Genomic DNA, 142085 nt, shown 5'->3' on the forward strand with positions numbered 1-142085 from the left:
ACTTGAGGACTTAAATCCAACCATCTGACCAATCAGGGGACCACAAACATAAGTCAGGCTTTTCACTTGGCAGAGACCTTCCTCCAACACTCTCTGCCCTCCCAACCCGAGGTGAGGCAGGGATGGCCCTACAGGTGACACTGTGGCATGATGCCAGGCACTCTGCCCTTGCCATATGATCCTCCGGACACCTCCGTGTGGCAGTCATGTTAGTCCCATTCCACACACGTGCTACTGAGGCAGAGAGGGTAGCGACCTGGCCCACAGTCACAGGAGGAAGCAGAGGGGCCCTCAAACCTTAGGCCACCAGAGCCACCCCTGCAACACGAACCACGCTCAGGAATAAGCCCACAGGAGCAGCGCCCCTTGCCTAATGTCTTGGGAAGTGGAGGAGCTGGAACCTGACCTAGGAGCATCTGATGCGACAGTGCAGGTGGGCCAACTCTGTGGCCCGAATCTCCAGTGTTCCTGAAAAGGAAAGAGCAGCACGCAAAGCCCTCTGGCGTCCGCCCCACCTACGGCCCCTGGCCTCTCCTGCTCCCTGCCCGGGGCTGAAGGTGGCTGATGGAGGCCTGGGCAGTGCAGGCCTGTTGCTTGGTCCATACCTCACATGCCTCTGGGTGCCACGGTCCCTCTCGGAGAAAATCCTTTCCCTGCAATCACAGGGACATGTGTGGCCTTCACTGCCCTTGTCCTCCCAGCAACACTGCCCCCGCCCCCCGCCCCGTCCAAGCTGGTTCATGAATGGACAGAAGTCTGACAGTCCTGGGAAGCACCTCCGATCCCCATAGGACCTGTCACCTGCGTCTGCAGCCCTGGGCTGAACCTCCACAGGGCAGGCGCTGTGCTCTTCTAGGAGCAAGACAGTGCCTGGAGCTTCCTGCCTGGGCTCATCTGTGTCTCATTCCCTAGCCCAGCTCAGTGTCCCACACATAGCAGAAGCTCAATGATTGAGAGGAACCAAGATGCTCACAGACCCCAGGGATGGGACCCAGCCTGCCTTTCCATCTCCTCTGTTCTGCCCGACGCCCCCCTCCACCCTCCCCAACGCCCCAGCCTGCTGGCCACTGCAGCTCCCGGACTATGCCAGGCAGGAGCGGCTGCAGGAGCAAGGCCCGTCCCTTCCAGGCCACCATCTGCTGCAGACGGACACCACCAGACACCGCTCATAGCACATGGTTCTCTTTATTGTGACGCTCAGTGGAAAACATCTGTAAACCAGCTTACTGTAGTGGTGACAGCTGCAACACATGCTAAGGCACTTGTGTTATATAAAAAAGGGGGTGGGCTGGGAGCTCCACTCGCTCCTTTGTGAACAGCATCTGGGACCTGAATTCAGAGCTTTGTAGGCTGACATAGCTTTTATCTAACTTCATGATTTGTTGAGAGTTTGTTTCCTTGTAAAAAATGCCTTCTTGCCATAGTAAGTCTAAATGCAGCATATACAAAACAGGAATACAAGTAAATCAGCAACCAGTGTAGACCAGTGTAGGACAAGCTACTCTCTTCTAAACATGGTTCCAAAGGAAAGGCAGTGATAAAGACTTGGAATTTTATCATTTATTACAAGAAGGGGAAAAAAGAAAACTTTTTTTCTTTCAAAAATATCCGTGCAGGTGGCATATTTTTAAACTAAACTGAGTCAATGGTGCAGATAAACTACCCTCGGGCCGCAGTCCCAGAGTAGGCACAAGGTCGCACGGGAGGGCCACTGGCCCTCTCTAATGCTCTGGCTGTCATACTTGGGACAAGTCCCTTAACCATTAAATATATTTGGTCCCCAAAAGTGTGGGAGAAGCCACCGGAAGGCTGCTGGCCTTTCCAGCTTGGCCCCAACAGCCTCGCTGTGGCAGGGCCAGGCTGCCCTTGGCAAAGGAGGGGAGGGGGCATTGCACTTGAGACATCTTAGAATCGGGGGAGGGACAGTGGACAGTGGCGCTGCCCAGAAGGGGGCGGGAGGAGCCCACCCCTCCCCTGCCCCTGGCTCTGTGCCCTGCACAGAGGTGCAGCCCCCGGGCCTGCTCCTTCTGGACCACCCCGAGCGCACAGGAGTCGGGGGCCACGGGGCAGAGGTGTGTGAGGTCACCACGTGTGATTGCCAACAGCAAAGAAGGAAGGAGGAAGGGAAGAGCTGGTGGCAGAGGTCGGGGAAGGTGACTCTTCTGGGGTGCTGGGCTATCAAAACGCCTTTAGTCTGAAGCAAAGTAGATTCATAGATAACTCTCGCCCATCGTGGCCTGCCCTCCTGCTCGCATCTTGTGCTCTTTGGCAAGAGGGGGCCGCAGGTCCGGCCGGTCACTTTTTCCTGGGCCCGGGCCCAGGCCCCTGACTCTTTGGTGTCAGATTCTGAGGGGAGGGAGCTGGAAGGGGTTGCAGCAGAGGAAGCCAAGTGCCGTGGACAAGGCCTGGAAGGTGGGGTGGGGGTGCCCGTCACAGCAGTCCCAGGAAGGTGGGGGTGCTGCGGGGGCTGGGGGGGAGGCGGAGTCGTCTGTCCGTCCATCCACCTCGGGCTGCTGCAGCAGAAAGGCTTACTCGGCAGGCTTGGCCTCGGCCCCGTCCGCTTTGCCGTCCACCTCCTCGTCTGAGCAGTCGCCAGCACCTTTCCGGGCCATTCGGCGAGGCACGACAAACGGCAGGTCCCCGCGCCTGGCGGGCAGAGGCAAAGGGTCAGCGGGCCCAGCCTGTGGAGTGGCCACAGCACAGCGCACACATTCCAAAGCCATCCTTAGGGGGCAGCCAGGCGCCCAACCGCCCCACCAGGGAGAAGCAACGCTGGGACCCGAAGCCCTAATTCCAGGCAGGGCAGGAGGCTCTCAAGGAGGCAGGTATCGAAAGCTTCCTGCAAAATATTCAGGTATCAGACACCCTAACGCTCAACACCAGCACAAAAACAGTCCAGGAAAGAGGACTGACTGACCGAAATGGGGAGGGCACAAAAGCACAAAGGCAGATGGAGCCGCCTCCTGTAAGATGCCACCCTCGGTTCAAAGGTCGGACAAAACCTTCCTCAGAGGGACAGGAACGACTGTTTACACAGGGTACAAGGATGGGCGTTTTCTTCCCATATGTCACAAAATTCATATTAAATACTGACTACAATGTCTGGTCTTGTTGTTTCTATGCTTAGGAAAAACATATCCCTGTGAAAAGCAGGCAAGACATGAGGGCCCGAGAGAGGCAGAGACTCGGCTTCACACGGGTGGTTCTGCTCGAGCGTTAGCACTCCCTTGAGAAATGCAAAAAAGCCTTTTTAACCTTTACAGGCCTTGTAAGATGGCCTAGCAGTCACTCTGCAAATATTTGCAAGGCACCTAATATGTGCCGGGAGCTGGGCCAGGCTGCCTGGTCACTCAAGAGACGCAGCAAGGAAATGTGCTCTTGTCAGACAGACTGTTCACACAGGCTGGGAATAAAGCGCCCGGAGTTCACTGTGTGTTCAAAAGGCTGGGCTAGAGCCCCAGCACTTTCTGCACTTTGTGGTTTGTCCTTAGCACCTCACTCGAGGACTCTGGTTGAGAAATGTCCCCAGGTTTACAGGGAGTTCAGTTTCCTGAAGTGTGCTTTCCAGAACAAGCTACCTCTTGACAGGAGAATCGCGGAAACGCAGGCGCTGGCGGAGGCGGTGGCCCCACAGGAGGGGTGCGGGCGGCTCACCTGAGCTTGTTCTTGAGGGAGCTGACCTCGCGGTTCATGGCGTCAGCAGTCTCGGTGGCGTCCTCCAGCTCGCGCTGCAGCTTCCGGCGGGAGGCGTTGGCCCGCTGGGCCTCCTCCTCAGCCTCCTCCAGCTGCCGCTTGAGCTGCTTCAGGCGGGTGGACGCCTTGTCGGCCTGTGGAGACAGACGTGTGGCCCGAGGCCCTGGTTAGGGACCCTGGACACGCGGCCCACGCGGCCCAGCCCGCGCCCTGCGGCGCACACACCTGGTCTTTGTACTGCTCCGCGTTCCTCCGCTCGTCCTCCACCTGCAGCAACACGTCCTTTAGCTTCTTCTCGGCCCGCCGCACCTGTTTGCAGGCCGCCTGGCGCTCCCTGCAGGCAGACACACGGCTCAGCGGGGACGGCCTCCTTCAGAGGGGGTCCCGCCGACAAACCACAGGCCAGGCTGCCCCCTGCGCAGGGCCTGGGTGCCCGCCCCGCAGGCAGGCCTTGATGCCCAGCTGCGTCTTTAGTGGATGCCTGTTTTGTGCCTGTTTCTTCTAAGGGGCGCTGGGATTAGCTCCGTTTTATAGATGCAGAAACTGGGACTCAAGGAAGGGAAGTGACATCTCAAAGAGCATTTAGGTAACTAGGCAAAGAGAAGGCTGAGGTTTGGGGCCTGGTGTGACCCTCATTAACTCCAAACAAGTCTCAGTCTTGCTGAGCCCACAGGCTGCTGCCAGGGTGAGGGGGACCCAGCCCTCGAGACAGCCACCAAACTCCCAGCCTCAGAGGTGGGCCAGGGGCTCCTACTGAAGCCCCACAGGGTGCGCCAGTGAAACGGATGCAGGGAAACAGCCCCCGGGACCCAGGAGACAGAGAGCTGGGTCCTGACCCGGCTCTGGGGACGACCACGGAAGGGTCCGAGATTTCCCCTGGGCGGCTGGGCTGGGGCAGGGAGCACGCACTTGGTCTCGTTGTCCAGCTGCTCCTCCAGCTGTGCGATCTTGGCCTCGAGGGCAGTGATAGAGGCCTTGTACTTGGACTTGACGGTGCCCTCCATCTCCTGCAACTTGACCTTGAGCTCCTTGTTCTGGCGCTCCAGCTGCTGCCGCGCGTTCTCGTTCTTCTGGGCGTGGCTGCGCTCCAGGTTCAGGTCGGTGTTGATCTGGTCGATCTGCAGAAGGAGGGCGGGTGACCTCACAGAGTGCTGGGGCCCTGGCTGGAGGGCGCTAGCAGGCCCAGAGGAGAGGGCAGCACGGTCCCACCAGGCCCTGGGGGTCAGCGACCTCAGCTGTCCCAGAAAAGAGAGCTACCTATGAATAAGGGTCCAGACAGGAGGCGGGGTGACCTTTCCGGGTGCCAGGACACTTTCCCCTGAGCAGTCAGGGAGCAGCTGGCACCCGGCCTGAGCTCCTGCCAGTGGGTCTGAGGCCACCTTGAGGAGGGCCCTGGAGCCCGGGGGCGAGGGAAGGGCCACGCGGGCCCCACCTGCAGGTTGGCCTTCTTCAGCCGGTCGTTGATCAGCTCCGTGTTGCCCTGCTCCTCCTCCAGCTCCTCCTCCAGCTGCGCGATTCGGGCCTCCAGACGCCGCTTCTCCTCCAGCGCCAGGGCTCTGGGGGGCAGGCGGGGAGGAGTGAGGGGCCAACCCCGGGGTAGGGGGGGAACACGCCCGGCCCCTGCCTCTGCCCCCTCACTTGGCTCACCCTTTGCCGCTGCTGTTGGCGATCTCGTCAGCCAGCTCGTCCCGCTCCTGCTGGGCCTGGCGCTTGGCACGCTCAGCGGCTGCCAGTTCCTGGTGAGGACCAGAGTGTGAACCCGTGGCAGCCACAGCCCCACAGGGCCATCCTCCCTAGGCCTGCCTCCTCCCAGAAGGCCTCTCTCACGAACCCTCCAGCTCACAGGGCTGATGCCCCCCTTATCAGCGCCTCTGAGGTCACAGCATAAGCACCACATGTTTACAAAACTCCTACATCTAAGTGCTAGGAATCATGCCAGGTGCCAGGGACGTGGAGATAAAGAAGAATCAGGGCCTAAGAGGGGAGACCCTGTGAATGCTCAGTGCTGGTCCCTCCGAGTTCCGGGTAGACCAGAGATGGGAGTCAGCTCCTCACAGAGACCAACATGTGACCGCGGAGGGAGGGAACACCCTGGGCCAGGCAGGAGAGGAGCCACAGGCATGAGCACAAGAGGACGAGCCTTGATCGGGTCTAACGCTCGGCACACTGGGTAGCCAATCACATCACGCTGCACAAGACCCTCTAGACCTGGGGCACATTTCACAATGTGCCTTGGGTGTGATGGACAAGGCAGCCAAGGGGACACTCGGACCCCCCCCCCCCCCCCCCCCCCCCCCCCCCCCCCGGCCAGGCACAACCCACAGCAGGAGGTGGTGACTGCCACAAAGCCTCACTGCATGCCGGGACCACAACTTCATTAACATACACATTCTGTTCATGCCGGGCGCCCTGCTAGCAACAAGACCCTAGAGGGAATACTTTCATAAAGCAAGTTCCACTCCCAGCTCATTCCTGGAGTTTGGCCAGTTTGATTCCAGCCCTGCCTGGCGACTCTGGCTGGGTGACACTGAGCCCCGGGCGCCCTGCCGCAGGCCGGCCCACCTCCTGCAGCTGGATCATCTCGGCCTCCATGCTCTTTAGCTTCTTCTCGTTCTCCTTAGCCTGCGCCAGGATCTCCTCGCGGGAGGCGCGGGTGTCGTCCAGCTCGCGCATGCAGTCCTTCATCTGGGCCTGGGGTGGGGACGAGACAAGAGGCTTGGCACCCCACCTGCTCCACAGCTCTCCACCCCACACCCCTCAGGGGTCACCTGGCCAACAGGGACTCGTGGCTGCTATTTAGCCTGATGCCACATTTTACCAACTTGACTGTAAAAGGACAAAAACAGTAACTAGAGACAAAACATCTCTGTAGCCTACACTGTCTCTATACTTCAGTGACCGTCAGGGTTTCTAAAGCACGCTTGATAGTGCTACTCACGGGTGCACGAGCCGCATTCCGTTCTCACTTTCCATCGCTCCTGTGGGCCTGAAGCCCAAGCTCACGGCGCCACCCCAAACACACACCTGCTACTCAGGCCAGCGCCCAGCCTGCCGGGCCGTCCCTCTACAGGGCGGGACAGGTGTTTCCTTTTGATACTCTCCTATACTGTAAATATCTTTGTCAAATAGTCTTTTTTTTCTTTTGTAGATAAATCCCAAATTGGGATTCCTCAAGCCAGAGAGCAGGGCTCTTGCTGTGCACGGCAACTGTACCAGTGAAAACCGCCACCGGCAACAGTATCTACGCCCCATGACCTTGCCAACTGTGGATTCTTAAATATATTCTTGTTGCTGGCTTACTAGGAATGATAGAGTAGCCAGAGCTGTTTTTAATTTGTTATTCTTTAATTATTGGTGGGTAAAACTTTCCCAGCGTGTGTCCCACACGTGGCCTGCTTCTCAGCATCCTCATCCTCCACCCCTGTCCACAGGGCTGGACTGTATCCGTGCCCGGTTTGTCCTGGAAGCCTGCACTAAGTGACCGCCTTCCCTAACTCCACTACGTGTCTCGGTCTGTACTTACTTCCTTCTTTGATGTGCTCAAAGCCATGGATGTTACCGCACGTTTGCTTTCAGACTATCTCATTTCCACTCACCTTTGGACCTCTGAACCTTCCATCACTGAAACAGGTGCTAAAAGCACCCAGGACCTTCCTCAGGGAGGGGATGGTAGCAATTCCCGATGTTCGCCGGCCACCCTGACTGTGCCCGGCCCCGTGCAGAGTCCCACCTCCGTGTTCAGCAGCTCCGGCCAGGCGGGGCCAGCCTCACCTGCAGCTTGCGCAGCTGTTTGATGGCTTCGTCTCGGTTCTTGTTGGCCGAGTCGATGTGCGCCTCCAGGTCCTTCAGGTCCATCTCCAGCTTCTTCCGAGCGGCCACCGCCATCGAGCGCTGCTTCCTCTCGTCCTCCAGCTCTGCCTCCATCTCCCGCACCTGCGGGACACCGACAGCTCAGGAGGCTGGACCCACCCACGGACCCCGCCCAGTTCGGAGCCCAGGCAGGCTCAGCACAGTCCTGCAGGACCGGCGGGGGCTGACGGGGATCACTGACTGTGAGGACTCTACTAAGATGGGGCACTGACTCCTGGGACAGAGGACTGGAGAGTTGGGACACGAGAGGAGTGTTCAAGGGGCCCTGACATGATCCAGGTTGAGGAAGGACGGAAAGGAAGCCTGTGAGATGCCAGGGCGGCCCCTGGCCTCCTGCTGGGCAGCGGGAAGCCGTGCACACCTGTTGGGCACGCGCACCTATTGGGCATGCGCACCTGTCTGACCAGCTGCTTCTTCTTCTCCTCACTCTGCTCATCCCGGCCCTGCAGGTCCCGCTCGAACTGGGCCTTCATGGCCTGCAGGTTCACTTCCAGCCGCAGCTTGGCGTCCTCGGTGGCCTGTAGCTCGTCCTCCAGCTCCTCCAGTTGGGTCTTCATCTCTTCCACCTGCTGCTCCAGGGCCCGCTTTGACTTCTCCAGCTCGTGGACCTGCACCACAGAGAGCCCCAGTGGGGACCTGAGCTCGTGGCCTCAGAGGCTGTGCACGCTCACCCTCTGTGCCAGCCTCACCCGGCTCCCTCCAGAGACCCTGCCATGTTCCACACTCACGCTCTTGCCCACGTCGTCCTTGGAGCTCATGAGGTCCTCCATCTCCGTGCGGAACTGCTTGTTGAGCCGCTCCAGCTCTGCCTTCTGCTCCATGGCTTCCTCCAGGGCCCGGGCCAGCGACAGCGCCTTGGTCTCCTTCTCTCGGGCCTCTGCCTCGGCCCGGTCTCGCTCCTCCGCATACTTGGCGGAGATGGTCTTCTCCTCCGCCAGGAGCTGGGAAAGAGGTGGGCAGTGAGGCTTAGTGCGTCAGGCTCAGAGCTGCAGACCACCGGTGAGGCGAAGCAGCCGGGCCCAAGCCCCTGAGCAAGGAGGGTCCCAGACGCCGTGGGGGAGAGGAGCAGGACCCAGACGGAGCTGGCTCAAGGCTGTGGCCAGAGCCTGGCTGGGTCCAAGGACAACACACAGAGTAGAGTGTGTCCTCGTGACTAGACAAAGACGAGGATTGTCTCTACCACCATGTTCTAACGTCTGTTTGGTTTTTACCGCTAATAACAGTGATCCTTTATGTCACAATGCCTTTTCCATGAGAATTCAGAGGAAATTGTTCACCTTCAGAACCTGGAAAAATTCTGGTTCTCCTAAACAACTGGGTGGTGTTTCTCTTGACGAGAGCACCAAGCTGGCTGCTAGGAAGCTGGGATTCCATTTGCAGCCTCCTCTGACGATGGCTTCGACCGTCTGGTGCCTGCTCTTGGCGTGGACCCCCCGGGCTCTGCCTTCTTTTCCCACCTTCCCGTTCCCTTTGTCCCGCACTCATCCCACAGGTGACAACCTTTCCGTAAAGGGCCAGACCACGCATTCTTTAGACTTTGCAGGCTGCACAGTCTCTGCAGCAACTGCTCAACCACTGCCACAGCACGACAGCAGTCAGGGACAACGTGCAAATGAACGAGCGTGGCTGCGTTCAACAGAACTTTATCTACAAATCGTGGCGGGGCTGCATTTGGCCGAAGCTTGCTGCCTCGATTTAGTCTATTTTGTTCCATCTGGTTCCAGGGTCTGCATCTCCCTAAGCTGTCCCAGATCTTTTGGAATGAGGAAGAGATATGAATGCATAAATAAAAAGGTTAATTAATGGTAAACCTGGTTCATTATAGAAAAATTTGAAACTAACAGCCACACACCTGGTCAAACTTCTTCTGCTTCTTCTCCAGGTTGGAGACGCTCTGCCGCTGGTGGTCCAGGTCCACGAGCAGGTCATCCAGCTCCTGCTGCAGCCGCGTCTTGGTCTTCTCCAGCTTGTCGTAGGCGGCCACCTTCTCCTCGTGCCGCTGGCTCAGCCCCTCCAGGTCCTTCTGGAGCTTCCTCTTGGCCTCCTCTGCGGTCTCCAGGCACCCCACACTGTCCTCCATCTTCTTCTTCATGTCGGCCACCTGCGCAGGAAGGAGGAAGGCGTAAGCAGACGTCTGAGATGGCACCTGCTCTGGTGACGTGCCGTTCTCAGACAGTGGGAGGTGGCCTGCTACGTCATGGAGGGGCACCAGAAGTCAACCCAGTTATGGGAATGGCTCCCCCGTCACTTCGCTCTTCCACGGCGGCAAGAAAAATGGATTTTCTGCAGAGGTGTGTCCACCTTGCATGCGAAACTCGGGGGTTGACGCCCTGGCCAGCTGTGGGGGGCTCTCAGTCCTCATCTATGCCAAGCCTCTTGTTCTACAAAGACCAAGGCCCCGAGAGAGAAGTCCCCCGCCTTCACCTCTCCCAGGGAGCAGGGCCAGTGCCCCCTGGGATGCCTGCCGGAGACAGGCGGAGTGTCAGGTCCCCACCAGCCAGCCCCTCCTCGTACCTGGGGGTGAACCGGCAAACACACACCCTCGCTGGCTACTCCTCCCCGGGGTTTGCAGCAGACTCCCAGCCCACCCTGAGTTTGTTCTGGCCTGGCAGTGAAGTCCCAAGATAGGACCTTGAAGGGCTCTTAATACATATTCAGCTATAGACCCCCTGACAGTCTAGAGAGGCCTGTGGACTCCTCATAGTAATGTTTTAATAAGCACAAAATAAACACTTAGGATAACCAAGGCAACCGTTATAGAAAAATGCAGTTGTCATATATTTTAAACCACTTGGGTGAAGAACCTATGTGCTGCTGTCTGCACGTCAGAGAGTAAGCTCCACCCAGCCCTGGCCACCTTACAGGTGACAAGGGCCCAAGCACTGCTACTATATGGTTTGTTGTCTGCATTCATAATGGAAGCAAATGCTACATGTCGGCTGGAGACTGGTGAAATGAAGATGTCATATGCCCATCTAAGCTCACGGGTCCCTGCATTCCACCTTGGGCTCAGGCTGAGAGCCCAGGGCGAGCTCCCGGAGGGGAGGGCAGCCCCAGGCCGGCCCAGTGGGCAGGGCTGTGCCTCCCGTGCCCAAGCTGGTGCCCAGCCAGAAGCCCCCCAGCCTGCAGAGTCCTGCCACAGTTCCCCTCCCAACCTGGGCATGGAGGGTGGCGATCTGCTTCTCCAGGTTGTGCTTGGCCTCCTCCTCCTCCTCCAGCTGCTCCTTGAAGGAGTTCTTCTCATCCTCCATCTGCTTCAGCTTGGTGCTCAGGCCTAGCTTCTGCCGGTTCTCCTCCTGCAGCAGCTCCTACTCCCAAGCACAGGAGGGTGCGGCGCTCAGGAGACATGGTGTGCAGCCTCCTGGGCCCCACGCCCTTGACAGGAGGGAGAAGCCAGTCCCCGGATGTAGGGAACAGCCAGGTAAAGACCTCTGGGGGCCAGGGGGTCCCAGAGACTCCTTGGATGAAGGGGAGGATGGGTGATCAGATGAGCTACGTCACCCTCACCTGGGTGTCCTGCAGCTGGGACTCCAGTGCAGAGAAGTCCTTGGTGAGCTTGCTGGACTTGCTGTCAGACTGGTTGAGGAGACCTGTCACATTGTCCAGCTCAACCTGCGCAGGAAAGGGACAAAGGATCAAGGACCTGGCCCCACGGCTCCTTTAGGCCAAGCTGGTCCTGAGTCACTGGCTGAACCACGAGGGCCTCACTGAGGAGCCAGTCTGAGGTGAGAGAGAGAGAGAGAGAGAGGGCGAGTGCGTGCAACCGGGGGGCCTGGACCACAGCCGAGCGCTGCGGAGGCCCACTGCCCAGGGCAGGGTCCCGGCAGAGGCCTCACCTGTAGCTTGGTGACCTTGTCAGCCAGCTCTGTGCGCACACGCTCTCCGTCGTTGAACTTGACCTGCAGCTCCTGCAGCTGGGCCTCCACCTTCTTGCGCTTGTGCTCCGAGTCCCCTTTGCCCTGCAGCAGGACTTTCACCTCGTTGGCCAGCTCCCCTCGCTCGTTCTCCAGGGTCTGCTTGGCCTTCTCCAGGTTGCCTTTCACCTGGGGAGAAAACAAAGCTGCAAACGGGGCCTGCGTGCCCTGACACAAAGCTGCCTGGTCTTTCTGACACCACGGGGCTCTAGATGCAGAAACTGCTGCTCCTGCAGCAGAGCGACGGTGCGCTAGCAACGTCCTGGCCTCAGAAGGCCCCTCCTGCCCTCTTCTCTCTCAGCTGGTGGGTGACACTGGGCACATGTCTGCACCTCTGAGGACCTCAGCTTCCCCTTCTCTAAAATAATCCCTCCCCAGCCTCCTTCGCTAGGTAAAGGGAATGTTCTAGCACATGGTGTAGTTGTTGCAGATGTTATGATCTTGGCAATTATACACCAAGGGGAACGGCAATTGTCTGTAATCAGACTTCCAATAAAGCCTCTGTTCAAAGTAATAATGTAATGATGTTCCAAGTAATAATGTAATGTTCTTTCAAAAAATATAAAAGTGGAGCTTACAAAATAAATGTCACATCCCATTCTAGTCTGCACTACAGGGTCACCGGCAGGTTCAAGGGTCCAATGGACCCTGAGTGAACACAGAGGCAAATTGGGCGATGACAGCTGAAGAACAGGGGTGGCTTCGACGTGCACAGAGCCGGGAGGAAGCAGAAGGGAGGCCCGTGGACAAGGTATGTTTCCCAGAGTATCTCAAAGGCTGCCACACGGAAGAGCCTCTGACTTCTCCCACTGCCACCAAGGGCGGCGATGAAGGAACACCAGGAGGCAGAACTTCTCCCGTCAAAGGACTGCCTAGGCCTCAGCTGCCTGACCAAGGAAGCAGGTGGGATCAACATCGCTGGGGTTTTCCCATGAGACCCCAGCGACCGCTGTCGAGGTGTTCTAGAGAGGACCCTGTAGTCACACCAGGGACCACTGAGGCCCTGTGACACTCAGCTCCAGTCTCTCTGATTGCTCGGGTCCGGCGGATGGCTAAGTGGTAACTGCTGCTTGAACAACAACTTATCCTGCACTTACTTTCTAAGCGCTTCAGGTATGTTAGCAACTCTAGCCCTCGTCACATAATCACATGAGATAAACCTGTCGTTAACCTCCTCTACAGGTAGAGAAATGGAGGCATGAGTTGCACAGCCACTAAGAGCTAGAACCGGACTCAGACCCAAGCCGTTGGGCGTTGGAACTGCTCTGCAGGACTGGCTGAGACTGCAGGGCCGGGGTGGTGGCTGGCCCCCAGAGCCTCCCGCCCCCTACCCCCCATGGGCACACGGGCAGCCTCGCACCCGCTTCGCCTGCTCCAGCTGCTCCGCTAGCTCCTCCACGGCCTGCGAGTGCTTCTGCCTCATCTCCTGGATCTGAGCCTCGTGGGTCTTGGCCTCTTCCTCCAGGGTCTTCTTCAGGATGTTCACTTCCTGTTCTCGTTTGGACCTGGACGGAGAAACGCCCTCAGTGTGGAGGCCGAGAGCCCTGGGACGATGCTGGCTCAGGGACTCTTCCTGGACCGCAGAGAGCCCTGGCAAGGGGCACGGCCACCCCAGGCAGCTTTTCCACCCACCGGCCCCTCCCTGGCTATCCATCCTACGGCCCAAGCTCGCAGACGCGCTTTGTCGAGGCGTCTGTGCCCCTTCCGCCTTAAAGCCCATCCTTGCCTCGGCCCAAACTTTGAGTCGGTTTTTCAACAGGTCTGCTAGTCAGGAGAAGCTGCCGGGGAGCCGCCGGCTTCCGTGTTCCCTGGACGCCTGGCGTCCGGCCCGTGGGCCCAGGCCCCCCGAGACTCCTCGCTCGGTGACTCACCAGCCCGCCCCCCAGCACACCTGAGCTCCTGCTGGGCGGCCGTGGAGTCCAGCGTGTCCTCCAGCTCCGTCTTCAGGGCCTCCAGCTCTTCCCCGAGGTCCCGTTTCTGCTTCTCGGCCTTGTTCCTGGAAGCGCGCTCAGACTCCAGGTCCTCCTGCAGCTCGGAGATTTGGGACTCCAGCTCCCGAATCTTCTTCAGGGCCATGTTCTTCTGGGCAGCTTCTTCTTCCACTCTGCCAAGGAGACCAGCGACATCGGTACGAGGCCGTTATCACGTCCACGGCGTGGAGTGAGAGACGAGGCCTCGGGGAGGCGCAGCCGAAGCTGCTTCTCGCCACCATAATCTCGGCACCAAGGACCTCGGCAAAGCAACGCCCGAGGCGTTCGGACTGACGGGCGGCACCACTCTGAGAACGGGAAAACCTCCCAGAGGAACCATTTCGTTTTCCAAATTAGGAGTCACTGCTCTAAATATTTTTAAAATTTCAAATGTTAAGTGAAAAAATAAAATAAAATGCTACAGTCCATGGTAACTACAACTAAGTAAAAATGCGCGTGTGCTACGGACTTGAGACGGCTGTGACGTGTCAGTGCAGGTTCACCGCCTGTAGCAACGCCCCGCTGGGGACACTGACGACGGGGGGAGGGGCTGTGCACGCGCCGGGCAGTGGGGAGGTGGGAAGCTCCATACCTTCAGCCCGACCCTGCCGTGAATCTAAAACTGCTCTAAAAAATAAAGTCTATTAAAAAAAAAATGTATGCCTATAGCCAAATTTTAAAAAGGAAAGAAAGGACTTTTGCGGGTGAAAGAACTGTGGATGACTCTTTTGGGGTCACAAGCAAGACACAAGCCCCAGACTGTGCTCTGAGTGGGCAGGAATCCTTCTGCCACCAAGGGGCTCTTCCAAGACACAGCAGGGGGGGGGCTTGCAGCTCCCCGGCGCGCCAGGGTGGGAAGCAAGCTCAAAGTGCTCACGCCGGCCCCCTGGCCGCGGGCAGGCGTCGGGCCCTCACCTGGCCAGGGCGGCCTGGAGCTCCTCCTCTTTCTTGGCCAGCTGCATCTTGAGCTCGGCGATCTGCGCCTGGAGCTCTGCGATCTGGTCGCTGAGGTCGGTGGAGTCTCCCTCCAGCTTCCGGCGGGTCTTCTCCAGCTCCTGCCGCTGCTTCTCCTCCCTGCGGAGGCGCTCTGCCAAGCAGGGGCGGGAGCGACAGCCCTCAGTGGCCACAGGCTCTCCCGCCTCTGGTTTTAACTGCCCATGTCAAATACTGTTTGTGGTGAGGCATATGTAAGGCTCAAAGCGTCACGACACAGACACTCGTACCCAACTCCGAGGTGAAGGAAGAGAAGACCCACCATGAGCTGCCAGGCCCTGCGCGTCTCCCCAGTTCCCCCCTGCCTGTCCCTGCCAGGGGTGACTGCTCTCCTAAAGTTGGTGCTGATAATTCCCTTGCCTTCCTTGAAGGCGGTACCACGTCTGTATCTCTACAAAACATAATGTCTGGTTTTGTGTGAACCTGAACGTATCGCCTGGAACTGCCCTGTATGAATTCCACAGAGTTGGAACAGCAGAGTCGGTGCCCAACGTCTAGCGTTACAACTCCCCCCGTGAAGTCACTCAGATAACCTACTTCATCTTTCTGTGCCTCATCTGAATAGTACGGAAAAGACCTACTTCATTAGGCTGTTGTGAGGCTCAAATGAGTTAATATCTTGAAATACACTTACAGCAACGCCTGGCCCACAGTAAGTGCTGCTTCAGGGTTAGTGACTATTATTCCTTGACTTGCCCTTGTGGCTCAATCTTATGATCTTGAGATTTGCACATGAAGTCTCACTGTAATAGATTCACACGGACTTTTATCTATTAGTCCATTATGTGAATATACCACGACTCATGTATCCATCCTGCAATCGGTGGGCAGCGGGCTGTGTTCGCCGTGTGCTTGTAGGATCAATGCTGCCATGTTCTTGCCCGTGACTCCCAGCGCACACGGCCCAGAGCGGGTGGGACTGAGGGTCGCAGGCATGCAGAGCTCTGTTCAGCTCACTCGGCAACGCCCGACTGTGGTCTCAAGCTGCCTCCCCATTTACAGTCCCACCAGCAGCGCGCGAGTATTCTGATCCGTCTACATCTTTGCTAACACCTGCTAGTGTCAAACGTTCGTGTTTGTCTTAGACGACCATCTCTCTGCCTACCCCTTCACAGTACGGGTGTGTTCACGTGAATTTAGTCTAATCCCCACAAACACCCTACCTGTGTCCCCTTTATAGGTAAGAGAAAGAAAAGCCCCCAGAGATGAAGTAATAGCTACAAGATGACCCAGCTAGTAAGTGACAGAGTTAGTAAGTTCTGGGCATCAAACCTAGAATCTCTCAATAGCTTCTGAAACACACGGTGCCTGACATCAGAGCAACGCCAAAGCTTTCTTCCAAACACTCTTGACACAGGGGGCTGTCCAGCCACAGAGCAACAGGGGCCTGAGGCCTGGGCTCCCATGGGGACCAGACACTGCCCCTGCGACCTGGCGGCCTAAGGTCCAGAGGGCAGCGGCTGGTGCTGCAGGGAGGCCCGGGCTCACCCATGCGCTGTGGACGCCTCGGCTCTGGCTCAGAAAGGGCAGCGCCTGCACGTCCCCCCTTACCTTCCAGGTCTGTGATCATGGCCTCATGCTTGTTCTTGAGCTTGGCCAGGCTCTTTGATTTCTCCTCCTCTTCCATGAGGTTGGTGGTGAACTCAGATATTCTATCCTCCAGCAGTTTCTTCTCCTGCGGAGGGGAGAGTGGGTCAGAGCTTAGTGTTGGATGAGCACAGAACACTTCAGCTCTCCTCAAAGCATGACTCGCCCAGAAATTTAGGATGGCATGGAGAAGCAGGGCCTTCAACACTTGATCAAATTTATTAGGATTTCCTGGATCAAAGGGATAATTTTGAAAGGTCACTAGCTCCCCTGAAATAACCAGACATGCTTTCTTAGGATCAAAAAATGTGGGTGCCCAAGCCCTTCCGGGACCTGTGCTACCCCTCTGAACACAGGTGAGAAAGGCTTCCCGGTGACAGCTCGTGTTGGCAAGGGATGACTGGCTCCACTCTTTCCGGAGGCAGCCGCACCGTGCTCACCCCTACTGCCGGGACCCTTGCTCACCCACCAGGTGGGCTCCAGCCTCACCTTTGCCAGCTTGCAGTTCTGGTCCTCCATGATGATCTGGTCTTCCTCCAACTTCTTCAGCTTCGCCTCGGTGGTCACCTTCTCCAGCTGCAGCTTTTGCCGGGCGCTCTCCTCCTCCTCCAGCTGCTCCTCGAGCTCCTGCCGGGGCCCAGAGAGACCGTGAGGACAGCAGGCTACGTGAGCCCAGTGGCACGGCCAGGATGGGGCCCAAGCCCCACTTGTGAGATCCGGGATTTCAAACTGGGGTGCAGGGCCAAGAACCCCAGTGCAATGTCGTGACTGAAGAGCTTCCTTGGGCCAGCACCCACTGGTGGGACGGGCAGAAGGCAGAGCGGATGGCTCTGTGCCTCGCAGGCCAGCCAGGGCCAGGGCTGACCGGAGGGAAGTTAAATTGGCCTCAGTGCTCGCCTGGGCAGCACTCGTGTAGGTCTGAAACGCACAGGGTAGAAATAACTGCCCCAAAGAGCAAACCTCTCCAGGCTGCCCCGAGTGGGCAAAGTGAGGAGTGGCCTCCCACGCAATTCTCATTCCATGCTCTCCCTGGCTCCCTCATCACTGCTCCTCCACAACCGCCCGGTCCCTTCCACCCATCTTCCAAGTGTCCAGCCCTGCCCCTTCTCCAGGAGGACCAGGGGGGTTACCTGGATGTTCTGCTGCATTTTCTTCTTCTCTGCCTGCAGGTGCTGGCAGCGCTCCTCCTCCTCCTCCACCCTGGCCTCAAGGTCATGGCAGATCTCTTCCAGCTCCTGCTTCTTGGCAGTCAGGCGGGCACGGAGCTCCTCGGCCTCGGCACACAGCTCCGTCTCTGCCTGGAGCTGCTCCTGCAGCTGCAACTTCTCCGCCATGAGCTGCAAAGAACATGTGGAAAATGCAAGCTGCTCAAGCGCTCCATTCTCAACGACAGACACTGTCCAACTCAGGCCCCCGGTGGGAGAGGAACATGGAGTAGCTTCCACCCAGGGAGTGCTTAAGCTCCCAGGCACTTTCCAAACATCACATCCTATATTTCTTGCCACTACCCTGTGAGCATCATACCAAGATCCCGGGAAAAGGCTCAGAGAGGTTACGTGGTGGAAGCTAGGACTTGAACCCAACACTTGCTAACCTCCCATCCTCTCGGGCGACTTCCCCACATCACATAACCCCAATTTCCTACAGTAACAGCAAAAATGGTCCCTGAAGCGGCAAACATGCCTCGTCCCTGGTGACCAGCAGGTGGCAGCACTGGGAGAGGCTGCGCTAGCGGGTAGGCTGCGCGGACACCCACCTGAGACTGCAGCGTCTCCATCTCCGTGAGTCTGTTCTCCGCAGCCAGCTGCTTCTCCCGGACCTTCACCAGCTCCTCCTCCTTGGCCATCATCTCCTCCTCCTGTCGGCTCACCTGCAGCAGCGGCTTGACCTGGACAGGAGAGGGAGCTGCTCAGCTGGAAGGTGCCCACCTCTGCCAACAGCTGTGGGGCCTCTCCCGCACCTCTGGAGATGCCAGCTCCCACGGGAAGGGGGAGCAAGACCTACTGCAGGGAGGACGTTCAAGAGGGGACAGTCCTCCTGGACGTCAGTCTGGTGCTGTACGCCTGGGCCTCTGACCCAGGAAACTGTCCCTGTGTGTGCATGAAGATGTTCAGCACAGCATTGTTTATGACAGCAAAAGAGCGGGGAATGACATGGAGAAAAGCAGCCGGACAAACTAGGACGCACCCTCTAAGGAACAGTGCGCCGACTTCTCGATGCAGCGCTTAGGAAAGAATTTTAAACGGAAAGTGCAGACCACGAGACTGTTTATACAAGTCAAAGCTCAGCTACGTAAGAATGTATACGGTTGACACAGCTGAGATTTATAGGCAGTGCCAAAAGCAGAGCAGGAATAACATTAAAACATCCACTGCTCCTGGTTCTGGGCGAGTGAATTATGGGTGAATTTTTATCTTCTTTTTTTTGCTTTTCATTATTAATTTTGCAATTACCATAAATTAGATATTATTAACAAAAGCAACCTGAACAACTTTAAAAATAAAAGGCTGGGGAGAGCCAGTCCAGCCACACGCAAAGCTTCTGAGCGGCCGACCCGTGGCTTTGGGGATGCCGGCCCCCTGCACCGTGTGGGGCTGCAGCATTCTGGGCCCTTCCATCTCGGGAGCTGTTCTCTGGGCTGGCCCGGCCCAGCAGCAAGCCATGGCCGCCCACACCAGACAGACGCCAAGGCCCACACCCCCTCTAGACTGCAAGGGCAGGCAAAGGTGAGGCCACACGGGGGAAAGCAGGAGGCCTGCTTGTCCCCTGGCACTGCCTGTGGCCACAGAGCGCCTGGCGGGTAAGGACAGGCCCTTTCTCACACCCACCTTGGTGAAGAGCCTCCACCACTGCCAGTTCCGCAGCTTGAGGTAGGCGGCGCAGTTCCTCTGCAGGACCTTCATGGCCGTCAGCTGCTGCTGCCGCTTGGCAAAGGCCCTGTGGGTCACCAGCTCGGTCAGTACCTCAGGCAGGGCGAGGGCAGGCCCACCCTGACAGCCCTGACCTCGCCCCCAAGCCTTTTCTGGGGGACCTACCCCTGCCTGGGCACCTCAAGAAAGAAACTCAGGAGGAGGCTGGCCTTGGGGTTGAGTCTTGGTTCTCCCACTAACGAACTGTGTGACCCACAGGTCACTGACCTTGCAGTGGGCGACAAGGGCCTGGGTCAGCGGACCACGCCCTTCACTGCGGAGCCCACACGTGAAGGCCCGTGTGAACCAGCCACGGACCCACTCAGCCCGACTCCTGGGCACCAAGCTGATGTGGCCCCAGGGTGACCACTTTTGACTTCAGTTCCTGCCCCTCACGTGTCCACTATCTGAGCTGTGGTCTGGTGAGATGATGCAGGAGCTGGTGTTCTGCAAAGGTGGGCTGTGTGCTCCACCTCCCACCTCCAGGACGTGTGTCCCAGAGCCTGACACAGGAGGCCAGTGTGCCGCTGCCACCCCCGCTGTCCTGCGTCAGGAAGCCCTTCCCCCCACAGGGGAAACACAGCGAGCTGTACAGGTGAGCAGTACAGGTGAGCAGGAGCTCACAGATTGGCAAACCCAAACACAGATCACCTTGCCATGGTCACTCTAAATCTCAATCAGAGATCCTGCTTTACTCCTTGGAGGTAGAAATCTAGGAGCAGAGGGCATAGGAAGAGCCACGTGGGCCTCCCCAACAGGCATGGGCCTGGCACCAAGCCCCTAGATCACACTGGCTAAGTGCTCTTCCACAGCAGGAGGGCTCGGCAGGGCCTGGTGTGTGGGGCCGGGGGGCCTCCCGAGACTCACTTCCTGGCCAGGTAGCCCCTGCAGCAGGCCTGGAACCCTATGATGACATCGGTGATCTTCAGGTCCCGCTCCTCCTCCAGGTGGGCCAGCACACCGGCCCGGAAGAAGACTTTGCTCTGGCCAATGCGGTACAGGTTGCTGTCGAGCTCCAGGGCTTTGATCTGGATGGAAGAGAGCAGGCCGGTTACTGAGAGCCACTGCGGAAACCTCGGAGGGAGGGGGGGCCGACACCGTGGCCAGTCCCAGGAGGCCCTCAGCCGGCTGCTGCTCCTCTTCCGCGGTGCCAGGGAAAGTGGGGCTCGGGGACACGGAGAAGAGGCACAGGTCCCAGCACGGGGCAGGGCACAAGTCACACTTGCAGAGAGACACCGAACCTCAGGGTTAAAGGAAACTGAAAGGTCTCTCTTCCTTCTACCTCCCACCTCTGCATACTGGAATCACGCTCCACACTGGAGGTGGGGACTGTCACATTACAGATCGGGCTCAGGATCAAATACTAGTGAGGTGACCCTGGGCCTCACCCTCTCCATGAGGCCACGTTCCCTTGCCTATGAAATGGGAATAATGTTTTATTTAATTTTAAAAAAGAGTTAACAAACAAAACTAATAATGGTGCCACCTTCATAGTAGGGTTGTGGGAATTAAATAAGAAAACGCACAGAAAGTGCTTGGCACAGGGTCAAGTGTATGCAGAGCGCTGAGTACATTTTAGTGTCATTATTCCTCCTGAGCAATGCCAGTGACAGCAAGGCTCTCTCGTTAGCACACAGGCAAGGGCATGTGTGCCTGTCTGTCCCCGTGCCCGGGAGGGAGGGAATCCGGAACCAGCTCCAAACAGGCAGTGCCATGAGCGCGGTAAGTGGGATCTGAGGGACCCTCGGTGCCTACGAATGGCCCCGGTGGTCCCGGAAGAGACCCCAGTAGGAGGACGAAAGACCAGGGGAGGTGGAGACAACACATCATTCCCCACTCCCTACTCCTCGCTCATAACCAGGCCTAAGAGGGTCACCTGCAGGAGGACACACAGCTCACCTGGCCAGCAGCTGGCCACAGCGCTGTGGGGAGGGCAGACACAGCTGGAGGCCCTCCCCCCCGCCTTCGTTCCCACAGCTGCCGAGCACCCTGGAGCAGGGAGCTCTCTCCTCTCCCTCCTTTTTCCTGTCCCCAATCTCACTGTCGCAGGCTTTGCACATAGCAGGTGATGAACTTTTTCCTTCTCTTTGCTCTTTTCCTCCCACCAACTCCCAACCTGCTAGCCTGTCCTCTCTGATTCTTTAGAAAGAAAGAACACAAAGTAAAACGAGACAAAAGGCAAAGACACACCAGCCACAACAGGACGCCTGGAAAGTGGAAAAGGACAAGGGTGGGATCCAGCCCCCACTAGGCCCTGAGTCACCGAAGGACACCTGGACTCGAGAGCGTGTGGGGCACGTCCAGCCCTGCGCCACGGCCGTGGGGAACAAAGGAGGGAGGACATGTCGAGAAGCAGAGACTGCAGTGGCTCTGGGTGGGTAGCGGTGCTCCGGGCCTGCTGCCCTGGTTTGAGCTGCCCTGCCCGCCACACGGAGCATGAAGATCTGAGGGGATGTGAGCACGAAAGCAGCAGAATGTTCCCAAACAGAAGAGGCCAGCCCACATCAGAGCCCTGCCACAGCCGCGGTTCTCTTCTCCTCCTCACTGCCCTGGTGCCAACCACCACCCATGACTACCCGAGGGCTGCCGCCCAGGGTGCCCGGCAGAGTCAGAACTAGACCATCGGAAGGAACGACACAACCTGGGCATGAGCAAAGGGTGCCCGTCCAGTAGGACAGGCTCTGGCCATGTGGTGCTCACCGGCCAAAGGGCCACCCATCCAGGGAGGCAGGGACGGCAGCTCAACTCACCATGAGCACACACGCCTGCTTCCCGTCCATGAAGCCCTTAGGGATGGAATTTGGTGTCAGGATCTCGTATCTGAGGAAGGAAAGAGAAGCCAGCTCATTTACCCCTTGCTTCAATTCTGCGTGGCCTAGAATATACGTGAGAGATGAGGGTCATCCCTGTGGCGTAGAAGAATTCTTTTCACAAATTCCCCTAACGAAAGAAGACATTTGGCAAATCCCACCCTGCAATTTTCTTAGGCTGAATTACACAAGGGAGGGTTGGTATTTTCCAGAAAGTGAATGGAAGCTCATGGCGGATGGTGCAGCCACGCACGGGTGAGTTTTAGGTCGGGCTCACTAATTGCTCATCGCCCTCGCCTGGAACCTCGGGACGGCCAAGCGCATAGCTTCCCTGCGACCACTGCAGGGAGCTGCTAACAAACAGGAACGGCCCAAGAGATAAAGGGCTGCGTCACAGCAGCAATTGACACTAAACACAGTCCTTGGAGAAACAGGACAGTGTCACTGTCTTTGCACACACAGCAAGAAGCTGCCGTACTTTACGACTTCCATTTCCATAAAGTTCCCTCAATACCCAAGTCTCTGGCGGAGTCTGTTAAAATTTCTTTTCATAGCTCCTCTAAGTGCAGAAAGAGCAGCAGGCCCTCGCAGTCACCAGGAGTGAAAGTTAACACAATGACTTTCATCTCGGTAACAACACAGAGAAGTCTCTGCTCTCGCAGAGCGGAATAGAGAGGAACATGTGAGGAGCCGGCTGTGCCTAGCTCTGCATGGAAGGTGGAAGGGTTCCCTGGCCGAGGTCCCTCCTGGGGCGTGGCCCACCTCTGGGACGTCATAGTCCGTGTGCAGCCGGGCCTGGCAGAGGTGGGTCCAGGCCCTGCTTACCTCTGCCGGAACTCCTGGAAGACCACTCTGTTGGGGAAGCCTTGGCGGCAGATGCGGATGCCCTCGAGAACGCCGTTGCAGCGCAGCTGGTCCAGCACGAGATGCGGGTCCAGTTTGCCGGCCTAGGGAAGGAAACACGTGCACGGGGTCCTACCTCTGTACTTAGGAACCAATGGAGAGGAGTTGCCCAGGCCCCTGTGAACCCTACAGGGCAAGAGCCCAGGGGAGGAAGTCACTGCAGCCCACGGGTTTTGAAAGCTAAGTCAAAGCACCCAGGTCTGACGGCGGCTACAGTGACACAGCGTAACCAACAGGAAACGCAGGCTACAAACACAGCTCATCTCCTAAGCCAATGGCAGAGCCGCCCTGCAGAGGGACTCCACTGCGGGCTCACTGGGGGCTCTATGCGTGCCTTGGGGGCTGGAATCGCTTCTGCTGGGGGCACAGACAAGGGCTGAGGGCCCTGCACAGTCGTGCCCTGGCCGTGCCACCCCGCCGCGCGTCTCACCTTCTTCTCGTGGTTGGGGATGATGCAGCGGACGAAGTTGGGGTTGGTGTTCCTCAGCGTGGCCATCAGCTTGGCCAGCTGCTCCTTGTAGAGCTGCCCCACGGTGCGGAACATGCCCTTCCGCGTCTTGAAGGCCCCGGGCAGCGCCGTCTCGGACATGCCGGCCACCTGGTCCAGGCCGATGATGCGGTCCACTGTGGAGGCCACAGGAAAGCGCATGAGTGCCCAGCAGTGCCAGCTGGGGACGGAGTGGGCAGGAGAGAGGCAGACAGACGACAGGACAGAAGAAGGTGGGAGACAGAATTGAACAGCAGGACGCCTTCTGCTGGGAACCTACACAGGGTGCTAAGATCGACCCCAAATGTTGAGCAGGAAGCCAAGGGGGGGACAGTAAAGGCACTTGGCCGTGTCCCTCAGGGAGCGGCACGTCCGCCAGGGCTACCTCATCTTCCCATCCCCTGCCTTCACCTGCTCTGGAGCTCCTGTTCCCAAAGAGATGCAATAAGGTCAGGAACGTGATCTGGCATAGTGAGAACTCCACTGGCCTGGCTCTGAGGAGATGTTAAAACCTCTCTGTTATAGAATCCTGAACTTTATGGTCCCAGTTGAAAAAAAAAATCAGTATCTTGAATTCACATTGGCCTTGACCCTTACCCAAGAGCACTGGGCTAGGAAGCAGGTGGTCTAAGGCCACTCTGCCACTGTCCGCAGGACCCCACGGGAGTCCCTGTGTTTACACAGAGATCTCTACACCAGGGACCCAGAGCAGCGGCACTTGGGGTAGAAACAGAGAACTCCAAAGAATGGCTATTGACCATAGTATTCCAAAGTTTGAGGATCTCTTCACAGTCTTCCATTCACTTTGTCTCCTGGCTCATAGGTCTTAACCGTGTAAAGCAACCCTCAGAGGAGGCAGCCCTTTCACTGGAGCCCAGGCCCAGCAGCGAAGCAATGAACTCCATCCTCCAAGGTGAAAAACAAAAGCAAGCAAACAAGCAAACCAAACCAACGTGCCCAGCGATTTGAGAGCAGTTTTAAGCAAGAGCTAATGTTAAACTTGAAGCCTTCTCTTATTGGATGTAAAAGTTAAGAATTCTGTGACAAAGCCCATTTCCTGTTCCTTTGTGGCCAGATCTCTATTAATTTAAATGAGGACCACAAAAGGGACACTTGCTCGAGACAGAAGCCAGGGGTGAGGATGGAACCAATTAAAACGGGAGGCCTCTTTGACCTACACACCCAGCACAGGGCCAACGTTCCTGGCTACTGAAGTTTTCCTGGCAGTGTGACTTGTGAAAGCCACTTGGGCTGTCCAGAGGACAGTCAGTGTGGCCCCACAGTAACTGGTCCTTTTACTCGGGTGTGTCCTGCCCCCGAGCGCCTGGCCAGGTGGCCCAGGCCCTTGCCGAGCGAGTGCTGAGTGAACACACAAACGCCGTTTCAGCCCCAGGTGCAGACACAGGGCAGCGTGCACAGGCCTGGACCTCACGCCAAGACACATGCAGCCGGTCAAGCAGTGGGACGCTGCCTTTGAAGGTGGCGCTCTAAGGAGGGTATGAATTTTTAAACAATTCTTTTTTGTTTTAAGATTATAACATCAAGTTCTCAAATATCCACACACAGCCCCTCACTTGTCTGGTTTTCTACCAGAGGCCTGCAGTGGACACGGCGGGGGAGCCTGCCCAGCAGCCCAGGGGCAGGCCAGGGGCGCAGGCAGGCAGGACGAGCCAAGGGCGGGGGGAAACTCGCAGAAGCACTTCTTGCACAGCTTTGGATGCACCACACACAGAGACCCCGCTCGGTGGCCAGTCACCTGGTTCTAGGTGGAGAATGGGAAAGCGCTGATAGAAATAGGCTCTCTGAGTGCTCTGCAGCTCTGCAACAGAGAGGTCAAAGCAAAACCCAGGCAGAGGAAAGGGAGAAACCAACAGAAACAATTAAAAAGAATAACTCCAAAGCAACCAGCCTACCAAGGAGCAGAGGTGGAAAGGCAATGGGGGCGGGGGCTGGAAACCTACGCAGCAAGGCTTTGGGCCACCTCATGACTCCCCACACGTGGAGGCACCCCAGCTGTGTGCGGCCGGCACGCCTGGAGCAGCACTCTGCCCCGGGAGGAAACGGCCACACTGCAGCTCAAGGGCCGCCTCTCCCTTGCAGTTCGAGGAGACCTCTCTCGTGAGAGCTACGGAGGACGGGATCCACCTGGCTCGTGCCAGAGGGGGATGCACACCCCGTGTTTTGCAGCCTGGCCCGCTGCGAAGGTGGGAGAGTGACCACCTCGTGCAGCCACAAGGAGGCAGGGACGAAGTGCAAAGGGCGTACCATCCTTCCACAGCTCCGAGACGAACTTGTCGGAGGACTGGTGGAGCAGCGTGGCGATGTTGTCGTTCAGGGGGTCCATGTTCTTCATCAGCCACTCGTCAGCCTTGTAATCCACCTGGGAGAGGCAGAGAGGCCCGGGTCACGAGCTGCTCTGGGGACACAAGTGCTCACGACCTCTCAGGAGGAGGAGAAGCTGACGCCCATAAGCAAAACAGTTAGAAAAGGTGAACATCCCCCGACCCAGCATCACCGTCTCCAGGAAGGAAATGATGAGTGGTGACAGCAATGTGGCATCTACCAGACTCTCAGTGGCATTGCGTGTGGGAGCAAAACATGAAAAACATCGCAAACACCCAAAAGGCGGTTAGCTAAGAAAATAGAATGTCTTTAATTTTTTTTTTTTTTTTTAGGTAATATGAACAAAGAAAATGATCCTATAAGGACATAAAACAAAATGTTAATAAATAGTTCTTTATAGCCAAAGACAAGTAATTTTTACTTTCCATTTGTCTTTTTAGAATGTCCACGTTTTCTTTCTTTTTTTAAGACTGTGTCTTGCTATGCTGCCCAGGCTGGACTCAAACTCCTGGGCTCCAGCAATCCTCCCACCGCAGCCTCCTGAGTAGCCAGGACTGCAGGCATGAGCCACCGTACCCGGCTCTGAATGCCCACGTTTTCTCTAATAAGTACTAGTTTTATCTTTTTGGAAATATAATCTTAATAAAACAAGTAACATAACATTATATTTTCATTGCACAGGTCCCAGAACAACATAAAGAGAGCAGCAGGCCACCTGGGCCCCCCTCTTCCTAACCCAACTGCAGCCCCGAGGAGCTGCTGTTCCGCGGGAACCAGGTGTCTCCCGGCCCCTTCTAGTGTTTAAGCGAGCGTGTGCTGCCGGTGCTGATGGGCACGTGATGGTGCCTTCCCTTTCCCGAGGATCTGTCCTGGCGACCCTCCCACTTCGGCTCGGCCAGCACCCTTGTCCTTTTAGCTGCGGCAGCACAGGCCCAGTGTGGACGCACCATGGCTGATTTCCTCGTGCAGCCCTTGCTGGGCTTCAGGGTGTCCCCGCTTTGCAGCATTGTAAATGCGACTACAGTAAAAGCCCTCCTGTGAGCGCTCGCATTGATGAACACACTCATTTCGCAAAGCGGGAGTGGAAATGAGCTTGGGAAACATTCCTAGGGGAAGTGCCTAAACAGTGTTTTTGGCTCTACTATTTTTTTCACGGGTAGTTTTAAGAGAGTTGTTTTTGTAGCCTCAGGAACCGGATAAGCTAAGTGTGCGAGGCTGGGCAGTGGGGGCCGCTTGCTGGAGCCTGGGGCTGGACCGCACGTGGCTTGGGAACAGGGTACGGAAGCTCTCAGCGCTCCTCACCGACAGCCACTGATGAGGAGGTGGCGCAGCCCCTGTTTAATTGTGTTTGGGCTACGATTAACTGTTAGGGACTTCATGCAAAAGCTCAGAACTTTTTGTCTAGGCACAGACCTTTATGGAGTAAGTTGGGCCTAAGCCCCAACAACACGTGGACTGGGAAGGTGTCTGCCAGGTGAGTGCTGAGGGCAGGTCTATCACCTGCTGGCTGTGCGGCCTGGGCCACAGCAGCTGTCATGTACAGCAGTGACTCCCAGGCAGGGCAATCCCCCTGCCCCACGACAGGACATGTTTGGCAATGTCTGGAAACATTTTTGGCTGTCACAACCAGGGAAGGTGCCCCTGACTCTTGACTCCGGTGGGTCAAGCCAGGATGTTGCTAAGCATCCTAGCACTCGCAGGGCAGACCCCACAATAATGCTCCGGCCCCCAACGTCAGCAGTGGCGACACCGAGAAGCCCTGCCCTGGAGCACTGACCTGTGCCAGGCACTGGGCTTCCTGAGCTCATGGAATACGTGTAACCCTGCATGGCGGGTGGTCACTCTCCTTTTCCAGATGAGAAAACCAAGGCTCAGAGAGGTAAGTAACTGGCCCAGAGTCACACAGCTTATGAGCGACAGAGCTCTAAGTCAAACTCTGTGCCTTTAGCCAAATCTCCACACCTGGCAGATGGGCGTACAGGACAGCACTGCAGCAACCAGCCTGAACACCACGGTGGCGTGCTGCATGCTTCTAACGACATGTACCACGTGAAGGCGCTTTGCAGGCTGTGTGAATGCTGCTTACTGCCACCAGCCACATGACTGAAAGAGTCGCTGGACAAGAACCACACTCGGGCCACATCTCCCCACCCCCGGAGCCGCTGGCTCCTGGTCCCAGAGAGAATGGACTCCGCTCCTTCCTGGGAGCTCTCCTCACCCTGCCGGCATAGTGGATGATGCAGAAATCGGCTTTGTCCTTCAGCTGCTTGGGCTTCTGGAACTTGGGGTGGGTGCCCTGCTCCTGCACAACCTTCTCCACGAAGCTCTTGTCAGTGGCCTTGGGGAACCAGCACTCCTCATCGAGCAGGGCCAGGATGCCAGGGGGGCCTGCCTGGAGGAAGCACAGCATTGGCACAGGTGAGCACACCTCACCCGTGCAGTGAGCCAAAGCCTGTGTGTCAGAACCCCGCAGAGGTGGGCGGCGCTCTTCCCTGTAGGAAAACACTCAATTCAAGAATTCTAGTTTAAAAAGAAACCTCTGGGATCTAGGCGGTGGCTGAGACATCTTTACCCAAGCAGCCATCACAGGGGTTCTCCAGTGTCAGTGAATTCGCTAGCGAACCCCCTGCTGGGTGTGATGAGAAGTGGGGGTCTGTTGACCTGCCCAGAGAGCCTGGCTCCGGGGTGTGCTGGGGTCTGCCCAGGAGGCCGCCCTCAACACGCATCCCATCCTGCCACTGGAGACGCCACTCCACACGCTGCGTCTACGCAACTCAGCGATGCAACAGAGTACTTGGGATGAGCCCCTTGAGGAAGAGAAGAGTCCCAGAGACCCAGCAGCCTTCTGTGCACTGAATTTATAAGACAAGAAGGCAGATTCAGTCACTGCAGAGAGACTGCCTAACAAAACTTGAAACCAGGTGGGTTCTTGTTAAATGAAAAGTTCAATTGATAAAAGAACAAAACTCATCACAAAAGTGAATTGTTTCGAACCGAACAAACTTTGTTCTAGGCCTGATTAATTAACGGTCCTGTGCAACTCTGATGTTTACACACTCAGGCAGTTCAGGCCTCCAGGAAGAATGTGAGTTCAGTGCATTTAACTATAGTCAAGAGACAACCCAGAAAAAGAAACAGCTCGGGCTTCGTTACAGAGCACACGCCCCCAAACCTGAAGCACAAACAGGTGGCGCAATGTCTACCTGGCGAGAGCTTTAAATGTGAACTGCTTGGGAAAGGCGAAAGACTTTCTAGCTACAACCATTCCCGAATGGCTAATGCTGGGGGTGGAAGCTCCAGTGCCATGTTGGTCCTGAAGGGGGACAGGCCAAGCTTTAGTACTCGCACCTGCGGACAGCATTCGACACCCAGGGTCTGCACAATCCCGAGCTACAGTGAAAGCGTCTGGGGATAGAACCTTACTAAGTAAATGCCTGGCTGCTTCTTTAAGGCGATGATGCTTACTGAACCCACCCCTCAGGTGGAGGCTGGGTGGTCTCCTGGGACTGAAGACAGGATGCTTGGGCCCTGGCTGCATCCCCACCCGGTCAGCTGGGCTGGGCTCGGTGCAGCTGCCGCCCAGAGCATCTCCTCTGAGGGAGGCACCCAGGCCTTCCAGGCACAGGATCTAAACCCTCAGGCTCAGTCCTCCAGGTGGCACCGACAGGAAGAGGAGCTAGACACTCCACCGCCAGCACAGAGCAGCAGGGGAGGAGCAGGTGCCCCCGAGGGAAGGGCCGGAGGCAGACGGGCGGTCAGAGCACGCTTGGCGCTTACTGGCTTCTCGATGAGGTCGATGCAGGGCTGCAGGTCCAGGCCGAAGTCGATGAAGTTCCACTCGATGCCCTCGCGCTGGTACTCCTCCTGCTCCAGGATGAACATGGTGTGGTTGAAGAGCTGCTGCAGCTTCTCGTTGGTGTAGTTGATGCAGAGCTGCTCGAAGGAGTTCAGCTGCAGGGAGGGAGAAAACGTCAGCGGTCGCCAACCCTCTACTAGGAGGCCACGAGCCCCTTGAGAAGGAGGGTAGGGTAGGGAGGGAGGAAGGGCCTCCTCGGGCACCTCAACCTGCTGCCTCTAGAGCCTGGATGGCTCTGGGCCTGGCCGTACCACACGCAGCAGTGGGTGTCCTTGCTTTCTAGGGCCACGGGCCTCTCTAGCAGTCTGGTAAAGCCTTTCCAGAATAATGCTTTGAAATGCATCAAACAGATTACAAAGGAAAGAAGTTATGTTGAAACGTAATTACTAAAACATTGTGACAGAGAAAATGTTTTGCGCTTCCTTATTAATAAGAACGAGTTTTGTTAACAAAAGTTTCCACAATTGTGAGATAGAGAGGAATGTAAATGACAATGCCAGATCTCCCCAACAACTGGAATGTGATGTGAAAATATCTTACTTCTGTTGTTGACAGATCACAAGCACTGCGAATAAAACTGTGGTGCATCTAGTTTGCTCAATTTGCAATCCAAAAAAATGCATGATTTCAATGATACATTAGTGAAACATTAAGATGTAATTTTTTCCCCATCTTAGTTCATGGCTCTGCTGAAACCTCCGATGGACCCCAGGTTAGGAAACTCTAATCTACTGCAACTACCCGTGTTTCCTACTAGACCTCAGAGTCTTTATGGGCAGGGACAATGTCTTGTACCAACGTTTAGTAAGTATCTGCAGGAAGAGTGGATAGGAAGACCTGCCCAGGAAGCCTCCAAGAACATGATCTAAAAGGTCCCATTCTCTCCAGCGTTTCTGGCTGAAAATGGAAGTCTCTTTCAATACACCCAACTGATGTCTCCATGCAAAGGAGATGGCAACTCTGACCACAGGACCACGGGAAAGAGGATTCCTAGCCAAGGAGAAGGCGGCCAAGAGGCCAAGGAGGTGGCGAGGTGGGTTACAGAGGTGAAGCTCACATCAAAGATCTCGAAGCCGGCGATGTCCAGGATGCCGATGAACGAGGCGCCCTGTCTCTTGGTCTTGTCCAGAGCTTTGTTGATGCGAAGGACCAGCCAGCGGAACATGCGCTCGTACGTGGCCTTGGCCAAGGCCTCGATGGCAAAGTCAGCCTGGGGGACACATGGAAGCCGAGTGTCAGGCACAAGGAGTCTTTTTTTTTTTTTTTTTTTGAGACAGAGTCTCACTTTGTTGCCCAGGCTAGAGTGAGTGCCGTGGCGTCAGCCTAGCTCACAGCAACCTCAAACTCCTGGGCTCAAGCGATCCTCCTGCCTCAGCCTCCCGAGTAGCTGGGACTACAGGCATGCGCCACCATGCCCGGCTAATTTTTCTATATATATATTTTTAGTTGTCCATATAATTTCTTTCTATTTTTAGTAGAGACGGGGTCTCGCTCTTGCTCAGGCTGGTCTCGAACTCCTGACCTTGAGCGATCCACCCGCCTCGGCCTCCCAGAGTGCTAGGATTACAGGCGTGAGCCACCGCGCCCGGCCCACAAGGAGTCTTAAAATCCTCATGCCCTTTGCCCTTACAATTTCACTTTTGGGGCCCTCCCCCAAAGAAACAGCCCTAAAAGTGGGTGGGAGGAAGCACTTCACATACAAATATATTCACCGCAGTGTCATACATGATGAAGCAAAGTTGGAACAGCCTAAATATCCAACAATATGGGCACGAAAAACTTAGAAATTTGCAAAAACCTTTTCAAAATAAGATGGGAACACATTATTTACAGAAGTAATAAGATACCCAACACTCAGACAGGAAGCTATAAAAAAGGAAAAAAAAAAAAAAAGAAACCAGCCCGAGCAAGAGTGAGACCCCGTCTCTACTAAAAATAGAAAGAAATTAGCTGGACAACTTAAAAATATATAGAAAAAATTAGCCAGGCATGGTGGTGCATGCCTGTAGTCCCAGCTACCCGGGAGGCTGAGACAGGAGGATCGCTTAAGCCCAGGAGTTTGAGGTTGCTGTGAGCTAGGCTGACGCCATGGTACTCTAACCCAGGCAAGAGAGTGAGACTCTGTCTCAATAAAAAGAAAAGAAAAGAAAAAAAAAAGATGCCAGGATTTGCTTCAAAATAATGCAACTGAGGGAAGAGGGAAGGTAAGATCAAGGATGAACCAAGACTGGCCATGCGTTAGTAACTGCTGACGCTGCCTACGTGATAAGGACACACAGAGCTCTGCATGCCCCTCTCTCTACTTTGTTTTGTATGTGTTTGAAAAGCTCCATGATAAAAAGCCACAGTGACAACTGAGTTTAAAAAAAAAAAAAAAAAAGCCTTGCAGGAAATCATCATCATGGTTAGGACTATGGTGATTTTTTTCTTTCTCTTGACTTTCCTGTGTTTTCTTAAGAGTTCATGTAGCATTACTTTTTGTAATGAAAAAATAAAGGTTCTTCCTTAACTATTAGGGAAACGAACAGTTGGCAATAATGATGCACACTGTCTTTTGAAAACAATGTTCCTGCCTCTCGGCACTGGCTCTGCACAGAAGTATCCTCAGACTGTCCGCCAGCCAGCGTGGGGTACCGTGGGTGGTACCTTTAGGAAAAAGCATTAACCAACATGAACTTCCCAAGAATTTTTAAGAAATGAGACTGGCACCTTGAAAACCCCATGACCAGCACCATGACAAAGACTAGAAATCCCAGCAGAGGGGGACAGTGGTCTGCGCTGGGAGTGACCTCAGTTCCTGGGGAAGGCAGGCACATTCGTCTGGCACAACTGAGCAAAGACTCCTGTTCATCTCTCGCCACATGCAGCAAGACAGCAGGTGGTGGAGAAATAGCCGCTTGGCACGGGCTCGAGGACGGCGGGTGCCGCCACCCTGGCACCAGAAGGAGTCGGGCTACAGAGACATGAAGTTCTCGTTTTATACCAGACAGGACGCGCCTCCATCCTCAACGGCCCGTCAGCCTAAATGCTGCCTCAACGTCAAGCGGCAGATGCGGCCTAAACACGGCACTTCCTAGGTGCGAGGCCGTGGGCACGTCACTAACCCTCTCCAGGGCCAGCCTCCTTGTGTTCCAGATGGGGTGATGCCACCCTGCCCTCTGGCTGCTGCGAGGGCTGCAGGAAGGGCCCACGTGGAAGTGCCTGACAGTGGATGGCCCGGAACAGCCTTGAACTGTGCCCGTCTGGGATGCTCGCCGAGGAGGCAGCCGGCTTCCCGGCCACAGAGGACACAGAGGACATACCTGCTCCTTAGTCTGTGCCTTCTGGACGTAATCCCGTCCCACCTTGATGCGTGGGGTGAGGATGCCTCTGGTGAAATCAGTCACGTTGATACCCAAGAGATGGGACACCTTTTGGGCAGCTAATATTTTTCAGAGTAAAGAAGAGAGGGGCAACAAGTTTTAATTACACCCAAGAGAACGCATCCCTCTGCCCACCCTGGGAGCAGGACAACTGAACCCCGGCCCTTCTTGAGCAGGGCCATGAACCCCCTGGCTCCCCAGACTCAGTGGCCACGTGTGGGCCGGGGGGCACGGCAGCCTTCACCTCCACCGAGCCCAAGGAGCAGGGAGGAGCACGTCCTAACCCAGGCCCCAGCACCGCTTCCACTGTGAACCCTCGGCCACATACTTCACAGGGTACATCGGGTCCCCACCCAAAAACAGGACTGGGAGGAGGCGGGCCCACCCCAGTGCTGCAGGACAGAACAGTGCACGGTCCCGCGGGAGTGTCCTTTACAATCCACACACGCGTGTGTTAAGACCCTAAGGAGGGCATGTTAAGACTGAATAACTTTGATGAAATCTTTCTGTGTTATTAAAAAAAAAAGAGAGAGAGACTAAATAACTTAAATGGGGTCATCTGCAGCGACTCAAGGAAACAGCAGTGGCTGAGTCCAGTGCAGTGAAGACATGACTTCACGACCCTAACTAATGGTTTGGTCTCGGAACAAATGAGGGAGTCCTGGTCTACATGATCACGAGGGTTTCAAACCCATACTGATACAGACTCGGTGAGAAAAAGCAGGGCCACGTCTATGTGTATTTTACATCTGCACAAAAAATACCCAATGATATATGGCTATAAACACACCTGACATTAAAAAGACAAGAGGATCTGTAATTTCTGCAAGACTTCTTCCCCTGAGCAAATCCACGTCCAGGCACCTGCCCCCGTATTTCCCACGAGAGGCCCCCGGGCGTACCTGTGTTGTCGGGCATGGACGCCTGATCGGTGTTCCGCTCCTTCTTGAAGACGATGTTGCCGAGCTGAAGGACCCCTGAGATGACCCGCAGCATGCCTTTGGGGTGCAATCAAAGCCACTCAGAAGCAGACATGGGCTGGGATAAGCCCCGAGAGAGAGTGGTCACTCGCCCAGGGATCCCTAAGCAAGACAAGCGGGGGCCCGCACTTCCTGGGGCCACAGGGGAGCCAGGTCTTGGTCTAGTGGCGCGTGGTGGGCTCACCACCTCGCTGTCTCCCAGGCCTCTTGCAGACTTCAGCTCGGGCAGCCCTTGCTCAGACACGAGCTCTGTCAACACTCCTAACACTTCTAAAGCCAGACCAGGGACGTGCCTGTAGCCCTGGGGTCCATGGCTGCTTTTATAACTAAGGTTTTACTGGGACACAGGCAGGCCCATTCAATCGTGTATTGCCTGTGGCTGAGCAGGCGCTGACCCCAACCCTCACTCTACTCCAAAGCAGACACAGCTGTAGAACAGGGTACACTGTCCCCACCCCGATCTTTCTTCAGACTAAAGCTGCGAGCAGGCCGAGGACACATGGCCCTCTGCACCCTCCCTCTGGGAGCCGAGAAGACACAGGCAGGCTCCACGCTGCTATGCAATACCCAGCCTTGTCCACGCTCCACCGAGACAGAGCGTGAATATTCTACTCTCAGCGAATGGCAAGAGCCGCAGCACGGACCCAGGCCTAGGCCATCAGAACGTGTCCTTGTCCCTTCTGCATAAATGCCTGTGGTGCCACCGGGAACAAACGACCCTGAAGCTCACGTCCGACGTACCATTTTCCCACGCATGGAAGACCCCCCCCTCCTGGCCTCTAGGGGGCTCCTCAAGAGTCAGAGCAGACAAGAAGCTCTCCCCAGGCCTGCCAGCTGCCCCACTGCCCCGAGGGCTCGACCACTAGCCCCTGACCCCCAGGAGGGCCAGCTCGTACCCATCTGCTCCTCGTCTGGGATGCCCATGATCCTCATGGCCTCCATGGTCTCCTGGAACATGTCCTTGTCCTGCTGCCCGGGGATGGTGACGTGCCCGTTGGACAGGAAGCGGTACTTGTTGTACGGCTCCAGCAGGAGATCGGCTGTCAGGGGTGGAGGGCAAGGGTGGCCGTGAGGGGGTGAGAGCAGAGGCGCCAGTCAGCGCTGTGACCGCAAACGTTTGGGAGGCTGGAAACGGCCCCTGAGCCCCGAGCCGCCCTGGGAGCTGCGAAGCAGCCATGACACCGACTTTCCCCCGCGCGTGAGCCTCTGACCCGTGGCACAGAAGAGCGCCAGGGCCCGTGATTTGCAGCTCCGCACGCAAGCTGCCTAGCTTTCCTCTGGCATGCTAGAAACAGAAGCCCACGTCCTTAGGATGGCCCGGAGAACGGCAGTCATTCGCGCCTGTCCTGCCCCAACCCCAGGCCAAGGTTTTCATTTCCCAAATGGCATGAGTGGCCCGATTCTGGCGGGAGACGTGGCGCCCGGCCGCCCCAGCGTCGGGCCGCGGGCCGACTACTCACTCTTCAGGTGCTCCCCGGCCCCAGACAGGAGATAGTAGAAGATGTGGAAGGTCCGTTCGTCCTTGGCCTGGCGGATAGCACGAGACTTCTCCAAAAGATCTTCACAGACGTTAAGGAGCGACACCAGCTGGAGGGAGGTAACCCATCCACTTTCCTCTCATCCCCGTCAGAAGGAACCAAACTTCACCAGGAAGGGAGCGTGGCACGAAACGCAAAACAGAGCCGAAGCAAACTGCCTCCGAGAGGCATCGCTTGTCCGAAAGGGGGGCTCACGCCCTTGGGAGCCTTGTCTATTTAGAGGGTCTCCTCCTTGCAGGTGAGTGGAGATGGGAACGCTCACATAGCAAGGGCTGTGACGCAGTGTAAGGGCGAGCACCACCCACACGTCACCCTCTGGGATCCACACTGGGCGAATTTCAACAGCTCCATCTCATTTTAAGCAGAACTTTATCCTTCCAGGAAAGAACACCCTAAACTCTACATTGGGTTTTCAATGAGCTTACCCGGGTAGTCTTCCCGACTCCACATAGGCGGTGTGAGAATAGGCCCACAAGGGGGAAAGCACCGGAATCAGGAAACAGCTTATCCCTATGGAGGTCACCCCCTCCCCTCCAGAACCAGAACTCTTGTCCCACCGAACCACAAGGATATAGGTCTCAATGTTGGCTCCGACGATGTAGCCATTGACATCAAAGTTGATGCGAATGAATTTGCCCTAAGAAAAGACAGGTAAGGGATGTGAGTCCCCGCATTAGGAGGGGACTCCCCGCATTAGAGCAAGGAGGCCAGAGCCTCCATCCCTACCTCAGCTGGGGACATCCTGGAGGGAGAAAACCAAGAGGCAGTGCCTTGTGCCAGGCCAGGGTCCCGTACGCCCACACTGCACGGGCACTCAGCACTCGGGTGCCACACTGCCTGAAGCCGGGAGCCGGGAGCCCAGGACAAGCTGAGTTCATGCCCAGGTTCCTCCAGAGGGCAAGGAGGGGCGGCCAGTTGTCGGAATGTTCCTCACTGCTTGACCTGGCCCTGGGCACTGACTGGCTACTGGTGACAGCGGGACACCCTGGGGCACTGGCAGGTAAATCCTGGCTCCCTCACTGGCTTTTTCTACCTTTTACGAGGGAGGCTGAAGAAGCTATGTACGGCCGTCCTCCTTAAGGGGGGCAGCGCAGGTGTGCACTGACTAGAATCCGATCCAGCCCACTGCATGCAACAGGACAGGCAGCACCAAGTGTGGACCGTCCTCATTTTTTGAAGGGAAAAGACCAGGCGGAAGGAAGTTTGTGCCAAAGCTCTGGGCAGGGGAAGGGCCCTCCATCCCGAGAGCCGCAGCACCGCACGCGCTACTCACGAAGCGTGAGGAGTTGTCGTTCTTCACGGTCTTGGCGTTCCCGAAGGCCTCCAGGATGGGGTTGGCCTGCAGCAGCTGCCGCTCCAGCTCACCCTGCAAGGAATCCAGAGACACAGTGAAGGGCGGGCAGGGGCCTGGGCTGCTGGGCCTGCCCTGCCAGGAAGGGGGACAGCGGCAGAGCCGTGTCAGCAGGCCCGAAGTGCCAGGAACGGAGCCTTCCAGCTGGGTTCCGATGGTGCCACGCCAGCCTTGGTCGGGCCTCTGTATCACAGTGCGACCTTCCCGCCAGGCCTTTGGAAACCTTGACCGGTTGGAACTTACTTCCATGGCCTAGAAAGGGAAAGCAGGAAACTCGAAACTCCCTCGGCTCCAGGAACCTGGCACTATGGACTCGTTTGAAAGCAGCAGGTGAACTGAGAGCAGAGGCGGTGGCACAGTCTTTCTCTGGGACAGCGTCTCCATCCTGTGGACACTCGCCTCTCACCACCCTCCCTGCCTCTCATCCCCACGTCGTTCTTTTCTTTTCATAGGAAAAGGAAACGGGGAAATCAGGCCCATGAAAGACAGATGCTCATGTCTTGTGTGTCCTAGTAAACACTTCACTTTCGGTTCCGGCCCCTGCCATGTCACCCCCTAAACCTACCCCCACCATGGCAGGTGCGGGGCATGTGATCAAAAGAGCCACTTTGGTTCCAAGCTACTTATTGATGATGTCAATAAATCCCGCTGGTAGGTGCACAGTGCTCTGTGGTTGACAAAAGGCACCCTAAGGCCTTCTGATCCCTGGTCCTCACCACACTTGGGGAGGCAGGACAGCGTGGCCCCATTTCACAGAAAAGGAAGCTGAGGTTGAGGGACGGGGAAGGATCTGCCCAAGGTCACCCAGCTATCAGCCAGCAAAGTGGGTGGCCAGATTCAAGTCTCCTACCCAACCCTGGGCAGCCAGTGCCATGTTCCCCCACCCCGTGCAGGAACTCTACTGTCAGGTCAGAGTGGCTCTGGCAGCAGCCATCGCTCTCCCCAGCAGGCCAGGGGACAACTAACACTGGCTGAGGAAAACAGGGACCTCCTTCTCCTGAACGCCTGAGGGCCCTCTAGGGAGAAAGATCATCACACAAGGGCCAGGTGAGCTTTTGTATCTATTAGCGAGGCTGGAGTCAAGCCAGGATTTCATGTGAGTAGTGTCTGCCCACGAGTGATGAAAAGGAAAACTGGTAGTAGCAGGAGCTCCCAGGACAGTCATCAACCCCAACCTTCTGGGCACACCTGCCACAGACAAGGCCCATTCGTAGAGCCAGGCTGGAAGCCCAACAGGGACCCCGGGGACCTACCAGAACCTCCTCCTATGCCAGGGCTTCTATACATAAGAAGGTGTCACTCTGGGGCCCTGACCCTGAAGGAGGGCCGGCAGGGCCAGGCCAAGGGGCAGGGGTCAAGCCCGCAGAGCAGGCTCTACATGTGTGCTTGGCACAGCGGTAACGGGACGCCAGGCTCCCACCCCCAGGCATCGGGCGGGCCCGGGCAGTCAGCCGAGGCAGCCCACAGAGCCAGATTTGGATGCGAGCTGCTCCCCACCCAGCGAAACGTTCCTCTCAAAGCACAGGCCAGGCTGCCAGGCTGGGCGAGCGCTCCCGTTCCCGCAGACAGAGGGAGCGTGGCCCCCACCCGAGCCTGCGCCCGCCCTGGCTTGGAGGCCAAGCTAAGGCCTCTGTTTGGGGCCACACGCTGTTGCTGTGGAAAGCTGGACGGCCCGGCCAACTCGGGAGCAACCGCTCTGGATTCCAGAGCCGAGTCCCTGCTGACAACGGCGATGACTACCCTATGGGCTTTTCTTAATTGACACTGACATGGGCACAGGAGAGACTTTTATTTTTCAATGAAATCTGCATAATGTGCAATGACTGAGTGCTCACGAGGCTTGGGATTACCCGTCTGGTTTCTGAAGGGCTTCTAGTGCATAGGAAACATGGGGGCGGGGGGAGGGGTGTCTGAGGTCACTGTTCAGACTACGGCCGTCTACCTGGAAAGTCCCTTCACCCAAGCTCTGCTTCGCCAACCTGCAGCCCTGGCCAAGCCTGGCTCCTCACAGCAAGGCGAGGTTGGGACACCCTGTCTGGTGGCCCTGGGATGACCAGCTCGGCCACTACAAGTGAGGCAGTGCGTGCTCACTCCCAGAGGGTGCCACAGCAGGCCTCCAAACATAAGCCCGGCAAACCGCATTCAAGAGTGTTTTGTGTCCCAGCTGTGTGTGGAAAATCACAGTACAGCTTCAGGCAAGGAAATAAACCGAACTGGCCAACGGCTGTTCACACTGAGGGCCCAGGCAGTGATCTCAAGCCGGGGACAACCTACGTTATCACTGTAGCTGGACTCAGAGCCAGGGACAGGGTGCCCACCACAGACCACATTTGCACGACTTTGCTCCCACCATCACCCCCACCCTGATGCCTTCCCCTCTACGGCTGGAGCCCCAGACACAAGGCCCAGGGCCCTATTTTACTACTCTCTGTGGTCCTGTCTCCTGTCCTCCGGGGCAGGGGCTCCAATGTCACCCTCCTGAGAACGAGTCGCATACTAGGCATTCAATAAATAGTTGGGAAATGGATTTTACTGTAAATTCAGAGGTGGAAAACCACAGCTAGAGAACTCCTAACCTCACAACTCTGTTTTTAAAATAGGCCTCCTAAAAAGAATGGAAAATGGGGGATGGGAAGAGAGAGAGAGAGAAAAAGAAATTTTATTAGTTTCTAAGTATAACTCCTGACGCCCCACGGAAAAAGATTCCGAATGTCTTGAGAAGCTTGGCCCGTGAAAAGTTACTTTTGGTTCGATTCCAGAAGACTGTGCTCATTAGCACATCTGCAGGACGCACCCCAGATCTGCATGCAGAGACTCACGCCCCTACTTACTTAGGATCGCTGCACACGGCACGCCAGTGAGGTGGAGCCACCAGAGGGGCAGTTCCCCTGGTGGCTTCAGGGGACACCACTGGCACTTAAGGGAAGTTTAGGAGTGCGTGCTTCAGAGAAAGAGAAAGAGAGCACCCCACAGTCATGCTTAAGACTGAAGCCCCCAACCTCTGAAACACTCCAACGTGAGACCTGCCCGGCATTGCTTCCGACCGGCACGGTGGTGGCAGGTGAGGGCGGCCAGCCATCAGCATCGGTCTGGACCGCCGACCGTGCGGGGCTCCAGGAGAGCGAGTCCCCTTCCACCGTGCCGAGGTCGGGGCTCTGCGTAGGGCATGACGGCTGTCATGCGCTGTGGGGAAGTCTGGGCATGACCAGAGTTTCTGAGAAGCTAGGTGACGAGGCCCATCCCCATTCTGCAGGAGCCGTCATTTCAGAGTGCACAAGAGGTCACTGTGTGTCACACCTGCCCCTCCTCCCACAACAGTCAGTGAGCTAAGCCTACAAGAAAAGTTCTAGCTGCAGAAAGTGACAACCGTGTGTGGTGAAAAGCTGCTGAGAACGAAATACAGACTCCAAGGGCACACGATGGGCAGAACACGCATTTCCGGTGCAGAACGTGCAGCAAACGTGCAGCTCACCTAGCCAGGACGCTGCTGGGTTCGACCATAATCCACCAAGAGGGAGGGAAAAAAACGGAAGTGAGATGACTTTCCGATTGCCCTTTCTCTCTTCACTGAGGGGCTGTCCACCCAGAGGCATTTCAACAGCAGGGAAAAGAAACGGATTCGAACACAGTGCTGCTGAGACCCTGCAGGCCTCCATCAACTTGAGAACCAAGTCTTGGAATCTCTCTTCCAGCCTCAGGAGTGGAGGCCACGCAGCACTACAAACACCCAGAGTGCTGTTGTGCAAACCCCGGATGTTTCTAGTTTCCGTAGCAGCTCAGAAGGTTGGGGGCCAAGGGCGGGATGGGCTCGCTACCGCCGGGCCACTGCCAAGATGGCTAAGCTGTCACATCCACCGAGGGGGCCCAGCTTCTGCTTCATTCCCCAAAGCACGTGAAACCGAAGCCGCGATCATTAAGCGCTCTTCCTCCATCACCCCCCAAAGGCTGGCAAGCGGCAGCAGGGCGAAGGCCACGGCACTCACCTGGTCCTTTTTGCTCTTGTGTGAGGAGGCCACGTGAGCCAGATACTGAATGACTTTCTTGGTGTTTTCTGTCTTGCCAGCTCCAGACTCGCCCCTGCCAAGAGAGTCAAGGAAGGCCTGGGGTTAAGACGTGGCCCGGTCCTCGAACCCTGTTCTCTTCTCACTGCTCTAGTGCCTTCCACCTGCCATTCTTTTGGGTGCCCCTGAGGGACCCAACCCCGGCTGGCAGAAAAAGGGACGGCCAAATAAATGCTGAGTTCTGGAATCCTCCTCAGCCCATTTCCCATGGCTCTCCAGGGGCCGGACAAGAGTAAACTGACATCCATGGCTGCCCTGGTCACTTGGCAGCCTGCAGATCCAAATGTTTTCGGAATCAGCTTTAGGCAGCTGTTGACTTAGGGGTCAAAGGCCCTTATACATGTTCCTTTGCAAGGTCACTTGAAGGAATGTTCTGTACCATTAACTCCCTTGGCAATGGAGTTTATTGATTTCTGTGTTAAGTTCAGAGGGTGAGAAGCCCCAGTGTCTACTTAAGGTAAAGAAAGCCACCATTCAGACCAATGGAATGCTTCTGCTCAGTGGCTGGGGAGAGGCCCACAGGTGCCCAGCCGTGCTTTGCTGAGAAGACACGTGGCTTTCCTCTGCCATGAACCCCACCCCCACCAGCCCACTGGCTCCTTTGAGGGAGGCCAATTAATTCTTTGGCCTTGAAATCAAGTTCTTCTGTGCTGTGGGACCACTGAGTAGTAAACACATAGGCCTAGGTCCTGTCCCTTGGGGAAGTGGAGGAGGGGCCCTTGGATGGGGACTGCAATTCCTCAGCCGAGCTTTTGCTAGGAGTCCTCAAGGGTGAGAACAGACCGGGGCTGAAACGAACCGCCACCCAGGCGGAGAAACACTTACGTGCACAAAATGGACTGATCTTCTCGATCTGAAAGAAACGAAGGAGACATCAGATTAACTTCTGCCACATACAAACCTCCCCCACCCCTGGCTCCCAAAGAGCCGCCCATTTCCCAGACGAGAAGCACAAAGCCTCAGACACTGCCCTCGTGGGGCCAACACAAACTGACCGGACCCCGCACTCGGAGGAGCACCCGCAGGTGGCAGTGCCACTGGGCAGCTGCTCCTGCCTCCCAGGAGCTCAGAATCCCACCCCCGCTGCCCGCCCCACCCAGATGAAACCAGAAATAGGTCTGTGTCTCCCACAGACCAATGTGTGGAAAGTTCCCAGGAGTCTGCTCCACTGGGAGCTGAGGGGGGCCTGCCCTGCGTGCTCCTAACTGGGGGTGAGGCTGCTAGAAACAGGCTGTGGCAGCAGCAGGAGCACCGTGGAAGAGGCTGGGGGAGGAGGCGTGAGGCCTGGCTTTGCAACGGGACAGCCCTGGGGCAAGACGCTCACAGGGCGGGAGACGGGGGACAGGTGCACAGCTTTTTCTGAGCCCCAGCCCCTCCTCCACAGCGTGGGACGAGAATACATGCGGACAACACGTGTGAACACACCGGCATGGTGTCCAGCAAGTGGTATCAAATTTAGAGGCAGCTTGGAAAGAATGACAGCTTTTGACGAGTTTCTGTGACAGCTTGTTCTCCGGGCCTGGGTGTTAGGAGCTTTCGGCAGCCATCCCCAGCTCTATGACCACCCGGCAGGTAAGGCTATAAACACGCGCCCTCCTTGGGTGCAGGAGGAATAGCAACGCCCACTCTCTGAAAGTGAAGTTTGGCGGAAATGCTTTAAGGCACGTTCAGTGCTGGGTGTCTGATCTTAAGCAACAGCTGAAAATACAAACTCATTTTCTTCCCTTTTATTCCACCCCATCCAACGCCCCCCGAAGTCAAGTCGGCCCGAGTCCAGGATCAGGCTACTTTCTCATGTCTGAGCTGCAGTGAGGTGTTTAATTCTGAGTCTCGCTCTGCGTCCACAAAGTGGATGTGCCCCCAACCCCCTCACCGCATTATTTTGAAAAATGGAAACAACGTGTTAGGCAATTCGTTTCTCCATTAGCCAGGAAGGACGTGCTGAGGTTGACATCCCTGTCAAGGACAGTAACTGCCACGGCTTCCAGTGCTGGGACAAAGCCTCAGATGGTGGCCTTCTGGCCAGGCCCCTGCAATTTCATACTGTTGGAGCATTCGCTGTACCCCGGGCCTTGCAGCTTCCTATAAATTTGCTGTGGCTGAACCAAGAAAGAAGGTATACGCAGATTTCTACAAAAAGTATGATTCCATGAGAAGATTTCGAGGAGATGAGGAAGGCTGGTATCTTTCAGAGTGCAAAGTGATTTTGGAATAGAAAGAATTTATTTGGGTTGAATTACAAAGCAGTTTATCACTGATCTGTGTTCCTGAACTATGAAACACAAATAGGTGGGCTAAGGAATAATTTCCCTTGATAAATAAACAATTAACAAATACTGTGGGGGGGGGGTGACACATAAATGGACCTGACATGGCCCTGTGTAAACAGAGTGAGCTCCACGAGTGGCTGTTGTCTATTTGCTTCCCATAGAGAGGACCCCGTGATGGGTGGCGGTGGCACTGTCAGGCCAGGGGAGCACCCGTAGCTGCTGACGCAGTATCAGGACTGGGTAGCAACACGGATGTTGGTGATGTGTGAAGGGCTTGCTCGGTGGTTCACAGCGCCTGGTCAGGGCCATGCATGCCTAGGCACTGGGAGAATGACTCATGGCTTTCTGCGTGCATGGCCTCAGGAGATGGATTTACTGCTCGACACTAGCAGACACCGACGACCGGCTGGGTCGCCAGCCCTCACTGAGCTGAGCTGTCTAGCGAGACTGGCCTCTGCAGCACGTGGCCTGGGCACTGACTACCATCTCTTCTCCCATGTGCTGGTCATTCAGTGAGAAAGAGGGAGTCCGGACAGAAAGAAGGAAAAACAAACCTCACAACCAACAAAAGTGGCAGCTGCCCCTGCCATCAGCCCCAGCCCCCAGGAAGTGTCAGTGAGGTGGGGTGCAGAGAGGGACGCAGACACACCCACACCCTGCTCTCCGGGTGAGGATGCTCAGGGGCCAGGCCCTCAGGGAACCTTGCCCCTCTTGTCTTGCAAGACAGAGTCCGTCAAGGCTGCGCAGCAGGGACCAAGATCAGTGCTCACAGGGCCTCGATAAGACAGACGGGAAGACAGAAGGGAAGGAGGCGGCAGGAGCTACAGACTGGGGATATCTCTTGCTCCCTAACAACAGCATGGCAACCGATAAGGGCGTGGAACAAACATTTTTGCCCTCCCAGGCCTCCCTGCCCCCACCACAGCTCCCGTGGTCGGCCCCAGCTGCGGGCGTGTTTACTCACCAGCCCACAGCAGGCAAGAATGCACCTGCACGTGCCGGCAAGTCCCGAGCAGCAACGGCCCGCGCTACCATAAAAGGAAACATTCCCATCCCTTCCAGAGGAACCGTTTTCCCAGGGCGGTCCAGGCCCAGTCCCTGGGATGGCTGGAATTCCTCTAATTGTGTGAGCGCGAGTCACAGGCTTTGCCGCTAAACAACAGGAAGCACACTTGTGGCCATGCACACAGTCACAGACACAGCTGTACATGGGTATGTGTGCACACAGAGACACAGACACATAGGCATCTGTGCTTACACACAGTCACGTAGGGATAAAGGTGGACACAGGCACATGCACACAGAAACACATGTGCACATATAGGCATGAACACAGATATGTATGCACTGATATATACATAGATATGCACATGCATGCACACAAGCCACACAGCCAGACATGCATTCACAGGTCATGTACACACACGTGTGCAAACACAGGCACCCAAGGCACATCTACTCACACACATATGTAGACGCACACATGTACAACAGAACTGCACACACACAGACATATGCACAGGCACACTCACACACAGAGGCCTGCACATACTCCAAACCCTGAAATCCCAGAGCCAAACTCATTATCCAACTTCCATCCACTCCATCACCCCCAGGTCTTCGACCTCCAGTTTCTAGAGCTGGGTCACCAGGGTGGACACAGCCTAAACAAAGCAATCCTAATTTGCTTTGCCAGAAACATTCAGCTGGGCCAACATTTTAGAAAGGCAAGCTCCTGGGGGCCTTCCTCATTTCCTCACCTCTTGCCCCGCCACTCAGCACCCCAAATCCACCTGCCTAGAGTGCATCGCACCATGGCCCTTACATCCAGTAAGGTCCTTCCAACACTCCCGGGAGGTTCTGCTCTGTTATCTTGTGTGGCCTCCAATAACCTTACAAGGTAGACAAGGCACATATTGTTGTCCCTGTTCTGCACAAGTCTCTTCTCACAGCAGTTCTTCCAGATTTGTTCCTGATCCCAGAAGCATCTCTCTTCGGTGGTGGGGTGGTTAGAACCCTCAGCAACCAGGAGGCTGACTCAGTTTACTCTGCCAACCCCCCCCCCCACCACATGCACTCTGGCGGGGACCCTCCTTGGCACTCATTCCCTCAGCCCTTCCTCACGCCGTCATCTCACAGGACGAGGACACTCAGAGTCCAGCCCCATCCATTTGTTTTGGCTCAAGTCCTTATTTGGGCCTATATGGACTGAAGGCTTATTTGAAAACGCCCTTCCTTCCTCTGCACCAGAGGGGACCCAGGACCTGGGGGTGCACAGCCACTGGGGACAACCCTCTTCTAGGACACAGGCTCCCTGCCAGCTGAGGGCCTAGCCTACTGTACACTCCTGAACCCCGACGCCAGCCCCCTCTTGGTGGGGGTGGGGCAGAGACAGGATTATGAGTCACTCTGCATGGTTTTCAGACTTTTAAAAAAGCAGCAGCAGCCTTTCCTCAGATAAAATCTTCCCAAATCCCTGAGCAAGGAACAGCGGGGGTGGAAACAGGGTTCCTCAGAACACAGTTTGGCGACCACTGATCCACATGCGTCTGGAGCCACTGGCTGCGAGCTCTAGTGCCCCGGGCTCCGCTCTTGGCCCCGCACTTCTGCACGCACTGTCTGGTCCCCTGACCTCTCTGGGCAAGAGAGTGGGCTGCTCTGAGGACAGAAGGCAACTGCTGCGTGCACTGTCCTTAACTGCCCACCGCCCCGACCTCTCCACCCACACCTCCCAGCACCACAGGGCTTTTTGTAAGTTACACATTCAGGAACCAGGCCACTCCCTCCTGATTTTATTTTGAATCTGAAATGTCCTGAGGCCAGGCCCATGCGGTGAGGTCACTCGAGCTGATGTGGCTGCCCAGCCTGGACAGGTGTTTCCAGCCAGCTCAGAAGGCCTGGCTCAGGCGGGAGGCTGGGGAACCTGACCGCAGGTATTTCACCCAGGTACAGACTTCTGCTGGGGGCCTTATCACTCACTTCCTCTGTAAGAGGAGAGCTGCGGCTCGTTCTTGTCCATAAAAGGCCACGAGGCTCACACAATGGTGACATCAGCCCTACAGGAAGTACAGAGGAAGGGGGCCTGGTTCACCAGCAGCCACTGCCGGGACTGACTCATCACCACGCTCCCAAGCTCAAGCCTCCCTGAGGTTCCAGCGTGGAGCTGCTCTCTGGGGCTCCCCCTGGAAGAGCACCCTGCCCTGCCCGTGGGACCCCATCTTCAGGTCTACCAGGTTTCTTAAGAACTGACTGACAAGCACTTACATGCCAAGAAAGAAAGAAAAGGAAGGCCATGGGTTGGGAGCCATGCCTGCGTGGGGCAAGACCGATGGGATGACGCATGACAAACAGGCCTGAAACTTTCCACCACTAAGGGGTCTTCTGCTTTCACGAAAGTTCCAGAGCAGCCCCTGGGAGTGGTCAACTGTGTACAGGCTGCATCGGTGCAGTGACCTCTGCCCCAAGCTGCCCGGGACAGGTGTCTCAGGCTGCCCTGTGCAGACTCCTGGATTCCAGAGTCACTCGTCCCTGAGATCCTCATGTGGACAGCATCTGGGTCTCAGTTGGCCAAGGTGCAAACCAGTTAGGAAAGTACTCAACCTGTGGCCGTCCGCCTCGGAACTCGGGGGCTGGCAAGGCCTTGGGAAGCATCTAGTTGAATCATCTCGGCCTGGAGATCAGAGTCCTTCCCCAGACTCCTCTCGCTGAGAGCGCCTACAGGCGGGGCACTTGGTACCACCCGCAGGCCCACCTAGATGCTGCACAGAACAGGCCGTCAACACCGTCATGGTAGCTTGCCTGCTACCCTCCCCACGGCCAGCCTAATTCACAAGCTTGGTTGGAAGCTCCTGGGAGGCAGACAGAGAGGTGAGAAAAAGGGGGTGCAAAGTGACCCTTGCGTGTTGGAGCTCCCTGGCACTTGAAGTCAGTCCCTGCCCTGGTTCCTAAGCACACAATGTGGTCACCGGCAAATGAGCTCTCTGGGACACAAAGGTAGGCCCAGACCAAGGAGTTGCTGGCTCAGCAGCGATCCAAGCCAGAAACCAGTTCGACCTGGCCCAGGCCTCCGCCCACGGTCCCTGTGCTTCCCCAGGCAGGCCCTTGGTTTGAACTTGCTGAGGAGGCCCAAGTCCCCAGCAACAGGAGGCAGAGAACGGTAGCCCTCTCCCACCAGGCACTCTGGGTAACCGAGAAGCTCAAGGGACTGCTCCTCACCATTATCATGTCAGAGAGCAAGCCAGGCCCCAAACAAGCCTTCTTTTGGCAAAAATGCTTTCTGAGAACACAGGTAAGTTCCCAGAGCACAGGCAAACCTGCTAGAAACACCAGTGCCAGTTGTCAATCCACCTCTCCTGTGGGTGGGGCCGGGAGAAAGAAAGTCCTCCCTATGGGGTTGCTACAAGGGCAGCTCTAACAGGTTGGTCAGGCTGGAGGGAAATTCAAAAGCCACATGTGCTTGCTGACTGCCCACAGCAGGGGCCACCGGGACACTCCCAGGGACCCGACACTCTGAGGTCAGGCTGCTGGCTCTTACCCAACGATCCCCTTGGGAGAAGGACAGACAGAGCAGGAGGGGCCTTGGCAGACTCCCACAGAGAGCACAGGCCCCGTTCAGTCCTGCAGAGGGCTGGGCTCTCGGGGAGGGAGCAAGGGGAGAACAGGGGAGAAGGACGCACACAGGGAGTGGGACAGACACAGCCAAGCAACGCTCCCGACAAACCTGGCTCCCTCTGGAGCACAAAGAGCCTGCAAAGAGAAAGACTGGCCGCGTCAGGCTTGCTTGAGAATGCCAGGAACATGAACAGTAACAGCACAGGACGATGCTTCCTGAAGAACCCAGGGGCTCCTGTTGCCTTGGAGAAGGAGCAACCTGTCTTCTAAAAGGCACATTGGTGGCTTTGGGGCCAGAATTTGCTCCTAGAACACAGCTCACACTTCCTTTCCTTCCTGCTTAGTCCCTGTCATACCTGAGGACCAGCTCACGTTGGACAGACAAGATCTTTGTGAAGAGTCACAACACCTAGCAGTCACAGTGTCCTGAGGCCCAATTGACACTGTTTAGGCACCATCGGCCAAACGTCCTCAAGAGTTACAGAGGTCGCACTGGCCGACAGCCTTGGTCAGACTGAACGAACCTCACAGAGGCCGCTCATGGAATCCCACCTTCTATACCTGCAGACTTTCAGCTCGTCTCTCTCTAATTTTAGGGAATTATTTTTGTTTTCTACTGATAGCTCAATTCCAAAAATCAGTAGGTAGAAGAAAAGAACCCTTTTCTCCAAACACATGATTGTTCGGCCCTGACATACTGGGACACAGCTTGCCTGGCATCCCAGAGCCGGAACTCGAGGGAACAGGGGAAACAGGCCGGGAGTGGCACTCACCAGGCAGCTAGAGAGGAACTTTGCTTCTCCTTGGCAAAGAGGCCAAAAGCACAAAGTGGCTTAGCGATGAGGGATTTTACAGGTGAGCTTTTTTGCTTGTTTGTTGAGGGAGTAACAAAAACATTGGGCCAAATTTTCAACCACCCCCAAAGTTTCAGTTTCCAAGAGGCCACTTCCTTCTTATCTCCCACTCAGCTGGCCCAGAGCAAAGCACAGCACGCCTGTTGGGTTAGATTTTAAAAAAAAAAAAAAAGGCAAGCCTAAAGCCGAATCCTTGAAAAGGATCCCTTTACCGCAAATTCCTCTTCTAGAGAGGAGATTTTTCTAGAAACAAGACTGGCAAGCAGGATCACATGATAATGAAGCAGCCTCACGCTGACTTTCCTCCAGGGCAGGACCGAGCAGCTCACTTGCTACAGCAGCTCTCCGGCCCCCGGCAGCAGGGTGGGCAGACGAGCGCTTCAGTGCTGCGGAAGACCTGGCCCCAGAGCAAGCACCACGCTCTCCTGCAGCCCCAGCGAGGCCACGTCGGCCCGAGGCCTGAGTGCTGCGTGGACAAGACCAGACAAGCTGGAGACCACATCTGCTGTCACACGCCAGTGGTCGCTGCAGGGGAAGGCAGCTGTGACAAGTCACTTCCTGTGCCTGGACTCTCGGGGGAGTCTCTTTGAGGAGCTTAAAATGCCGGCCTGGAAGAGGCATTTGGTTCTCACCTCCATTATGCAAGCAGGAGTGTGGACGTGAGGAATGATTTGAAGGCTCCAAGGTTCTGTGGAAGGCTGGGGCAGTTCAGTCAAGAAACTATGTTTTCAGACTCCCAGGGCCACCTTCTAACAGGCACTTATCCCACGCCAGGCATCATACGTACAGCATCTCGATTCTCACCATGACGCTGCCAAGGAAGTTTTACGAAGCCCAAGAGGCAGACGAGAAAACGAAGACCCAGAGGAAGTTAACTTGCTCCAGCCAGGTCACAGTCAGGAAGTGAAAGAGCCAGATTCCTGCTCAATCTAGTCCAAACCCGCGGCCTCTCCTTCGCACCACACTTCCTCTTGCTCACACGGCATGTTTCCCCTAAAGCTAAGCTCAGGGAGGCCCAGCAGACACTTTTTGGTGGCCTTTAGAAGTGTCTGTCATGTATCAAAGCTCCAGCCCATCCCCACGAGCCTCAAGGCTCCACGGGCGCCCCTCCTGTGTGGACTCTCACTCTCACCTTGACGCCATTTACCTGCCTCTGGGAGCTGGCCGGCAGCCTCCCCCAGGCAGGGCCACGCCTGCGGTCAGGGCGCTCTCTGCAGAGTGCTGGGGAGCAGAGGGAGAAGAGCGTGCACAGGCAGAGAGCACGGCCCTCCCTGTTAGCCCACACGGGCCCCTGGCGCATGCGGACCCACAGGGCCACTCCCGACCTTCCCGGCAGACAGCGGGGCCTTTGTGTGCCCACGCCTGGCAGGCTCGCAGCCTCCTGGCCGTGCACTCCTGCTTCAGCGAAGTCACCCACCGCGGCTTCTGTTGCTCCGGCTCCTCAGCCACCCGTCCTGGTGACTCTGCAAAACCGCGCTTTACTGCACCCTTGAAGCATTGTCCAAGCCTCTCACACACCGGCCTTTTCCTCAGAAAAACCTTGGAAAGCAGATGGTTCCATGGGAGTGACAACTAGCAGGGCAGGGAGAATGTGGACAGGGGAAGGGAGGGCCTCTCCTCCCCCTAATCTCCACCTAACCGCCCAGCCAGAGAGAATGAGGGTGCCAGTGCCCCAGGGGCCAGTGCCCGGGGTGTGGGCACCAGGGCGGGGACTCCGGAGACCGCGGCTTCCGGGGCTGGCTCTCTGCAGGCCTTTGGACAAGTCAGTTAACATAGCGGGGCCTGTCCCTTTGCCTGTGAACGAGAGGAGCTGTGCTCAGACGTTGAGACAGCACAAAAACTCTACCCTCCACCGTTTACCCAGGAAGGTTAATCAACCCCTCAGAGGAATGTGGACACTCACTGGGCACTTTGAGCAACCACTCGGGGACCGACCACTTCTGGTGCGGCTTCCGCTGAGAACCGGGTTGGGGGCGGGCACAGAGCAAAAGGTTAAGTAGCTGTCAAACTGCCAGGTGAGGTGAGGCTGGGAAAGCAAGCAGACCCTGCTGCTGCTCCCCGGAGATGCTGGGCGCTCATTAACATACCACAACATTCCAAGGGCATTTAACAGAAGGGGCTTTTTCTGCTCTTCTTGGGGAGTAACTGGGCTCAAGGCAAATTCTCTACCTGGCCAGTTCCCCCGTAAGAGCCCACACGCCTCCCACAGCAGGAAACCCCGGAGGGCCTGGGCCCCGGAGGAAGCCAGGCGCTCTCGCACCTTTTATAGACAATGGACAGCAGAGCAACTTCTGCCTTAACTCCCCAGGCGGCACCTTGTACCTGCCCTGGGTCACACACCCCAGCCCCCCTTAAAGCAGGTAGCTGCCTAGCAAGGGCCAGCAACACAAAATCAACACCCTCTTGCCCTCCCGACCTCAGACAGCTCAAAGCCTTCAGTGCCGTTGTAGCATCCTAAGGAACGGTCCAATCCCCAGGGCAGAAAGACCTAGGAATGGCTATGACAACAAATTAGCCAAATGGGAAAGCCAGGATTGGGAGGGTGAACCGACCATGTCACCGCAACTTTAATTAAACCCAAGGCTGGGGATTAAAACAACAAACAAAACTGTACCAGGCTGCACTGTAGCCACCTACTGACACACACCCGCCGCCATCCCCCAGGATCCGACCTCCACAGTGCCTTCGCCGACCACCCCAGGCCTCATCGCCACATCTTCCCCCAAACTCCCAGGACGCCTGACACCTGCCGCAGTCGTGCCGGCACCAGGTGTAGGCAGCAACATGTCTTGTTATGTGGCTGTGGCCACAGATGTCTGTCTGTAAACATGTCTCGTCTCCCCACCTGGACTGCCAGGGCGTCCAGGGGCAGGATAATGTCCCAGTCGCTTGGCGTTTTGGCACTAACACTTATCCCTATGGCTTAATCCAAGGCACCTTGCCGGTGCCATGGCAGATAGCACTGATCCATCCCAGCATTCCTGGGCATTGAGTCTCAAGTCCTTGCCAGCACACGGCTCCAGGCAGCCACTACCGATCCGTCAGAAACAGCACTTAGAGTAAAACCAAGCTGCAACGTTTAGTCCAGTGCTTCTTAACTGGCGGTAAGCCCCTTCCCCTGCAGGGGACATTCGGTGGCAATGTCTGACAATACCTTTGATTGTCACAACTGGAGAGGGAAAGTACTGCTAGCATCTAGTGAGTAGAGGCCGGGATGCTGTGACATCCTTTAGAGCTCAGGACAACTCCTCCCTACTCTCAGCACAGAATCATCTGGCCCCAAATGTCACTAGTGCCAAGTGTGAGAAACCCTGGCTTAGCCTGACAATAGGTACAGTGACATACAATGTATCATCCCAACTGGGACACTTCTGAAAGTGCAAGAGAGCACCACTAACACTGTGGGACACAGGCACAGATCAGGGCTGTGCAGGCAAAGCAGAGCACTGGACAGGGACAGAGACAGAGGGAGGTCCCCAGACAAAGCCACCAACTACCCTGTTTGGCAGAATAAATGCTAGTACGTCATCAGCCACAGTCAGCTCAGGAAGGAAATCTTTGTCTAGTTCTTGTTTAAAGAAAAACCAAGAAAGGAACCATCTGGCCATGCCTTTTAAGACATGAGTGGCAGAGAACAAACCTGTTTCCCGAAAAGCTAGGTGGGCAGCATGTGCTAAGACTTGACTCCAAAAGAGAGGAGCAAATTTTTAACTCCTGCAGCCCCTGGGGCTCCAGTGGCAATACCTTAGGGCAAGAACCAGACTTTTCCTGGAAACTATCTTGGTTAGTGAACCACCTTGTCATAACATGGGCAACTTCTGTTACTGACTTCCTCCCTGCCTCAGGAACAAGAAACCTACTGCTAATTGCTTTGCACGTCAACTATGTATGAGAAGAAAATTTTTGATAGCTTGGAAATGTCCTTAGTCTGTCAATAGGGAGCTAAACAGCTGCAAGTTTGACGCCAAGCAGGAGGCAAAGTGAAATGCTCTCAGATCGAGGGTTAGGAAACACGTGGACCCAACCCCTGCACAGAACATTAAAAAGAAAGCCCCCCAAACTTAGGTTGCCCATGCCCATAAATGTGTTTCCTATCCCTGGTCTCCAAAAGATGAAAATCCCCACCCACTTGTCCTCATAATCTGGGGCAGCTCCCTAGTTCTGCCCAGGCCATTCTGTCACAGCCAAGACAAAGGAAAGCACCAGCTCTCTGCATATTCCCTTTTTTCTAATTATTTCCAACTTATGGAGCTTTCAGACCATCCCACATTTTTTTGTTGTTGAACACATAAAATTGAACGAATCTCTTGGAGAAGTCCCACAGGTTAACTGAAGAAAGTCTGGAAGTCCAGTTCCCAGGACTCCACCTCCTGGAGCCATGCCTCACACCATGACATTACTCTTGTCATAATGGCTTGCCCAGAAGTAAAAAACCCCACCTGCTAGATAACTGTCCAAGTCCAGGGTCCCAGCGTGGGAACCAGCTCTTAGTAGTGCAGATCTCAGGAAGACTCCAGAGTACATTTCTTACACTAGGCCAATTAAGAAAACCAGGAGAAAACTGACTTGTAACCTCTAGAGATAAAAACTCAGACTCCTCTGGAATGTTCCCCCATGCTGCCACTCTGGTTAGCACTGTGAAACAGACACCCGCCTTCAAAGCAAAAAGCCTGACTTCCTCAAGGAATTTGGATAGACATGAACAGAAGCCAAAGGCTACACCAAACGTGCACATCCTATATCATTCATCAAGCTTGACAACGAGACACCTCTCAACAGCCCTGTGCACATGCGGCAATACAGACCTGCATGCTGCCATCTTAAACCACTAACCAAGGGACGAAGTTCTTAATGCAACAAGATTCATTATCACTGCCTATATGGACCACACAGTTTAAAGAAAAAAGGAGGCGTATGTGATAGGATATAGAAAACCACTATCAATACAAGACTGAAGAGCACAGCCCTGCCTAAAGTTTGGTTTGAGTTAGGATTACCTATGCCAGGTACATACCTGGCTAAGTTCTGAGGATACAAAAGAAACAGGGGCCCTGTGCATTATCTAAGGGAAAAAAACAAATGTGTAAATACCTCAGTCAAATACAGTACTACCAGGGCTCTGATGCCAAGTATCTAGACCAGCTATTCCCCCTGGAGAACAGAATGCTTCAGCCGTGTTTTTAAAAGAAGAGTAGGGTCTTGCCGGGCATTGCGGGCAGATGCAACAGGTACGGTGGATTGAGGCAGAATGAGCTTTGAGAGAAACGTAAGGAGCTGCACACAGCCAGGAAGTTGGGGAGGTAGCAGGAGGGGAACTGTGAAGGACACTGAATGCTGCCGGCAAGTCTGAGTGTTACCTCTGGGGCAACGAGGAGCCTTTTTACAATGTCAAGATTTCAGGGGTTTGATCAGATTTGCATTCTAGAAAAATGAGCAGCTGGTAGAAGCAGAGAGGAAGGGCTCTGTTAAGAGTGATGGTTAAGAGGCCGTTAACAGTGCAGGCAAAAAATTGTGGACATTTGAAGTAAGGCCAGGGCCAAGGGGCAGAAAGAGGGGGAAGAGGGGGCAGAAGTATTAAAAGAGAACAAACCTACAGGAAGTGCTGACTGACTTGGGAAACGGGGTGAGGGGAAGAGGAGAGTGTAAGATGAGCCAGGTTCCAGGCTTGGGAGACTGGGTGGACGGAGAAACGGCAGCACAGAGGAGGGAGCTGGGGGCAAGTGGCTGGTGGCACTCAGGTGACAGTGCCAATCCTCAGCTGGGAAGTGGTGGCAGAAGCCCCTTGAGTGGCTTAGGCCACCATCCAGAGGAAGCCGGAGAGAGAGGACAGGGGCTGTGGTGAGACCTCGAGGGGCACCGTATGCAGGGTAGGAGGAGCAACAGGAGAGACACAAGTGGGGTGGCGGGTGGAGAGTAGGGGACCAGAGAGGGTTGGAAGGAAGGCTCTCAAAAGGGAGTGGTCAAGATTGTCCAATGCTGGGGAGGGGTGTAGTAAGGTAGGAACTCACAAGCACATGATTTAGCAACACTCAAGCAGTGGGTGGCCTGGAGAAGGCGTGGGTCTGGCAGGTGGGAATGGAGATGGTGAGCACCGAGGCCAGGCTGAGTGGGGTGCAGAAGCCAGGGGAGACTGTGTCTGCTTCGCTAAAGATGGGAAAACTCAAGCATGTTTCTAGCCCATGGGGAAGCAACGAGAGAGGAAGAGGGAAAAAAGATGGAGGAAAGGGAGTAACTGGTAGAAGAAGGGGCCCAGAAGACAGCAGAGAGGACTGGCACAAAACCTTTTGACAAGAATGAGAAATTGGAAAAATAATTGGGAAATGTAATTTTTAAAGCTTCTAGAACATTCTATCAACATATAAACATGTCCCTTGGATAGCCATTGGCCCTGGCTCTCATACAAGGGCTTACAGACTTCTGGGATGCACTGCCCCATCACCAGCCACTAGATCACTGTGACCCCGAATGTGCATTAGCACCTGCAACGGTGTCATGAGGCCACGGGTGAAGACTGAGTCCCTGGGAAGACTGAAGCTGCTCACGTTCGCAAGGGCCTTCCTGCCCCTGCAGCACTCACCTTGCATCATACTCCTGTAGGCGGTGTCTGTGATGGCGTAGATGTGGGGGGGCATCTCATGCCTCTTCTTGCCCTTGTACATTTCCACGATCTCTTCGGAGTAGATGGGCAGGTTCTTGTAAGGATTGATGACCACACAGAACAGGCCTGAATAGGTCTAAAGAAAAGAGCAGCAAAGAGGAATGGGTCAGGAAGTCTGATTCTCAATAGCTTACAAATTTTGTAGCAAAGTGTCTGTTGCTTCAAAGGCCCCTGAGTCAGCCTGACATGAAAACACTCCGGGAGATCCTTGCTCTGGTGCCCCAGCTCCAGCAGACCTGCTGCAGGTACGGGGCGCACCAGCATCCTCTGCTTTGTCAGGTAAGGTCCTGCCTCTCAGCTGCAGGAGTGCTGCCAGCTTTGTATGTCAGCAAGTGTGCGCACTGGGCAAGAGCTGGGGCCAAGCGGACAGCAGAAGTCCAGTTACAAAACAGATCTGAGGACAATAAGAGATGTGTTTGTCATCGTGAGAGATGCACAAAGAGAAGAGAATTCAGCTGCAGCACAGTGAACTGTGTAGAAACACAAATAACTCCACACTGAGGGCCTTGCAAAGACATTCATGCTTAAACCTTTCGAGCACTGGGGAAAAACTCACTGCGCTCCTAAACCAATGAGATCTTTTGTGGGCTAGTGGATCACTGGCAGATAGTGTGCTCGCATGCTCGCGCGCGCTCTCTCTCTCTCTCTCTCTGGCTCTCTCTCTCTCTCTCTGGAATCCTCTACAGACATTCACATGCAAATCCCTCAAAAACTTAAAGACCACTTCCATGTTCCCTGTGAGCCTCCTCCAACACTCAGGTCTTCTCCAGAGGGGAACCCAACTAGTCAACACCCTGAAAGTGAAGCACCTGATATATACCTAACACTCCAAGTCTGACTTGACCAGGTTAAACTCAGACCCCAAAGTCAGATGTCCTGAGTTCAAATTGTAGCAAGCTCAAGTTTTTATTCTCCCTCTCCCTCCATTTCTCAATCTGTAACATGAGGACAGGCAGAGGTCTATACCTCACTGGGCAGTTATGCGGATTAAGTAAGATAAAGTACTTAGCACAGCACCCACCACGGCCTTGGAGAGTACCTCCAGGTAGGTCAGGAGAGCCACTTCTGATGGCAAGTTTATCCAGATCTGTCTTTCCTCAGTACCTTCAGGTAAATGTATATTACCTTGTGACTACTAATCCTTTCTCCAATAAGTTTCCTGCTATTTTTTCTTCCAAGATCCTTCTCCCCCACCAAAACAAAACAAAAAAAAACAAAAAAAAAACACAAAAAAACCCAGACAGACTCCTAATAGTGGTGCAAGACCCCCAAGACCACCCAGGCGGTGGGCATTCAGTTGCGGGACCTGTCTCCCTTCAAGCAGCTGGAGTAACCCAAGCCCCGTTTTCCCAGGAGAATGGCCACAGGCCAGAGGAGGACTGGCAGGCAAGGTCCAGCACTCCACACTTCACACCACCTGCAGCCTGCCACTGTGAAGTGACAGCTGAAGATCACAAGGCTTTGGGCAGAGCTGGGAGCAGACCTGGGTCTCACGACCACCAATGCCGACCTCCCCGGTCACGAAGGCCAGTTCTCCCAGCGCCTTACATCTTTCTGTTTCCCTCACTACAAGTGGCCTGCACCTTTACCGTTCGTTCATGGTTTCAAACTGCGATCCAAGAGCAGCCAACACGTGAGGGGCTGCTACAGGGTCAACCCAGTCCCTTCCACCTGTGCCCCGGGCTGTCCCTCCAAAGCTGAAGACGGATCTTATGGCCGAACCCAAAGACAGCCTCCATGCAGGAACCAGCCATGCAAACAAAGGCTCTTCCCAGGCACTGGCCAAAGGCCGCGGCACTTGGAATTTCCACGCAGAAGCTAGACTGATGGCAGAACTTGGAGGGCCCCCGCCAACCACACACTGGTCTGCTTTCAAAAGAGCAGCTGAGCTTGGAAATGAACGAGCGTGTTGGGCCGCCACTTCTGTTTGGAGGAGGGCAGGCGGGGGCCCTTTGCTTCCTTTCTTCCTGGGATAATCTGTTATTTGTTTTTCCTCCAACCACTCTTCACAAGAGCCCAGGAAAGCTCGGTAGCAAAGAGGTCCAAACGTGGCGTTGGCAACCTGTGGGCCTGGGTATTACAGGAAGCACGGAGTGGAGCAGAAGACACTTCTGGTTTTCCCTCTGTGTGAATGTCGGGTGGGGACAAGACAGAAGGCCAGCGAGCAGCAAGGTCATCCCAGGAGCATGGAAACAATCAAGCTTTGTTCCTGGGCTTTGAGAAAACCCACACTCTAGGAAATCCAGCCTGATAAAAGCCAAGGACACATGATCACACATTTAGGGAGTGCCACAGAACCAGATGTTTGGAAACAGCTGGCACCAACAGCAGAAGAGGACATTAGAACAAGTCTTTCTGACAGCTGGGTGGACAGATGGTCCTGTGGAGTAGTCTACAGGGGCCCAAAGTTCTCTGGGATAATCCCATCAGCCCAGCAGATATGACGAAACTAAGCCCTGTGGAGTGAGCGTTACAGCTCAGGTAGGAGGAAGGAGACTCGCTGGATTCTCGTGCAGGGACAGACACTGAGCAAGTGGCTTTGCTCCCACACGGCCACGCCAGGGAGCTGCTCCATTCATGGGCCACAGAGGCTCTTTGTGCCCAACCGCCCCCATCCCAGGGCCTCACCCCCCGAAGAAAAAGACAGAGCAGCTGTGGCACAGAATTAGCCACGCCACCCACAATGCCAGCAAACAGGCTGCACAAAGGCTCCTGAGGTCACAATTTGGAACCTTTCATGGGGAGGTGGACTGTGAATGAGGCGGCACCCTCTGCCCAGGCAGCCCCACCGAGTGGCTCTGACCTCCCCACAGCTCTGCACCTGCTGGGGTCTCCACTAGGACAATCGCAGAGGCAATCAACTGGCCTTCTAGTGATGACACGTAGAAGAAAGCTGGAGCGAGGCAGGAGGAACTGCACACTGGAGGTGACGGCAAAGCAGCAAAAAGGAGACTTAATGCCTCCAGCCAGAGTTCTGGAGAAAAAGCCTGGGTAACCCACCATGCCCGCCCAGAGCGGAAACCCCCGCATGTCGCCTGCAGAGGGAAGACGCAGCCACTCACGTCGAGTGTACTGTCGTAACTACCCTTCCCCTCTGTGGGCAGGAAAGACCGTGAGCAGCCGGCTGACAGAGGCAGGCGCAGCAACTCTCAAACGGGACCCAAGGTAAACAAAGACACCAGTAAAAGGCTGAACACAGAGAGGGGAGTTACCTTCCCTCGTAACAAGCACCCGCAGCCCTGTGAGTCCAGGCCCCAAGCCCTGCCGCGAGCCAGGTGCTGGCAGGGCGCTTTCCCAAGTTCTCGCGGAACCCTTGCGGGTGAGGAAGTGAGGCTCCAGGCAGCCACGTGTGGTCAGCAGGGGTAGAGCTGGGATTTGAACCAGGTCCCGGAGGCTCCAACTCCCATGTGTTGAGCACTCTGCTTAGTGGCACAGCAGAGTGGCGTGAGATGAGCTATACGGCCCGCCAAGAGGAGCATCTCCCACTCCCAGACACCGGGGCTGTGGCTCCCATCTCGCCCCAGACACACTATGCTTCCTGACAGTCCCTTCATTTTTTTTTTTTTTTTTGCAGGGCACAAATTCTGAATTTCAGTGGTTAACACTCCTTAGGGATAGGGCTTTTAATTTGGTCCACATAATATACTCATCACAGATGAGGCTCGGTTTAGTGGCTCACGTCTATAATCCTAACATTTGGGAGGCGGAGGGCAGATAATGGCTTGAGTCCAGGAGTTCAAGGTTGCAGTGAGCTATAATGATGCCACTGTACTCTAGCCCCATAGGCTGAGGCAGGAGGATCGCCTGAGCACAGGAATTCAAGGCTGCAGTGAGCTATGATGGCACCACTGCACTCCAGCCTGGGTGACAGAACAAGACCCTATCTCTAAAAAAAAGAAAGAGAGAGAGAGAGAACTGGGCTGAGAGAGTTGGGACTCCAGGTCAGCCTCAGCCCTGCCAACACCTGGCTGTGGGATCCTGCATAAGTCCCTTGCTATTTCTCGGCCTCAGTTCTCCCCACCTGCCACTTTAGAAGGTTGAACTAAGCTGGCCTGTAAGGTACTTTTCCCAGTAGACTATTCTACTGTCGATAGGTCCTTGGCCAGTCAGGCTCATCCCAAAGGGTCATCAATGGCAGAAAACAAGGACCTCATTAGCACGGACTGACTGGGCAAGCAGTGAGGGACGCAGTCCTCGCATATGGTCTGGCCGGTAAGGAATTCTGCGCAATCCAAGCCCACCCTGTGTTAACGTGTGCTGAAGTCACGTGAAACCATATAGAAAATTACATGGCTGACCATTTGGGAGCCACTCACCGTCCCTGTGACAGGCTGGGCCTGCGACCTCCTTTTATGACATACGTGACCGTGAGCAAGCCCCTCGGGCTGAGACTTGGTCTTCCCGTCTGTAAAGTGGGAGGGCTGTAACCATCTCCAGAAGTTTTTTTTTTCTCCAGTTCAAAACCATTTTGACAATTGTTCTATTCAGCCCAAGACCAAGAAGACCAAGGCGGCTACAGCAGCATTTTAGGATTAAGAAGAACCAGATATTCCCCATTAGGGACAAAACCAGAAGGAAATATCTTTGAATTGAACAGAGGAGCTTAGGGTTGACATCAGAAAGGACTCTGTGACCCCAGGGCCACACGAGCTCAGAGCCCGCTACCTAGGGAATGGGTAAATGCTCATCACCCGGCTTTCCTAACACGCCGATGAGCTGTCTTTCTGCAAATGTAGCCCCACTAGAGGAAGAAAAAAAGACCACTCCTGATCTTTTCGTGTGCTGGGCCTTTGCACATGCTGTTCTCTGGATATATACGCTTCCCCTTTGTCAATCCTGGCGAGGAAGCAGCACCAAAGTGTTGGGTGGACACATGACGCAAGTCTAAGTCTTGGTGGTTCCCTCCGCACAAAGCACACTCCCAGGGAAGCAGGCCACACCCACGGGCCTCTGTGAAGAACAAGATGACAGAGGTACCCAAAATGAGGTGGGGCCAAATGGTGAAGGGAGAGGGGACCAGGGATTGCAGGAGGAACAAAGTGGGAAGCCAGGAGGTGGCATCCCCTGCTTTAGAGGAATTTACCACAATGGCCTCAACCTACACATCTCCACCAAGACTTGAGGACCAAGGCCGGTGGGTGGACATCCTCAGACAGGGCACATTCTTCTCCCTACATGTGGTCTAAAACAGGCTTCCTGTTGTGTTTGTGGCTACCAGGGAAGAGACAAAAGTAATGCTATGAGAATATCCCACTAGGATGTTAAGATGTCAGAGTTCGAGGATGTCACCCTGGCATGCCTTACTTAGAGAGCTCAGGCCTCTGCGGGTGACGGGAAGGCCCAGTCCCTCCACCCTGAGCCCCCACCCAGAGCCACTTACGTAGATGAGCCCTGAGTAGTAACGTTCCTTGAGGTTGTGCAGCACCGAAGCTTCGTTGAGGCACGTGAGCTCTGCCATGTCCTCCACCTTGGAGAACTTCGGGGGGTTCATCTTCTGGATGTCATCCTTGTTCACCTTCACCTTTTTCCCGTTCTCCACCAGCTCCACGATGGCCTCTTCACCCACCTCCTCCTTGAGGCTGGCAGGCTCGAAGCCACTCTTGTCGGAAGGCACCCATACCAGCTTCTTGGCAGCCCAGTCGGCCTGGGCCAGTGGGTTATTGATGAAGTTTTTATCCACATAGAGATACTTATCAGCAGCTTGCTGCGCCATGGTGACTCACGGCCAGGACCTAAGGGAGAGAACAGGACCACACGTCAGATACAACCACTTCAGCCACACAAGGATCACTCACTGTCACCTCTTCTCTCTGCAAACTGCATAGGATTATAATGCAATAAAGCTCTATATAACCAGGCTGCACAATCTGCCTAAATTTTCCTGCCCCACACTTTTGGGAGAAAGATATGCATCATGAAAAAACAAGTGTATAGCAGGGATTTTGTTATTAATAGAAACTAACAGTAAAGTGCATCATCTTAGGGTCAATACACAATCAAACAAATATATAAACAAAACTATTATGTCAAATGATGAGCATAACAAGAGTCTCAAAGACAGATGCAATTATAGTTGCTATGCTACACCTACAAAGGCAGCAAAGTGACCACACGACATAGGAAGACTTCCAAGAAAAACAGATTTCTAATTAGCCAGGAAAGGCAACTGCATACAACCACACAGAGTGGAAGTTTCCAGTTTAAAAAACTTTCTTATTTCATGACGCAAACTAAGGCAAGAGAAGAAAATAAAACACCAATATACGTTGCCACCAGATTTTAATGCCATCTTGATAATACAGCCCAAAGAGGGCAAGAAGAAGAGATGTCAGGTGCCAAGAAACATCACGGAGAAGAGTGCTTCCCTCCAGGGGCACCAAGGTGAGAAGGAGACCCTTACAATTTATGGGCCAGGAGAACTTAGCACATGTGTTTCCTTTTTTAAAAAACTCATCTGTAAAATAAAGATGATAAAATAATAATACCTTATATCTCTGTGGTTTTATAGTTTATGAAATGCTTTCACACACATTTCACTATCTCAAAAGGTCTTTGTCTTAATAACTCTGTAAACTGGGGAAAGCACATGTTATTATTGCCACTTTACAAATGAGGAAACACAAGCTCCCTGGACTTGGGGGCTTGTCCAGAGTCCCTGGTAAGGACCTCCGATGCCTGGTCCTGAGCTCTTTCCACTGCTACCACTGTAGTTACTCCTGCTCAGAGGCCCAAGCTGGATCACCTGAGAGCACTGTTGCTTTGAGTGAACCAAAAACAGGACTTGGAAAAACTGATTGAAAAGCAAGTCAGCCCATGGCCACCAGAGGAAGCAGCCCCAAAGCTCACTGCCCCGGCTCCCCCTGGAAGATCAAGGAAGATGAGGAAGGCTTTTCCCTCAGTAAGATCAAGCCTGTCCCCCCAGGCCCCGGAAATCCAGGAAGACCCCAGATGCAAACCCAGAGTCAGGGGCTTTCAGTGCTTCCAGATTCCAACAGGGACGTGGATGCCAAAGAGGCTGGAGGCTTGGGAGTAAAAGAACAAAGGAAGTGCCTGGGCCGCCCAGGCCTTCTTATCTGGGCTCATTAAATGGTTTCCAGATCAAGGCAGAGGGGCCTCTGCTGGACTCGCTCCAGGAGGGGCTGCTTTGCAGGAAACCTGTTTGCTGGCTCCTTCCCCACAGGAGAGGGGCAAGTCCAAGGACAGAGCCCGGCAGCCTCACCGGCTCCCCCAGCCGGTGGCTGTGTCCACATTCCCAGCACAAGCAAAGCCTGCAACCCCTTGTGGGGATGGGGTGCCATCCTCTCTGCAAGGACCACCCGAGAGAAGGCAGGGTCCAGAGTACATGGCCAGGCAAACAAGGACAGCACTGCCTGGCCTGGCCTCATCTCTCCTGTGGGTCTAGGGTCACCTACACAAGCAGCAGCACCCAGGGCACACCAGCTTACTTTCAGCTGGCTGCACTTCCACGCTGGCCAGTCCATTCTAGCAAATCAAACCTTCTCTCTTCCAGAGTAAACCCTAGTTGTCCTCCACCTCCCTGAGTGCATCTAACTAACCACCAGTCAGTCGGCCTCCCCAGAGTCCCCCCACCCAGGCTCCCCATCACGCCCCTGCCCTGCTCAAGAACTCTGCGATCATCACAGAGCACAGGGTCTCACGGACTGCTGGTTCTCAACCTTTTCACAGACCCCACACCCAAATAAGATAAGACAACCCTCCATCAATACGCAGAAGGAGATTCACTTGAACCTCAACCCCCCAAATCCAAAGTCTGCTGTTGGTCAACAGTTCCACTGACCCAGCCCGGCTGCCGTCTGCAAGATCCCTACCAAGAGAAGGGAAGGGGACCGTTAGTCAGTACCTGCCAGTATTAAGCTTGGTTTACTCACCACCTCACTTAACTGCCAATCACCCTGGAAAAGAGCTTTTATCATCCCCAATTTATAAACTAGGAAACAGGCTCAGAGAGGGCAAGTCACTTGCCCAGAGTGGCCCAGCCCGGTTGTAGAGTGGGATTCTGACCCAGATCCACCTGGCACCTGTGCCTGGCCTCTTCCCAGCGCACTTGTGCCTGGGGTCCTGAGAAAGTCGGGCTGGCATTGGAGCTCAGCAGTAACTGTCCCCATAATGTGATGTGGGGAACGGAGAAGAATGCCTTCCCAAGCACTCAACAATATTTCCTAGATGTTAGCAGGCAGGCAGGGAGTGAGCCTTCTCAGTGTGGACCATGTGGCCTGCCAAAAAGTGGGGCACGTTACAATTCAACACCCCCTCTGCCTGCTACTGTGAGCAGCCAGCAAGCAGCCCATCGGAAATGCCAGAATGCCGTCTGGCCCTCCTCAAACTTCATCCCCTCAACACCAGCCCTGGTGCGACCAACAGCAACGAGTCTGTGCAGTAGCCCACGGGCTCCCTGCAGGCTGCAGGCCAGAGGCACTCGCCTGTCTGGAGGGCCATAAACATCATACCAGTGGCAGGGGAGGAATTCAACCCGTCCAGCTGCCCTGAGTCCCTTGCCCAGCCCCACCTCAGGCCTTGGTGGGAGGGCAGGCCACAGTCACATGTCACAGTGTCCACTCCAACGGCTAGCAGAGGCCTGGAGACCAAGTCACACTTCCTGCAAGAGGAGAGGGGCACGACGCATATTCCCAGAGCTGCCCCCTCTACCTCCAAACCAAGCCTCCGACGGAGGGTCAGAGCCCCTGCTTGGCTCAGCACCTCCCTCCCAGCAGAACTTTTCATTAAACAAGGCTGGGGTGGCCAAGGACAGAGCTATTTGGTTTCAGCAACTCTGCTGGAATGACGTGGGTTAGTAACAGCGCCAAGATCAATACATGGAGTTAGACCAGCAGGGAGGGCTGCACAGGGCATGATAAACAACGGAGTTTCTATGAAAGGCCCCTCGCCCGCCTGGACAGGAACATCTGCGGGACTTGGGGCCACGGGGCTGCAGCTGAGCGTCCGTTTCCACCTGTGCTGGGTAGGAGGCTCCTGTGTCCCCAGCAGCTACAGACTCGTGTGTGCTCCTTGGGGAAGCCAGCGACACAGGCAGGTTAATGCTCACCTCCCCAGGATGCAGGTGGATTAAGCCACCTTATTGACAATCTCTATGCCCCATTTCTAAGTTGGGGATAGTAGAGAGCTGCTAAAAATTAAATAAGGGGCACTACAGAAGGGACAGCAGGGAGACAATCTACTAATGCGGCGGCCAGCGTGCAGCCACCTCTCCCCATCCAGTCTGGGGACCATGCTAAATGGCCTCTTTGAAACTTTTTACAACTGTACATAATGTCAAGGTTTCCAAAAATGAAAGAAAAATATCCCCCTAAATTCCTGAAACTCCTCCCCAAAAATCGGTTTTCCCTTTTTAAAAAAAAAAAAAAAAAATGGTCCCTTCTAGTCCTGGTTCATAGAAATACTTGATTTTTAATTATCACAGGTAGAGGATAGAGTTTCACATTTTGTATTTTCCCTACTTACTATGACCAGTTTCCTGTAGGGCCAGAATTTGCTTTTTGATCATTTTTATAAAAATGCTTCTCTTTTTTTTTTTTTTTTGAGATAGGGTCTTACTCTGTTGCCCAGACTGGAGTGCAATGATGTAATCATAGCTCATTGCAACCCTGAACTCCTGGGCTCAAGCAATCCTCCTGCCTCAGACTCCTCGGTCGCTGGGGCTATAGGCGCGCACCACCATGCCTGGCTAAATCTTTTTTTAATCTTTTTTTTTTTTGTAGAAATGAGGTCTTGCCATGTTGCCCAGGCTGGTCTTGAACTCCTGGCCTCAAGTAATCCTCCCACCTCGGCCCCAAAGTGCTGGGATTATAGGCATGAGCCACTGCGCCTGGCCAGTTTCAGTTTTTTAATGACCATTGGCAAGGTTTTGTTCTCCTCTTATCTCGTGTACCACCTTGAGATAAATTCCGAGAAGTGGCGTTAAGGGAGCAAAAGAATACGTGAACAATTCCACAGCCCTGAGACGCATTGTCAAACTGTTTTCCAAAAGGGCTGGCTGGATGTGCACTGCCATTCGAGCAGGATGTGCATGTGACTGTGGCAGAGCAGCCACCCCAGCACTGTCTGTCACGGGAAGACCACAGCGTGGCTCAGATTAGGGACTCGGAAAGGCCCAAGCATCTCGCAGGCGAGCAGGGCGCCCGGGAGGATGCGAGCAGCTCTGCCCACTGGAGACCGACCAGGCTGAGGCGGTCCCCAGCGCCTTCCTTCCCGCCAGCTTCCTGCGGGTACCAGTCCAACTCCAAGAAACCCAAGCAGTTGCCTTTTTAGGCCATAATCGAGTGGGACACAACCAGAGAGGCTAAATTAGGACTCTCAGGAAATGATGAAACTGAAAGTAAATAGTTTGACCAAAAACCTCTTCTTTCAACCCAAAATGTAATGCCTCAATTATTTGCCTTCTCCCCTTCCCCCCAATCATCCATTTGAACCTTTTACTCCTCCCTGTTTTCCCAAAGTATCCTCTCCCTTCCTTTCTCTGTTGCTCTTTTTACTTATTTGTGTGTGTGTTTAGGAAACGAACCGCTAACGCCTTAGAGACAGGATTATTCTGCCGAGCCAAACCAGCAGTCGGAACGCCGAGAACGTTTCCACTCCTAGACAACCAGGGTAGATGCAAAACCTTCCACGGGCCAAGCTCTAGGCTGGGAGCTTCCAAGTCCTCACGCTCCTCCTCGTCACAAAACTGCTGCAGACCCAGGGCCTCACGAGCGCTACATTTTCTCGCAATAGTGTCATTAAGTACACATCAGCACGTGCATTTCACAGGTGGGGGGAATGAGGCTCGGACTCGTGTGGCATCAATGCCCTGCTCAGTTTCCACTGAACAAATAGACTAAGAACGCCCCCGGTTAAGCAGACTTTAATAATGCCACCTCAAAGCTGCAAAGCCCATCTCTTCGCGCCGGCTTGCATGAGGGACTCTATACTTCCAAACTTAAATCACTGAAGTTGAAAGTAAGAAGCAGGGTGGGGTGACCTTGGCCAAGCCATGTGAGTTCTCTGAAGCTGGCCTGCCGGGAGGGGGCCTAACCAGTCACCAACTGCCCTGAGCATGCCCAGGTTCCAGCTTAGACACCCCGGAAGCCTGAGCCCAGACTCTGCAAGCCCTGGTCCAGCTTAATCACCGATGGAGGCGAGCAACCCATTTCTGTTTTTTCCTCCCCACCCCATCCCGGAGAACACAGATGAACATGGCCCTTCTCCTTCTCTGAACAGTTGTTGATGGTGAGTTAAATGAAACTGTCAAGATAGCTGCTAAGAAAGACTCTTTGAAAGCAGCTGCTACAATAACGTAGAAATTTCAAACCCATTAGATTCACTTACTCAATCAACTAATACATTTTGAGGATCTACATGCAAAAAGCATGGCAAAGGTACAAAGGTCCCAAGGGATTTATAATGTGGTGGGGTGGCAGGACAGGCACACACACAGCTAGGTGAAGTGTCTGCCGGGCAACGTAGTAGAAAGTAGAGAGTAGACAGGAAGCAAGCTCCTTGTATTCTTCCGTCCTGTTTCCTGCTGCACCCAACGTCCAAACACACTGACTGCCCACCAGACAGAGGTGCCGTATGGATGACTAAAAAGGAATTGCTTGCTGTGCGACCTTGGGCCCTTGCCACCTCTCTGGCCTCAACTGTAAGTGGAGATAATATTTCATGCTGCCTTCCCTATATATTGTTAAATCCCATATACGTTCCTTAAATGTGTGTAACAAGAAGACAGGACACCAGCCACTGCGGGACGTTCACTGCAGAGAAGACGACCCACCAACCTGCTCCAACACAAGACTCAGTGAGGACGTGGACAGAACAAGCAACTTGCTGTAGGAGCAAAGAGAAAGGGGTAATTCAATTAAAAACTTGGACACTTGAGAGAGCCTGTCATGGAGGATGTGACATTTAAGCTGGGTCCTGGAAGACAGAATATTGATGGGGGAGGGGAGGAGATGAGAGAAAAGTATTCCAGGCCCAGGCAGAAGAGCAAGAGCCAGCACAGAGAAAGGGCACGGTAAGTAGTTGACGAACTACAAATAAAATGATGTGCTCAGTTAAGGCAGCTTTTCTCAACCTCAGCACTATGAACATTTGGGGCCAGATAATTCTTTGTGGTGGGTCTGCCCTGTGCATTGTAGGATGTTTAGCAGCACCCTGGCCTCCACCCACTAGATGCCAGTAGCACCCAGCTGTGACAACCAAAAATGTCTCCAGACATCTCCAAAGGTGGGAATTGGGAAGCAAAATTGTCTTTAAGTTAACTTAAGGGTGTAGTATGAGCAACGGCTGCACCATGAAGCCAGATCTCTGCTTAGCAAATCCTCTCCCGTTTCTCAAGAGCACAGGCCAAATCTCCTTAACAAAGCAGAAGTCCTCAGGGCAAAATGATTCCCAGGACCAAAACAATGACCATTATAGATGGCAGGGTCACCAAGGAATGACGGTGCCTTGTAATATACTGTGTTTTAAGGGATGTGACCTAGATTCATCTGCTGGACTGTACTTTAAAGCTCCTAAATACTCGATTTAAAAATAATCAATCAGGCCGGGCGTGGTGGCTCACGCCTGTAATCCCAGCACTCTGGGAGGCTGAGGTGGGTGGATCGTTTGAGCTCAGGAGTTCGAGACCAGCCTGAGCAAGAGCGAGACCCCACCTCTACTAAAAATAGAAAGAAATTATATGGACAGCTAAAAATATATATAGAAAAAATTAGCCGGGCATGGTGGCGCATGCCTGTAGTCCCAGCTACTCGGGAGGCTGAGACAGGAGGATCGCTTGAGCTCAGGAGTTTGAGGTTGCTGTGAGCTAGGCTGACGCCACGGCACTCACTCTAGCCTGGGCAACAGAGAGAGACTCTGTCTCAAAAAAATTAAAAAATAAAATAAAATAAAATAAAAATAATCAATCAATCAGTCAATCAGGCAAAGGAGACTGCTGTGCCTCCCCAGGCAGGGCATGAAGCACCTTCAGAACCTCTAGTACAGCAGCTCAGCCTGTGATTCACAAGCAAAGTTCAGCAGCATCAAAAGGTCCAGGTGATTAATGGAAGACAGGTAGTAGCAGCCATTCTTAGGTGCTGGCGGTGGTGGTGGGAGGTGTTGCTCCCAAGGCTGTGTCAGCTCACTGAATCCTGGGAATCCCATCAAAGGCTATTGATTCAATAGTTTTGGTAAATCAGGATTAGATCCAGGGAATCCATGGCTTCCACCACTGGAATATCTGAACGAGTGTTTCCTGCCTAGAGCTCTCCCCAACACCCCCTCATGTATATCTAAGCACCTACCAAAGAGCCATCTCTACCTGGAAGACCATCACACCCGGTCCTTTCTCCCCAAACCCAAACTCTCCTCTGGGTGTCCATCTCTGGGAGACACCGTCCATCCGGCCACCCAAGACAGTCACTGTAAACTGTCCCCCTGGCCCTCCGAAACCCCACCACTGGTGTCCTGGCTCCAGTCCAGGTCACATGCCCGTCTTTCTGGGCTGCTACAGCTGCCTCCTCCCTGCCTCCTCCCTGCCTCCCCTGCCTCCTCTGCAGAACATCTTCAAACCAATCCTCCTTGCCGAAAACTCGCCAACGCAAATTCCTATTTATACTGCTTCCTATTTTATTGACATTGCCTGGCTGCTCACCTCCCTCAGGATAAAATATAACCCTGTCTGCATGGTGCACAAGCCCCCGACCACCCCACCCTCCTATTTCATCCCATGCCCAACCTACACCCCCCACCCCTGTGCTTCATATGTTCACGTTCCACTCTGCTCAAGCCTCCAGGCCTTCAAGGAAGCCAGAAGTGTCCTTTGTCCCAGGAACCCTCTTAGATCTCAGCTCAAATACTCCCTCCTCTGTAAAGTGCTCTCTAAAGACTCGGCCACAAAAAGACTTCTCATGTGTCCCTCCCCCCTGTGCTCCGTACTTGTCGCCACTGCAGTAACCAATCCGCTAAATTCTAATTATTTGCAGTTTTATTTAAGGTCAAGAACGAGCAAGTCTCATTCATCTCAATTCCAAATGTCTAACACAATTCCCGGCCCAGAGCAGGCGCTCAGTTAAAGTTTCCTGAATGAATGAATGAGGAACAAGGCAAAAATGACGAACGAGTTAATGGGGAAGGCTTGTAAGCGGCTGGGAAATCTCCGTGGGCTGTGCGAAGCGGCCAGGGTTGGAGAGCTGAACGGAACAAGGAGACCCAGGCTGAAGCTGCGTACAAGGTTCACAGCCACCTAATTTGTTACGAAAACCAAACCATTTATGGACTAATTTTTACATCCTCCAAACAAAAAGAGAAAGAAAGCATATTGGGGCTTTCAACCCACAAAGAGAAAAAGGAGTGAAGATAATTTATTGGCCCCCAATAAGCTTGGCGTAAGGTTGAACCATATCAGTTTTCTGGAACCTTCTAGCACCCCTTGATTAACCAAGGTGGAGGTACCTATCACCTACAACCAGACCAACATACCAGAAAGGACCCTGGCTTCCGCTCTCATTGGGATGCCATGAGGAGGCCACGTGCCTTCCTGGAAGGCTCTACCTCCACCTACAAAGCAAGTGCTGGAGATTCCCACCTTTGGGAAAACCACAGCCATGGAGGGTACTGATTCTGTGACTCCCAAGATACATGCTTTAATGCACCATGCTGAGATTTAACGAGCACGGCTTCGGGGCCAGATAGACCTGGAATTGAATCCCATGCCCCCTGCTCACAATTCCTGTGACGCTGAAGCTGTCAGCACCTCAATTTCCTAGCTTTAGGATGAGAAAAAAAATTTTCTACTATCAGAAGGGTTGTAACTCAAGTTCCCAGCTAAGAATCTGACAGTAATAGGAATTCCGCTCCCAACTCCTCTATCTCATCCCCCTGACCTGGGGTGGGGGACACCTGTGGCCTCTAGAAAAAAGAGTCCAGAAGTTTAGTGACTCTTTCTCCAGGTTATGCCTGTCCATAGGGGACAACATGGTACAAAACGGTGACTCCAAACGACGGTGATTTGCAGAAGGAAGAGGGTTTTACGGCCAAGTAAGGTTGAAATGCTGCCTCCCTTCGGCCCTCTTGCTAGAGTCACGATATACACGAAAGGTTCTCAGAAGCCTGCAGAAAGGAAACCTGCTTCACTTCATCCCAGGAATATCCCGCAGGAAAAATATTTCTCAGTGCTCATCTGGGAAATGCCAGTTTGGTGAGATGTGCCCAAAGCCTGTGGCAGAAGAGCTGGAACTGAGTCTGGCATGGCACTGACCAGCTGAGCACTCCTGCAGGTGTCACCTAACCCCCAGGCCTCATCACCCAGCCCCCATGGCCAGCTCTCCCACCTGCAAGATGCCCTACCTGCTCAGCAGGCGCACACAAGCCCACTCCTTGTATAAAGCTGTTCGCGCGTTTATCTATAGGGAGGGTCAGCAAAGTGGCCACTCTGCCACCCAGGACCACCTTACAGCAGCCCTCCCTGCCCAAGGCACTCACTCCCCACAGGCTAAGAAGAGGTGGGAGTGGGGGGCAGGTGCCCAGGGCCCAGAAGGTAGAAGCCGCTGAGGAATGGGAGGACTGCGGGTGGGCCCCCCTTCCCTCCCCACCTCAGGAATGTTGTTTGCTTACAGAAGAAGCTGGGACTTGTTTCCATTAGCAGTATTCCAACCCAAGCCTGTGCTGATGTTTAGCAGATAAGAAAACCAGAGAGGAACTAGCATCAGAGTCCAGATCCTGCCCCTCTGCCCTTTCCTCCTCAAAGGGGGCATGGAGAGGCTTCAGTGACCCCAAGCCAGGGACACTGAGAGATGTTGGCATTTGCCTGACTGCACAAGGCAAGGCCTGTGGTCATTTTCATTTTGCCATGTGCCCCATGAAGCCCAGGCCACCAAAACAGACACCAGTACATATTTCGAAACATCATGCTGTACACGATAAGTATACACAATTTTTATCTGTCAATTTAAAATATAAATGAAAATTTTTTTAAAAAAACGTTAACACCAGAGTTTTGTGCCCAGATTCCCTCCTCCTACGTGCTAAAGGGATTGGTGGGGGGAGGCTTGAGATGAGGCCAGAGGGAATAAACGGACAGCTTACCCAGGATCTTATCAGCCATTTAGGAATGTGGACTTTATTCTAGTGACATGGGGGAGGATGGGGAGGTGACATCATCGGATTTGTATTTTAAAGAGATCACCCTCCCTTACCTCAATGGAAGGGGATGGTCAGAAGTCTGCAGTTGGGAAGTACCAAGGACTTGTGAGGAGGGAGCTTCCAATCTAAGAGGAAAAAGGCAGTTCTCTGACCAGGCTAAGTGGAAAGTGATTAAATGACACCAGGGAGGGACAAGTGCAGCCACAGATTTCACCCTCTGATCTTCTAGCCCGAAGAGACAGGCTTAGGGAAAGTCCTGAAGTCACTGTCCCACTGCAGTCACCTCCTCCCCAGTGAGAAGTGACCCAGCATCCCTGGGAGCTCGAGGGCCAGTGTCTCCAAAGTCTCTTGGGCATAGATGACACTTGGCATGTGTCACATGAGCTACAGGGAGAAGTGTCCAACTGGCCTTTCTCCACAAAGATATCAAACTCACCTGGCACAGTGGCTCACACCTGAAGTCCCAGGTACTTGGGAGGCTGAGGTGGGAGGATCACTAGAGACTAGGAGTTCAAAACCAGCCTGGACAACATAGCAAGACCCTATCTCTAAAACAAATTTTTTTATTTTAAAAAATTAGCAAGGCATGGTGGCGCACACCTGGAGTCCCAGCTACTGGGACTGAGGCTGAGGCTGAGGCAGGAGGATCACTCGAGCTATGGTCGTGCCACTGCATTCCAGCCTGGGCAACAAAGCAAGACCCCATCTCACAATAAACAAATATTAAAAGGGAGTGGGGAGAGGATGCTCATCTCCAAGGCTACTCGGGTCTGAGTCTGGGTGGGCGTTGGAATTTAAAAAAACAAAAATACCAGCCTCAGGGCACAGACATGGCTTTGGGTCCTCAGCACAAAAAATCACTTCTTAATGAATAAATCAACCAACCAATGAGCCAGAGCAGGAAGCAACGAGAGCCTGAGGACAGCCCTGCCATCGCCTCAGAATGACAGCCCATCTGGCCTGGAGAGAAGCTGCCCCACGTGGCCTTTAGTACCCAACCGCCTCCTCCCACCAACATCTCTCACTATTTTTCCAGTCCCACCTCTCTGGTCCCCTGCTAGACACTTCACTCTAGCCAGCAGAGCCGTGTCCCCAGAGACAAGCCGGGTGGCCCGCCTCCCCAGTTCTCCACTGACTGAGAGCCCCCAAAACCAGGTGGACGCGCCACCGCATCCAGGCCGCCTCTCCTACACCCTAGCATGAGCTACGCATCTTTCTCCCTCCTTGTCACCAGGCCCAGCGCAACGCGCCTTACACCAGCACTGCTGCTTCCCTCCCTGTCTCCCTTGTGTCCCTTAGAACTTCCTGAAGGGACTGTCTCCCTGCCCCACCCTCTTGCTCACGTGCTCAGGGTGCTGCACAGAGGTGTCCTCAATCAAAGGAACTGAACTGTTCAAAACATGTGGGTGTGTCTTCTGGGACCTGGCTGTCCAAGACAAAGACCATTCCAAGGGTGGCCCCTCCTGACCACCTTGGGTCTAATATCTCTAGGGGGAGGAGGGAAGGGAGGGAAGAAGGGAGAAAAGGAAACGAAGAAGGAAAGAAGGAAACATCAGCAGCAGGTTAAGCAGCTTTTGTCCAGTGTTAAGAGGCCAGGCAGACAGTCCTGGGGCTAGATCTGCAGATAAGTCATCTACACTGGACCCCTGGCTTTGTTTTTAATTGGTTCAATATTTACACAGTGAGATCACACTTGTGTCTCACCTACTCCCTAATGAGCTTTCACTCAGCCACCAGGAGAAACTGCAAAGAGAAGCCACTTGTCTCAGGTGTGGGGGTGGCATCCCCTCCTGGATAGTGAGGGGAATCGCCCCGAATTTGAAAAGCTTGATAGGAGAACTGTTTGGTTTTGAAACAGGATTAGAGATGGAAAAAAGCGAGAGAGAGAACTGTTGGCTGGAGCCCTGGAGGAGGAATTGTTCACAGAGCTCGCCAACCATACCCCCTGCAGATAGCATCTCCTGAGCTTGCTGGAGGCTTCCCGCACACCCACGAGGAGCAACTTGAGCCCTTCAGACTCCTGCAGCAAAGTTATTCCTTCCTTCTGGTTCTGCTGATAGAACGGTTTTTCTTTCCTCAAGCATGTGAACACAGTTTGCTGAAACCCAACGCAGAAAAATAACTATGCTCAAAAGATTTAATTATATAGCCGCCGTCTCCCTGGGAAAGTGCAGCGTGCTGGTTTTCTGAGTCCACATCACGACTGCTGAGAAGTGCAACCCGAGACCAGCAAGGAAAGACAACTTTTGAAGACCACTCAGCCTAGACCCCACCAGGCCTTCCGTGGCTTGTTATCTCATGAGTGATATTTAAATAACACAAAAAACAAAAAAGCAGCGGAATGTGTAGCCACTTCCCCCCATCAGCCATCCTGCCTCTGTTCCTGCAGGGCTGAGCGCTCCAAGGCAGGGAGGGAATCGGGTCCCCAGTGGTGACACGTGGTAGGTACTGAGCTAAAGTAATGGCGGGGGTTCCAGTCTTCCCAAAGGTCCAGACTCCAGGGATGGAGTCCAGTAAAATCTCTGCCACCCATTCCTAGGTGCCTAATGTTAAGCCTGATGATCCCACATCTTATTGTCCAAACAGAAGCGTGACTACCGTGTGGCTCATCGCTCCCTTCAGAGGCCAGGCAGCAAAGGCTGGGAATGGCCACGGCCTCTCTGTGGCCGTCCACGGTCCATATTCTTCCCCCACCCTCTGCCTTACTCTTAGTTTTATCTGACCTACACTAACCTTTGTTTCCAAGAGACACAAGACTGGTCAGGGGTCAACGACAGCCTTCCTGAATTTATCAAGCATCTCGCTGAAAACAAGAGCAAACTTCTGAACAGTGATTGTTCATTCCTGACCTTCATGGAAGACATCTCAGAAAGAACCAGACTCAGGAGTCAGAGGGGCTGGATGTGGAACGTCAGAGCCCAACACTTAACTACCAGGTTGACTTGGCCCTAGGCCTCAGTTTCTCCACCTGTAAGATAGAGCCCATCCCAGCTACCCCCCAGGACAGCTGTGAGGAGCACCCCCCCACAGGCCCAGCTGACAGCCCTGGCCACCGGCCCCTCCTCTGCATGGTGGTCTGAGCACAGAGGATGACTTGAGCTCCCAGAGAGCGCTCGGTGGCCCCCAGGCATGCCAGCCCCTCCCCCACGATCTTCACCTCTTCTCTCAAGACAGTCTGTGTCGACAGTGAGCTCACGGTGAGTCAGGCCCCGACGCTGCCCTCACACAGCCCACTTCGAGGGTCTGAAGTCACATCCTGCCTAACCCAACTCGGCATGACTTACTCCACCCCAGGAATGTGCTCATTTCCCAGAATTCTGTCAAGACCTTTAGTTAAAGAGTTTGATCTCGCAAGGGGCTCCGTTTACGGCCCCAGCGAAGGAGCCCCGCTCAGCTCCGGCCTGCAGAGGAACCACCCCAAGCAGGGCCGCAGGGGGCCCCAGAGCATCTCATCCTCGGGGGCCCAGCACTTTTTATCTCAAGCTACAGTTAAAAAAATGTTTTAAATTTCAAAACATTTTGTCACAAACACAGAAAAACATGTCAAACAAAAGTATCACAAAATGATATATACATGCTATACACACTGATATTTTCCATTTGAGTCTACTTTATCTCATTTCTAAAACCACTGCTTGCCACCCACTAAATAATTTCACGACCCACCAATGTGTCTCAACTGACAGTTTTTGAAAAAAACACCAACCTGACTCAACCTTCACTGGGTAGAAGAGGCTCAGACTGGCCCAGTGACTTGCCCAAGGTCACTCAGTTCCAATCCGAAGCCAAACGGATACTCTGTGGGTGGGTGTCCAACCTGAGGCAGGTGAGATGGTGGCTGTAGCAACCCAACCACCTGACATTTGTTAGACAAGATCATCTCACAGCGCTTACATCACTCCATCTTGCCAACCCCGACAGCCAAGGCAGGTATTATCTGCCCCATTGCTAGAAAAAAAGAGCGACTCAGAGGCTCAGGGAGGCGAGTGACTTGCCTAGATAAGGGGGCTTCTGAAACACCCTTGGACGACCAGGAGGAATGCAGGTGGAAGACCACGAGGACAGAAAGAAAAGCCCGGTTTCCTTAGTATCCAAAATAACAACAGATCCAGTCTGACTATAACAAAAACATCACCCCTCCGATCTCCAGCCCCAGCCCCATGCTGAAGAGACAGCCAGAAGGAATAGTGTACTAAAGGCTCAACACGAGAAGAGCAGATGGGAAAAGAACGTCATTGTCCTACAGTGAGGAGACCCAGGAAGGTGCTCCCCACACATTTCCATGCTTGGGGTGGCATAGCCTAACCCTACACTGAACAGACCCTCCTGCCTGATAACAACAGCCCATTGACTGCACATCTGTGACACAAACATGCACATATGTGCACACGCGCTGTACACAAGAAACCCAAGGTTTCTATTTCTCTAGGTCAGTGGTCAAGGATCCCTTTGAAAATTTGTCTAAGGCTGTGAACCCCTTGCATACCATTTTAGGGGGCTCAGAGACCCTGAAGTGTAGCCCATGGACTTATAGAGGCCCCCCCCCGTCACAAGCTCAAAGATAAAAGTAGGGCTTGGTGGTCTCCTTTCCCACCGAGGCAATGTGAGCCAAGACCTGTGGAGGGATCTCTTTCTTCATTAGCCTTGGAGGGTTAAGCAGGATCTCACGAAGAGGTCCAGGGAAGCCAAGCTGTGGTCAGAACAGCTCATAGCGAGAGTCTGCGTGGGACGGGAGAGAGGCCATTTCCCCTGGCTGCTTTGGAGTCCCCTGGACTCCAAGAACAAGAAACGCAGAACCGAAGGGTGAACTGTCTCTCCCTCCTACATTTCTATCCCTCGGTCCTATTCTCAACTGAGCCAGCACAGTGCCAGCCCCGGGCACAGAGAAGGCATCGGGGGCAGGCCAAGCTTTCCAGAGAAGCTCGGGGGGGGGGGGGGGGGACAAGCAGCACCCCAGGGCCTCCTGCTTCCCCAGGGAGATGATCCGAATACAAGCCATGGGGTGAAGATAAAATCTACTTATTTCACACTTTAGAGAAAAATTAACTTACAGTTTCTAGATTGCTTTGCAGTAGCACCCTTGTCTGAAAGGCTGGCCAACGCCAGCTGGCCTTGAGCAGGGGCCCTGGCCGGCGGGATGACCTCACCATGTCCTTCACCAGATTACCTGGCTGCTGCTTGCTTTACCACCCGCCAAGAATCGCTCCTTTGCCCGAGCCACAGTCTGGCACCAAAGTGGCCAAAGCTGCAGCTGCACATGAGAGAAGGAAGAAGCCACGGCCCCCGCCCTGGAGAGCCGCCAGATTCAGGCCACACCGTCCTGCCCTGGACCAAGCTCCGTGCCCCTCACACACACACACAGATGTGTGCACAGGGGCAGACATGTGCGAAGACTTGTGCACACAGACATGCACACAGACATGTGCACACACACGTGCACCCCGGAGGATACTGGGATCAGGCCAACCTGGACGTAAGCACTGGAGTCTCCATACACTGGTGGAGGAAACTGGGTAAATTATTTAAACGTTGTGCACCTCCCTTTCTCCACCTGGAAAATGGGAATGACAAAGCCTACCTAACAGGACTGTATTGGCAATTAAGTAATAGCCGCTAGCACTTTGTTCTGAGTGCTTTTCACCAGTGATCTCACTTTACAACACCGAAAGCCTATGATGACGCAGGTTCTGTTGGTATCCTGTTTTGCAGATAAGGAAACTGAAGCCCAGCATGTTTATGTGACTAACTCAAAGGCACACAGGCAGCTGCTGGTGTCTGTACCCTGCAGCTCTCACTCGAGGGTCTGGGGCACACACCTAACCATTCCGCCTCACTGCTTCTGAGGATGCAATGAGGCAGCAGACGCACACAGAGCATCCAGCAAGGCTCACGGTAGGATCTGGTAAACAGCGGTTGCAATACGATCAGGAAGGGGAAAGAGCAGAGGTGACCCACAAGCTTCCGGGGTCGCCCAGAGCCAAGCAGAATTGGCCCTCCTGGTGGATACCAACCTCCTCCTCGAGCAGACTCTCACTCAACTTCCCTTCCAAACTCCTTTTAACCTGCTTTCTCTAAGATAAAAGTGTTGGGAGGTAAAGGAGTGTTATCTCCCCCACCCGCCCCCCCCCCCAGCTGTCTCAGGATCACAAGGAACAGCCAGGAATTTAATGACCCTGGAGTTGTCTCTGATTCCTGACCACAACCAATTTGGAATGTCCCAGGTCCTGGAGCACAACAAAGGCTGCCTGGCAAAGCCCCGAAGAGCCAGTGAATCCTGCCCCATAAGCAGTAGAGCATCACATTCTTCGGATTCCTGTCTGAAAGCCAGAAGGAGAGAGGGTGGGGGTGGGGGGCTCCACTATTTCAACCAAAGGATAATTAAAGCCTGAGACTTACATTAAAGGGGAAGAGAACTTCTGCAGCCTCTGTGTGACACAGTGGTCCTCCAAGGTGTAGGATACTGCCAAGGTCTACATGCAAAGGGCCTCACCACCTGGACACGCCCTCAGCCCAGCATCTCCGGGCGGTGCTGTCACCTTGAGGACACCCAGGCTCCAGGCCACACAGAGCTAGCCAATGACAGGAGGGACTCTACTAGACCGATCTTCAGTCTCAGCATCATATCGGAGGCCACTATTTACTTGTTCCTCTCTGACACGAGGTTTAAGGTTCTAGCCAGAGAGTGAGTCCATGGAACTAACCCAGGTGGAGTTCAGGGGAGAAGTCACAGCGCTGATGGGGCCTTGTGAATTCCACAGAACTTGGCAGTGAGTAATTAATCTCATAATGAGGCGTTTTTCATGAGCACTTGGCGCTATACATCCACCTCCTCCTCACCCTGGCAGAGGCAGGAACAGTTGGTGGGTGGCAGGCCGGCTCTGGGCAGAATGCAGGCTGAGAACGGGGCTGCCGGGCCAGGCAGAGGGAGGGAGGGGGCGGCAAGCCTTCTTCAGAGGGAGAAAGCAAAAGCCCAGGCTCCCCGCAAGAACCAGGCTGACCAGACCAGCCTGAGCAAGAGCCAGTCCCAGTCCCTACAAAAAAAAGGAAAAAAAAAAAAAAAGAAAGAAAGAAAAGAAAAATTAATTAGCCGGGTGTGGTGGCTCATGCCCATAGTCCCAGCTGGTCAGGAGGCTGAGGCAGGAAGATCACTTGAGCCCAGGAGTTGAAGGCTGCAGTGAGCTATGATGACACCATTGCACTCTAGCCTAGGTGGTAGAGCAAGACCTTGTCTCCAAAAAAATAAAAAAAGAAAAGAACAGAACCAGGCTACCAGACCTCACACCTGCCTGCCAGCCCTTACCTGCTGTCTACCGGATGGGTCCTGGATAGAAACGGGGGCTGTATTTTATACCTGGCACCACACAGCCCGAGAGGCAGTGGGACCCAGCAACCACTGCTGTGAGGTTATATACAAAAGCACAAAAGTCTACAAAAACCCAACTTCACAAATATAATCCATGTAACGGTGTAAGTGGGACAAGAAGCCAGGAGAGGCAATGGAAGGAGAAGTGAAAAATAACTGGCCTGGAAATTAGGAGCTGGGAGAGGACCTTAGATCTCTCACTCGCTACCTGGGGCTAGTCCTTAGGTTTTCGTGGAGTGTCAACATTCCCAGCTATAAAATGGGAACGTTGATGCTGCCACTCTCACGGGATTGACTTAATTGCAATAACCTGAATGTGATTTCAACCTTTATAAAGTGATTGACAACCTTTATAAAGTGATAGAATATTTAAAATAGACTAGATTATCTATTATAAATAGATCAAGATAGATAACCTGGGCAGGGGTGGGGACGTGGGGAGGGGTGGCTCACGCCTGTAATCCTAGCACTCTGGGAGGCCGAGGCGAGTGGATCATTTGAGCTCAGGAGTTCGAGACCAGCCTGAGCAAGAGCGAGACCCTGTTTCTACTAAAAAATAGAAAAAATTAGCCGGGCAACTAAAAATATAAAACATTAACCAAGTGTGGTGGTGCATGCCTGTAGTCCCAGCTACTCGGGAGGCTGAGGCAGGAGGATTGCTTGAGCCCAGGAGTTTGAGGTTGCTGTGAGCTAGGCTGATGCCATGGCACTCTGGCCCGGACAATAGAGTGAGACTCTTGTCTCAGGAAAAAAAAAAACAAAAAAAGGAAAAAAAGATAGATAACCTAGTACTGTGCCGGACAAACTGTGCATAAATAAGACATATCAACAATAAAGCTAAACTTTATTGAGCACCAAAACCCTCCAAGGTATTTTCCTTATTGCACAGATAAGGAAAACTGAGGCACAAAAAGTTTTATGACTTGCCCAAGGTCAAAGAGCCTGCCAGTGGAAGAATCAGGATTAGGACAGAGGGTGAGTCCAGAGCCTATTGCCCTAAATTGTAGACATACAAACATCACGGTGGATGAGAAGCCACAGAAATGAACCATCTACCCAAGGGCACACAGAGCAAAGTGACAGGCGCTGGATGCTGAACCAGGGTGTTCCATGTGCATTCAGGTATGAATATATTCACCTGTTTCTCAAGCATGTATGAAGTGCCTACCATGGGCAAGGCGCGATGGGAGGGTCCTGGCAGCAAGGCCTCTAAAAGGGGAGGCAAAATCAGCACAAAAGCCGGCACTTATGTTCTCAGACACGACCCAGTCTGGTAGGAGCAGCGACATAAGCGAAGCACTCAGCAAGGCAAGTGCTGACTGCAGCCATCCGACAATGGCCAGCAACTGGCATTCTAGGTTTACAGTCCTGCAGCAGTTTCCTACAACCGCACTCCCTTACTGGTATAAACCCCTCATCTGAGGGGAGAAGCCACCTCCAAGAACACTTGGTCCATAAGCACTGGGATGAAGGCAGGGCAGCCCCTTACTAAAGTGTTTTGATCAGAAGTGGAACCTGGGAGCAGAGAGCAAAGTGGGACAGAGAGGGAAAAGGTTCCGGTGAACCAGGGGTGGGCAGGTGGGAGGGGGAGGGGCACTGGCATTTCCTGGGGGGCCACCGTAAACCAGACACTGTGCTGAGTGCGTGCCACACTTCAGCTTCGCAGAGAACACTGAGAGAGGGGTTTTACTAACTGCGGTTTACAGGTGAGGAAACCAGAGAATCGTCCTGGAGGGCTTGTCCCCCAGACCAGCAGGAATAGACCGAATGTCCCCGGATTAGAGAACCCTTTGTTCACGTGTCCTCTCTCTCTCTCTCTCTCACACACACACACACACACACACCCCTACCCCTTTCTCCCATTATGGATTGAACTGTGTCCTTCCCGCCAAAAATATTCGTATGTTGAAGCCCTAACCCCCAGGACTGCAGAATGTGACTTGTGTTTAGGGACAGGACCTTGAAAGTGGTAATTAACTTAAAATGAGGCCCTAATCCAATATGACTGGTGTCCTCATAAGATGAGGGAGAGACACCAGGGGCTGTGTGCACAGCAGGGAGACCATGTGAGGACACAGGGAGAAGACAGCCATCTAGGAGCCCAGGAGAGAGGCCTCAGAGGAAACTGACCTTGCCCACACTGCGATCTTGGACTTCCAGCCTCCAGAACTGTGAGAAGTAAATTTCTGCTGATTAACCACTCAACCTGTGGCACTCTCTTACGGCAGCCCTAGCAAACCAATACACCCTCACCTGATTTTTGTTCTCCGTAGACGTTACTTCATCTTGACTTCCCAGCAAGCTCGTTCGCTGTCTGGCCCCCTCACTAGAATGTAAACTGCGTGGACTCCAGTTGCTTTACTCAATGATGCATCCCCAGAACCTAGAACAGTCTCTAGCTCATGGCCAGCACGTGACACATATTTAACGAACAAATAAATTAAATGAAAATGGGATTTAAACCCAGCTGCTGCTTCTAAAGTCACCCACCCACTCCTTTCCCTACACCCCACTTCCTCCTCCTGCTCTGTCTCTGCTCCTTGTATCTGCCTCTCCCTCCCCCAGCATAACAGCTAGTAAATAAGTAAAAATAGTATTAAAATAGTATAAATTCAAAGTTACTCTCTGGCCTATAATCACCACCAGACAGTAGTATAAAAGAGGTGACACAAAGGGCCTCACCTTAACCACCAGGGAATGTTATGATCTGCCAGGTGCTGAAATCCTCAAGTGACATTTTATTATTATTACTAATTTTAAGTCAATATGTAAAAAATAAGGCTACGGTTTAGGTTTTCTGGTGTATGTCGGTGTGCATACTTAAGGCAGGGGGCTGGCAATCGAGGGCCATACTGGTCAGACCTCACACCTGACGGCTGGTACTGATCCAAATCCCAGGCTGGAGAGAAGTTAGGAGGTCGCAAAACCTGAAACTCCTAAGGACCATGGAAGTGTCCCAGTGACCACTCTGGGCCCCCAGCCCTCTTCATGCCCTTGGCAGCCTGGGTGGCAGCAAGCCCCGGCTCCTTTCCAAACAACAAGCAACTTCTCCCCCTGCTCTCTAAGAAGACAGCAGAAGTCAAGTCAGACTGACTTGATTGGGGAGCTGGGCTGGGGGAACAGGGGTGACAGCGGGCTAGAAAGAGGAAGGCCACTACACCTGGCAAGGAAGCCATTCCTCTGCAATGACAGAAAACACTAGAGCAAAGACAGCTCTTGCAGCCCAGTCCCCAGCCCCTTAGCCACCCATCTAATCCCCTGAGGCCCTGCCCAGCCCAGCCCCAAAGACTCCCTCACTACAAACATCCATCTGATCAAAGGCAGCCACTAGGATTCTGAAACTTCCTCTTTACAACAAAACTAAACTGTTGCAACTTGTTGCTACAATTCTCCCAGCACCCTGGGGTAGGCCACTGGAGAGCAGAAGTCGCCTGCAAGTGGCATTTGGACATTTTGAAGACTACCCACCTCACTCCCATCCTCCTGCCCCCACCCTCAGCTTCCTCCTACCCACTGTCACCGTCAGTACGGTCTCTCTCTGTAGAGCTGGGCGCTATTCCCCGAGCCTCCCTGTTGGCAAGGTCCTTAGGAGAAGTTTCTGCTCCCTCACCTCCTCCCAGTGGTTTTCTGGAACAAGCCTTATAACTGCCATACATATTGGGGGGTGGAGGGTAGATTGAAGAGCTTTTTCCAAAGAGTCCAGAAAGATCCCACAGCTCCATGTTCTAAGCTTTCTCACCACTAATGACAAAATGGTTTTACCTGTTTTCCACCAGTTGGAACGGGGCATGGGAACTGCCCTCGTCTCCTCGGCCCTGTCACGGCCACACCAGAGGGAAGTGACCATGTTCTTGGGTCTAGACTGAGAGCCCCTCAAGGGCAGGGCCTGGGACATCTCATTCACATGCATCCTGACCACCTGGCCACTTCTGGCCTAGATCTAAAATAGATGTTCGGCTGGGGGTGGCGGCTCATGCCTGTACCAGCTCTTTGGGAGGCCGAGGTGGGAAGACTGCTTGAGCCCAGGAGTTTGAGACCAGCCTGAGCGACAGAGCAACACCCTGTCTCTAAAAATAAAAACAAAATAAAAAGAAAAAATAGAATAGATGTTCAGGATGTATTTGCTGAATGAATTTTCCAAAGGAGTCAATGAAACCCACAGAATTTTCTGGCAATGTAAACAATGGTTCTTCCCCTAAGTGGACCATAACATGGCCATTAAAATATTAATTGTGGAAGCTGTTGCAACACAGAAACTTCATTTTATAGTACTAGGTGAATAAGTCAGATTACATGACAGTATGTGTTCTGCTTACAATTTTATAAAATATGTGTGTATTTGGACAGGAAACCCAGAAAAATTCAAACAGTGGATGGGGTGAGGGGCAGATTTGCTTTTTGCCAGCTTTGTTGTTATAAATGCTTATGCTATAAACACCACCACCCCTTATTTTTTTTACTTTAAAAAAGAAACTGATTCCAGTAAGAATTATGTCTCTCTCAATGTTCCATGAAAAATCTCATCCCAACTCCTTTGGCTGGGAATAATGTGCTGACCACACAACCAGAGGGCACAGGCAGAATTCCCAGCATCCATCCAGAGGTTAACGACCTGGGAATGGAATCCTGCACTCCCACATTTCCAAGGAAATGGCGCAAGGATGCAAGCCTTAATAGGCCACTTTGGCCTATGCAAGTGCTGAGGCTGGGAGCCCCTAAGGAGAAGAAACCTTTTCCCAGCCCCAGGTGACTCACAGGGCCTTGGCCAACCTGAATCACCCCTGAACAAAGCTCCGCCAGAGTCTGAGCAACTGAACAAGGTCCCAGCCCTGCTCCCTGGACTTGCCGTGCCATGTCGCTACCTTGCAATCAGCTCAGAGGCTGCCTCCTCTGGGCTCCCAGAATCTGTATCTGATGGGACCATCAGCTCCTGGAAACAAGGGCCCACGTTTCCTTCACCGCCATATCTCCAGCACCTAGCCCCGTGCCTTACACCTAGAGTAAGTTCTGAAGAGTCACCACTGAATGACTAAGGGTTTGATGGGTGGACAGATGAAGGAAGGAAGAAACGCAACAGTTTCGAGTGGGCTAATGTCCAGAAAAGCCCACTAGTCGAGAGCTAGGCCCTCTGCTAGCTGGTGCCCCGGTGGACGCTGCTCAGGGTGCAGCCAACAACAGGCGGGCACAGCAGGCAAGTCACTCCCAGGGCCTGAATTCACACCAGTAGCCAAGGTCTTGTCACCTGCCCTTGCTTAGAACCAACCACACTCATCTGAAAAATGGCCGGTTGGGGTTAAAGGTGAAGTCAGGAGCCAAGGCAACAGTATCAAAATGGCAACGGAGCTCTGAGCAGCCAACCGGGGTGTGGGGTGTGAGGCCCACTATGCTGAGGCCCAGTGCTCTGCTCACTGAACGAACTCTCAGCCACTGGCGAGACAGGAGGCCTCAGGGACCAGTGCAACCCCTCACTGCCAAGCGAGGACACGCACACCCAGGAGTGAAGAGCATCTACAAGGCCACACACGGGTCTGGAGTCACAGCACCCAAGTTTGAATCCCTGCACAGTATCCTCATCTGCAAAATGGGGATAATTTCCTAACTTGAGGAAGCAAGGGAAGAATTAAATGACATAATCCATGTAAAAACGCTAGCACCGTGTCTGGTACATACAAGTGCTCAATAAAATTTAACTATTAGTAGTAGTAGAAGAGCTGGGACTCGACCCAGACAGACCCAGACATCCTGATTCCAGGCGGCGGCTCTTCCTTCCTTCCTGGCCCACCTGCATGTCTGCCGCCGCCTCCCGGGCCATCCTAGCCTCCAGGCACCTACCTCAAGGTGCTCACAAGTCTCCAGTCACTCAGGGTAGCACGGGCCTGCCTCATCTCAAGTCTCCCTCTCAGCCTCCCAGCTCCCTAGTAGAGGGTAAGGCTCCTTGGTGACAGGGACAGGCTCTCAGCCTTCCATCGCAGTTGAAGCCCACTGAGCTTCACACTGAGCACCACACGGTGTAGGCCACGGAGCAGGAATTTAAGGAGTCTCTGTTGACTGATTGCCTTGGCAAAGAAACTGGGGGGCAAATTCCCTTATACCCAATAGTTGGCTCTTAGATATGAAAAAAATATGTAAAAACTTTAAAGTGCCTCCCCGCCGCCACCTTTCTCACCCTAAAGATTCTCAGACATCAGTGTTTTATAAAATGGAGAGATCACTAACTGGCATTCAAAAGCTTAGACCTGAACTCCACTCTTGCAACCAAGACCAGGGGCCCTGACGGTGACAGCCACCAGGCTACAGCCTGGGGAGAGAGAGGAAAAAAGACCCCGCCTCTGACCCCGTGTCCTTGCAGTCCAGTGAGTTCTAAAATCTTCTCCCCGATTCCGGCCCAGTTAGATTAAGTCACCCAACTGTTCCAAATGCCTCGTTCTTTATGTTTATCAGACAGGAAGCTGCCTTCTCCAGCCCAGTGACTTAATGTAAAACACAGGAAATGCAGCGGCTTCTGAACATAGACAACTCTAAATAAAGGTGCCTCTACTGCTTTTTTAAAAAAAAAACACTTAAGCCAGCTCAGATTAGCATAACGAGTAGAATTAGGAAAAAAAAAAAAAAAAGGGATGCAAAAGTTGCAGGCCCCAGAAACCTCTCAGCATCAATGCTGAGCATGTTCCAGCAGGTTCCTCAGTCACCTTAGTCATCGTACCTTGCTGTCAAGGGACAGGCTTCTTGGATAAATATAAAACCTTTAAAACTTGAACACATATTTCCTACCATCTGAGGACAGATGATGTTGATGATAATATGAAGAGGAAGAAGAAGGGCAGGAAGACGACAACTGCACCATTTCGCATAGTTTTACTACCCGAAGAAAGCAGGCATCTCCATGGTGCAGATGGGGAAACCAAGGCCAGCGGCAGGAAAATAGGCAGTAGTCTGAACCCAGCTCTGACCGTTCTCAAAACCTTGGTTTGTTCCTTCTGCCACAGGTTTTGTATTGAAAATACAACAACTTGATTGCCCGAGACATTAGAAGACCTGAAGTTACTAGAAATCAGGACCAGCTAAGGGACAGTGGAGAGACACTGCAGCTCTCTGAATGGCCCACCCGCTGCCTGGCACCACCCCATGTGAAATATTGATTTTTTGAGCCGTGTGAACTTTCAGCCCAAGTGGCCCTGTCCAACTGGAAGGAGTTCAGAGAAACGCAAATACTTCCCACCCCATTCCGTAACCCTAGTGTCCCCCTAAAAAAGAAAAAGATTAAGAGAGTAGAAAAATAGACTCTTGAGGAAAGATTAAAGGAGCTAAATGTGTGTTGCTTGGCTAAACAGCACATAAAGGTGAAGAAAGGGATGGTGACCGTTTAAAAAACACTTTCACATGAGGCCTCCTGATTCACAGAGAAAGGCCCTGGGGGGGAGTGGAAGCAGGGCCAAGGTTTTCTCCCGACTCACAGAACGAGCTTGAGCAAATCGCTCTTTCTCTAATGGAAAAAATACATATATTTTTCAATTATCTCCGAGATCCCTTCCAGCTCAGACATTCTATAATTCTAAGTAAATTCAGTGGGGAGGTTTCTATCACTGTTGCTGATTTTTCTTTTACGCAGGGCATCATTTAGAATTACAGTTAAAATGAAAAAAAAAAGAAAACCTAAGGCTTAAGTTACCAAAATGTAAATGTCCTTTTGGTCAGTGACAACTTCTAAAACAAAGAGATTAGCATATAGCTCCCTCAATACGTTAAAAATTGTACGGAGAGACATCATGCTGGCCCAGGGAACAAGAAACACCCCCTGAGATGCCCCCTTTTCCTCTGGGAAGTGCCACAGGACCCTCAGGTCTTCTGAAGGGCACCAAGCGAGTGACTGGAGGGTGGGGGAGATCAGCTACCCTCAACCTCTCCACAGGCCTCAGCCCAACCTGCACAGGCAGGAAGCCACACCCTTCCAGAAGGTCCCCCCACCCAAGGCTCCCTCCAACCACAGCAGGAGGTTCCTGGGCTAGAGATGCAGACAGCTGCTGATGGTACCCCCGACTGGCCTGGACCCCCGCCAAGGGCCAGCTAAGGGCCTTCTCTCCACCTGCCCAGGCACTGAATCATCTCAGGCTTGAGAAACTCATGGTCAGAATGGGGACCTGAGTAATTCCAAGAGAAGCTTGCCTCGGTTACTTTTTAAAGAGACATGCATCAGACCCAAGTGAGCAGCTCCGCTTGTGCCTCCCAAGTATTTGGTGCCGTCTAAGCACAAGGGGTGGGGAGGTGGGGGGCAGGTACACATCCCCGCCCACCCCTGTGTGGTGGCAACCCCATTTTAGAGCCAGGCTCATTGTGTGGACTCATGTGTGACTCAGGTCATTCCCCCAGGAGTCCCCGAGGCTGCTTTGCAGGGACTCGGGCCCACTCAGGACCCTGACAGGGTCTTGCAAAGACTTCGCTGGGGAAAAGAGCCCACTGAACAGCCAGCTTCTCCAGCACCCACACCAGCCACGGCCAAGGGGTCTTCCTTGACAAGGGGTCAGGGCTCCCCAATTCAAAATGTCCCTCTGACCATATTTTCTCAAGAATATGGGCTTTTCTATTGTTGTTAATATATAAAAACCATAAGCCAGATGTCTGGGGGACAACTGGGGACAGAATGAGAGACACTAGTCTGTGCGATGAGGGCCAGGAGTGTCAAGGTCTGGGTTAGCCTTCAGGCCGGGGTAGGCTCCCCAGGACAGGATGGCTTATGGTCTGGAGCCAGGCAAACTGTGGGGAACCTGGCAAAAGGGTATCCCAAAATACTCTGCAGACACACACGCAGCAAAGAAAAGGCAATCATCTACCATTTCCCAGAATATGAGGAAGTAGATCAGAGGAGACATTTGTTTAAAGGGTTGCTCTAGTGATAATGTGACATGAAGGAGAAGACAGGACCCAAAGAGTTCCAAACACAAAGGGCAAGTCAGTCCATTTGGAAGACCCTGCCCTCCTTCCCTGCACACCGTAGGCATTCAATATGAAATCTGGAATCTGAAAAAATGCACTTTAAAGTTGAGACCTGTAAGTCTGGCCAGCCGGCCCCTTATTTTTATAGTTAAGAAAAATAAGAAAGATCTAAATTTTTGACCATTTAAGGACAACACATTTAAAAGGGTATTTAGTGAAAAATAACACCCCCAACTCCTGCCACCTGGGCCCTTATGAGACAACCACTATTACTACTGTCTCAGTATCTTTCCAGAAATATTGCAGGCACAGAGAAGCAGAGGTGGCACACCATGTTTTACCTCTTACACGTGTTTTACACTACTTTGCGTCCAGTTTTTTCCCACTTACCACATATCTCAAAGAGCATGCCCAATCAGTACATATAGATTGGCCTCATTTTTTTAAGGGCTCCGAGGACTTCCACTGAACAGCTGTCCTATGATTTATTTGACCTTTTTAATGGATAGCTTGTTTCCTGTCATTATCTATGACAATGCTATAATGAATATTCTCAGACACTTAACTTTTGCACATTTGAGTTTATCTATGAGATAAATTTCTAGAATGCAGTCAGAAGGAATATGCCTTGACAGATATTGTCAAACTACCTTCTAAAAAGAAAGCTGTGCAATATATACTCCCATCAATAAGGCACAAGAGTGCCTAAGGAGTAGGGGCATTTTGGAAAAATTAAAATTACTGAATTTTTCAGTTTCCCAGGCACTCCTGTGCATAACTGCTGGGCACATAAACTGGTACGATGTCATTGTAGTGCTATATGGCACTTTCTAGCAAAATCAAACCTCCCCTTGACCAGAGCCAGAGCTGGAAACCAGCACTCCGGTCACACAAGTTCAGTACTCTTTTTATCTCCCCTCGACTATCTCCTAGATCACGGGAAACCATGTTTTAGAACTAAAACCACAGTCAGTCTGCACACCTTCCAGCCAGGCCAGGGCCCTGGGAAGAGGTCACTCAGCTCCACATCACCAAGTGCACCCAAAAGCATCAGCAGATGGGCCTCATAACCACTTGTGTCTTTACTACTTGCGGTTCACAGTGCACAAATGGTACATGCAACCTTTTTAGAGGCAGAAAGAACACTGAGCTAGGAGCCAGGAAAATAATCTACCCCCCACCTGTATCCCTGGATTCTTCACCTGATAACCCAGAGAGTTAAGACTGATTATTTATATATATATATATTTTTTTTTTCTTTTTTTTTTTTAAACATATACAGCCACCATACACACCTATTTCTTTTAGTTCTCACATCTAACCCTGCAGGGTAGGTATGCTCCCACATCACAGATGAGGAAATTGAGGCTCAGGGAGGATGGTTACAAGACTTGCCTAACGTCACAAAGCTAGTAAGTGGCAAGGTCAGGATTTGACTCTGCCTATCTCTAAAGCTCATGTTCCTTCCATGACCCCACTCTTCCCAGCTCTAAGAATGGGATTCTGTAAGCTACAGGAGCACCGCTGCCCAGAGAGCAGCCGGGGCTCCATTCTGTTGACATCAGAGGACTTGTGCTCAGGGGCTCAGCGCACCAAGGGTTAAGGCTGAGAGGCAGCGACTCTCTGGGGCTGCACAAAGGGAAAATGCACTTCCTGCCCCAGCGGGCAGAGATGCTGTTTTATGCTCAGTAAATTAGGACGTTTGTTTAATTAAGACGACACACAGATTTTGTTATTCTAAATATTTCTGGAACATGATGCTTGGGAGGAAGCTGTCAAGGCATGGATTTTTTTTTCTTTGCTTTGGGTTTCTCTTTCTCTCCTTCCAAGAGAAGGGTAGGGCCAGGCTTAGAGGAAAACAACAGCCCACCCCTCCTCTCCTTTTGAAATAAAGATGTCAAGCTGGTAAGGGCTGTCTTAAGTACTTTATTGAAGGATTAGCTAGAAGAGGAAGTGAAGAAAGCACAGCCTGCCTGGTTTCTAGCAATACCCTACCAGGCCACACAACAATGCTGCATTTTTTGAGTGTGCTTTCCTTCTTTAAAGAGCTAACAGATCCTTGTTTTGTTTTTTCTGGAGCAAGAGTAGGCAAGAGACAGGCTGTGATTAACATGCATTCTTCATCTACAAGAGAGAAGTTGTCCCATCTCTAACCTTTTAGGTTAAAAAGTTTAAAAATAAAAACAAGAAAGCCAGGGCCCCGACCCTCTCTCTCTCCTCTACCCTCTACCCTCTACCCCCAGGGCCCTTCAGACAACCGGTCCCACAAAATGCGCCTCTCAGGTTGCCCTTCTCCCACAGGCTGGAGAGGGCTCCACGCGGAGCTGCCAACGCCGGCTCTACCAGCACCTGGATCTGCCCACCTGCGCCGCCAGGACTTGCTGAGGGTGGAGAGTGAAGCTCTTTGGTGTCACCCCACAGTCATCTAGGAGCACACTGGCTCTCAAATTACACTGAGAAATCTCTTAACGTTTTTAATTACCCCCCAATTATCTACTAAATGACCCCTCACTTTCCAACACCGCATGATTGCCTCAGTTTGCCAAACCTGCAACATGGTCCTTCCTTGTGGCAGCTTCCCCCTTGCCCCAGACAGAAGTGGCCCCTCTCAGCCTTGAAATTCCTCAAGTCCTTTGTCTATGGCATGCTTGGGACACACATCACAGGCCGCCTTTGTATTGCAGTCACTCTGCCACTATTTACCCTTGAGGACTGTAAACTCCCGAAGGGCAGAGGCTGGGGCTCCCCTCTCCCAACCCCCATGACTCACAGTGCCTTTCTGGGGTCCCTGTCATCTCTGCCTCACAGTAAGAGTCATCTACAGATTTGTCTCAGCTCTCCCCTCAGTGCCCGTGGGCAGGGGCCAGGTCTTACTCAACCTCACACCCCCCACCACCTGGCAGAGTCCCTGGCACAGAGAAGCCAGTTAAATATTTGCTCAATTACACATCTGTGTGCCCTGCCCCCATCCATAGCAGCCTTGTATATGAACTGACTAATATTAATTGAATGATCATCTAAACAGGCCTTAAGGCAGCCTCCCTCCTTACCAAAAAGGGAATACTAAACCCTCAGGTGAGGTTATCAGGTGGGGCCCAGACAGTGGAGTCAGAAATGGCCACAGTGTTGCACTGTATGGAGAAGGAGCTAAGGTTCTCTTCCCCTTCAACAGTTACTCAACAGTTACTTTGAAATCCTGTTAAACCCAGAAAAGGGCGCAGTGAACCGAGAAGTGGTTGGCCTCTCAATTGCCCAGTGGAGAGAGAGAGCTGCCTGTCTCCAAAACCTGGAACTTCCCTAGGAACCTTCTCCCCACACCGGCTGGGTGGGGGCTGGGTGAGTGCCAAGGCAGCAGCCCTGGCACTCACCCTGCCCCCTCTTCAGGACAGCCAGCAAGCTAGTCCCAGAGGGTACTCGGTCTCAGTTCGAAACAGCAGGACTCCGCTGGAAGGATGGGGGAGCTGGGGTCCTGCCCTGGGCGTGGCCCCAGGACAGGACCAGAGTGAGGACCCCTGAACAGGGAAGTGGGGATGCATAGAAAACCCCTGTTTGATCTGGCTCAAACAGTTAAGATGCAATAGCCCAGGCCTGGTCCTAGCGGCTGGGCCAGCTCCCCCCCGCGCCCCGCCCGGGCGGGGCGGCCCCTGGCGCGGTGGAATCAGGTGCACGCCCGGGCGGCCCGACGGCAGCCGGCATTCCGGGACTTCCTCCCTAGTAACAAGTCAGGGGTGAGGGCTGGAGCGGGGGTTGGGGGAAGGTCTTTCCTGCCCCACGGACCCGTCCCCGCCTGGTCCCCGTCCCCACGCACCCACCCGCACCTCTCCCGGGCCCCTCCGCGGCCGACGGCGGCAGCCGGGAGAACGAGGAAGTGGCAGCAGGGCGGAAACCAGCCGGGTGCAAGGTCTGCCGCAGGACTGTCCGACTGACTCAGGACGCCCTGACAGCTGCCAAGCGGTCCCCGCCTGCCCGTTACCTCCGTTTCCAAAACGCCTGGAAACTTTCAAAGAAGCGGTTGCCCGAGCTCCCCATCTAACCCCCCGCCCCTGGTTCGGCTGGCCCACGAGCCGGCAGTTCCCCAGAAAGGGTTAAAAAGTTTGCCCAACTCGGGCCCGGGCGAGGCGAGGGCGGGGCGCGTGTCCCCAGCGGAGGGGGAGGTCGGCTCCCGGTGCCCCGTCCCGGGACTGCGCCGGCGGGGGAGGGGGCCGGACGGCGGCCTTGCTCCCCGCTCCCTGCGCAGGGGTCCCGGCCCTCCGGGGAGGATGCGGCGCTCGGGCCCGGCCGCCCGCGCTCGCGCCCGCCTGCGCAGGTCGCCGGCCACGCCGAGGCCGAGAACCACACGTCGGCCCGCTTGGCCCCGACGCCGCGCGTCTCGTCGTCGCCCGCCAGCCCGGGGCCGGACCCGCCGGTGGGGCTTGCTCACCTGAACCTGGATCTGCCCCGGGGAACAGGCTCTGCTTCTCCCAAAAGGACTTTCTCGAGCGCTCGGGCGGCGGCGGGGTGGGGCGAGCGCGCGAGGCGGGAGCTGCAGCAGGTCAGCCTCGCTCAGCCTTCCGTGCCCTGCCCAGGAACCGCGGTGATCTGCGCGCCTCACCGCACCCAGCTCGGCTCCTCGCCGCCTTCCCGCCCCGCCCTCGCAGTCCCGGCCCATTCCAAGCGGGGCGCCGGCTTCGGGGCGGAGCCTGCAGAGACGACCCCGCCCCCGCCCTGCCTCACCCACTGCAGCCCTCGCCTGGTCTTGATGGACAGCCATGTTGGCCTGTAGGAAGGGTGTGGGCGGAGCCCCTACGGCCTACCCATCCGCCCCCACCGTCACCGTCCGCTCCACCTTCCCCCGCGCTTCCTCGGCGGGAGCCCCGCCCCCTAGGGCGGGTCCAACGGACAGCCAGGTTCTAGGACAAAGATTGACACGGGGTGAGTCCAATCGGAAGGCGGCCGGTCAGGGTGCTGAGGCTCTGGGCCCAGGTTTTGGGACATTGCCTGGACCGGGGCGAGGCCCGGCGGGAGCAGGCTGGGCAGGTCCCGGGCTCTGACACCCCGCCCCGCGAATGTTTTCTGTATCCTACCAGAAGAACAGATACTAAGTACCATATAAGGGAAAAGAGCTATTTTACATCATTGTGATGGCCTGTGGGGGCGGGCATGGACTCGGCTCTGGATTCTGTTGTGTGCGTGCCGAGTTCGATTCTTGACCCTGTCTCTTTGGAGTCTACACGCTGCTGTCTTTCAGCCTCTATACCTTTGCTCTCGCGGTTCCCTCTGCCTGGAGTGCGCTTCCAAGCCTGTCTTTACCTCCACGTCTTTAACTCGCATACATTCTTTCAGATACTTGATACAAATCGCACCCCCTCCCTTTTTTTTTTTTTTGGATACTGTCTACTACAAGAGGATAAATTTTTTTCATTTTTAAAAATATTTTACATTTATCTTTTAATCCACCTGGAATTTATTTTCGTTTTGCAGTGAGGAAGAAATATAACATGATTTTTGTAATAGCCACTTGTCCAAACACTATTTTTTCCACTGATTTCAGGAAGCACTTTCATCACCTATTGAGCTCTTATGTATATATGTATGTATACTTAAATCTGTTTCTGAGTTGTGTCCATTGATCTTTCTGCATGTACCTCTGCCCATTCCACAAGGCTTTAATAACTAACAGCAGCTTTGTAATAGATTTTATATCGATGAGAGCAAATTTGTCCGTCAGTACTCTTTCCTGTTGGACTGTCCCTGCTATCGTGACTAAACTATTCTTCCAAGTGAACTTCAGAAAAAAAGGCAAAGGAAAGCTAGGAAAAAGGGTTTGCAACTCTGTAACAAAAAATTACTAGCAACAATATATAAACATCTCTTCCCAGTTGATAAGAAAAACCCCAAATACTCCAAAATAAAAATGGGCAAAAACAGGAACAGGTGATTTTAAAAGAAGAAATATAAATGGCCAATTACTATGAAAAAATTAGTCTTCAGAAATGCAAACAAAACATGTAGTGCCATTTTTACCTATCAAATTAAGAAAATAAAAATAAAAAAGAATAAAAACTTCCAATATTGGACAGGTTTCTAGATACAAGTAGGAAAGTAAATCTATCAATTCTGAGAATTTATCCTAAAAAATAACCGGGGCCAGGTGCAGTGGCTCACACTTGTAATCCTAGCACTTTGGGAGGCCGAGGCAGGGGGATCACTTAAGGCCAGGAGTTCAAGACCAGCTTAAGCAACATGGCAAGACTCTGTCCCTACAAAAAATTTTAAAAAATTAGCAAGACATGATGGCACACCCCTATAGTCCCAGGTACTTGGGAGGCTGAAGCAAGAGTATCCCTTGAGCCCAGGAGTTCAAGATTGTAGTGAGCTATGTGACCCCACTACCCTCTGGCCTGGACAACAGAGCAAGACCCTGTCTCAAAAAAAAAAAAAAAAATATATATATATATATATATATATATAATTTGTAGGCAGAGGAGCTGCCAAGATGTGGAAGAGACAAATAATTAGCAGGACTACAAAGCCACATGTACAGTATGATCTGAATTTTATTTCTTTCTTTATGTTATTTGTTTTTTATTTATTTATTTATTTTTTTTGAGACAGAGTCTCACTCTGTTGCCCCAGGTTAGAGTGCCGTGGCATCAGCGTAGCTCATAGCAACCTCAAACTTTTGGGCTCAAGCGATCCTCCTACCTCAGCCTCCCAAGTAGCTGGGACTACAGGCATGCGCCACCATGCCCAGCTAATTTTTCTATGTATATTTTTAGCTGTCCATATAATTTCTTTCTATTTTAGTAGAGACAGGGTCTCGCTCTTGCTCAGGCTGGTTTCAAACTCCTCAGCTCAAATAATCCGCCCGCCTCGGCCTTCCAGAGTGCTAGGATTACAGGCGTGAGCCACCTCGCCCGGGCTATTTCTTTCTTTATGTTATTTGTAACTTTTAATTTTATGTAATTACAAACTTAGAGGAAATTGCAAAAGTAGTGCAAAGGACTCCCATATATCCTTTAGCAATCTTCAATTGTTTACATTTTGCTCCAATTTTATTTTATCATTTTCCTTTTTTTATTGAAGTATAATTTATAGTCACTAGAGTACACAAATCTTAAGTGTACAAATCAATGAATTTTACATATGTGTAGACCCAGTGTAACCACCAAGCAGATCAAGATACAGAACATTCAGCATCCAAGAAGGCTCCTTTGGGCCACCTCCCAGTCATTCCCTCCAGAGAGCCTGCCTTCTGACTTCTGTTGCTAGAGATTGATTTTGCCTGTTCTAGAACTTCATATAAACAGAATCATACAGCGTCTAAAGTCTTTCACTCAACAGTGTACCTGTGAGTTCATCTATTTAGATCTATGCTAGAAGTCCAACGCAATTACAGTCGTGAGCCACCATTCCTGGCCAGAAACAAACCAGTACTTTCTGACACTGCAGCCACAGCTCTGATCTGCTCTTCCCTTCCTGGCAGCCCCAGATTTCATGGAGAACCGTCTTCATTCAGGCTCTCAGATACCTCACTTCTGCCCCTACCTCTCCCGGAAACTGTTCCCTCCAAGGCCAGCAAGGTGAATGCCTCACAGGTCTTGGCTTCCTAAGAGCATTTGAAACTGATCAACACTGCCCAGCCCTGGCTCCCCCGACAGACTTCTAGAAACTCTGTGGGGGACCAGTCACCTTCCTTGTTCTCTGCTGATTACTTCTCAGCCTTGTGTCCAGGGTGCACATTCAACTGCAATGCACAACTTCAGCTGCATCAGCTCCTTCCCATTGGGTGGTACCTGGGTTATATCCGTTGTTAAATATTTTTGGTATTACCTCTACCAGAGGCTTACATTTATTGAATGTTTTACCATGTGAAAAGCACTGTACTAAGTACTTTAAGAATTATCTCATATAATCCTCACTATGATACTGTGAGGTTAGATGCAAATCTTATACCCATTTTACAGATGAGGAAACTGAGGCTCAGAGAAGTTAAGTGACTTGCCAAGTTCACACATCTACTAAGTGGGGGAGCCAGAGTTCAGACCGGGTGTATGCTGGTCTTCACAGCCCACGTGCTCACCACTACACTCTAGTGCCTGCAATTCTGAGCTCTCTTCTCTTCTCCTCCCTTCTCAGTCCATGTCCTCTTTCTTGGGCTTCTAATCCACTCCCCCACTTTTTATTTTTTAATTTTTTTTGAGAGTCACCCAGGCTGGAGTGCAGTGAGCAGTCTTAACTCACTGCAGCCTTGAACTCCTGGGCTCAAGCTCCTGCCTCAGCCTCTTGAGTAGCTGCACTCCCCCACTCTCAACAATTACATCCGTGGGGGTGACTTTCAAATCCCTATCTCCAACCCCAGCCTCATCCTGTTCATCAGTCTTTTTTTTTTTTTTTTCAATTTTTAAAATACACATAACAAATTTACCATCTCAACCGTTTTTTAACTGTACATTTCAGTGGCATTAAGTACATTCATATTGTATAACCATCACCGCCATCCATTATTCATTTCCATAACTCTTCATCCTGCAAAACTGAAACTGTATATGCAGTCATTAAACAACTCCCCATCCCCCAGTCCCTGCCAGCCCTTGGCAACCACCACTCTACTTTCTGTTGCTATGATTTGAACCACTCTGGGTACCTCAGATGAGTGGAATCATATAGTATTTGTCTTTTTGTGACTGGCTTATTTCATTTACCATAACATCTTCAAGGTTCACCCATGTTGTAGCACATACCAGACTTTCCTTCTTTTTAAACCAGAATAATGTTCCATTGAATGGATATGCCACATTTGCTTTTCCATTCCTCCGTCAATGGACACTTGTGTTGCTATGGACATGGCTGTACAAATATCTGTTCAAGTCCCTGCTTTCAGTGCTTTTGGGCATATACCCAGAAGTGGAATTGCTGCATCACCTGGTAATTCTACTTTTAGTTCTTGGGGGAACAGCCACACTTTTCCATAGCAGCTGCGCCATTTTATATTCCTACCAAACGTGCACAAGGGTTCCAATTTCTCCACGTCTTCACCAACCCTTGTTACCTTCTGGCTTTTCTAATAGTTACCATCCTAATGAGTGCGAGGTGGTATCTTGTGGTTTTGGTTTGCATTTCCCTAAGGATTACTGATGTTGAGCAGCTTTTCATCTATGGTTGGCCCTTTGTGTATCTTCTTTGGAAAAATGTCTAGTCAAGTTCTTTGCCCATTTGTGAATTGAGTTGTTTGGGATTTTGTTGCTGAGTCATAGGAGTTCTCTATGTATTCTAGATATTGATCCCTTATCAGATATGTGATTTACAAACATATTCTCCTATTCTGTGGGTTGCCTTTTTATTCTGTTGGTAGTGTTTTTTGATGCAAAAAGTTTTTAATTTTGTCTTTGACTTTTGACGACTAAAGAAAAAAAAAAGAAAAAAGTTTTTAATTTTCATGCAGTCCAATTACTCTACTTTTTCTTTTGTTTCCTGTGCCTTTCTGTCTTTTTATTTATTTATTTATTTATTTTTAAAATGTTTTTAAGAAAGGGAGTCCCCAGGTCTGTTCCGTCTAAACACTGTTGAAGCAAGAGACAGAGCCACGAAATGGCACCGCCTAACACGCTGCGCTGGCTTTTTTTTTAAGCCCACATAATTTTTTTATGCTAAAACAATATATCCTAGACTGGAGATAGACTATCTTTGGAAGTATATAAAAGCAGTGAGTAACGCTGGTTGTTCTTAGAAAAACCAGGTAGCTGGGAAATAGGGGTGGCAGAGAGAGTTTTGAATGAAAAAAAAAAACTTATGTATCTCTTAAATGTAGGCTCATGTAAATGTACTATCTCTTTAAATAAATCAAATTTAAATAAGAAAAGGTATGCTACAAATTAAAATATAGATACGAAGTAACACACATTCATTTTTAAAGTTAGAAAATATCTTTAAAAGTATAAAGAAAAAGGCCAGGCGTGGTGGCTCACACCTGTAATCCTAGCACTCTGGGAGACCAAAGTGGGAGGCCTGCTTGAGATCAGGAGTTCAAGACCAGCCTGAGCAAGAGTGAGACCCCCCCCCACCCCGCCCCCGGTCTCTACTAAAAACAGAAAGAAATTAGCTGGACAACTAAAAATATATAGAAAAAATTAGCCAGGCATGGTGGCGCATGTCTGTAGTCCCAGCTACTTGGGAGGCTGAGGCAGGACCGCTTCAGCCCAGGAGTTTGAGGTTGCTGTGAGCTAGGCTGACACCACGGCACTCTAGCCCAGGCAACAGAGCAAGACTCTGTCTCAAAAAAAAAAAAAAAATATATATATATATATATATATATATATAAAGAAAAACATCTAAGTCATCTATAGTTCTATTACCCAAGTTCAAGATTCTTGGCGAGCTTCCCTATTGTTAACTGCACCCTCACATCCAGCACGGTTTGTAAGGTTGGGCTCCCACCATCCCAGTTCTTGCCAAACCTGTTTGCACACCTGGCTTCCTGCTCTGCTCACATTTCCAGCCTCTCCGTCAACCAGACCAGACCACGCGAGAGGACTCCCTTCTCTTCCCTCCTCCCTGGCTCCTGGGACTCATCCCTCCTCCCCACCATCTTACCCAGCATCCTCTGCTCCCCAGCCCTCTCCTTGTCCCACTCTGGTACTTGCCTGTCTCCCCCACCACGCTCCAGACCCTGGACCTTGGTTTCCCAGCAGGGCCCTCCACGACTGCCTGTTTCCACTCCCACTTGTGTTTCTGCATTCTGAGATTAATCTTCCTAAAGCCCAGCTTTAAGTATCAGCTCGGCACAGACTTACTGAGTTCTTACTATGTGCCGGGCATGGTGCTAAGGCACATACACTACCCTACTAACATCATCCCTCAGCATCCTCAGGGGACTGGTTCCAGGAAACACCCCACCACCCACCCGGGTACCAAAATCCGAGAATGCTGAAGTTCCTTATATAAAATAGCAGTATTTGCTTATAACCTAAGCACATCCTTCCCTGAACTTTACTTATTTTTAATTTTTTAATTTTTTTGAGACAGAGTCTTGCTCTGTTGCCCGGGCTAGAGTGCCATGGTATCAGCCTAGCTCACAGCAACCTCAAACTCCTGGGCTCAAGCAATCCTTCTGCCTCAGCCTCCCGAGTAAATGGGACTACAGGCATGCGCCACCATGCCTGGCTAATTTTTTCTATATATTTTTAGTTGTCCAGCTATTTTCTTTCTATTTTTGGTAGAGACAGGGTCTCGCTCTTGCTCAGGCTGGTCTTGAACTCCTGACCTCAAGCGATCCTCCCACCTCGGCCTCCCACAGCGCTAGGATTACAGGCATGAGCCACTGCACCTGGCCTCTTCCCTGAACCTTAAATCATCTTTAGATTACCTACAATACCTAAAACACTGTACAGTGTAAACAGTTATCATACTGTGTTTTGAAATTCATATTATATTGTATTTTTTTCCATATATATATATAAATTTTATTTTTGAGACAGTCTCACTGTGTCGCCTGGGCTACAGTGCAGTGGCATCATCATAGCTCACTGCAGCCTCTAACTCCTGGGCTCAAACCATCCTCCTGCCTCAGGCTTCTGAGTATCTGGGACTACAGGTGCACACCACCATCTCTGGCTAAAGTTTTAATATATATATATATATATATATATTTTTTTTTTTTTTTTTTTTTTTAGAAACAGAGTCTCACTATGTTGCCCAGGCTAGTCTCAAACTCCTGGCCTCTAGCAATCCTCCTGCCTCAACCTCCCAAAGTGCTAGAATTACAGGCGTGAGCCACGGCACCCAGCCCAATAACCCAACCATTATGGCTACTTTTATTCTCCTCATTTTACAGAGAAGAAAGCTGAAGCAAAGGATGTTAAGTAACTTGTTCAAGTTCATACAGCTGTTAGGTGGTAAGGCTGGGATTTGACCCCAGACAGTCTGGCTCCACAAAATCCAAAACCTCTCATTTTTTAGCACTGTCTGGGTGGACATGGCCCTGGCCCTCAAAGAGCCTAGACTACATCTTGCCTCTCTCCTGCCCAAGAACCTTCCCAGTGACTGCTGTCTGTTCGAAACCCAAACTCCTAACCAGGCGTCCCAGGCCCTGTGCTATTGTGTTCAACTTCCTGGTAGGCTCCGTCTCTCCCTAGTTCTCTACGGGAACTTATACCCCAAGCATCAGCAGCTCACTGTGCTCTGAACCTTGACCATTCTACAAACTGGTCACTGTCACACCACTGCTTTCATACCCTGTCTGACAATTCTGCCCACTGGACTCCTACCCATCCTCCAAAACCCCACCTCTCCACTAGAAAGTGACTTCTCCCTGTGGCATGTTGTCATCTCTCTGACCTGACTGCACTTCTCCCTTTCTGTCATGTGTCTGTTCTGTGCTGCCTGGGTCAGAATCCAGTCTCTGCCACTTACTGAACCTATCTGTGCCTCAGTTTCCTTCCTTATAAAATGGGGACGATGAAAATCCCTACAAAATCGGGTTGGTGTGAGGAAGGATTAACTGACTTGATATATGTCAAGCACCGACAACAGGACCAGCACAGAGTTAGTGCCAAACAGTGTTTGCTGTTACGATGATGATTACACATCTTCCTGGCTTATCTCCTCTAACAGGTTCATGGTTCATTCCCCAAATATTTCCTGAGGGCTTAAGATTCGCCAGCCCCTGTGCCAGGCGCTGGAATTCAGTGATAGACAAGGTGCAGTCTCTGCTCTGAAGACGTTCACGCAGGTACTACTGGGACAACCTGGGAAGTGCTTCGATGGCACCAGCATAAGGTGCTGTAGGGGACAGGGGGGCGTGTAGGTGAATGGGAAGTAGCAGCTCATTCCAGGCAGGAAAAACTGGGTGCATAGCCCAGAGGGGAAAAGATGCAGCTTGTACAGGACAGTGGGCAGCTCACGCTGGGGAGGAAAGTGTCAAGAAGGCAGTGGTCTTGGAAGGGGCAAGGGCCTGCGGCCGGTGGCGCAGTCCTGGGACCAGCAGCATGAGAGCACCAGCCTCACCTGGGAGCTTGTCAGGAATGCAGTCTCAGGACCTAGCACAGACACACTGAATCCCAACTGCATGTCAACAAGCCCCCAGGTGGTTTGCATCATATCAAAGTGTGCAGAGCACTGGGCTTACTCAGCGCGTGTCCTGTGGTCGTGCTGAGGAGTTTCCATCAACATTGGAACCCCCTAGCGGGACTTTAATTAAATCTGTATCTCGGGCAGTGGGGCCTGTGCACCGGTATTTCATACCATTCGTTATTCATTCAGCAAATGATCGCTGGGCACCAGCTCTGTGCCCTCCATCCCCAGGACCACACCTCCCCCTTCCCAGGACTGGCACTCAGGGTCCCTTTCTCTAGCATGCACTCAACAAACATCATTCCAAGAAGCTAGTACAGTGGTCCTGTGCCCAACTCACACTGTCCATCTAGGGCCCACCCTGGTCTCCATGCCATCCAACCTCCCCACTCCTTGATGAGTGTCTGAGTGTGGTACCTTCTTCTGGAGGCCTCCCCGGATGGTCCCAGCTGGCACAGTTGTTCTCCTCAGTGCTCCCTTCGTGGCCAGGACTTGCTTCGTTCACAGCACTCTTCGGCTGCCGGCTCGCCTGCCTCCCAACGTGGAGGCCACCGTCTTCCTAAGGACAGACAGGTGCTTCATTTGTGCTTGTATCTCTAGTACCGTGCTTGGAACCTAGCACTTTGCAAGACACTCCGTCAATGTTTGCAGAGTAAATAAACAAATAAATAAACTAATAAAAATTGAAATAAAAATATATGTGAAAGCACTACACCAATGCTAGATAGCACAATGACTCATTTGTGTGTGCTGGAAAATAAATGAATAACCATGCTTCTGTTTTTCTTTTTAGCAGCTTTATTGGGATATAATTCATATACCATACATTTCATTCATTTACGGTATACAGTTCAGTAGTTTTTATTAATAGTATATTCACAGCGTTGTGTGATCATGACCACTATCTGATTCCAGAACATTTTCATCACCCCCAAAGAAATGCCATATCCATTAGCAGTCATTTTTCGTTTTCCCCCAACCTCCCCCTCCCCAGCCCTGGGCAACCACTAATCTACTTTCTATCTGCAAAGATTTGCCTATTCTGGACATTGCATGGAAATGGAATCATACAATATGTGATGTGTCATGTCTGGCCTCTTTGACTTAGCATGATGTTTTCGGGGTTCATCCATTTCGTAACATCTATCCGCTTTCATCCCTTTCTATTGCTAAATCATATTTCATTGTATGAATAAACCAATTGTGTTGATCCATTCATTGGATAACAACCACCTTCACGCAGGTATATAGCAGTTAGCTTTTGCAATGGCATTGTCGTGCCACCTCACTTCACCTTGCTGTGCACTGTTTGAGGAGGGCTGTGTTTATTCTCATTTTGCAGGTGAGTAGACTGAAGCCAGAGTGAGCATTTGTGTCTTGCCAGAGATCGGACTATTAAATGGCAGAGTCTAACTCAAAGCCTTTTTCTCTAGGCCATTCTGCCTCCCTCCCCAGTCCTATTTATGTCACATGTTTCTTTTCCCCTTGTAAAACCACCCTTCCCAGTGGCCATAGCACCCTATGGCCACCTGGCCTTGGACACACAGAGGTTTGGGTGTGTGCTCCAGGACTATGTTAAGCCTTTATCTGATCTGGTTTTATAAGCCAAAAGTCTGCCCTCCTTCCAGCCGCAGGGCTGACTGGCCATTTCCGGGTTGTGGATGTGGGCTGCTGAGGTGTAGCCAAGAGGAGCCCCACACCCCAGGAATCCTCAGCCCCACCACCCACTCTGCAGAAAAGGGACCTCTCCCACCTGCCCTAGTGCCACCCAGCCCTTCCTAAGGCCACTTCCTTCTGCTTGACCCTTCTTGCTACAGCCCTTCCTCTCCAACCACAGAGACTGTAAACACACCTCTTTTATAGCACTTGCCACACTAGGGCACAGCTGTTTGTTTACATATCTGCTCCCCCACACCTGAGCCTGGCAGACTTGAAGGGTCCTAATCATGTTTGTATCACGGGAACCGGCTCTTAGCAAACTCCGTCAGTAATGTTGGAACGAATGGATCTTCCTGTGCTTCAACAATAGTGCCTGCCATTTAGTGCACACCCACCGGGAGCCATTTTATCTTGATAACAACGCTGCGAGGTGGTGCCTAATCTCTTTACAGAAGAAGAAGCAAGACTCAGAAAGGCAAAGTTTACAGGTCGACGCCCTTCCAGACAGTGAGAGACAGAGCCAGGATTTAAATCTCCATCTCTTTGCCGCCCAGTGTACTGTTCTTCATCACTGGTGGGTTCCCTCTAAGCAGAGGTGTCAAATTTAGAATCAGGCCTTTGGGAGTGGATGACTGGAAAAAATAAAAAGTACAAGGGAGCCCGAAGCTTCTCAAACTTTACTCTCCTGTGGTCTCTATTATTAGATCCCACTTCAGGGCTCGAGAGAGAAATCTGGCTCAGAGAGGTTAAGTGATTCCCAAGGACACACAGCTAAACGGATAGGCAAGGTCTGCTCGTTTCTGGGGGCAGGCTGGCTTCAGTATGTCACAGTCACTACATATGTATTCCGCCTTGCATGGCCCAAGTAGAAGTCTCAGTTCCCACTGAGAAGCTTTAAAAGGACATGGATAAATAAAAATGGTGGAGATTTTGGAACACTCATATATTGGTGGTAGGATTAGAAAAAGCTACAATCACTTTGAAAACCAGTGTGGCAGTTTCTCAAAATATTAAACATAGAGTTACCATATGACCTAGAAATTCTACTCCTAGGTATCTACCCAAGAGAGATGAAAGCATATGCCCACAAAAAAACTTGTACACAAATGTACACACATGTTCACAGCTGTGTCATTCATAACAGCCAAAAAATGGAAACAACTCAAATGACCGTGAACTGATGAATAGATTGAAACAGAGTGTGGCATATCCACACAATGGAATGTTATTTGACAACAAAAAGGAATGAAGTGATGGTACATGCTAATACATGTGTGAACCTTGAAAACATCATGCTAAATGAAAGAAGTCAGCCACAAAAAGCCACGTATTGTATAATTCCATTTATATGATGTGCAGAATGGGCAAATCTATAGCAACAGAAGGTAGAGTGGTGGTTGCCAGGGGCTGGGGGAGAAGGGATGGAGAGTGATGGCTAATGGGTATGAGGTTTCTTTTTGAGGGCAATGAAAATGTTCTGGAATTAACTTGTGGTGATTGTAAAACTCTGTGAATATACTCAAAGCCACTGACTTGTCCACTTTAAAAGGGTGAATTTTATGGCATGTGAATTATATCTCAATAAAGCTGTTATAAAAAGAATAAAAATAAACAAAAGTGGAATGAACTTTGCCTTCTCCAGTTCCATGGAAACACATATTTGAAGGTGAGAACAAGTAACCATTTCCTTCATCCCACACACATGCTGTGACAGAAAGCACGACCTCTTCTCAGCGTGACCCGGCACGGCACCCACAGTCGAACTTGGAATGTTGACTTGGTGTGGGAATGTCTCTGGAACTCTGTTCCCTTCAAGGTTGCATTTTAACATTTGGCCTCACATTACGGAGTCAGGGTGACGCCGCAGGATTTGAGCGATGTGGATCAAATGCAACCTGACCCCCAGTACAAAGCAGCTGAGCTACAAGGGTGTGCACCCTGGATCTGGCACCCAAACACCTGCGTTGGAATCTTAGTGCCATCACCTACTAGCTGGGTGAAAATTAAATGAGATTATGTAGTTAAAAACCCGGCACACAATAGGTGCCACATCCATGGGTGTTATAGTGTTTTACTATTAGGTAGAGAAGAGGGCTGGAACTGGTATCCCTACTCTGCCGCATGGCTGTGTGATCTTAGGCTAGTCACTTGGCCACTCTGGGCCTCAGTGTTACCTCCTCTATTGAGAGACAAGAATGTGATATGCCCCATCAAACTAACAAGAATGGTTTGGTGGGGCTCATCTGGTAACGTGTGGGAAAGCGCTTTACAAACTCAAGAGGCCTGCATGTGCACATGGACATCCTGGCCTACGTGGAGGGAGAGTGACTTGCAAGATGCTGGAGATAAGAGAAGCCTCTGAGCAATGCTGAGGCTCCAGACCGCGGGACAGGCCCCGGCCAGCAGAGAACAGTGATTGAGGAAGCACTGCTCTTGCCCAAGAGAAGCCCCTCCACCTCGAAGTCATTCAACCAACGGAAATGGACACAAAACCCACAGAGCACCATTGGGCAAGGTAGGGAGGTGCTGGCAAGTGAGGCAAGAGGCTTGCAGCTGAGAGGCTCCTTGTGAAGACAGGGCAAAGAGAGCAAGCTGCTGTGAGCACAGTGCAGGGGACAGAGGCAGCCGCCTGTAACTGCCAACGTCCAGATTTGCGATGGCTTCCAGGGGGCTGGAGATTCTTCCTCTGCTTACCGTTCCTCCTTCAGTGGCTCCCCATGGCCTTTAGAAGGACAATAGTGGCTGAAATTTTTATAGCATAGGATAGGACAGGCACTTTTCTGAGAACATTTCCATATATTCACTCCTGTGTCCTCACAACCGCCCTACTGGGTCCCCTTAGTTTCTCCATGTTACTAATGAAGTCATTGAAAGACAGAGAGGTTTAGTGACTTGCCCAAGATCACAGAGCTAGTAGGTGGCAGAACCAGGCTCAAGCCCAGGCTGTCTGGCTCCAGTGCCCACCTTTTTAGCAACTCTTCTCCGGCTTTTTAGCCTTGAGATGGAGATGCTGCTCAGAGCTTGGCCTGAGAGCCAAGTAGCAGAGGGATCAGGGCTGGGCATGTTTTTTTTTAGGACCTTAATAATAATGATAGTGAGAGTAATAAGAACTGCCAATCCAGCTGTCCCTGTTGGGGGCATCAGTCCAGCATGGGCACTGGCGGTCCAAGGGCTCAGGGTCACTGAGCAATTCCATGTGTGCTGCCCGATCGGTTACATTCCAACAGCCACCGTCAGTGCAAACCACTTGTGCTAGACTGTGCAGTGGGTGCTTTGCCCATGGGAGTGTCAAAAACAGCATTTTTTTTAGTTTTTGATTTTTACCCTCAACACACTGCAAGAAATATACTTTACAATAAGAATGCACTCACATACATGAAAAAAGTTTCCCCCAAATACTCTGATATCTTCTAATCTATTTAATTTTGTCTTTCAATGGCTTCATTAGTAACATGGAGAAACTAAGGGGACCCAGTAGAGCGGTTGTGAGGACACAGGAGTGAATATATGGAAATGTTCTCAGAAAAGTGCCTGTCCTATCCTATGTGCTATAAAAATTTCAGCCACTATTGTCCTTCTGGTCATGACATTGACTTCATGGCACACTAGTGGAATTCTATTGACAATGCATCTTTTGGCAAGTTATCAAACCTCTATATAAGCCACCAGATATACCTCAAAATGTTGTTTTGAAAAGTGAGATAAAGTATGAGGAAAAGCTTAACACAGGATCAAGTTCATGGTGAGAACTCAAGAAATGGTGGCTCTTAATATGGTCCCTACAACACACCAGCAAAGTGGGCATTATTACCCCACTAATAGGGTAGAAACTGAGAGTCAGGGAGACAAAGTGGCTCCTAAAGTCACAATGACAGGGACCAGAACCAGGACCTGAATCCAGAATCAGGTTCTCTTTCCCCAAATCCCACCTGCCTGCCTAGAGAAGTCTAGGTCACTGGGTGTGGCATCCAAACATTGTGCTACTGGTTACAGCTCAGTCACCTGGGCAGGAGCCAGGCTTACACTCCTGGAGAACTTGAGGCACCACCCTCACTCACTCTGGACCAGTGATCATCCTCTCCCTGCTTCACTGTACAGTTTGATTCAGTGTCCATTTTCTGGGCACTGACTGGGGACATGGCTATTCCCTCTCACTGTCCCACAGCCAGGAACACTCTTGTCCCAGACACTGCATGACACCCTCCTTTACTTGATTCAGGTTGCTCCTAAAATGTCACGCCACATACAAGCCACCTCTAAACCCCTAATCCAAATGAGAACCAATGTCACTTTCTAGGGCAGATCCCTTCCCCTGCTTTAGTTTTCTTCCTGCTCTTGTCACTGCTGACAAATTACCAACTGTGTTGGTTTATCCATTTCCTCTTGTCTTCACTAAACCATAAGCTCCAGGAAGTCAGGAACTTTGGGGGTTGGTTCCCTGCCCTATCTCCAGGGCCTAGAATAGCCGTGGCAAAGAGGAGGTGCTTAGTAAATATCTGTGGAATCAGTCGACACTGGGCCAAGGCTGTGGAGCTGGGCCGATGAACCAATAGGGACTGTGGGGGACCATGTTGGTGACACTTTGACACATGCTCTCACACAAGTACAAACCAAGTGCCCCAGAAGTACAGGGGATGCAGCGATCAATTCTGACTGTGGGTCAGGGAGGAGGAGGCCTCTGAGTGATCCCTGAAGGCTGGGTAGAATTTCAAAGGTGGTGTGTAATGAGAGAGAAAATCCCATGTGGAGTGAGTGACAAAGACAAAGTCAAGGACAAAGCTGCAGGGGCAGGAAAGGTGGGTGTGGCTTTGGGTTCAGTGTTGACTGGCTTGCAAGGAAGCCAGGGCAAGTTGCAGAGGGCTTTTGAATGCCAAGCTAAGTTTGAAGTTTATACGTCTGATAGTGTTTTAAGAAGATCTATCTGTATCTCTATCTATACACAAATATGTATATATATTTAAATTTCCATTTAATTTTTTTTTTTTTGAGACATGGTCTCACTCTGTCACCCAGGGTAGAGTGCACTGGTGTGATCATAGCTCACTGCAGCTTCAAACTCCTAGGCTCAAGTGATCCTCCTGCCTCAGACTCCAGAGTAGCTAGGACTACAGGTGCTCGCCTCCATGCCCAGTTAATTTTATTTTTTGTAGAGATGGGGGTCTCACTATGTTGCCCAGGATGGGCTTGAACTCCTGGCCTCAAATGAGCCTACCCTACCCCCTTCGGCCTCCCAAACTGCTGGGGCTACAGGGAGCCATGGTGCCTGGCCTATATATATTTTTGAATTTATGTTTTAATGGGCTCCCATGATTCAGTTTGGGCATAAAAGATTTTACAATGAAAATCTCCCTCCCACTTCTAGCCCTCCGCACCCCCCACGGAAATTTGCCCTCCCCCAGAAGTAACCACCTATTGTGTTTCGTCCTGCTCCAGCAGATTCACGTTCACAGCCAGGCCGTTACGCCGCCCGAGCTCCGGTGAGTGCGGCTTACAGCTTCAGGCCTCTGCCCCACCCACAGGAAGCCGACCTCCCTCGCCACCGCCAGGTAGCCCTTCCACCCTTCCTGCCCGGAAGTCCTGCGCGCCCCACCCGCTGACAGGTGAATTTGCCTGAGTCCGCCCACTTCCGTCCCATCAGCCAATCGAGCGCGTTATGCAAATAGAAGCCAATTCCCCGCCCCCACAACAACCAATGGTTGCGGAGGCGCCACAGGTCCGCCAGGTTGCAGTTCTGAGCGAGCTGGGAGAGTCCGCGGTGCTTCTGCTGTGGCCGAAAGAACTTTGGCACTGCGACAGCTGGAGGAACGAGGACGGCCATGGAGACTGCTGAAGTGAGGCCGACGGCACTGCAATCACGGAGGCTGAGGCGTGAAGCATTGCGGGAGGCCGTTTGGCCCGAGCTCCTGCTGACCCTCTCCCTCCCTCCGCACGATTCCTGCCAGGTGCAGGTGCTCACGTAGTCTTTGGGGAGCACAGAGAACTCACCACCTGCAGACTTAGCCCAGCCAATGTGAGAAAAGGGCGCGGCTTCATCAGGAGGAGGAGAGCCAAGGTCTGGCTACTGGGTGTGGGGTTCAAGTTCTGCCCCTAACACCTGTTAACCACGTGACTTTGGGCAATCTGTGTAACCTTTCTAAGCTTCAGTTTCCTCATCTGGAAAATGGAAATAACACTACCCTCCTAGCTCCGATGTGGGGATCGAGGGGCTAGTCAAATGGAGACGCCAGAGATTCTCATCTCTGCAAGGCAGTGTGCTTGGTGATTAAGAGCATCACTTTGGGGTTCAACAGATCTGGATTCAAGTCCTGTTTTTTCCCAGTTATTTGTGGCCCAACTTTAGGCAAATCACGTTACCCTCTGAATTTCACTTTGTTCAACTCTAAAGAATTCCATGGGCTGTTGCTAGGATTAAACAAGTTCAGGTTTATAAGGCATTTGGCACAGGGCCAGGCCACGTGCAGTGGCTAGAACTCCCGAGACCTCCGGGAACCTAGTTTCATCAAGTCTTTTGGATACAATGGCCGCCCTGCCTGCCTCACAGGATTGCCATGAGTCTTAAATGACTTGTGACATGACAAACATCTATAAACAGAAAAACATCATACCAACATTAATGAATGATACGGTCAGGCAGCTAGCACACTGAAAAAGCATGACCTTGGCCTTGGCTCTGCCTTTTATTTGCTATGTGACCTTGGACAAGTTATTTCACCTGTTGCTGAGTCAGTTTTGTCTCCTGTAATATACTGCTTGGTGTATGGCAAGCGCCTAAATGTCCAGCACACAACAGACTTTAATAAAAGGTGCCGATTATTACCAGAAAACTTTTCTTTAAATTGCCCTGGATTCTGTTTCCTTGTAATTCCTATCCATTTGGTGTTACGATTCTACTTCAAATCACATTTAGAAGATGGGGTGATACAGGAAAACCTTCACTCAGAGTTCATTAACTAGAAATATTGAGCATCTACTAGGTGCCAGGCACTTTACCCAAGAGGCTAGTAGGATATACTTGTGGAGGGAAAGAAAAAGAAAAAATGGTTTAGTGATTGTAGCCTGACAATACATTTTAATATTGAAGAGGAAAATTTCCCTTTCATTAATCTTTTCTTTCAGGATTTTTTTTCTTCCAATAAATTTCAAAATCATTTTGTCAAGTTCTAAAGGCATTGGAAACTGGGGGAAAATATATGGTTGAAATTAGCCAAAATTTTGGTATCAGTAATATATAAAGATTTCCTCCAAATCAATAAGAATGAAAACCCCATTTTAAAAAAAATGGGTTAAGAGCTGGGCGTGGTGGCTCACGCCTGTAATCCTAGCACTTGGGAGGCCAAGGAGGGCGGATCGTTTGAGCTCAGGAGTTCGAGACCGGCCTGAGCAAGAGTGAGACCCCATCTCTACTAAAAAATAGAAAGAAATTATCTGGACAACTAAAAATATATAGAAAAAATTAGGTGAGCATGGTGGCACATGCCTGTAGTCTCAGCTACTTGGGAGGCTGAAGCAGAAGGATTGTTTGAGCCTAGGAGTTGGAGGTTGCTGTGAGCTAGGCTGATGCCACAGCACTCTAGCCCAGACAATGGAGCGAGACTCTGTCTAAAAAAAAAAAAAAAAAAAAAAATTCACAAATTATAATCAAAATGAATGAAAAATTATTATTTTTATAACTTGGGTAACCTGGGAAATTCTCAAGTCCTCAGAATCTTGTAAAACCTAAAATGTGGATTGCCATGGCTGTTGTTCATGTTCTGCTTGCCCGAGGGAACATCCTGATATCTTAACATTGAAATCCACAGAAAAATTTTATGGATGTTCTATAAAATTTTAGAATACATATGTGTGTGTGTGTGTGTGTGTGTGCGCGCGCGCGTGAGGGAGGCTGTGGGTTTGCACATGCCTAGACCAGGGGTCAGTAAACAGGCCAAATCCAGCCCACCACTGGTTTTTGTATAGCCCACAAGCTAAAAATAGTTTTTACATTTTTATTTTTATTTTTTTAGTTATTTTAGTTTTTTTTAGTTATTTTAGTTTTTACATTTTAAATGGTTAAAAATATCAAAAGAAGACAATGATATGAAATTCAAAGGTCAGTGTCTGTGAATAAAATTTCATTGGAACACAGCAATGTTCATTAGTTAACTTTTTTTTTTTTTTTTTTTTTTGAGACAGAGTCTAGCTCTGTTGCCTGAGCTAGAGTGCTGTGGCATCAGCCTAGCTCACAGCAACCTCAAACTCCTGGGCTCAAGCCATCCTCCTGCCTCACCCTCCCGAGTAGCTGGGACTACAGGCATGCACCACCACACTTGGTTAATGTTTTATATTTTTAGTTGCCTGGCTAATTTTTTCTATTTTTAGTAGAGACAGGGTCTCACTCTTGCTAAGGCTGGTCTCCAACTCCTGAGCTCAAGCGATCCTCCCAACTCAGCCTCCCAGAGTGCTAGGATTACAGGTGTGAGCCACCACGCCCAGCCATTAGTTAACATATTGTCTACGAAGCTACAACAGCAGAGATGAGCAGCTGGGACAGAAACAGAATGGCCTGCAAAGCCAAAATATTTACTCTCTGGCCTTTACAGAAAAAGTTTGCCAACTCCTGGTGTAGATGATCTCTGACAAGATACATAAGAAACTTGTAAGAAATAGTTAACTCTGGGAGGGGAACTGAGGGGTTGGGGTACAGTGAGGACAAGAGTCACTTGTCACTGTGCACCCTTCTATATCATTTGAATTTTTATTATGGGAATGTATGATTTCTTAGAGACATAAAATGTTAATTTAAAATGTAAATATAAATGTTGTAAAATATAATAAATAAAAATATAATAAAATTTAAAGTTAATTTTTAATCTCATGGGTCGAGGCCTTGCCTGGGGTAACAGGAAGCCCAAATGCAAAGTATACACGTTGTCCACACATGCTGGAGTTTATCATGGAAAACCAGAGTCATGTTTTCTTCTAAGATCAATGGGGAAAATTTCCAAACCCCAGCAAGGGTCACCTCTGAACGGAGTGACCGTTCATAAACATTCTCACAGCCACTCTGAAGTCACGGTCTCTGGAAGGAAATGATCTCGATTTGCAAGCCCTCGGGATGGATTTTCCTCAGCATCGCAGGTATGCAGGGACTCTGGGTGAGTCACTCCTCCCCGTTGGGCTTGTCCTCCAACCCCAGTAAGGACGAACACCTCATTAAGGAGCAATACCTCTCCCCTCACCCTAGGGCCTTACATGGGTATCGACTAGTCCTGGGTCACCCTGCGAATCCACTCCCGGACTGCTCCAACTGTCCCAGGATGCCTCTGGCCTTGGACAGCCTTCCTGTTCTTCCTCCCTTGGAGCCCACAGTCTCTACATTGGAGGCTCCCATTCGCCGGGAGAAAGGCGAGAAGGGAGAACACCAAAGCTCCAGGCTGCGTGCGTCCTCCTGTGCCCACCATCACGTCTCTGCTGTTCGTGGCACTGCCTTGCAGTACAGGGTTCTGTGCAAACTATTCATCAAGGCAGGGGAAAGAGAGACAGATGTTTGGGACAGGGGCTTTTAACTTTATCCTGGAAGTGGCACATGTCACTTTCGCTCGCATCTCATTGGCTGGACCTAGCCACGGACCACCGAAGTGCAAGGGTGGGGGGAGCTGAGAAACTTACGCAAAGCCCCCAGGCCAGGCAGCATCAAGGCCAGAGTGGAGCAGGGGAAGCTGGCTCGCTCACAGTCCTGCAGCATCGCATCAGGGCAGGTGGGAGCCCTGCGCTCCTCCGTGCCTAGATGAGTGTGGCTGATGGGAAACCGGTCTCTGTGTGTGTCATGTGTGCTGGGTGATGGGCGGGAGCTCCTCCTCTGGTCACACCAGCTTCCCAACAGCCCCTGCCCAAGTCACTCCAGGGAGTCCTCTCTGAACCTCAGCCCACAAAGCACCAGGGGGCTTCTGCTGGTAGTGCTGGGCATGAGTGGAGTATTCGGTGAATACTGTTGTGTCAGCCACAGTCCTTCTGCTCAGCCTTTCGGCCAACATCAACTAACTCCGGAATCAAAGAGCACTAGAGTGGGAGGGACCTCGGGAGTCATCTCATCCAGTGAATTACAAAGGTGAAAGCACATCGGAATCTTCTGGGGTGGTTGTTAAAAATGCAGAGTCCTTGTTCCTACCCTAAACCCAATAAATCAGAACGTCTAGGATGGGACCAGGGAATTGACATTTTTAAAAGCTCACCAGGCTATTCTAGCAGCAGCCAGGTTTGGGACCCACTGATGGAGTCAAACCCCCTGTTACAGATGAGGAAACCAAGGTTCAGAAAGGGACAGAGACTTCCTTAGGGCCAAACAGAAAGTGAAAGATAGAGCTTAGGTCAAAGTCCAGGCTTCCAGACCAGGGCTGTTAACACCTGTAGTCATCACTTGTTCCCTCTGCCTGCCCGTGCCACAGGGCATATCGATTGTCCTTTGGGGAGATGCCAGCCTCCAATTCTCAGTCCCCCATGGGTCGGGTAAGGCCAACCCCATTTCCCAAGTCTGGAGTGGGGGAGACTCAGACCTCAGCAGTCAGGATTCGAGGAGTATGTTCCAGGATGGTCTCGAGATCAAGGTGGGAGGTAGCCCCATGATGTTTGCTGGGACACTTGAGAGAAAGAAGCTCTCTTCCCACCGCGGTCGCTAACTGGTTGACATGAGCCTGGAGCAGCCGGTGATCATCTCTGCTGTCATGTAGGGAGAACCTGCCTGAAAATAAACCCTGCACAGAGGAAAGCAGGGCCGAGACAGAGAGGGGTCCTGGCAGGATCATCCGGATTCCTGCACCCAGCTCTGCTTGGGCTTTTCCCTGTGTCAGCAAAGACAGTCCCTTTCAGTTCCTGATGTTGGGGTTCTGTCCTCGTAATATCAAATAGCTAGGGACAGAGCGCTGGGGTGCAGAAGTGCCACTGGTCAGACGATGACGATGAGTGTCTGCTGAAGGGCTCTGGGGAAGTGTGAAGTGTGAGACGCTGGCCTTGCCCCCCCCAAGCCAGGGACACAGGCAGCAAGGGGTGATCCAGGGCAGCGTCTTAGACGTCCAGGTCTCTTTGCATCTCCTCCCTGGGAGGTAAGCAGGGGAGGCATACTCATCTCGGAATGATGAGGAAATTGAGGCTCAAAGAGGTGAGGTCACTTGCTCAAGGTCACACAGAAGTGGCAGAGCTGAGACTTTAAGATGTGTTGAGTCTCCGCCCAGGGCCTTGGTGCTTTTTTGCCACTTCTCACGGGGCTCTGCTCTGCCTGGAATCATAGCCGATGTCTGTGCGTGCCCACTGTGTGCCGCTCATGTGTCCTGTACAAGAAGACACTGGGTGGGTGTAATGATGTCACCCCACCGTACAGCTGAGCAAATAAGGCACCGGGGGTGGGGGGAGCTGAGAAACTTACGCAAAGCCCCCAGGCCAGGCAGCATCAAGGCCAGAGTGGAGCAGGGGAAGCTGGCTCGCTCACAGTCCTGCAGCATCGCATCAGGGCAGGTGGGAGCCCTGCGCTCCTCCGTGCCCAGATGAGTGTGGCTGATGGGAAACCGGTCTCTGTGTGTGTCATGTGTGCTGGGTGATGGGCGGGAGCTCCTCCTCTGGTCACACCAGCTTCCCAACAGCCCCTGCCCAAGTCACTCCAGGGAGTCCTCTCTGAACGTCAGCTCACAAAGCACCAGGGGGCTTCTGCTAAGAGGCAGGAAGGGTGGGGTTAAGCATGGTCTCCAACTGCTGAGAATACACCCAAAATATCTGAAAGCAGGGACGTGAACAGATATTAGCACACCCATGTTTATAGCAGCATTATTCACAATAGCCCAAAGGTAGAAGCAACCCAGGTGTACGTTGATAGATGAACCGATAAGCAAAATGTGGCACAGCCATACAGTGAAATATCATCAGCCTTAGAAAGAAGGCAATTCTGACACACGCTGCGACATGGAGGGACCTTGAGGACGTCATGCTGAGTGAAATCAGCCAGTCACAAAAGGACAGAGACTGTACGATTCCACGTATATGAAGCCCTTAGAGCAGGCAAATTCATAGGGCAGAAAGTAAAATGCTTGTTTCAGTGGTTGGGGGGGAGGGAGAATTGGGGATTTATTGTTTCATGGACACAGAATTTCAGTTTTGTAAGCTGAAAAAATTTCTAGAGATAGATGGTGGTGATGGTTGTACAACAATGGGAATGTGCTTAGTGCCACAAAACATTTAAAGATGAATAAAATAGCAAATTTAACATTATGTGTGTTTTACTACAATTAAAAAAATAAATAATTTTTTTAAATAAAAAGTGATTTTGGGGGGCTACCTCCTCTCAATCCTGACTCTGCCACTCACAAGCTGTGTGACTTTGGGCAAGTTGCTTTCCTTCTCTGTGCCTCATGCCCACACGTACAAAATGAAGATAAGAATAGCATGGGCCTCAACAGAATTGTGGTGAGGTTTAAATGACTTCATGCTAATAAAGTGCTCAGCACAGTGTGTGGAGCGGAAGTCAGCACTCAATAAAGTTGGCGACTATGATTTTCAAACGTGTCACTTTGGAGCAAGACTGGATGGCAGAAGCAACGAGACCCTTTCTTCCCGGGGTTCCCAGTCTCTCTCCTCAAGTTCCACTAACCTAAAGGCACTGGCTGGACTGTCCATGCTCCAAGCCTCAGGGTGGACTGATACGAAGGACAAGAGAGTCACGGCTGGCCAGCCTGGGATTTCAACCCAGCCCTTCCACGTGATGCTGTGTGACTTTGGGCCAGTTGGCTTACCTCTCTGTGCCAGAGTCTCCTTATCTTTGAAATGAGCAAACTACTACCCATCTCACAGGTGGAAGTGAGGATTAGGAGGAAGAATGGAGGTGAAAGAGCACCCCACTCATACTCGTCCCTCTCTTCTTCTGTCCAACAGTGGCCGGAGGCTGGGCAGTGTGTTTGCTCCCTTCCCAGGCTCTTGCTGGTTTGTGAAGGACCAGAGAAATGTTGTCTCCAAAGATTGCTGCTTCAGTGCATGTGACCGGGATGAAAGTCGTTAAGAAAAGGCCACCCACTCACCAGTGTTTGTGGAAGAGCCTTTGCCCTCCTTCCAGGGCCCCAGCTGGGGGTCAGGGAGATGCCCAAAGCCATAAATAAAGAGTGAGCAAAAATAAAACCAAAAAAGTGTTTACTCTGAGATGAAAGGGCATTGCTAAATGCTAGCCGCAAGGACTTGTGTACAGAAACCACATGTCTGGGGATGTTCTGGAATGTCACAAACTACAATGGCAAGAAGAGGCAGGAGGCAGGACAGGGACTCTGCCCTGTGGGACCCCTCTCTGGTGCCCTGGCACCGTCAAGCCCACGAATCCCTGATCTCTCACACCCAACCTCAGGCAGCCTGAGCCACCCCCCAGACCCCAACCCCAAACACCTCCCGATGTTCCACATTGCTTGGGCCCCGCCCACGTGCTGGTCTCCTCTGTGGGGCCCGTCTGCCCATATTCCCTGAGTTCACCTCTGTCGTGGCAATTCTACGATACATTGCAATGATTTGTATATCTGCTGTCTCTCCTACTGAGCTGCAAGTACTTAAGGTAAAGTATGTGTCTGCTTAGGGATGTGCATTTTGATGCCAAGCTGTCAAGGTTTGAGTCCCAGCTTCCCAGCTGTTTGACCTTGGGTAAAATCATTAATCTCCTATGCTCAGAGTCTCTGTCTGTCTCCATCTCTCTGTAAAACGGGAACTGTAATAACAGTCTGCCTTACACGGATCCTGCAAGTTGCTGAGTATGTCTATTCCAGCTGCACATTCTGGAACTGGGGAAATAGCCACAGGATGGTTTTGGGGATCCGCTTAGCCCTGAAACCTGAGCTACAACTTCATGGGTCACCTGACCTCCGTAAGCTCCTACTCTGACTGGTGGACCACAGGGACATTTTGGGTCTTTTGGAATTAGTGTCAGTTCAGTGCCAGAAAAGTCTGGTTATTTCTTTTCCCCGATGCACAGTCACCCTGGCACGTGGCTGGAAGTCCCTTTGGGGAAGATTGGGAGAAGGATTAACTATAAATTTTGGGCAATCTAGGAGTTAGAGGCTGCAGTGAGCTACGATCATGCCACTAAACTCCAGCCTGGGTGACAGAGGGAGACTCTGCCTCTTACAAAAAAAAATTGGGACAATGTAGCAGGGTCCCCCTCAAGGGGACCCAAAGCCCCTTCATTCAAGGGGTTCTGAGCCTGTAAACTGGCTCAAGTCTGGGAATTGATTAGAGGCTGCGACTCTGTTTTGGTGTTTCCAGTTAGACTGTGTTCACTCAACCTAGAAGTCTTCCACTGATTCTTACAGATCAAGTAAGAATTTAGCAGACGGCCTGTTTTTTTTTCCTAGGGACACCGTAATCGACTAGCGAATGTTATACAACTCTGTGAGTTTAACTGGATTTAAGTGGGTTGACATATATATAAAGCACTAGAATAGTGCCTGCCACACTCTATACTCCGCAGAAATGCTTTTGTCGTTATCATTCCTCTTTGTGTTCCTGACGGCAAGTGGACACTCCATAAATGACTACAAAATGAGCAAATGAACGGGTCTGTGATCTAGGTGCAGCTGGGTTCTCCTCTGGAGACATGAGCTGTGTTCACCCCGTGATTCAGACAAAACCGGACACGGGGACATCCAACATGGGCCTGTCTACATGGGAACAAGGGGACTTCTGGGAAAGAACTCACTGGAAGGTAAAAGAGTCCAAACATGGCCGGGTGCGGTGGCTCACACCTGTAATCCTAGCGCTCTGGGACGCTGAGGCGGGAGGATCGTTTGAGCTCAGGAGTTCGAGACCAGCCTGAGCAAGAGCAAGACCTCTGTCTCTACTAAAAAAATAGAAAGAAATAAGCTGGACAACTTAAAATATATAGAAAAAAAAATAGCCGGGCATGGTGGCGCATGCCTGCAGTCCCAGCTACTAGGGAGGCTGAGGCAGGAGGATTGCTTGAGCTCAGGAGTTTGAGGTTGCTGTGAGCTAGGCTGATGCCACGGCACTCACTCTAGCCCAGGCAACGGAGTGAGACTCTGTCTCAAAAAAAAAAAAAAAAAAGAGTCCAAACATAGAAGGTTGGTTGGAGACCACTGGGCCAAGGCCAGAAGGAGCTTCGGGATTTGTGAACACACAGCAGGGCGGCCTGGGTGTGACCCTCTGAATAGCTCCACTAGGCTCTGTGATTTGTTTATGCATAAGGTTCATTGTTTTTATTTAGCTTCCAAGGCCTTCCAGGTGCACAGAGTTGAACCGGCGTAACTTTCAGGGCGCAGCAAATGATCTTTGGTAGTTTATGCAAGATCCCTTCCCTATTTACTCCCGAGTGTTCCTTCTTCTCGGATCCCCACTCCTATTCACCGTCTCCCCAAATGTCTGAATCTCGTTCATTTTCTTTTAAGGATTGCTTGCAGGTGTTTTCATTTTCAAAAACTAAACCTCAGCTGGGCACAGTGGCTCATGCCTGTAATCCCAGCACTTTGGGAGGCTGAGGCTGGAGGATCGCTTCAGCCCAGGAATTTGAGACCAGCCTGGGCAACACAGCAAGACTCCGTTTCTACAAAAAATTTAAAAAATTAGCCAGGTGTGGTGGTGCACGCTATAGTCCCAGCTACTGGGGAGGCTGAGGTGGGGGGATTGCTTGAGCCCAGGAGTTCAAGGTTGCACTGATGGCCACTACACTCCAGCCTGGGTGACAGGAACTGTCTCAAAAAAAAAAAAAAACCCTCACTTCATTTGCTACTTTGAGACCCAGCCATCATCCTCGTTGCCATAAGTTCCTCTAATTTGTTGTGTCCTGCTGATGCCCCAACTTCTCGGGCATGGATCTGCGGCTAACAGCGCTGCCACGAACATCCCCACCCATGTTCCCTCGCGGACTTTTACGAGACCTCCTCTGGGATGATGACCCAGGAGTGGGATTTCTGGGTTGCAAGACTTCATTTTGCCAGATGCTGCCTGGTTGCTTTCCAGAATGGCTGTGCCAGTTCACACGCCCACAGCAGTGCCTGCCCTGCCACCACCACGTTGTCACCAACACTCAGAGAGCGCTGACCTTTCTAATCTGTGATGGGTGTGAAGTTGCATGTCACTCTTTTAACAATGGCTGGCTTAATGTCTACCTTCCCCGCCGGACTGTAAGGCCCACACGGAAGGTGCAGCTGCGTCTCCCCGCCCTGCCCGGTGCCCGCCGCGCAGCGGGAGCCTCCGTCCTCCTTCCATTCCATTCAGCCTTCGCACGGACGAATGAGTTTGAGGCCTGGGGAGGTGAGACGCCGTCCTGAGTGAGCAAAGCAGGAAGGGCTGTTTCCCGAGCGTCTCCGGAAGCCGCTGGCCGAGGGGCATTTCTCCAGGGACTCCCAGAAGCAGCTGAGAAGACATGAAGGAGGGGACATTCCCATAGAGCCAAAGAAAAGCCTTTTGGTTGCAGAACCAGTGTTCTGTGTTATTCTAGAAAACGTGGGCTCTGCTGAGATGGGGGAAGATCGGACAGACACCCAGACAGACAGAACACAAAGGGGAAAAGCTGCTGTCGGGCGGTTGGACCAGACAGACAGACCGCAGGGACCTTTCTCACAGCTGTTTTTTATTTTTTTTTTTAATTTAGGGTACAACAGAAGCCATGTACCTCTGAACTGTTCTAACCAAAGGTCTCCCGGTGGGGCTTGAACAGAACCCCCGACTGTCAAGGGTCTGGGAGACACTTTTCTGCTGGAGCCTCAGTTTCCTGGCAAACCGCCTGCCATCTCTCAGACTCCGTCAGCCCACCTGTGAAATGGGGGCTTTGGCTTATGCCACAGGCTTTCAAATGTTTAACGGTGGAACTCTGTGTTCGAAGGAAATCTTACATTGAGGCAGACCTTGTCAGCACCCCATGGTTGGGAGCCCCAGTTGGACTAACTCCCGCCCGCATCCGGGACTCTGTGCTGGACGGGGGGTGCTGCCTGAGCTCAGAAGGCTGCAAGTGCTGAGAACATTGGGAAAAGGAAGGGAGTAAATAGGAGAGCCCAGCTGGGGAGGGAACCCATGAACCAAGACACCAAGCCGTGGGGCCCTGAGACGGTGGTTCTCTGTCCCCCTCCTCCATGGTGACCAAGTCACTCAGTTCCCTCCATATCTTCCCTTTTCACCCAAGACCACGTTCCTCTTTTGACTGAGAAATTGACCCAAAAAGGATTGTGGTCATTTTCTTATCGAGCCTGTGGTGGACGGAGGCAGAGGACACACACCAGGCCCTTCCCAGCCCCCATGGCCTCAGGCGACTGCTCCCAGGAGGACATCCCAGCTCTCCTGGAGGCCACCACGGGGCACCTCCCAAGACCTGAGAGTAGGGCCCGTTTGCCCCCCTACCCCACATCCTGGGCAGGGTGGTCCTGGGGAGGGAGCACTGGAAAGGGAGTCCAGCTGCCGACTTGCAGCGTGCCCTCCCCCAAGAGCCTCTGCCCTTCTGAATGTCTTCAGAATTTCCTTCTGAATGTCTGCGACAACATCCACACACTGGGACCATGGGACAGGATATGCGAAAGGTCCTAATAAACCACAAACCATAAACAAGTGTGCTGTTCAGCTTCGAGTTATTCCAGCAACTTCCTGAGGGCAAAGCCCCGTCCTCATTCCACACAGTGTCCCAGAGCCTGGAACAGGGCCTGCCGCTTGGGAGGAGCTCGGTGACGCCTTGCGGAGTCAGCGAATGAGTGAACGGATGAATGAGTGTGGATACGTCATCTAGTTCAACCATTCAATCCAACAAAGTATTGCTGAGGGCCTACTGTGTGCCAGGAGCTTAATGACAAATAACAAGACAATTTCTTACCCTCGAGAGCTTGTGGCACAACCCGGGGGCAGCTTCCCGGTGTGCACCTGTCTCCCAGGTCCATGTGGTCACAGTTGTCCTGCGTACTCTCGCCCATTCTAAATGGAACCTCCACTCTGAGTCGCTGCTCATGCCGTTTGTGGTAGCTGAACTCCAGGGCAGCCCCCAGGAACCCCACCTCCTGGTAGTCACACCTTGTATAATCCCCTCCCCTCGAGTGTGGGTGGGGCTACGATTTGCTTCTAACCAACAGAACACAGCAAGTGTGATAGGCTGGGTGGATTACACGGATGTCCTTACATTACGTAAGATTGTGACACTCTTCTTGCAAGGAGCCCTTGCTGGCGTTGATGAAGTAGGCAGCCAAAGTGGGGGGGCCCACGGGACAAGGAAATGAGGAGGCCTCTGGCTGACAACCAGTTTCTTTTTTTCTTTTTTTGAGACAGAGTCTTGCTCTGTTGCCTGGGCTAGAGTGCCGTGGCGTCAGCCTAGCTCACAGCAACCTCAAACTCCTGGGCTCAAGTGATCCTCCTGCCTCAGCCTCCCGAGTAGCTGGGACTACGGGCATGCACCACCATGCCTGGCTAATTTTTTCTATATATTTTAAGTTGTCCAGCTAATTTCTATTTTTTTAGTAGAGATGGGGGGTCTTTCTCTTGCTCAGGCTGGTCTCGAACTCCTGAGCTCAAACGATCCACCCGCCTACGGCCTCCCAGAGTGCTAGGATTACAGGCGTGAGCCACAGCGCCCGGCAGACAACCAGTTTCTTAACTGAGGCCCTAAGTCTGACCACAGCAAGGAACTGAATTCTGCCAACAGCTGAGTGAGCTTGGAAGTGGGTCCTTCCCGACTCAAGCCTCAGATGCGGCTGCAGCCCTGGACAAATTTTGGGTTACCACCTGGTGAGACCCTGAAGCAGAGGACTCAACACAGAGGACCACACTTTGAGAACCACTGGACTAAATGCTGTTAAGAAGATTACAGCCAGGCATGGTGGCTCAGGCCTGTAATCCCAGCACTTTGGGAGGCTGAGGCAGGAGGATCATTTGAGCCTCGAAGTTTCAGGTTAGTTGCAGTGTGCTAGGATCATGTCACTGCACCTCACTCTGGGTGACAGAGTGAGACCCTGTCTCTAAAAAAAAAAGATATAGAAACAGTAAGGGAAACTGCGTCAGGCTTGGAGGCTACATGGCAGAAGCAACCCTAAATCACTCTATGGGACAGCTCTAGGGAATAAGATTCACCTCCCTGTCATGGGGCATAGCCACCACTGGCCACCAGCTGGCCACTGGCATTCCTCCACGGAAGCCCCTGAATGCTGATTCCTCCACCCTCACTCTAGCAAGCAACTACACTCAGCAGGGCCCCCTGCACCCACAACCCAAGTCTTCAGAATGCTGTCACTTCTAAATGGCAGAGCCCACATGGCATGCCTGCTTTCTAGCTGCAAAGTCTGGGAACGGAGGTGAGAATCATAGTGTGGGAAATTTCCAAACACAGGACGGATATTCAAAAAATGTCAGGCAGCCACAGAGCATGATAAACATCGATTTAGTATGTCTATTTGACATGTGATGGGAAAGATTATTCGCGGTGGGGGAAAATGGTTACTGACAGCCCCTCGCTGCCATGTAAAGAGGGCAGATCTTAAGGGGGGTCTTTAGTTGACTAAGAGGGTGTAATAATAGTAGTTCACATTTATTTAGTGTTTATTCTCTGCCAGGCACTGTTGTCCAATACTTTACATGTATTAACTCATTTAGTTCTTTCAGCAGCTCTTTGCAGTAGGTATTACTGTCGGCCCATTTCACAGATGAAGAAATCAGGCATGTGGAGGTGAAGCCCCTCACCTGAGGCCACATAGCTAACAGGAAATGAAGCTGAAACGTGAGCCCAGCTCCCTGGCTCTGGAGGCTTTGTTCTTAGCAATGACGCTAAACTCCTTCCTCGGGTAGGGCTAAAAGAATCCAGGCGCTGAGAGACCTAAACTGTCCTGCATACGAGAAAGGAAGGCAATAGGAATGTCAAAATATCAGAGCCAGGGAGGCTGGCGTGGCTGCGTGAGGAAAGGGGGCTGGAAGAATTGGAGCTGCTCCTGGCTGGAACATACGCAGAGAATCAGAGAGCCAATGGGTGGGGACTTTTGTTAAATTTGCCTGTGTCCTGTGCAATGTGACTGTCCTTCATCTCCCAACACAACCTCCAATCTCGTCACTCTCCAAAGACTCATGGAGCTGTTTTTGCATATGGAAGGATGCATCAGACCCCTGAGTCCTCCTTCCAGGTGAGTGCAGGGATGAGAGCGAAAGCTATCTCAGTCACATTTGGAATACAAGGCTCAGAGAGGGGAGGTCACTTGCCTGAGGTCACACAGCAAGTAGATATTAGAGTCTGGATTTGAACTCAGCTTGCCTGCCCTTAAAGCCCAGCTCTTTCCACTAGAAAGCCTGACTAACTTAATTCTTCTATGTCCCCTTGAGAAATTGCCCTGCTCCAGAAGCATACACTGAAACCCTTAAGAATTTCTGGATGTGCTTGGTGGGGGTAGGCTGGGGCTTTCTCAAGAGTCTGTCACAAGTCAAGGCCCCAGGAGAACCTGTCTCCATGGCCCAGCCAGCTTCCTCTGGGCTCTAGTGGCCAGGCCGACACCACCCAGGTCATCAGCGGCCACGGCATCATGCTCGTTGGCCGATCTGTGGTGCTGCTGAGCGCCGGGCCACAGACCTCACCGCACAGACTCCGAAAACATCAAAGGAAAATCTTCACGGTAAGGAAGCTCAGGTGCCTTTTTGGGCTTCTCTCTGCTCCTCTCTGGGCCTCTGCCTGTCTCTGATTCCCTTCGTCTATGTCTCTCTTTTTCTCAACCTCTCTTACCATTTTTTCTCTGCGTATCTGACTTACTTTCCCTCTCTTGTTTCTCAGACTCTTCCCAGTCTGGTCCTCTGCGCATCTGAGTTCTCCTTTTCTGTTACCTTCTGTCCCCATCCCCGCTGCTCCCCTCTCCCTCTCTCCTCCAGAGCTCCTTGTTTCGCTTTTTCTCTCTCTCTGGCTCTTCCAGCTCCCTCTGCCTCCCTTCCCCTCTGCCCCTCTCCCTCCTCCCCTGCTCCTCTTCCTCCCACCCGTTTCCCTGCCCTGTCTCCCCGGGGGCCGAGCAGGAAGTGCAGTATCCCCTCTGACCCGTCAGCTGGCCGTGGGGATGCAGCTGCCCTCCCACTCCTGTCCCCCCAGGCGGCTGTGCCGGCTCCCTGGGGCTCAGGATAGAGTTGCAAGTCTCACTTTTGAAGGGCTGTGAGGACACCCCTTCGGGGCTTTACCAGGAGGGGGACTGCAGGGGGCTGTGATCCGGGTGAGCTGGGGAGGAGAACCCCGTTTCACCTCCTGGGTGTTGGCAGTGCACTAGGGCCTGGGGAGAGAGGGCATCGAAGGCCACTGTCCCTTTCCTGGAAGACAAAAGGACAATAAGGGCAAAGAGCTGGGGGTGGGGGCAGCAAGAACTGAGCCTGGGGGGCAGAGGTCTCTGTGGAGGCGGGGGGGCTTCCGGGCCAGCCCTGGTGAAAAGAACCACCCCCACACATTGCAGGGCTCGTGGATATTTTTACCCGGCCTGGATGGCTGTCAGGAGGGGCGGTGTGGCGTGGCAGAAGCCTCCGGGAGGCAGAGGCAGAGGTCTGCCTCCCAACTCCATTTCCAGCACGCTGTGTGCGACCTTGGGCCTGTTCCTTCATGTATAAAATATGTGCAAGCGACCTGCTTATTAGCGAGCGCGGTGGAGCAGAGGGAGGGACGGCTGGAGCTAGAGAGAGCACAGGGACCCTACGTTTACTGCTCTGCGGCTGCCGTAACAAATGGCTGTAACCTGGTGGCCTAACACAACACGAACTTGTCATCTTACGGTTCTGGAGGTCCGAAGTCTCACTAGGCTCAGATCAAGGTGCCAGCGGGGCTGCTTCCTTTTGAGGCTCGAGAGAGAATCGTCTCCTGGCTCTTCCCAGCTTCTGGGGCCACCCACGTTCGTGGGCTTCCTCGTCTTCAAGGGACATCTTTGGGGGGTCATCTTTCTGCCGACCATGTCTTTCAAAGCTGGAAGGTTTTACAGGCCCGGCTCATTTTAATCTTCCCCAAAACCCAGGGTTGGTTGGGGAGGGGTGGGGATTGGGGGCCACGTTACTGTCGTTAACCCATTTTACAGACGAAGAAATTAAGGTTAAGATCACACCATCATTAAGTGGTGAAATTCAAATCTGGGTCTGACCTCACAGCCCAGGCTCTTCCCACCTCATCACAATTCTTTGAATCTTCCAAGATCCTGTAGAGTGAGATGTTATTTAATTCACTGAACGAATTTGTGGAGGGAGCGCTCACTATGCGCACAGCAAAATGCTGAGTACTCGCCACAGAGGATTAAAATGTGGGCTCTACCTCCAGGGGAAATGATGACCTGCTGGGGCGGGGACGGCACAGCCAAATGCAGAGAGGAGGATGGGGGAGAGGAAGGGGCCCGGACGGTAAGGGAAGGATGAAAGGAATGGCCTCTTGACTGCCAATTCGGTCCTGAGGGGAGAGGGCTGGTTTTAGGTTCAAAGCCCAGTTCTGCCTCCTCTTAGGTGTGTGCTGAGTCTCTGCTTTCTCATCTGTAAAATGGGCGTAACAGTATCACCTACTTTATGGATAGAAGCATCATGACAGCTGGGCGTGGTGGTGAGCACCTGTACTTACAGCTGCTTGGGAGGCTGAGATGGGAGGATCACTTCAGCCCAGGAGTTCGAGACCAGCCTGGGCAATATAGTGAGAGCTGGTCTCTAAAACAAACAAAAAAGAAAAAAATATAGAAGAATTATCATGAGAACTGAATTAGACAATGTTTGTAAAGCACTAAGCCGGTGCTTGGCACATGGTAAGAACTCAATAAAAGTAGCTATTGTCATTATTCTTATCATTATTATTATTATTAGGATCCTGATCAGGATTCTGGGGAAAGACAGCAAGATGAATGATGCTGGATGCTTGTAAATGTTTTCTTTTGAGAGGGAGGTAAAAAGAGCACTGGAGAGGGAGTCAAAGACCAAGCCTGGAGGTCGTGGCTGTTCCCCAAGGATCGATGGACACTCTTTACTCATGCCTGGCTTCCTCATCTTTACACGGGTAATAGAGCGTGCCCACCCCGCTTCTGGGTTCATGTGAGGATCAGAGTGAACCGGGTCCGTAAATGCACTTTGCAGGTTGTGAAGAGCCACCCGGATGTCAAGACTTGGCTCCATCGTTCTCCCAGGAGCCAGCGGCAGAACGGGGTGCCCAGGCGAAACTGGGGTGAGTCACAGTGGTAGCCCCAGCCAGTGCTGAGTGAAGGGGCCACTGACACTCCAGTGCTCAGAGTGCCCAGGGGAACAGCCTGGGGTCTGTTTGGCGTCTGGGTAGGCCCAGGACTCCCTGACCCCTGTCCCTGTATCCCTGCTGCTCTCCATCTGCCCTCCCACTTCAGGGGTAAACTGAGCCAGCGGCCCTTCACGCCCTGGCCGTTTGAGAGGGTCATCCCTCAGTCTTACTGCTGGGGGGCTTCACAAGTCTGCTAGTCCTGTGGTTTTCAGTGTATCTGTGACTCCCAAGGGCACCCTACCCGGGAGTCCAACAGACAGGACAGAGAAAGCAGAACCCTGTGCCCCGCCCCTCACCCACCAGGCAGCCGCAGGGCCTTGGCCTTCTGCCTTTCCTCCAGCATCTCACATTCTGTGCCTCCTACCAGGCCTTCCACTCCTCCCTCCCGGGAGGCACACAAAGCAGGGACTCTGCAGTCCAAATACTGGCCCCTACACTAATCTGCTGTGTGCCCCTGGACAAGTCACTTACCCTCTCTGGCCTTTGGCCTCTAGTGATCTGTGAAATGGGAATAAGATGGGAGTGCTATCGCACGGCCACGTGAGGAGTAAATTCCTGTTTACTCCTGTCCTCGTAGCTGGCCACGGCAGTGACGACCTCCCCTCTCACCGTTCACACAGCACAGATGCAGCCCCTCCCAGAGGCCCTCTCTGATGTCCCCCTCCCTGTCCACTCAATGAACCCTTGGGGAGCACCTCCTCCGTGCCAGCCTGGGCAGGCAGGGCATAATGGGAGACCAACAGGAACCTGGCAGGGCCCTCCTCTGGGCAGCTGTGAAGACAGGACATTCTAGGGCTCCCCGGGGCCTCCTTCTCACCAGCCAGCCCCCAGGTGGCCCTGGCAGCGGGGCTGGGGTGGGGTGGTGGGGGTGGGGGTGGAGCCTGGCACCGGTGTTGGGTTCCGACTTCATTCTGCTGCTCTGGGTCTGTCCCTGTGCTGAGCGGGAGGAAGGGCCCATTCAGCCCAGGAATGTGGAGCATTTCTGAACACCACTAAGGAAGGGTGGAGGCCTCCTCTCCCAACTCTGGAAGGATCCAAATCATTTACTAAAACCCACAGCTCAGGAGAGGTCTGAGGGGGTGGGTGTCTGGGGGCTAGGCAGACATCCCGGCTCTGACTGTGGCTGGCAGGCGGCGGGGAGGGAGGGACGTGGGAGCTTTCCATGAAAAGGCAAGTTACCCATGGGGGCGGGGGTGGAGCAGAGGCAGGAACGGTGGGTAGGTGGGTAGCGGGTGCCCCAGCCCAGGCCCCTTCCCATCCCAGCTCCCTCCTCGGCCCAGGCCACCTGTCCTCTCCTCCCAGGCCTTATTTGCCCAATGCCACATCTAGGGCCTGTCTCAGTCATTCATTCAGAAGCTCTTTATCACGTGCCAGGAGCTGCGCTTGCCTAGCGTGGAGGCGATCCAGGACGGCGACAGCATGCTCCTAGAGGGCAGGGGCTCTGCCGTGTCCTCTACAGAGTCCGCAGGGCCCCGCCTGTCCAAGTGGCAAAGGTAGCCACAGAAACAGACGACAGTGATGCAGAGAGATGGTGACATAGGGAGGTCAGCACAGACGACCTTAGTGGCATGGGGGGAGGCTAAGCTCTGAGAAGGGAGAGGGTGTGACAGTGTGGGGAGGGGAGAGGGTGCCCGTGGGGCCTTTCACCTGGACCTGGGCCGGGGACCTTGCTGTGCCGGAGCACAGGGAATGGGACAGTGGGATGCTCACTGCAGTCGCTTGGACTCTTCATTGGCAGGCGGGGAGGGAACTGGGTTATAGTAAAACAAACACAAATATATTAGGGAGTGGAATGCAAAATTCCTGAGGTCTTTTAGGAAAACTAGGCAGACTTGAAGGAATTGTTGAGTGGGCCTCTAGTTCAGCTCCTTGACCCGCCCTCCCCACCCCACGCCTTCCCCTCCCCCTTCCTCACCCCTCCCTGCCCCCACCAGCTCCTTTTGCAATGGGGCGCTGCTGGGGGGTTAAGGACTCTGGAAGGGCCCAGCGCAGGGACAGTTGCAGAGAGGCCCAGCCAGGTTCTGTGTGGACACACCTGTCCAGGGGCTCACCTGAGGGTGGGATCCAGCCACGAGCTGGGCCGTAAAAGGCCCGTCCCTCCCCCTGCCTTCTCTAGGGCCTCCAGTCTTGCTTTCACCAGCCTGCTCCAGCTTCTTCCCAACCCACCGTCCACTAGGTGCCAGGCCCTCTGCTAAGCGCTGGGGGTGCCAGAAAGAAGCAGGGTGGCCTGTAGAAGCAGACCTTGGGTTCGAATCCCGGCCCCACTGCTTACAGCTGAGTGGCCAGGGCAAATCTCCTTTCCTCCTCCGTGAAATTAGGGTAATTCTCCACCCTCATTCCTGGCTCGAGGCCCTCGGCTTCTGCTCAGGAGGAATCCTGCCCACAGCCACAAAGCCCCACTTACTCAGCCTCCTGCTGCAATTAACCGCACTCTCCACTTTGAGAAAAATCTCCAGGAAAGCAGCAGCTGCGTCCCTTGGGTCTCCTTGTCCTCGGCATTTCTCACGGGGTCTGGCACAATAAATATCCCCCTTCCTTTCTTCAACCAATGCATATTAATCAGTCAATGGGTGCTAGGCTGAGACTTAGGTATACCTTTCCCACTTTACAGCTGAGCAAAGAGAGACTCAGAGAGGGCAAGTGACTTGCCCACAGTCACACAGCAAGTGAATGACTAAGCTGACATTAAGAACTGGTTCTTCCACTGGACTTTCCCCTCTTGACCCAAAGCATCAAAGTGTGCAGGTACGAGGGAAGGGAAGGGGCCGGCCGGCCGGGGAGACAGCCAGGACAGCCGGGGACCAGCAGGGAGGAGAGGGCAGGGGCAGGGTAGCCTCAGGTATCAAAGGTCACATGAGGGACAAGTGAGCCCTTGGCCTTCACCCTGTAGGCCACCGGACCAAACATTTATCCCTGCTTTGGGTCTCACAGGCAGAGGGCTTGTCACAAGGACTCAGTTTTTTCACTTGAAAAATGGCACAAATCTGTTGATAAGATTAATAATCCCAGTGGGAAGAGTTTGAGCCTTGGCGTCAAACATGTTTGGGGTGAAATTCCAGCACTGCCACTTCCCGATTGGAGGATCTTGGCAAATAATAAAATAATGTGTCCCTTCTGAGCCTCGGCGTCTGGCTCAGGGGAATGGGACTGATGAGATTTGTCTGTGCAGGGCCCTCTGTGACGCTCCAAAGGGACAACCTACACAAAGCGCCCAGCACAGCGCGAGCATCCAACAGCGGGAGCTGCTGTTGTCATTAGCGCCCTTGGCCCAGCCTTCCAGAGGCTGGGCACAGGCATCCCCGGGCCAGCCTGTCCCCACAGAACTTGGAGCCCTCTGCTCTGGCTCCCGAGTGCCTGTGCGTGTTCCGGAAGCTTAGGCTGCGGAGCAGCGGCTGTCGATCCACGGGAACCTCGCTGAGCAGTGTGAGAAAAAATCTGGCCGAGAGGCAGGAGACCAGGGCCAGCCCAGCCCTGCCCCTGACTTGCTGTGTGAGCTTACGTGAGTCACACCCCTCTCGGGGCCTCACACAAGGCAGGTGGACAGGGTGACTAAGGGACTTTCACTTCTTACTGCAGTAACTGCGGCTGCAGGTGCAAATTCAGCACCGGCCCGAACCCCAGCGCCTCGAGTGGACGCCCACGAGGTCCAGGCACCCGCTAAAAAATTATTTGTCATGTGCTGGAAACCCAGATAATACAAATTTAACTGGGCATCCTGTGTTTTACCCGGCAACCCTAAATGGAGTCAAAGAAAAAAATGAGAAAACTATGTGCTAATATGAAACGCTTTCTCTCTTAGTCTGTTCAGGCTGCTGTAACAAAATACCTTACGCTGGGTCATGATAAACAATCGAAATGTATTGCCCACAGCTCTGGAGGCTGGAAGTCCAAGATCAAGGCAGCAGCAGATCTGGTGTCTGGTGATGGTCTGTTCCTCATGGACGGTGCCATCTGCGTGTCCTCACTTGGTGGAAGGGACAAGGGGCTAACAAGCTCCCTCAGGCCTGTTTCACAAGGGCACTGATCCCATCTGTGAGGGTAGAGCCCTCGTGACCTAATCACCTGCCAGAAGTCCCACCCCTTCATACTATTACACTGGGGGTTAAGTATCAACATATAAATTTGCGGAGGGCACAAACACTCAGACAATAGCATTCTCCAAGACATGTGGAGGCAAAAAACCGAAGTGTTGGGTGCAGTGGTTCATGCCTGTAGTCCCAGCTACTCTGGAGGCTGAGACAGGATGATCACTTGAGCCCAGGAATTTGAGACCAGCCTGGGCAACATAGTGAGACCCCATCTCTGAAAAAATAAAAGTGAAGAACATGCTTCCATGTGTTAAAAAATGGAGAAAGGGACACAGGGAGGACGTAAGCATAAGCAACTAGAAACACAGGCTGTTTCCGGGAAGGGCGGCGGGAACAGGACAGGGTGGAGGGCATCTTGCTGTGGTCACCTTTGCACCTTTTAAGAATGTTGTACCATGTGAATGTTTTATCCAGGCAAAAATAAATAAATAAGTAACATAATTAGGCAGTTTTGTCCTGACCCAGCTCCCCGCACCCTTAACCCCCTGCATTCTAGAAATACTCCAGGGCTTGTCTTATCCTTATCAAAATTCCTGTGGGCCTTTGACTCCTGACTCAGCCTGTCTGTGCATCCCCCGCCCAGGGAGGGAGTGAGTCACAGCTACCCCTGGCCACCAGCTGTTGGCCATCTGCAGGCCTTCCTGGGGAAGAGACACTTCCAGCTGCGGCCCCTGTCTCTGGGAAAAGTCTCATGGCTCTTTTATCTCCCTCTCTACCCCGCCCCCCACTGGCTCTCCCCTTAGACTGTAATTCAAGTGGATCTGACACCCATTTACGGGGTGTGCCAGGCACAGCGCTAGGAACGCTAGGAACGGTGAGAGCCACTGGGCAGATCTGATAGGGAAGGTTCACTGGACCAAGGGGGAGAAGGGTGGGGGAGGAGGAAATTCTGTGTGTGTGTTTGCAGGAGGTGGCCTCTGGGAAGGCATCCTGGAGGAGGTGACACCTGAGCTGAAGAGGGAACAGCACTCCAGGGGGGAGCCCAGAGGGACCAGCCGGAGCAAAGGCCCGGAGTCTGGAAGGGAGATGAGGCTGGAGAGCTGCCAGACGCCACGATTGTAGGACTTGGTGACTGGCAGCGTGGACCTTGTTCTGGAGGGTTGAACAGAGGCATGTTCTAGAAAGCTTGCTCTGTCATCTCCTGGAAGTTTCTCCTGCTGGGCACAAGGTGTTTACCTGAGTAACAGGTAAACAGTAAAACCTGAGACAGTGTCTGCCTACCTGAGAGTTGTAAGCAAAGTACTCTCCGGAGCAAAGCCAGCACGTGGTGTGCAGGGCTCAGGCTGAGCACAGGGCTGAAGGCAGAAGAGGAGGCACAGACACGGGCCTGCCCTGGAAGAACTTACAGTCCTGCAGGGGAGAAAAATCGCACATCGTAGAAGGCCCTCAGCAGGAAATAATTCCAGCAAAAGTGCTTCACTACTATATCCGGGGTCTGCAGAGTTGCTGAGGGGTCCAGCTAGCATGGGAGGGACCTTCACACAGCCCTACATCTCACCCTGGTTTTCCAGGCAAGGCTTCAGGCCCAGAGAGGGACCGAGAATTGTCTGGGTCACACAGCAAGTCAGTGGCAAAGCCAGGAGCACCCCTGAGTCCCAGCCCAGTCCCAGCCCAGTCCCAGCCCCACCGCCCCCCACAGGGCTGGGAGCTCAGGGCTGCACCAGCTTCCAGAAGCAGGGTCTTGCCAGGCACTCCGAGCCTGGGCAGTCCTTTGGCCGGTGGCATAGATGGGTGTGTGCCAGGAAGGAAAAGGGTTCTCCTCTGGGCCTCCCTGCTTTGTAGCCCGGGTGACTCTGCCCTGCGTGGGCTCAGCTTTCAGCAGCCAGCCAGGGTGACCTGGGAAGGAGAGGGCCACCTGATAAAGGCCAGCTCATGTAAGTCTCCCCACGGAGGGAGGAATTATGCCCATTTACAGGTAAGAGAACGAAGGCTTAGGGAAAAGAAGTGACTGGCCCACGGTCCCATAGGCAGTGATGTCCCAGCTGTGGTAGTGCCCTGCGCTGTTTCCATGACATCATCCCCCCACGCACAGGCTCAGGAGATCCACAGCCTTCCCACCGAAGGACATTCCTGACAAGGTGCTGCATTCCTGCCATTAACTCTCTTCCTTCCTGGTTACCAGGAACAGCCCCTTAGGAGGAACAGGTGACCCTGAAGTCTTTATCCGCCATTTACACTTCTGTATAAATTAGTTACCAGGCCCTGAGACTGCCAGTTGAATGCAGGGCCCTGGCCAGGTGAGGAGGGAGAGGTCCCAGGGCTTGGGCTGTGCCCTAGGAGCAGTGGGGTGGGGCTTCCCCTGCAGCACCGGGCCCTGGGCCCTGTGTCAAGGTGGCACCGAGAAGAGGTGCCGAAGGTGGGGGTACATAGCGATGTGGCAAGAGCACTGACTTTGCCCAGCTTCCAAGGCGAGCTCTGCCTCCCACCTGCATGGCCTTAGGCAAGTCACTCACCGCCCTGAGCCTTAACAACCGCACCTGAGAAACGGAGCTAATGCCCCAGGATCTCCCGCGCAGGTGGGATTGCTTCAGAAGATGACCACCCAAGGGTTTTCCCACTGAAGGGAGCTCTAGAATCCCAGGAGGGCTCCTTCAAATCCAGATCGCTGGGCCTCACCCCTGCAGTTTCTGGGGAGGGGCTGAGCATGTGCATTTCCAGCAAGCTCCCTAGCTAGCTTGTTCCAAAGCTGCTTGTGCTGGAACCAGTCCTCTGGGAAATAAGGGGTCTCTATAAAACACTGGGAGATCTGGGTGGGGAGGTGCAGAACAGAGCCTGGAAAGGACACTAAATACAATGTCACTTTTTTTTTTTTTTTTTTGAGACAAGATCTTGCTCTGTTGCCCAGGCTAGAGTGCAGTGACATCATTGTAGCTCACTGCAGCCTCCAACTTCTGGGCTCAAGTGATCCTCCTGCCTCAGCCTCCCAGCTAATTTTTCTTATTTTTTTAATAGAGATGGAGTCTTGCTAAGTTGCCCAGGCTGGTGTTGAATTTATGTCCTCAAGCAAGCCTCCCACCTCAGCCTCCCAATGTGCTAGGATTACAGGTGTGAGGCACCACACCTGACCCAAACTTCACATTTTGCAGCAATTTCACTCCCACATGGCCACAGCTGGACCTAGAGGGTGCCCAGGAGGCTGAGCAGAGATGGCACGCAGAGCCAAGGGTCGGGGTCGGGGCTCTGGGCTCTTTCCAACAACTGCTCTCATTAATGCTGAAGTCAGCCGTGAAATGCACAATATCAAATGCTTTTCTTAGGCCAGGCACTCTGCTAAATGCTTCACATGAATCATCTTACGTAATCTTCCCCACAAGCCCACAAAGAAGAGTGTCAATACCCCTACTGCACAGGTAAGGAACCTGCAGTAGACAAAATAATGGTCCCAAACATGTCACGTTCCAGTCCCTGGATTGGAACCTTACATGGCAAAGGAAGTTTACAGGTAGGATTTTGCTAAGGATCTGGAGATTGAGAGATTCTTCTGGATGATGTGCGCAGTGATGTAATCACAAGGGCCGTAGTAAGAGGGAGGTGGCGTGTCAGAGTCAGGAGACGTGACCATGAAGCAGAGGCTCCACAGATGGGGGACGCGGCTGCCAGTCAAGGAGTGCGGACGGCCTCTAGAAGCTGGAAAGGGAAGGAGACAGATTCTCACCTGGAGCCTCCAGAAAGAACACAACCCTGAGAACATTTTGATTTTAGCTCTGTAAGATTCATTTTTTAAAGATATTTAATTTTCTATTTCTTTTTTTCTTTTTCTTTTCCGAGTACAATACGGCATGACATCCAAGTAAGATTCATTTTAGACTTCTGATCTTTGAAATTGTAAGACAAGGAATTTGTCTTATTTCAAGCCACTAAGCATGCAGTAATTTGTTACAGTGGTCATAGACAATTCACCCAAAACCTGAGGCTCTGACAGGTGCGCTGGCGGGGGACAGGCTCGTGTGGTCTTGCCATCTGCAGGGACCGCGCTCCACTCCTAACCACAAGTGACTCAACCGGGGTCAGGAGTTGAAGGCACCAATGCCATTTTTCCCCAAGGAGAAGAAACTTCCCCGGGGGATGAACGAAGGGGAATTCTGCTGTTTTTAAAAGTCAGAAGAATTGTTATGGGAAAGAGGAGTGTTTTGGCCAGGCACAGCAAAAAGTTTCCATATTTTGAACCGACTCCAGTTGATGCAAACTGGCAGCCCGGAGCTCTTTGAAGAAACAGCAGAATCTCTAGGACTAGCTGAGGATCTGAGGAAAAGTGTGCTGGGATCGATTTGCAATGCCTGCTCTGGGCTTGCCATGGGAGAGCAGCAGTGTGTGCTGATCTGGATTAACTGAGTTCCCCCAGGGCTGGCACCGGGTCTACCTCTTATTCTCCAGTCCTAGCAGTATGCCTGAAACAGAGCAAGCAGTTAATGTTTGAGGGAGGAAGGAAAGAGGAAGGAAGGGAGAGGGAAAGCAAGGAAAGGGAGATTTGTTTCCAGGGAGGCCACTACTAGGGCACGTGGGTTTGCCTTTCTGGCATCTCTCGCTCCACTCCGGTCATAGCAACCTCTTCCCTTGGGGATTACCTTGGTCTGTTCAGGCTGCTGTAACAAATTACCTTAGACTGGGTGGCTTATAAACAATAGCAACTTATTTCTCACGCTCACAGTTCTGAAGGCTGGAAGTCCAAGATCAAGGTGCTGGCAATAGCCCGCAAGGACAGCAGTCTTCTCACTGTGTCCTCACGTGGCTGAAGGGGCGAGGGAGCTCTCTTGGGCCTCTTCTATTTTATTTTATTTTGTCTTTAGAGACTCTGTTGCCCAGGCTGGCACAATCATAGCTCACTGCAGCCTTGAACTTGTGGGCTCAAGCAATCCTCCTGCCTCAGCCTCCTGAGTAGCTGGGACTACAAGAACGCACCACCACACCCAGCTAACTTTTTAGTTTTTTGTAGAGACAGGGTCTCACTATGTTGCCCAGGCTGATCTTGAACTCCTGGGCTCAAGCGATCCTCTCACCTCGGCCTCCCAAAGTCCTGTGATTACAGGCGTGAGCCACTGCCCCTGGTCTGGGTCTCCCTTATAAGGGCACTAATCCCACCCATGAGGGATTCACCCTCATGGCCTAATCACCTCCCAAAGGCCCCACCTCCTAATACCATCACCTTGGGGGTTAGGATTTCAGCATATGAATTTGAGGTAGGGGAGACACAAGCACTCAGTCCCTTGCAAGGATCCACGCCCCCCTCCCACTCCATTTGGTTACGGCGGGACCACCAGTCACATGGTCCTGCTTCTCCTACCCAGGGGCAGGCCTGGAACCCAAGCTAGGCAACCCAACTCCTTTTTCCAAAAACTGAACCATGATGAGAGACACTCAGGGAGCGGGGACGGCCACTGAGAGTCACAGCAGCTGGTGGCTGGCCACATCCTGGGGAGGTGGTCCACAAACTCGGCCAGGGAAGTGGTGGGGCCAGGGCTGGAACCCCGTCTGTGTGCCTCTCGAGACTCGGCTCACACACTCCTAACCCCGAAGGCATCTCTTTCAGGACCAACAGCCAAGGCACAGAAACCACGCAGCCTGGGAGGCTTGTCCCCGGGAGCTTTGCTGCTCTCTGAAGGCCCGGCGTGCGGCCTCGCTCTGTCCCGGCAACGCAGCCATCAGCAGGTCGTGCCAATCAGTCCCTCTGCCTCCATTTTCATTCTGCCTAATTACTCAGAGTCAGTTCCGTGGCTGGAAAGAACCCACACTGACGTTATACAGTTTCACTAGGAGGAAGAGGCGCCCAGCGATTAGAGCTGTTCAACTTCGGAAAATCTCTTTAGTTGGGACTTGGGGAAAGACGGCCTGGGTGTCCCTCTGCGGGGAAAGGGAAGGAGGGCCCCTCCCTCAGTAGTGGGCAGCGAGAGGGGGTTTGATTCCCTCTTGTCTGGCTGTGTGACCAAGGCAATGCCTTCACTCTCCAGGCCTCCGGTGTCCTGTCTGTGAAATGCGGCCACAGACACGTTTATCTCCCAGGGTCGCTGTGTGGCACTTTGGGATAACGCAGGTAAAGCCCTTCGCACAGTTCCAGGCCCAACAGTGTGACTTCCCTCCTTTCCAGGGGTGCTCATACCAGGTGGAGGAAAACTAGATTACTATATCCGCGCACCACGTCAGTATTGAGTGCCCGCTAGGTCCCGGCCTCAGCCCTGAGAGTGTCACATATAGTCCTTCATTTAATTTTCAAAGTGATGGCGATTATCCTCAGTGCACAGATGAGGACTCTGAGCCCAGAGAGGCTAAATAAGCCACTCCCAAGGCCATCAGCAGGCCAGCAGGGGGGATTTGAACCCTGGCACTTTACGTGGAGAGCCCCGGGTCTTAACCAGGGTGTACACGGTCTCCCAGCTGTAGGAGTCCCTGATTGCAGACACAGGATCTCAGCCCGGCCCCTGCAAGAAGTGTGGGTCCAGTTGGAGACCAGACACTCACAGAGGAAAATGAAATCGAACTGAGAAGGCAAAGTGTGTCTTGATGGCCCAAGAAACCAGGGGGACCCTGGGGAGGAGGAGTGGGGAAGGAGGGACCTCTGCCATATCCTGTGTCTCCAGAAAGAAAGGACTAGAAGCCACTCTCCTAATCCTGAGGCCCCAGGGAAGCAGCAAGTTCCTGGGAAAAAACAGGTTCTCACAGGTTTTATCCTCCTCCTGTCACTGTTCCAGGTGGGGAGGGACCCCCAACCCCCCATACACACAGAAAGGAGAGGCCAGGGAGGCACAGGCTCAGAGCCAGAAGGGCCGCAGGACATCCCCTGCCTACACCCTGGTTCTGCAGCCCAGCTGTGCGGGGACCGAAGCAGGGGCCCCAGGAGGAGGCTGGCAGAATCCCAGCACAGCTCGCCTCCCAGACAGACGCTTCTGTAAGCCCCCTTCCCTCACAGACCCCAGCATGGAGCAGTGAAAAGAAAGGGCCCTGAGGCCGGGCGCGGTGGCTCACGCCTGTAATCCTAGCACTCTGGGAGGCCGAGGCGGGTGGATCGCTCAAGGTCAGGAGTTCGAGACCAGCCTGAGCGAGACCCCGTCTCTACTAAAAAAATAGAAAGACATTATATGGACAACTAAAAATCTATATATAGAAAAAATTAGCCGGGCATGGTGGCGCATGCCTGTAGTCCCAGCTACTCGGGAGGCTGAGGCAGTAGGATCGCTTAAGCCGAGGAGTCTGAGGTTGCTGTGAGCTAAGCTGACGCCACGGCACTCACTCTAGCCTGGGCAACAAAGTGAGACTCTGTCTCAACAAAAAAAAAAAAAAAAAAAAAAAAGGCCCTGGGTTTGGAGTCAGGAGACCTGAGTCTCCAGCACTCACTCTGAGACTAACTCCTGTGTGACCCTGGGTGAGTTCCTCCCCTTCTCTGGGCCTCAGTTTCCACACTGATAAAATGAGGGGGTTGGATTCCACTTTTACGGTCCCTTCTGGCTCCAATGTTGTAACCTGAGCCAAAGGATATGACTTGGTGCCACACCCCACCCTAGGTTTCCCCAATCTCTCCAGAGGCCTCAGAGACCCCAGATGGAAGAAGGACTTGGACAAGGCTGGGGTGGGAGTGGCGGTGGGGACTCTGACCCCTGTACCCACCCTCTGCTAAGCCAAAATGCCAGGCCTGCAGGCAAAGTAGTTGGCACATGGGAGAGCCATCCCCTATACAGGGAAGGGGAGGGTTGGCCCCTGGTGAGGGGACAGGGGCCAAACCCAGCTAGGGCCTCAACCACCCTTCTTCTTCCCATCCCCCCACCCCACACTGCCAGGGCTGGTGGCATCTGAAGCCAGCCTGGCAGATGAACTCGTTGCCAAGTGGAGACTTCTCAGAGCTGCGGATGGAGTGAGGGGGTGGGGCAGGGAAGAAACCGTGGTGGAAACGTCCTGCAGTTGCTCTTTTCCCTTCTTTCTGTTTGGATCTCAGACCCACCCACCTGGGAGCCAGCCCTGCAGCCGGTCAGGAGGCTGGTGGACCCGCCTGACTTAGCCGGCTTTACAAATTAAAATAGCTGTGGAGTGAACAGGCCCCTGTGGGGATCCTAAAAGTTAAAATACTTTTTGAACCCGAGGGGGCCTCACAGTCATTCCTAAACCATTGGCCCTGGGGCTGGAAGGATGCTGAGATCAATGTTTTTCAAACTGGTGGATCTTGAAATGAGTAAGTCAGCACTCTGAGTAAATCAGAAGTGAATGATGACGATGGTGATAAAATAGAAGGGAAAATATCAGAGCACAGCCTGGGGAGTAAGAGTAAACTGTCTCACAAGGCTCGCTTCGATTTTGAGCGTCGTGCCAGGCTGTGATGTAACGCCTTTCTGCCTCCTGATCACCGTCACCAAACCTTGAGAGAGGCCACTGCCTTGGATCGTGTGTCTAAGCCCACTGCTCACCAGCAGGGGAAAGGGAGCCAGCAGCTGGGCCCTTCCCGTTAGGCTGCGCTTGCTGTAATACTTTCCTCAGCCCTTGCCCGCACCCCCGACCACGTGCTCAGCCACACCCGCTGGGTGCCCCACCCTGGCAGCTGCACCCGCTCACACCTCTCGGCTTCCTTCAAACCCCTGCCACCACCAGCCTGATGCCCAACCTTTCCTTCACCCAAGGAGGTCCTGTTCAAATGTCCCTTCCTCTGCCAGTCACCCCCCCCACCCCCCCCCACCCCCCGGCTCAGGGCCAGGCAGGAGGACGCCTTCACTGTTGGCAGTCCCCGGCTCTGCCGCAGCGCAGCACTCACCCCCTTACGTCAACTGGTCCATATCAGGCTCTGGCAGAAGGAGGGGCAGTGGCCCACTCTGATTTCACGGATGAATAAAGAAAATGAGTGGCTGAACTCTTGCTTCGTGGGGACGGGGTCCTAGTGCAGAGGCTCGCTGCTGTCATGGTTACCCAACAATTGTGTAAACCTACTAGGCACTGTGTACCTCACAAGCTACTGCGGACCATAGACCACCAGAGTAAGGCCACTTTCCTTGTGGAGCTCATGGTCGAATGTGGGAGATAGGCATGTAAGTGCCCAGTGTGATAAGGGCCCCAGTAAAGGCATATGCAAGGGGATCCTACAGAGCTGATGACACTGTACAGGCATTTAAGAGGATGACAAGAGTCGCCAAGCAAGCAGGGCAGGGTAGGGTTGAGGGGTCTTCCAAGTAAAAGGCAAAAACTCTCTTATAGCACATCCTGAATTTTTTTTAAAATTTCACGTTTATGGGCCAGGTGCAGTTGCTCATGCCTGTAATCCCAGCACTTGGGGAGGCAGAGGTAGGAGGAGGAGCCCTTCAGGCCAGGAGTTGGAGACGGGCCCGGACAACATAGTGAGACCCGTCCCCCCATCCCTACAAAAAACTTTCTTATTATTTTTATTTTTTAATTTATTTATTTTTGTAATTATTTTCTTTCCACTAATGCCTTTAAATACAAAAAACTTTAAAAATTAGCTGGATGTGGTGGTGCGCACCTGTAGTCCTCTCTACTCGGGAGGCTGAGGCAGGAGGATCACTTGAGCCCAGGAGTTGGAGGTTACAGTGAGCTATGATTGTGCCCCTGCAATCTAATCTGGGCCACAAAGAACACAGTGAGACCCCGTTTCTATATTTAAAAAAATTTCATTTCACTGCCCCAGTAAGCCGTAAACTCCAAGGGAGGGTGTGGACCTCGCCTGCTGGACTGCTCACCAACGCTGAGCAGCATCTCTGGTGCGGCGTCCTAACACGCTAAATATTTACCGAATGGCCCTTCAGGAAGCTGCAAATGGTCCAGGTGGGCTTGACAGTGAAGTGTCAAGAGGAAATGGCAGAAGGGGCCCAGAGGTCTGTGGCTCCAGACCACACACGGCACATGTGTCCGGCTACGGGCTGGGTCTTGCTCCTGCATGCACTGCGGAACCGTGGGGGTGGTTTAAAGGGGAAAGAGACAGGTAATCAGATTCACGGTTTAGAAAATTCCTCCGGCTCTGGTGTTCAAGGTTGATTCCCTGGGGCCAGGTGGGCAGCATATGAGGGCGGAGGCAGTGGGAACCCAGGCGGGGAGACTTGAGTCTAGAGGCAGCCGAGTGGGGCGCTCTGGCACGGAGGAATCTGCGTGCGGCAGGTGTGTGCCACCCAGGCAGAGCCAGGGCTGAGGCTGCCAGGGGCCCAGACGCCCCCCTCCCAGCGCTCCCACTCAGCCCAGCGGAGCCGCCGGCAGGACGTGCCAGACCGGACACAGTTGCAAGCCAGTTTTGCCCTTGCACCCTTGCACTTTTCTTTATTTCTTCTTTCACAGCTGTGGATCCCTAATAAACACACCCCTTGTATTTTTATTTTCTTCTTTTCTCAGCTCACATTTTAACACATTTATATGTTTTTAAAGTGAATGTGAAGGAGTCATTCATTGTACTACGTTCTCTACCCTTGTATGTCTGTCTGAACATTTTCATACTGAAAAGATTAAGTGAATATTATGCCACTACCATGCAGCCTACTAATTCTAAACTCTCGATAGAAACACTAAAATCATAAAAAATAAAGTCATGTTATTAAATTTACCCAGCTCTGTCTCCTGCCCAAGGCTCCCAGTCTGACGACTTTCTGTTGCTGAAAAGGGAGATTGTTCAGGAGGAGTAATATCCTAGTACCAGACCTTCTCCTTGACCCTAACCAGGATTTACTGGGAGGTGAAAAATAAGTCCCTGCGGTTTTAAAAAGCTGCACCTGTAGCCCCTAACACTGGTAGACAAGACCAGGCCCTGAGGCTGCGTTTAGTCACAGACACCGGGGTTTGGTCTCATCTCTGCCCCTTGGGGACATGGCCTTTTAGAGATCAACTGTTTTATCAAGGGCTAGCAAATAACACTACTGAAAACTTCAGAAAATTGCTGACATTGAACACTCACCGCGACCCCGAGGAATGAGCCATTATGATCCCCACTTTACAGATGAGGAAACTGAGGCACAGAAAAATTACACAACTTGCCTGCAGTTCACAAAGCCATCAAGCAACCTAGTCAAATTCGAACCCAGGGTGTGCAGCTCTATTGTGTTGGCTTTCACTGCGCCGGACTCCGCCCCTTGCGGTATAAGTAGATTAATGTTTTCAAAGGTGAGTTCAATGCGGGGCACTTAGCAGGTGCCCGTGGGCCGGGCAGCCCTGGAGGGAGGCTGATTTTCCTCCTACCCCCACTCTTGGCTTTTGGGTAGCCTAGGATGCCCCCCATGTCCCACTAAACACACACTTGCTGGCCGACCAGCCTCTCCCCGCTCGCCTCCTGGCCCCAGCCCCTGCGCATCCGGACGCAGCGGGATGCAGGTGCCGGGCCGTGCGGCGGGGTGTGGCTGGGGCCACGCTAGCGCAGACAGAGCTTGCGCCCCAGGGCAGCTTCCCCGCGGACAGCGGGGCGGGGCGGCAGTTCCCGGCAGGAAGGCGCAGGGGGCGTGGCCTTAGGAAGGTGCCCTGGGCGGGCAGGCGGACACAGGTGACGACAACCACTCCACCAGGGGCGCGCGGCTGGCGCTCGCCTTATATGGGCAGGAGAGGCGCGGGAGGGGCGGGGCCGGGCTGGCCGTGGGCGGGGCGTCCCACCTTGTGGGCCCCGCCCCTAGGCCCGCCCTAACTCCTGGGCAAGACTTCTCCGCCAGGGCGGGGCCTCCCCTGTGACGCCCCGGGGGCCCGAGAGGGGCCCCTACCCAGGCTGAGATCCACGCCCGGCTCAGCCCCTCAGGGGCTCGACTTACGGAAACCCTGGGCCTGCCTTCCCCAGCCAGGCCCGGCCAGGGCACTGACTCGCCTAGTGGCCGTGGGGCGTTTCTTCCTTCAGCCCACCAGGCTGCAGGTCCTCACTGTGTAGCCGGGGGAGGGGCCTTTAAGTGACCTCCACGCTGGAGCACTCAGTTACCGAGCCTGACCTGGCTGCCCCAGGCGCGCACCTTTCTTGGACTGGCACAAAGGAAGTCTGTAACCCCAGGCTGCGCCCGCGCCTCACTAAACATTAGCCATTGAGCCATCAGAAGTGTTGGGCTAACTGGACCCTGCTTGGTGGGACAAGACTTTAACCCTAAGAGGAAGGCGACAGCGTGAGGTAGCCCACTGGTCTCCTTGCCCCCAGCCTTCTCCCCCAAGCTCTCCTGGCAGCCCAGATCCTTGAAAACCCAAATCTGCCCAATGGTTTCTCTGCTACCAGCCTTCCACTCCTTAAAGCTCTTCTCAGCCACCGGTCACCCAGGGTAAGTGCCAGCCCTGGGCTCAGCACACAGGCCTCCGCGAGCTCACAGTTCCCTGGTCACAGGATGCTGTTCCATGCTTCCAACTTGGCACGTGCTGCTGCCTTCTGGAAAGCCCCTCCTTTGCACACACCCAGACACGTGCTCACTCTTCAAAAAGATGCTTCTTGGGGTCCTCTTCCTGGTATTTCTACTGGTTATTTAACCATTCTCAGTGTCAATTTCCTCATCTGCAAAATAGGGATCAAGTAATCCCCACCTCACTGTGTTATAGTGAGGATCGAGTTAACGTTTGTAAAATGGTTAAGGCAGTGCTTGGCATATAGTAGCTGCTCATTGAACAAATTCATCTTACTGTGCTCTAACTACCCAGGCACATGTTGTGAGTTCCCTGAGGGCTGGGCTCTTCCTTTCCTAGCCATGCATGTCCCGTGGCACATAGTAGGTGCTGAACCAGTGTTTGTTGG

At 52.8% G+C, this 142085-nt stretch overlaps 1 protein-coding gene across 2 annotated transcripts; it reads right to left on the reverse strand.

Moving 5' to 3' along the window:
* Positions 1 to 1169: 1169 nt before the first annotated feature.
* MYH9 (myosin heavy chain 9) lies at positions 1170 to 92060 on the reverse strand. Of its 2 annotated transcripts, none has more exons than XM_069490172.1 (41): positions 91872 to 92060; positions 60401 to 60752; positions 54940 to 55096; positions 41453 to 41480; positions 40550 to 40643; positions 36489 to 36581; positions 35781 to 35852; positions 35138 to 35236; positions 34574 to 34717; positions 33600 to 33695; positions 32638 to 32756; positions 30393 to 30545; positions 29257 to 29430; positions 27698 to 27871; positions 25402 to 25516; positions 23080 to 23273; positions 22572 to 22693; positions 21687 to 21756; positions 19804 to 19964; positions 18856 to 18964; positions 17784 to 17915; positions 17158 to 17364; positions 16517 to 16654; positions 15992 to 16115; positions 14363 to 14534; positions 13369 to 13581; positions 12838 to 12982; positions 11400 to 11606; positions 11071 to 11175; positions 10719 to 10871; positions 9416 to 9664; positions 8292 to 8504; positions 7959 to 8171; positions 7465 to 7626; positions 6256 to 6384; positions 5341 to 5429; positions 5126 to 5249; positions 4603 to 4811; positions 3919 to 4027; positions 3655 to 3827; positions 1170 to 2646 (listed from the first exon to the last, which is right to left on the reverse strand). In XM_069490172.1, exons 9-41 carry the CDS (start codon positions 34632 to 34634, stop codon positions 2529 to 2531), a joined length of 4932 nt encoding a protein of 1643 aa, XP_069346273.1. In that variant the 5' UTR covers positions 34635 to 34717; positions 35138 to 35236; positions 35781 to 35852; positions 36489 to 36581; positions 40550 to 40643; positions 41453 to 41480; positions 54940 to 55096; positions 60401 to 60752; positions 91872 to 92060; the 3' UTR covers positions 1170 to 2528. The 2 variants fall into 2 exon arrangements, with proteins under 2 accessions (XP_069346273.1, XP_069346272.1); XM_069490171.1 differs by having other exon boundaries at positions 1179 to 2646; positions 35138 to 35225; positions 35778 to 35852.
* Between the last annotated feature and the right edge of the window lie 50025 nt (positions 92061 to 142085).

Source organism: Eulemur rufifrons, chromosome 16 (assembly GCF_041146395.1).
Source record: "Eulemur rufifrons isolate Redbay chromosome 16, OSU_ERuf_1, whole genome shotgun sequence".
NCBI classification, from domain to species: domain Eukaryota; kingdom Metazoa; phylum Chordata; class Mammalia; order Primates; family Lemuridae; genus Eulemur; species Eulemur rufifrons.

Excerpts from the sequence above, each read along its gene's own strand:
- MYH9 (XM_069490171.1), bottom strand. The coding sequence starts at position 60,733 with ATGGCGCAGCAAGCTGCTGATAAGTATCTCTATGTGGATAAAAACTTC. Across the intron at positions 34,718-35,137 it reads GGCCGGGGAGCACCTGAAGA|CCGATCTCCTGCTGGAGCCG; the intron begins GTGAGTAGTCGG and ends CACCCCTGACAG. Across the intron at positions 16,116-16,516 it reads AGAACTGCAAGCTGGCAAAG|GAGAAGAAACTGCTGGAGGA; the intron begins GTGAGGCTGGAG and ends TCCCCTCCGCAG.